Source organism: Zonotrichia leucophrys, chromosome 1A (assembly GCF_028769735.1).
Source record: "Zonotrichia leucophrys gambelii isolate GWCS_2022_RI chromosome 1A, RI_Zleu_2.0, whole genome shotgun sequence".
NCBI lineage: Eukaryota > Metazoa > Chordata > Aves > Passeriformes > Passerellidae > Zonotrichia > Zonotrichia leucophrys.
The window spans coordinates 16772745-16916923 of NC_088170.1; the positions used below are offsets into that span (position 1 = coordinate 16772745).

The 144179-nt window shown below is 40.6% G+C and overlaps 1 protein-coding gene across 8 annotated transcripts; it reads right to left on the bottom strand.

Moving 5' to 3' along the window:
- Window positions 1-3474: 3474 nt before the first annotated feature.
- Window positions 3475-97289, bottom strand: SHISAL1 (shisa like 1). 8 transcript variants are annotated; one of them, XM_064701759.1, is made up of 6 exons: window positions 97273-97289; window positions 42458-42556; window positions 35838-36051; window positions 28882-29199; window positions 24843-25620; window positions 3475-7354 (listed from the first exon to the last, which is right to left on the bottom strand). In XM_064701759.1, exons 2-5 carry the CDS (start codon window positions 42522-42524, stop codon window positions 25605-25607), a joined length of 615 nt encoding a protein of 204 aa, XP_064557829.1. In that variant the 5' UTR covers window positions 42525-42556; window positions 97273-97289; the 3' UTR covers window positions 3475-7354; window positions 24843-25604. The 8 variants fall into 8 exon arrangements, with proteins under 8 accessions (XP_064557829.1, XP_064557828.1, XP_064557826.1 ...); XM_064701758.1 differs by lacking the exon at window positions 97273-97289 and adding an exon at window positions 79125-79342; XM_064701756.1 differs by lacking the exon at window positions 97273-97289 and adding an exon at window positions 78986-79342.
- Between the last annotated feature and the right edge of the window lie 46890 nt (window positions 97290-144179).

Below are 144179 nucleotides of genomic sequence, written 5' to 3' on the forward strand. Positions count from 1 at the left end.
AAGAAAGAAGATTTCTTAATAGCAGCGGTTCTCCCATGGCCTGCTTTCCTGTTGTCTGAACACTGGAGACTGGGAGCAGAAGTTGAAAGTGTGTTCAAGTAGTCCAAGTATTCCTGCTTTATTTCTGTCCTGAATCAGTTCCACTTCTGGGCACTTTTTCCACTTGTGCTTCCCCTTTTGTCGGTGCAATGCTGAAGGACCTGAGGCAGAGGAGCAGGTCCCCAGCCAAAGGCAGCAGTCAGAGATGCCTTGGGTGAGCAGAGACCTCCCTGCACAGACTGGGAGGGACAATGGTTTAGGAGGTGAAGCTGTTGGTCCTTGCAGAGAAGTCTTTGCTTGCTGAGGGCCCTGTGTGGCCACAACTCTCTTCACAGAGAGTAGCAGGCACAACACTCTCCCAGGAATTTTCCTGGGGATGGCAGTGAGAAGCTTAGAGAAGAAGAGAAAACAATTCTTATCTCCATTCACTGCTCCTGTTGTTCTGCAGACGTGGAATGTGTTATGGAGATTGTTTAATTTACCCAGAGTGATTTGTTGATTGGACACCGGTGAAGGTTGTTTTGATTCCTTGACCAATTGGGTCAAAGCTGTGTCCTGGCTGTTTCCAGACAGTCATGGGTTTTTCTTTTATATTCTTTAGTATAGTATCTTTTTAGTATGTAATTTAGTATAGTATTAGTGTAATATAGTATAGCTTAATAAAGCAGCTGTTCAGCCCCCTGAATCATGGAGTCAGAGCACTTTATTCCCCGGCTGGGGCATTGTCTGTTTCTACTACAGGCCATGAGACATGGCTGGGTCTCAGGGAGGGTGGGAGCACCTCCAGTAGTGCAAAAGCATTGCCTGTCATGCTTAGAGTGCTCTTGTTTATGGGCAGTGTGGGAAGAAGTTGTGAAAGGAGAAATGATGAGTGCAGAGCACTAACAGAAGTCACATCCTGTGCCACTGAGCTACAGCCTAGAAACTCCATAAAAATGCAACTGGGGCTTAAGCAGTGCCTTTTATTTATGTGGCATTTCTGTGGGTATTATAAAAAACTAAAATTTGTGAGATGCACAATATTGCACGATTTCTTTCCTTAGGGTTTAGGGCTTTTAAGGTTTTTTTATTAGCTGGAGATGATTTCTTTAACAAACATCCATGCAGCTAGCAAAGAAAAGAGGGAGAGGTTGTGAAATGTCTTGAGCTCCTCTATCTGCATAATAATAGCAGATCCAGCACAAGGATGCTGTGTCTCCTTGCTAGATAAATTCCCAACTGGCTTTTTCTGGCGGCTGCTGAGTGCACAATCACTCAGGGAAATAGGAGGTGGACTGTGTGGTTAAAATGATAATAGAGTTTATACAGCAAACCCCAGCTATCACAAGCTCACTGAAGGTGGCACTTCCTACTGTGCTCCCACCCACCCCAGCAGCATTTTGCAACATAAATTCTTCCAACAAAAGCCAGGAATGCTTGATGAAGGTGGCTTTGCAGGGAACAGTTTGATACTGCATAGTAATAGTAGAAATGATACAATATTCTTAATTCTCAGGACAGCAAATACTGGACAGCAGAGGAGGTAGGCCTTATCCTGGGGAGCAAAAGCTTTGAGGTAAAATGGAACACAGCTTTTCAGATGTCTCAAAGGTTTCAACTGTTTTCAGTAGCCTTACCTGATAAAACAGCATTTTTAAGCAGTAACTATGACGCAGTCAAAACAAACAAAACCCATGTAATTCACAAAAATGCCTTAAATTAAATCTCTGTAGCTGGCTAAGGGGAGAGTATTCTCAAATGTTCCCTAGATCAAAGTTTTTTTAGTTTGTGTGTTTTCAACACCAAGGATTTAAACCTGATTTTCACTGCTAATTCTCACTACAGCAAAGCAGCAGCAGTAGCTACTCATACCTAATGTATTGGTATGTTCCCCCCGCCACCCCCCAAGTAACATTTTTTCATTTTCCAAATTAAACTAATTGTTTGGAATAGCTTGAGTGAGTGACAGAGTTTTGTTTTCTTGGAAACAAAAATCAAATCTTAGTTCTCTTTTCTCTCCTTGTCCTTCTGTATGTGTGAACAACCAGCAAATCAATGAAGTCTCTGCTTTCTAGTAAGAATTAACAGTTTAAAGGAACTGGCTGTGATGCTCCTGTTTGTTTTGACTTGGTGATAACGGCAGTCTGCAAGTCAATATCAGCATTTTAACATCTCCCATGGAAATTCCAGGGGTATTTAATTTGCTCCTTGGTATATAAAAGCTGTTCCCGGTGAGCATAATGTGCTGAATATAACCCTTACTCAATTACTAGAAGCACATAATAAAAATTGTTGAAACTTGGTGAGGGAGCTATAACACACCCAATCCATTGATTTATGTCCTTTGTCTCATCTATTTAACTGTTTTCACAATTGCAGGTGCAAGTTTGAGAAGGGGACTGGGTTGCAATTACATGTAATTTTACACATTTATGTATTTTTAAAGCTGTTTTTTGTCCTCTTTCTTTCTACAATACCTTCCATAAATTTTAGCACAGTGGAGTGCAATTGTAGTCTCTTACAGTTGTAAAACCCCTAAGAATTACTGAAGTGTTGCTTTAATGAAAATGATCCTTTTCTACTTTAGAGTTCATGTGCTTTGTTATAGAAGCTCCAGAAATGCACTCTGGCACATGAAGTAAGTGACATTACAAGGGATTTCTCATCCTTCCTTTTAAATTTGTCTATAAAATCTATTTTTGACACAGCACAGTCTCTAGTCTGAGGCTAGTGATCTGATGCTGAAAGGATAATTTCTAATGGGAAAAGGTACTGCTGTGTATAAATGCCAGGACTTCAGTCAGATACCAAGGATTTGGGATGGACCAAGGCAAGGAGGACAGGAAAACAGCTGAGGAGAACTCAAGCTTGGGGGCAGCAGGACAGAGGAAGAATTCTTTCTGTAAAAGGAAGCAATCTGTTCCAAGAGGTGATGTTGTCAAAAATACTCCCTTTTACTAATAGGAGAGCTGAAATTTCAGCTCAAAGCTCTCAGTATTTTGGGAACATTGTCAATGATGCCTCCTAAACAACAGGTGACAAGGAGACTTGAGAGAGTGTTTAGAAAATCTAAAACTTCCTGGGGAAACTGTCCAAATCCTTCAGCCTGGAAGCAAAGAACAAATTAAATCTCTTTTCCCTGAGAGTTGTTGGTCCTGCCTTTCTGTCCAAAGCAAACTAAACTGTGTTTGCCTCAGCAGGAGAGATGAGCCATGTGGGACAGAGTACTTTAGTGTGAAAGTCAAAATGTTGCTTTCTTTATAATCAGTTGCAGTTTGGCCTTCTCAGTTTGCCTCGAGTGGTGGAAAGATAACCTTTATTTCTTAGCAATCTCTCTTCAGTGTCCCACACTTCCCTCTTAAATATCTGGTATCAGCAACGGCTGGAAAAGCAGACTAAACGGAATATGTATTGATTAATGCAATGGCCTTAATGTTTTTTTTGTGGTGTGGTTTGGCTTCTTGGGGCCCCTTCCCCCCACGTCTAAGTCCATTCTTTGGGTTAAATACACTCTCTTCATTTTACCCTTGTACAGACCGTGCAGTTCTGGTATCTGGGGATTTCCTGCAGAGGGAAAGGAAGCCACAAATTTTGAAGCTATTGGAATACTCAGAAGCTCAAATCTCTACAGCTATTCCAGACAGCCTTTGAAACACTAAAGCAAGTTTTATTACAGAGATTAGTTTACGTTACACTCATTTATTAAAACCTAAGGACATCTTTATAAAAACTACTGTATATAAAGACGAGAGCAGTGCAATAGCAGTGTAAAACACATTTTTGGTTTGCTTGGCAATCACTTTAGAAAGACAACATGATTCATAATATGAAGTTAGAGAATGCTGCAAAAAAATAGGACAGGATCAGACCAGAAACTAGATTAGCAAATCACTGGACCCTGGCACGTCTTGATTTCAAACACCAAAGAGATATGGAAACAGTATTATCATCAATGTATCAATAAAGAGAAATCACTGCAACCCTACAATTTCTAGTTAGCTTAATTAGCCTAAAATAGTCTGCTGACTATCAAAATAGACTATTGTACTGTATATATACTATTTTCTTAGTAATTTGCTACTTTTGTAAAAGGAGGACTAGAAGAAATGCCTGTCTTACAGAAGAGAACTTTTGAAGCTGAGAAAAGGTGTTTCTTCCCAGCAGTGGTTTTGTTTTTGTTGGCAAAAACAAAAGGTTTTTTGAGGTTTTGTTTTTGTTGCTTTACTTTTTATACACAGTCGCAGGTAGTGGAATAGAACAGACTTTAAAAAATCATTTTGACATGCTAACTTCATTGCTTTTTCAAGTGGGCAGTCCTCATACAGAAATTACAGCTGTAGTAAAACTATAAAAAACAGGTGTCTAAAATAGCTGCTACAATATGCTGAATTATACATTAAGAGGCCAGATTATTTTCACTCTGTTTTTTTGTAAAATCCATAACCAGGCATGAAAGATGGTTAAATTTACAACACCAAGTCCTGCACAAGCTTTATAACCTAACTTTTTATGTCCTACATTATACACAGCAATCACTAAGAAGTTGGACACAGCTCTCAGTGAAACAGAAGAGAGGAAATTATTTGGGCAGGGGAAGGGGCCTCCGGAGCAGGAAACTCCCTAACAGCCACTGAGATAGACAGCTGCCATTGTCACATGCGAGGTATAATGTATGAACTTTTTAAAGTGGTAATTTCAGAACCCTTATTTTTCCAAACATATCCGAATGGGCACAGAGAAAAATACAATCATTTTAGTCCAGACTAGATAATTTCTTTTAGAGAAGGATTGTATTTGAACCAATCTCTCTGCAGAAATAACTGAAAAATTCATTGCAGTTTATCTGATCCACCATAGTTTTGATCAAGTAAATGCAGAGGGATATCAGAGCACAGCTACAGAGGTGGATGAGGTGTTCGGGTGGCTGTTTGTGTAGCCAGTGCTCTTCTCCAGTGTCCCAACAGCAAGGAAGAAGGGCTGATAGAAATGATGGTAGGGAAATATGTAGTGCACAATTTCCCTTTAATTTAAGGCCCAATTAGCATTAGTCTTATTCAGGATCTTTTATTCTGCTGAAGTAGAGAGACTATCAGGTGATTATAACAACACAATTGATGAAAAATTATTCACCAGCTACAACATGGATTTATCCATAAATTAATTGGTAGGCAAAATCAGAATTTCAGCCAGAGAGTATCTACCTTATATTTACTGGCTCTGTATAGAGAATAAAAGAAAACAAACTAACAAAAAGCACATCCATTACAAGGTATACGTGTACTAGAAGTAAAGCATAAAACTGCTCATTAATAACGCACAATTCCCAAAGGGAAAAAAACCCTTACAAAATACAGTAAGTCACACAAACCAGTATCTAATACAAATTCCTCTATGAACATAAGCTTTTTCCAAAGCTCTCTGTGGCAGTCATCACCTCACAACGAAAGTAGGTGCTGGGAGAAGTAAAAGGACCAAACAGTTACTGCAGAGTGCCACACTGGTTACTGTGGATACTTTTTTGGGTGTCTGCAGGGGTTATGGATCTTGGAGCCAATGGGGAAGTGTGGAGGAGCATGATGTTGGCATGGATGGCATCACCACCAGCCACTCGGTTTGCTTTGCTTTTCTTGGAGAGTTCCTAAGGTGTAACACAGGTGTAACACCCCAGTGCACTGTGGCAGCTCCCTCAGGTCTCTCCAAGCTGGGGGCATGTGCAGGAGCTTCTGTGATGAGTGAGAGTGGGCCAGGCTTCAAGCTTTCCTGGGACAGGATGGAGTTTCATGCCTGCAGGGTAGCACTCCCACCTGTGAATTCGTTCTTTTAGGCAATACCTGCCCCTACTCAGTGATACCTGGCATGTTTAGTTGTTGGTTTACAGAGAAAAGGGGCATGTGCATGTGGGCATGCTAGTCAGACTGGGCTTTATTTGAAGACTGGGCTTCCACTCCTGTGGTGTCCAGACTTATTTGGTCTATTTATTCCTTCATGGTTTTAGTCACATACCATCCTGAACTCCAGTAGCCAAGAACTAACTCAAATCACTGAGAAGAGTGTCCCCGTTGAGTTCAATAGAAAACTAAAATTAATTCAGTCAAAGAGGTACAAAAGGAACGCTTGATTATTCATTAACAAGTTGTTCCTCATGTTGTGGTTAAATGGTAAAATGTAAGGTTATTTTAAACTTACTGAGATTTGCAGGACAAAATATTAGACATGAAGGATTAAACTGGCATTATCATGGCTTTGTGTTATGATTTCCAGATGAACTCCTCTGTTTGCTTGTCACTACCAGGTTCTCCATGCAAATATCTTATATAACTGAATCTCACAGGATTTGCTCATGTAATTGGTACTGTATGATTTTAAAATAACCCTGCCCTGTAGAAAGTTGTCAACCTACTGCAACCCAGTGATCAAGGGCTTCACATACCTCTGTGGCAAAGTCATTGCCCTTCTGGCTTACAAATGGATTCTGAGACTTGTGTGGGGTAAACTCTGCAGTCAGGCAGTGGCTGAGGGAATTTGACTATTGCCTTAGAAAGGAGGGGGACAATGGTATTATTGCTTCTGAAATAAACAATTTGTTGGGTTTTTTCTGTTTTGCTTTCAGCTTCCATGAGTATGGGGGTGGAATGGTGTTACATCCTAATAAAGGATGCCCTCTTCAAGAACCTAAATTTAAGATGGGCTCGGATAGTCTTAGCAGAGTCATTGCCAGTGATCTAAAAATGTGCATTATGGTTGAAGTTAGCCTGCAGTCTGACTCAATGAAAGGGCTCTGCTTACCTTTGCAATGCATAGGACCATATGGTTAGCAGTGATGTGGATTACCAGCATCTACCCTATTGTGACAAAATGTTAACCAGAGAACTTTGGAAAAACTCACATTCACGATTCTGACACTTAGGCTGAGATTAGGCTCAAATGGCAATTGATGGATGGGGAGGCAAAGAAAAGTTATCTACCAAAGGTTTGTCTTGTCAAAGGTGGGTCATTTCCCACTCTGTGTGGATTTGCCAGAGCAACATAATTTTCTTCCTACTGAGCATTTTCACAAATATGATGCTTCCTTTCAGAGATAACAGTGTCAGTCTAGAATTTAAATATTGCTTACAGACTACTTTCTCCTGGAGACTCTTTCTATATCATTTGCCTGTAGAAGCTGTTTGAATGGTGTCTGTCTTCAGGTGACTTGCTCAATATTCCTCTTGTAGTCTTTCTCTCTCCTACTTATCCATAATTTTTTCAGCTCTTGTAATTTAGTTGATTTTCTTGAAAGCTGCTCCTTGAAGCCTGGTCTTACCTCTCCCATCTTGAGGCACATCAATATAATTTTCTGGAAGACATAAGGCACAAATGGTTTCCATCATGTTTCAGGAACACCCAACACAAAAGTATTTCCTGTAAAGAAAAACTTGTAGTATTTCCAGCTGCAGATTTAATCTCGGGAGGCAAGAAAGAAGAAGGAAAAGCATGAGGAAGAAAGAGGAGGTGTTAAGAGGCTTCTACCTTCCTTTGTTAGTTCTGTTCCGTCTGGTATGACCTTGTGTGTGCTATTGATGGCTGCATTCTCCTTCTCTTGTTTGATTCTGCATAGCCAGAGTGGGAGGCTAAGCTTGTTTCTCCCTGTTCATATTAAACTGGTCCTGGCTGCTTACTCTGATCCCTATTCCTTTCCTGTGATGAGAAAATGTACTTCTATTTCCACACATATACGTGGATAAATAATATATTTATGTGCTTTCCTTACAGAAGTGTTGAAAGTATTACTAAGCTTTTTGCTTGCAGCACTTTCTGGACATTACAGCTGCTTTAAATCTGCTGCTTTAATCTTGTGCAGGGTGTGCAGGCTGTGGGGTCCATCCACAGACAACTATGGCAGGGTGCAGGGGGCTGGGCTGGAAGTCCAGCTAGGGAATGTTTTGAGGCAGACTAGGATCACTAATCATAGTAACAAATTAAAGAAATACATCTGTTTGCGCAAGCAGGTAACGAGTGCAAGATGCTGGACACTGCAAGGCTGGATATGCAGCCATCAGAGCCACAGCACAACAGTGTTATTTTAATTCACACTGAGGCATTTTTCACAGTACTGTCAGCCAGGGAGGACCTCCTGACAGAAACCAGAGATTTTCTTACAACTCTTAGGGTTAAACCTTCACCCAATACTCAGTCACATGAGACCTGCCAAGGTTTGACAGCTAACTCCTTTCTAATAATCAAGTAGCCTACACAGCATTTTTCATGTTAGAAATACAAAACCAAAAAAATTGTTTTGTTGTGTCACTTGTCCTTTTTTGATATAGGTAGAAATGCATATTAACACAACATGCAAACCTGCCTCATGTAAGGTCTGCACACAGATGAAGTTTAAAATTAGTTGTTCATATCTAGGAGAGAGTCTCAGGAGACTCAGCTATAACTAATTAAAAAAACACCTGGGGAGAAAGAAACTGCACACTATGAGTGCATATCATGGCTGGCAGGCACCTCTGTCATTCCCAGCACCTCCAGTTGTTTCACCTCTTTTGTAGATTGCCACATGTGCTTCCCCTCCAGTGAAATGCTTTATTAATCTGCTATCTACACAGTTTAAATCACTAGACTGTTTGACAGGATACAGTTTCTTTTATTTATCTATCTTTGCTTTTAAATAAATGTTTAGAGATGAAGGAGATAGAGCAGGCATTTGTGTGTCCCAGGACAGACTGTAATTTTAAACATGTCAGACCTATCAGCCAGTTACTTTTTACCTTTGTGTCCCCAAGTTGCCGCTGGCCAGGTCCTTCTTCGGGTTAAGGTAAAATCAAGAGTGTCACCAAAGTGAGAGTTACTGGAGTTCTTGGACCCAGGTGCTGGACAATGCAAGGTTGGGTATGCAGCCACCAGAGCCATAGCACAACAGTGTTATCTTAATTCACACTGAGGCATTTTTCACAGTACTGTCAGCCAGAGAGGACCATAGCAAACTTCATGAATTTGTCTGCAGCACAGAAGCTGACATACCACTCCTGTGAGTAGCTCTGATTTCCTGCCAATTCTTCTCCTCTGTCTAAAGCCATGGGAGGATGAGTGGGAGGATGTGGACAGCAGAGCCAGACCCCACTCAGCTCTGGAAGCCTCTTACAGCAAGTAGGGAGTATTTACCCTGCATTTTCCAAGCTGGATGAGTCTGGGCCAAATCCACAGCTTCTCCATGAAACCGAACCCTGACAGGACAGTTGCTAAGCTAAAAGGTCCTCTTCCCCTACAATAAATGAAGTGAGGTATGTGATTGATTGATTGATTGATTGATTGATTGATTGACTGGGGCTGGACCAGTAAGGTTGAGAGGTACTTCTTCACATCATTTTGCAATAGCAGGATCCCATAAAAATACCTACATTCTCCTAAGAGAGATGAATGCTAATTTCCATGTGCAAGAGTGTTATATTCCAGTCCCCCAACACAGTGTGCTTGGCAACAGAAACCCTGTGTTTGTCACTTCTGGTCACTTCTGCAGGGTTTTATTGCACTTAGAGCTGAAGCCTGTGCTCTGGAGGTGGCTCAGGTTGCTCCTTTTCCCTGTCAGAGGTTATGGTCACTGCACAGCACCCCAGAGTGCTCAATGAAAAGCACCCAGGAAAGCCACATCAGCAGGGGGGGACCTTCAGATCAGATATTGGGAAGAAATTCTTTATCATGAGGGTGGTAGGGCCCTGGCACAGGTTGCCCAGAGAAGCTGTGGCTTCCCCATCCCTGGAAGTGTCCAAGGCCAGGATGGACAGAGCTTGGAGCAGCCTGGTCTAGTGGAAGGTGTCCCTGCCCATGCAAGGGGTGGAACTGGATAAGCTCTAATGTCTCTTCCCACCCAAATCATTCTGTGATTCTGTGATTCTCATTGCTTGACAAGGCAGCAGACAACAAAAAGATTGCCTCCTCTTTGACAGCAGTAATTGCTTGGTAGCTCAGTTCTGCTGGAATCAAATGCCATCCGTTAGTAATGAAGGAATGATTCAGAGCCTCTGGAGGCAAGTTTTTCCAGAGATTTCTGCCATTTTTCTAACAAATGAGGTAAACAGCTGCCACATTAACCATTACAAGGCCTCTGGTTAAAAAGTGCCATGGATCACCACAGTCCCCTCAGACCTCAGATGCACCCTGGACCAAGACTTACATGAGTTGTGGCTCACACTTCACATGAAAGCAAACAACCTCTGCAACTGTTCAGGTTTTACTCTGGCATAAAATGACACTACACTGATCTGAGCAGGCCTGCTGTGATCTGCATCTGCCTTCCAGTCTGCTTACTGTGACTGGGAGAAAAGCTTTTGCTGTCTCTGGCACAGACAGAGCTGGGATGCCAGGCTAACAAACAGCTTTCTGCAACAGGAAGCCCTTGGTGGCTACACCTATTGTTACAGGAAATAGGAATGTGCCCTCCTTGCCCAGAAATGGAAGGACAAGGGAGGACAAAGCATGATGCACAAGACTTTGTAAAAGCCTCACCAGATTGAAAGGGAGGACATGAGAAATTAATTGCAGGACAAGCACTAAATGTCTAAATATATCTCAAACCAGAAAGAAATAGAAATAGAATTTAATCGAATCCCTCTGCCTGCGGGTCTGCCAAAGAGCAGGGAAATAATTTTCATCGTTTGGAATCTGTAGACTCCTATGGCTATATTATACAGAGCATGTAACATTATATCCAAAGTATATAGTGAAAGGTTCCTTGCATTACCAGTACTAATTCTTGAAAGTTACAAAATTCCAGAGTGAATGCCACTTGTTCAATCTCAATTTGGCCACCTTGTTTGCATGAAAGAAAGTGGAAAGTCTCAGACTTGACTTTTTAGGTGGGGCTCCTCGTCTTTTTTTTTGGGAGAACATCAAAATAGCTGAATGATTCAGGTTTTTCCAATGCAGAGGAAACTTCAACAAAAAGAAAAATTTGCTTCAGGTTGGTTCAATACCAAAGAGATTGAATGTTCAGGATTTTTTGAACTGACAAGGAACAACTGAGCATTAAGCAATGGCCCAGGCTGCTGCCTTCTTGCCATAAAGGAGCATTGGATTTGCCTCTATTTTCATCCCAAGGCTGAATTACCTCACTTTTGATGGATCACAAATTCTCCTATGGTCTAGCTGGGAAATGCATCCCAGCACCTGCATGAGGTTCAGATGGGAGGAGGACCTTAAGTGGTGGCAAATCAATTTTGTCACAGCCACTGCTAAAAATGACCACCATCACTGACAGCCTCTGCTAATATTTCTAAATAATAGCTGGCTCAGGGAAGACTGACATCTGGCGCTTAAGAGTTTACACAAAAGTCAGGCACTGGACATGTTCAACTTGGGAAACAGCCTGAAATTTCAACTCAAGTGTTGTCCTCCTGTAGCTGACAATTCTGCAAAAATGGAGAGAAATGTCAAAATATGTTTCAAAGCAAATACCTCAGGATGGCATTAAGGTTTAAATGGAATAAATGTGCAATGCACGCGTGATTCACCAGAGTTAAACAATGTTGCTTTGCAGGTGGGAAGAAAGCATTTGAATTATTTAAATTTCCCTTGCATTATGCTCAGGGCAGTGTGTTTGCTCACGCTGCAACGAGCTAACATCAGCACAGTGTCTGTGAGTTCAGACACAAGGTGTGAATGTCACCTGTCAGGCTGTTTTCCCTTCCACCTAGGAAATGCAGCTGGGGACCAGGCATGTGCTTACTTTCACAGCTGAATCGCTTGTCTGTGTAATGGGAGCTAATTATCACCTAAGGGCATCCTGTGTAAAAAGGTGATTGCTGTCAGCTGTCTCAGACATCCCAGCATTGACTGTTTACAATGGATTACTAGAAAGACTTATTAGAAAAAAACAACTTGTGAAGCAGTTTTAAAGAAGTTTCCATCTGAATAGTTTGTTATGAATGCTGGCAAGTCTGCTTTTTAAATTGTTCACCACAATTATTATCGATGCCTTACTTGAAGGGATGGGACTACTGTCAGGCCAAAAACGATTTATTACTAAGGTAAACATCAACCTCAAAGACTGTGAGATTTTAGAGGCATAAGAAGTCGGCCATAGCTCAAGGTAGTCACAAATTTTTTCATTACAAGGCAGTATATAACATTCCAATCCAACAGAAAATTGCCACAAAGTTTATTTTGTTTTGGTAGCCTATCACCTTAACTTAATTCTGCTGCACTGCAGATACTTTTATCCAATGGGCTATTATTACACGTACACACATATATGTCTATGATAACATCTAAACTCAGCTTACTCTGTACAATTACATTGCTACAACATAAAGCCCTTCACCATCTTACCCAATACCATTTCTTACTTACTTAAGGTATATTCTTACTTACAACTAGAGAAACGGAAGTTTATAATTTTTCTGTTTAATGTCTGTGTAATTTTTTTTACATCAATCCAAGCTTCTTCCAAGGCTGTAAATCAAACCCTTCAGTATCAGTGGAAGTTTCTAGCTTTCCGTTTCCTACAACCACATTTCTTAAGAATCTCACCTTTTACAGACCAGTCTACGCTTGTGCAACTCCCATAAGGGCTCAGGGGATATAACCTGAACTGCACATGGCATCACATCACTTCTGAGAGCTGCTCCCTGGTTTTGGAGGCACTTTAGACACTTTGGAAAGCTCTCATGTTCCCATGGGAGAGGCTGGCTTGGGCAGAGAAAGCTGCTGGCAGATGTCAGGCAGGTGCCTGCTGCCCTGCAGAGGAAGGCTGGTGGATCAGGGAAGGTGCAGGGCTGCTCTCTGTGTCAGAGGGACAGACAAGGACTTGACAGATTTAAACACCACTGCTGCTTATTTTCCAGATAAATCTGATAACAATACTAAGACCTTCTAATTACCAATAGCTGTGTACCCCCCTCTGGAGTGCACTCATCCATGAGACTGGGATATCACACCACTGGAGGGGCTTTCTCTGCCTCTTTAAATTACTTCTAAATTTGATTCCATGACTTTTTGCTGCTAATATTGAGTTCAGAGATGGTTTTCAGAGGAACACTTTGCCTATACGATGTGTTTGGGCTTCACACTGGTAGACTTACTGGTTTGCTCTTGAGTCTAGGACAGTGCTGCGATCTGGAAGCCAGAGAACTGGGAAACAAATTGCAACCAGTCAGGAACTGGTTTTGGTACAGCACTATGGTCACACTACCAAAGATCTGGCTGCCCTTTTGGGAAGTGAGGCTGGGGATCTGCTTGGCTCCAAGGCCTGTCCTACAAAGGGATGCAGGAGGAGGTTTGGCACTTGCAGTGAGCCTGGGGAGCTGCAGCAGGCAAGGACTGGCCTCATCCAGCTCCTTCCCCTGAACTGCGGGCGTTCAAACAGCAGCTGGCTTAACTTCTGCCATTAGTGTGTGGCTGCCTGGCCAACAGAGCAAAGCTAGGAGGGAAAACTGATTTCCTGTAGAGAGAGTCTCTGGAATATCTATAATAGTACAAATTAAATACATATTTTGTCCCATCAGCTGGGTTGGGTGGGAGAGGAATGAAACCACACAGGATACAATTTTCTCTATTTTTTTTCTAATGGCCATATTTTACCATACTCACTTGCAAAGAGTAGTGATTTGAAACCATTTGGGTTGTTAACATAAATAAACATTACCTACTGTAAATAATGGTTTCTGAAGTAATCCTATGCTCCGGAAAGTCAAGTATTTTTCAATTAGTAGCAGTGTTTTTCATTTTGTAGTTCCTGAATTGGTTGATACTCCTGAACATTGTTCTGGGAAGTAAAAACATCCAGGAGAATTTCTGAGGTTTGTTTTTATTTTAAATGGAAATATGAAGCATTCAAAGTTTGATTTATAAGTTTTGAATGGAGGAACAGATGAAGGTTTGAGCACATAAACTGAAAGATGATCACTGAAAAGCTGTGTTTTTCCTCACTGAAGAGCTGAAGTCTGACTTTTCATGATCTGAAATGTTTTCTTCCTCTTCTTAAGGTTATTTCAGAAAAATACTGAAAACACCCCAGGCCTTCCAAAATGTCTTAAAAGAGTGGATTGCCCATTACTAGTAAAACTGAAAATTAGTTGGGCTTACTAGTTCTCCAGATATTTATGAAACTCTTGTGTCACTACCAGGCTGCCTGAAACAGATGTCGCTTGAGGTTGAAATTCATCTAGTTGATTGTTGATGAATTTTCCTGCTAATATGTGGCAGTCCTTAAACAGCTGATACGCCTGAACCAAAATTTCTTTGTATGAGTCAAAAAACCCTCAACCCTGGTTTTGCTATGTAAACAGTCTGAGCTGCTTTCAAGTTTTTTCAAGACCCCAAGGCATCATAATGCCAAGCTGAATGTGGGTATCATGTGAAGAACTCTAGACTTATTATTCCACTTGGGACTGTTCTCATTTTCACATCTTTTTCATGTAACTGGAGTGACCAAACAGCTTTAATTGCACTCCTATCATAGAATAAGATATTTAAAAACAGAGGAACTATTGCTAGAGGCAAGAGAATATTTTTGTCTGCTTCTTTAAGGTCCAAGTGTGTTGCTTTGGAAAGGAGACTTATTGTTGTGTGTAGTGTAATTTAATAGCATAGATACTCTAAGTGGGCTTAATCCCACCGAAATGCAGACATCAGAATGCTAAAATGGTTAATTTCTAGAGAGTTACCTCAGGGTCCTTTATTGTCAACAGAAAACAACTCTGAGGAGCTACTCTACTCCTCCTCAGACAGGCTCCAAACGAAACTGATAGTGCAGGAACCTCACTGCAGGAAATGAGAAGCCCCACTGGCCCCAAAAACGGAATTACAAAAATGTGCAGCAGTAGTGCAGATTTCTCTTAACATCATCTTCACTCTCACACTGCCACATGCAAATATCCAAATTTCTACATAAATATATGAAACTCTGTTTTACAATCCAGTACCACTAAGTGGAAGGGTTTCTGCAGTCTCCATGTTCTGGTTAGAAAACTTCCCTCAAGTTTATTCACGACCAGATTTAATGAACACATATAACAGACCCCTAACATCCTGAAAGATTCTGATGGAAAACCCAAAGCCTGTAGGTATTTCCTCAAACACAGCTACCTCTAAAAAAGGAAGCAGATTCTTATCCCACATCTGCATGAGCAGTCCTAGATTTTTTCTCCCTGTCTCACAAACTCAGTTCCAGGAAATGTGAATCCCTGAGGCTCATGACATGCCAGGAGGTGCTGCATATTCCTGTGGGTGGGGTAATAGATGAGCACTCGCTGGAGCAGGGCTTGATCCTCAATTTGTTCTTGGTAGTGCTGTAAAAACTCTTAAAAAAGCTGTGAACTTGGACTATTTCTGCATCAGTGGTAAGGACTGAGCTATCTCTGATTCCAGCTCTTCCCAATTTCCCAAAAGCTGATGTCACCAGCTTTCAAAATCTGTTCCTAGAGAGTGGCTATGACATCCCTCAGACACTCAAATATTCTCCATGTGTGCTGAGTTCTTATACAGCAGTGCCAAACCATTGATCTTAGATCGAGGAGAGCACAGTGGAAATACAGAAGGCTTTACAAGAGCATGCCTTTCTGTGTTAAAATTCAGGTACATGATGAGAGAAAAAAGCCTCCTTTCGTGCTGACTGACAATCTGAATTTAACGGATCCTCTAGAAAGTGAGGTTTAAAAAAAAAAACAGTAAAACTTGGCATGTGATTTATAATGTAGCTCATTAGGACACTGCCTTTCCCCACTTATATAGTCTCCTAATGCACTGAAAATACTCTCAGGGATTTTTAAATACCTACAAGCACCAAAACTTTGGTTCAACAGTATTGCTTGATTCAGAAAGAAGAGCACTAATAGAGCAATCTGGTAATTTTTAATTTTTTAAATCTATTTATTTATAAACGAAGGACAATTTAAAAGGCTGGCTGTGCAAGCTACACTCAGTATAGCTCACAGTATCTTTACCTATGGGGATGGTCAATTCTCAGTGTTGTAACAGGTTTTTGCAAGTTACAGCTGAGGGTAAATGCAGCTCAGTTATACAGGACAATGTGGTTTGTACCTCGGCATTAATTGAACAGAAACATTAGTGAGTAGAGGAAAAATGTGGCCAGATGTAAGGAAGGTATGTGCTTATTTATTTATCTATTTATCTGGCTTGCAATTCCTGTATATAATTTTTGACAGTTTTTTATATAGGTGCAGCTTTGTTTCTGTGTAAAATTAAAGAATAATCTACTGAGCTAAACAGCAGCTCAGGCCAGCCTACATCAGGTGAATATTCTGCTCTTTTTGCCCTAACATCTTGGCATCAGCAAAATTCAGTCTCTTAAAATTGGTGCCTAGCATGTCTTGATGTCCAACAGAGGCTAAAACCCAACCACTTGCATGGAAATTAAACTGCTGAAACATGCTGCAAGGAAAGAGGCGTCAGCCAAACATTAGACTGGAATGTTTGGTACCATTTGCAGAGCTTTGAGGAGCTGACTTCTTCGAAGCCCGCAGAAGTCAAGAAAACTGAAAGCCACTGAGATTTCAGGGGACTTCTGTTAGAAGCAGACCAAGAGTTTGTCCCAGATTGAAAGAATGTGGCAGTGTTGGTTTACAAAGCAGATCAAATGAGTATATTGCTTGAACTGGATCCCAGCTGGATCACTAAGAAATACTCCAGGCTCTTGTTCCCCTGCTCGGAGAGTGGGTGCTGCATAGAAAGGGCGCAGGACGGTGGAGGAGGAGGAAGGTGCGCAATTGCTGTGCTGGCCTCCAACAACCAGGAACTCCTCTGGGTGCTGGAACTGCTCCTCAGCCTCTGCTCTTCATTTGGCTCAGGAAGCTACCTTCCCTTTCTTATTTCCATTTCCCTCTCCTGAGCATGAGCAATCTTCTGGGACAAGATGCATGTGCTGCTTCCCTCTGCCTTGCCAGAGGTTCAAATTGCTCCAGCTGCACAGCCATCTATTTAGGAGGGAGGAATCTGTTTCAGCACTCAAGTTTTGAGCACCAAACCTGCGATTTAGCCCAGAGCTGCATATTTAGTGCAAGTTAAATTAGCTTTTTTAGTTACCTCTGTACAATACAGGAGATTCTGTCATTTCTGAAAATAAAATACATAAAATACAAAAAAAAAATATTTTTTGAAATAGTTATTACTTTTACCAAGAGCTTTATTTTCTGCTCTCACTTTGCAGTATGAAGAGGGCTAGTCTTCTGAGTCAGAACTCAAGAGAAAAGATGTAGTAATTACTGTGTTGAGAGCTTTCATTGTAGGATGAAAACAGTCATGTTTCCTGCAACTGTTCTTTCTGTGTATGTTTTTCTTTTCACAACTGAATTTGTGTGACCTTTCTAGCAGCAGGAAAATTTAAACTATTTATTGTAAAATAAGTTTCTGAAGATACTTCTATAAACAACACAGAACTGCTTTTTAACCTTAACAAAAGTATCAACAGCTAAAATCAATAGGAGTAATAGAGCCTTTGAAATTTAATATGGTTCCTGTTTGGCTTCCTATTGTAGATCCAGTCTATGTTTATTGCACATAATCATCCAAGCAATAAATAGCTTTTAAGTTCATTTCTTTGCAGTTGGGAGCAGAAGGGCAACACCCACAACACCATCATAGGTTACAGCACTACACACTGGAAACAATGTTAGAAAGGCAATTATATGCAGAAATGATTCCTCCCTCTTTCCTCCCTGCCTTTCCCAGGTAAAAAAGTGATGGGACAAATTGAGGTGTGCTGTGATGTGGAAAGAGAAGAGGCCAAGGACCCTGGGCAATTTTAGCAGAGTACAAAAGGCAAGAAAACAATTTTTCTTCTGTGGTTATCTGAGCTGTATGGCTGGTTTTACACAGAAACATGTTTTGACACCAGTGCTGGAACTGTGACTGTTTTATTACTTTTAAATTGTCTCACAGCTGCATCTAGATATGGGTATGCTGGGGCATCAAATGTCCTTTGGCTGTAACAGGAACTTTGGGCATGGCTCAGTGGCCGTGTATGATCCCTGCAGAGCAGCCTTTCTTCAGTCACAGAGAAAGAAAAACAGTGCTTGGCTGGTGTCACAGAACTCAGGAATTCCTCTTGGTATGGCATGGTTTGAATGATAATTTACAAAGTGTGGAAATTTTTTGTTGCACACCATTATGACTGCCAGTTGGTGGGTTATTCTTATTTTGTCCTAGGTTACTTTTCATTATTTGCCCTCCTTTTTCCTTTGTTTTTTTTTTTTTTTTGCATCTATGTGCACATTTCATATTGTGGATCTATTACATGCTCATTTTTTTATGACAGAAATTTAAGCTTCTTAGAGGTGCCCAGTGATAACTGCAGCTATCACGTGACCACCTTAACAGTGGAGAAGCAGAAAGGCTGTAAGAATTCAGGATGATTCATTCCACAACAGCTTTTACATGCACACACTGTAACAGAGCCCATTGCTGGATGCTCTCTTGTCCGCTATAATCTCACAGCGCTTCCACACAAAAAGTTGGAAGCCTGTTACATACAAAAATAATTTTCACCTCTTTAGTGCTGCTACCAGCACTGGCTCTCTGAGCCCACAGAACCTGAGAGATGAGGACTAGGCAGGTGGTGCTGGGATGAGGCTTTGCCCAGAGATTCCCATTCTCTGGAGTGATTATGCAATCACTGCACAGTTCCACTGGCATCAGCAGCTATTATGCAGCAGCTGTATAATCAGGCATTTATTGGAAGAGGTAGGGAAGGAAGAAGGCCACATGTTTGTCCCCTGCAGTCCTGAATGGCAGAGGGTGATATAATTGGAGAAAAGCATCGTGTGAGTTTTGATGTGCAGCTGTTGGTTTGTGTTTTCTGACTGCTCAGTGAGCATGATCAGCTTGCCATGCTGGGATAATGTGATGCTTGCATCATGCCAACCCCCTGCAGCTCCAGGCTGGGGCAGAGGGGCTGGAAAGATGGGAAAGGCCCTGAGGGTGCTGGGGACAGCAGCTGGACAGGAGCCAGGTGTGCCCAGGGGGGCAGGAGGCCAATGGTGCCAGCCATGGTGTGGCAGCAGGGCCAGGGCAGTGACTGTCCCCTGGGCTGGCACTGCTGGGGCCGGAACTTGAATCTTGTGTCCAGTTCTGGGCCCTCACAAGACAGACACTGAGGGGCTGGAGCAGCAGGAGGGGCTGAGGCAGCTGGGGGAAATTCAGCCTGGAGTAAAAGAGGCTCAGGGGGGACCTTGTTGCTCTTTATCTGTATCTGGAAAGAGACTGAAAACAGGTGGGGGTTGATTTCTGCTCCCAGATAACAAGCAATAGGGTTAGAGGAAGCAGCCTCAAGTGGCACCAGGGGAGGTTTAGGTTGGATATTAGGAGAAATTTCTTCACTGAAAGAGCTGCCAAGCACTGGCAGAGGGTACCCAGGGCAGTGGTGAAATCTCCATCCCTGGAGGGATTTCAGAGCTGTGTGGATGTGGCACTTGGGGACTTGGGTTGACAGTGCTAGTGGAATGATTGGACTCCATGACCTTAAAGAGTTTTTTCCAGCCTAATGATTCTAAGAAAACTGATGTTGGTGCAAATCTTCTGGGACTGCAGCCTCACCTGTTTCCCAGATAAATCAGGTTTTTGAAGATTTTTGTTCTCCTAGGGTCCTCAGTTTGGCCAGCTGTGCAGACCTAGCTTCCCACTCTTCCCACTGTTGCTTATGTTCCACAAGCTCCCTTGCCACTTTTAAAATCACAAGTAATGGGTGTTCTGCTGCATCTCAAGACATTTCCTTGATCAACTGCCAACTTTAAAAAAAAAAGCACATTTGGAGTAGATAAATCCCACTGGCAAATTTCGGCTGGATAAATGACTTCTGTAAACTCATCTTCCAGGATAATGTCAAAAAAATTAATCAAGCCAGGCTTCCAAGCAGTTTCATCCATCTTAAGATAGGTAGAATGAATAACCCCCTGGAAATGTCTCTTTCAATGTGTTAGTGAGGATAACTAGTAGATACAGGATTTTTAGATAGCTAAATTGACTAAGTTTAATCCTGCTCTTTATCACCAGTAAGGATTTGTATAATTAGATCTTCCAGGTATTGGATATTTTTCTGTCTTTGTACAGTCCTCTACTATCTGAAACCTCTGGGCCATGAAGAATTTACAGACCAAGCTCAAATTGCCTTTTAATGTTCTTTTAGCCTTGAGCTTCTTTAACTCCATAATCTGACAAACTTTCCAGAAGTCCAGTAAGTTCTGCAGCTCTCCCTGAATGCTTTCCCATCTGTCACAAGGAGTTTTCCTGCTGCAGGCCCTAGGGAAGGTGGTGTTTCCCTCTAGCAATCTCACACTACTTGTGAGACAGTTGCCTACTTCTAATTGGTATCTCCTCTCCATGAACTCCAGAATTCCAAATTTGCTTGTTTAGCCATCATCCCACAATACTCTCAAAAATGCATCCCCAATTTTGTCTTATTTTTCTTGTTCATGCAAACACTTTTGGGGCTCTTTTTAATTGGGATGCCTATTTTTGTTATGCTGTAAGAGGTTTCAAGTTAATATTTAAAAAAATAAATTGAGTCAACTGTCATTCCATCATGCAATTGTCTTTAAAATGCCTTAAAATGCAAATCAGGCTGATGTTCTTCTGGCTGCTGGTAACTTCAGCAGCATGAGAGAAGTTTGGGAGGTTTTTGGTGAGTGAAAGGCTGATCTCTGGCTGCCTTCCATTCCAGTCACAATTGCTTCAGAACGTTTTTGGTGAAGCTGTGCTGGGGATGAGCAGGTAACAGGTTCTGGCTTCAGCAGGTCCCTGTGACTCACCACTTTCCAAAGACTGTGAATGCAACTGAAAATTACTTTGCCTCCATCCTCTGTGTGAGTGACCGAAATCTGTAACACTAATCAACACAGAAAATACCTAGTGGCTGTTTAATAATTTACTGTAATTCCTGATGAAGCTCACTGCAGTTCCTTTTCCATGTGACAGCCAGCAGTGATTTCCAGCAGACAGGAGGCAGCCTGTGTGGTGTGTTGAGCTCAGGGAAATGATCAGGTCGTTAACATACACAATTCCAGTAACTAGGACAGCTCCTTTGTGCATAAACTCCTCCCTGATGTACCAGAGCACCGGTTCTCCAGGAAGGAAATTGTGGGTGGAGCCTGCTTCCTTCCAGATTTGAGTCCCACAGTCATTTTTCTGCTGTGAGCTGCTGTGCAAACACCTTTCCATCTCCACCTTTAACATTTACTGTCAATAGCTCCGTCTCCCAAGTCATTCCACCTCCAAGATTCTTGGGGCCTAAGTAAAGGCTTCCACTATACAGAAACACCAGGAAACAGATAACCCTATTGGGAAGTGAAGTGAGGTAGCTTATTTCCACACATAACCACCTTTTACACACCTTTTTTGCATTCCTGTACACTATGATGGGTGCCAAGCTCCAACCAATTACTCTTCTGCTGCTGCTCTGTGCAGGCTACACAGTGTTGTGCTGATTAAACTCATCTCCAAGTTCTTTGAAGCAATGTGTCTCACTTGTTCTCTTTTGGGATCATATTGTCACCTGAGGTGGGACTAACATTAGCAGCATTTCTAATTGCTTTCCAGTGACATGTCATATTCCCGCCATTTCATGTCTTAAGTTGGTTTTATCTCCTCAGCATTGCAAATTTCCAAGAAACTTTCTATGTGGATTTCAAACTCTCCTTAGAGGTATGTTTTTTTCCTGCAGTGAATTGTAGGTGTCTGTGCATATTTATTTATGACAGTGTTGATCACGTAACTTTCCAAAAAGCTTTCAAGTGCCTGAAAATTGTTTGCTGATTGACATCAGTGTTCTCTCATGTCTCAGTGAAGAGTATAATGACACAGATTTTAGTGCTTCTTGATCTGTTTTGCTTTTGAGACCTAAACAGCCAAGATATGTCTGATACCTTGCTAATAATGAAAATCTGTGTCTAACTTCTGGTTCTTTTAAGTTCTTTTTTTGAACTGTTCAGTGAAACATAATTATAAAAACAAGGTCATACAGACAAGTTTTAGCACTTCTCTGATGAAATGACTACTGTGGTTGTTTTCATTATAACCTCATCAGGGGACAGGGACAATAAAAGTAATGATATGGTAGATTCCTGACCTCAGCTCTCACTGAAAATAATTGTCTGACATTGTTACCATTTACAGTCCCGCCTTCAGCATTATCATATAAGTTTCTGATTATTCCATTAATGTCTGATATCCCATAATACACCATAATTTCACACAGAAATGTTAGCTTACTTGAAAGATCTTCTGCTACCCCATAGAAGGATTATTTATTATATATAGCTTTTTGCTTAATGATAACTCTGAAAATAATAAATAGGTCAACACAGGATCTTCAGTACTCCTTGAGTTTAGGGAGTTACTTGTTTTTTGACATTCAAAATATACTTTGGGAGTTCCTTTTCCAAGGTGAAAGCAGTGGCATCTTACTTTAGAGACTCTTACCTTGTTTGTTTCTTCCTTCTCATTTCTGTTAAAAGCACCAAGTGTATACACAGATAGTTGTTCTGGAGGGATTTTAAGTAGTTTCTGCAGCATAAACTACTGAAGATGGGCAATATCCTGTCTGTATTTTTTTTTCTGTGTTATTTTTGAAATGTGTTTTCTTCTAGTTCAGAACAATGAATTACACTAAATCTCCTACTTAGAAATCCTGTTGCCACTTTGCATAAAGTAAGGATTGTCTGTTTAAATCATTAACTCCAGCTTCTCAACATCTCCCCTTTTATTCCTTCTATCCCTGGAAAGATCTTTGGCTGATGCTAAAGTTTTTCTGTTGTACTTCAGAACCCAAGTGAGGATGTTATTTTATTTTTCTGTGCATGTTTAAAATGTGTAAAACATTACTCAATTACTGTTAAGCATCTAGCACCTAAGAGGATGCCAGGGGTAGGATTTCTGTAACTATCAAAATATTTATAAAGTCTTTTAAAGTTTAGTTTACTGGTTCCTATTGTGACAGAGGAGATGGAATTGGCTGATGCAGTTTGGGATGTCAAACTCCTTCCTGTGTGATGCTACAGTGTTGTGACATTATGCACTAAAACTGTGGGCTTAATTGGAGTGTTCTGATTTCACATAAATTTTATGCTGCTATCTGCTACTTCAGTAGTGTCATTCCATATCAGTATCATGGGGATGAGGTAATGATCTCATGCAAAAAATTCTATCCAAAAATAGATGAGAAATAGATGATGAAATTTAAATATGGAAGATTTTCAGCTCTGGTTTCCAATAAGTTTACCAGATGTCATTTCTCCGTATGAAGAGTTCATTCAGCAATAGTACTCAGATAACCTTTTAACCACTCACTTTTGAGTGAGTTACTAATTACTACTTTCTCACACTTTATTATCATATTTAAGCTAAACTGCTTCAACTGTACAGTCCCTTTAAAAGAAAGATTTTCTTGAAGCTGATAAATGCAACAGTCCCAGCTCAATGAAAAGGCTGAGAAATAACTGTAATAGGGAATATCAGTAAGCCCACACGTCATGAATTTGAAGTTAAGAATGTAGAGAAATCAGTATGGGGTCTATAATTTACAGAGCCAGAGGAAAAGGAGAATATGGAATGAAATACAAAAGAAGTAGTTTGAGCATATCTAGGTACACAAAGACTTAGATTGAACTGGACAAAAACCTTGCACATTGGCTTAACTTCACATGCTAACAGTCAATTTCTGAACACAAGGAAGAAAGGAAGCAGGCACTCAGGAATTTGAATTATTTAAATGGAAATGATAAAACCAAAATCTCCCAATTTTTTGCATCTTGTATCGAGGCAAGCAAATAAGACTTGGAGCACTGCATATTTTGAGGTATTTGGTTCCAAGCCCACTGTGTCTTTGTGCTGCTGGCTTCCTGCCCTGATGTGCTGGTTTGGGCTGGGGTAGAGCTAATTTCTATTTTAGCAGTTATGCAGTTCTCAGCAAGCAAGGTAAGAATATTTAGAAGAAAATACATTCAGCATTATCTGTTATTCTAACCCAATATATTCCTAAGGCATTGGAGGCCCACAGATAATGGTAGATGTAGCCTTAAACACTTACCTAATCTTTGTAACCAAACAGATTTTCTAGGTGATGTCAATTCCCAGAGAGTTCTTTCAAAAAAGCACAATATAAGTTTTAAATTTTTTTAAATCTTTTTAAAAAACCCAAATTACTCATGCTCTGACTTGCCAAATTTAGTCTAAAATAAAAGTCCAGGTAGGGGCTCTAAATAAAAAACTATGCTTGGTCCTATGATGCAAAATTCTGCATCTTTAAAACAGCATCATCCTATTGCTGTTCAGTGAAGTAATTCTGCAAGTGTGAAGCTGAGATCTTATTTACCTAAAATCGAAGGAGGCAGCTTTTTTCCCTTGTCACTGTAAATAATTATATCAAGAGCAGCCTCTGCACTAGCTCCTCTGTCACCACAATGGCTCATGATTTTGGTGGACTGTGTACACAGTGACCCACTGCAGCACCAATGTCTCATCACACAGGCAAGATTGCAGCTCCTACAATCACTGAAGGAATCACTGCAGTGATAGCCTACATCCTGTTTCAAAATCTGCTATCAAAGCAAATTCTTTCACAAGATCTTTTTAGCCACCAACAAAATATTCATGCGGTTTTGTATAGTTGCCGAGGACATGCTCAGTTACCTGCTGGCTCCCAAACTCTGCCAGTATTTTTATAGGCTTTATTCTCTCTGGTGCTTTGGTAGTCATCTGAAGAGGTGTCAGGTAGCAGGTGAATAGCAGCGGGCTAGAAACTATTCTATTTGTTGTCCGAAAGACAAAGTGCCCCAGAGGAATTCACAGCAAAAACAGATTCCAACATTTAATAAGGGAAAGTAAAAGAGACTTGCCTTTGCCTAATCCATTCCAGCTGTGTGAAGGAAATACAGGGGCTAACCCTGCTGGGCTGCTTCTTTCCTGATTCTAGCCAAGCAGCAGGTTTCTGAAACTGAGAGTCACGGAGCACACGTGTGATCACAGGCAGTGCCTCTGCCTGCTGCTGTGCAGAAAGGCAAAGAACACAGAAGCAAATGTTGGACTTCAGGACAGTATTTATTCCCTGTGATTTGCATCCTTGATGGAGGTGAGGAGGAGTTTAACATCAGCAGTACAAGGCTGAGGGATCAGGTCTTCCTCTCACATCCAGAACAAAACACAGCCACAGAGGACCTGGATGAATTCTGCCAGGCTGCCCTGGCCCACGCTTCTTCATGTGATCTTCCTCTTTAGTCTGTTTTAATTATTATTAATTAACAATATTCCCACAGTTGTGAGAACAAGTTGTTTCAGCAGTCAGGATTTCGATTCCCCAACTGGCAATATTCCATTTTATCGCCTCCTTGGCTTTTACTTTGATGAGCAGTAGGAATATTTTGCCTGCTGCTTGTTGCAGTTCCATTTCCAGGTGTAAAAGCTTGCTCAGGTAAGCAGACTGCAGGTTCTGCCTCAGGCCAGGGAGCGTGGAGGGCGCGGCTGATGCTCTGCAGGATCCCCACAAGAGAAGGCTCGGCTGTGTGAGCTGTGTGAGCTCAGTCCCTGCGGGCTGTGCCGGGCTGGGGCTGCACAAGGTGCATCCACCCTGACCTTCCGCCCACACAGGCCTTGGGCAGCCCTCAGGTGGTTTTCATACTAAAGAAGAAATCAGCATTAGTTGGGCTGCAAAATCCACACACTACAGGATGCTTCATCCATTTAGTCCGAATGGGGTTAGATGCTCTTGAGATTAATGATTTTCCTTCCTATCCTGGCACGACACTGCAAGAGCAGCCAGAAGCTTGCCTAATGGATTCCAGACCTCTTTACTTATAATAATATTATGGCTATACATGGTTCTCTTTGTCTTAAGTAAACAATTAAGTGATCCACTGTGACAAACGTTTAAACATCATAGGGATGGTTCTACCCACTCTATATTATAACTTGCTTGATTTTTCCCTCTGACATACCCAATTCATTGCCAATTCATAGCACTTAAACTAGGGCAAGGAAAGAAATGCTGAAATAAAAACCAATTACATAATTTTTTTGATCCAGGAAGATCCAAAAACTACTTTACAAGCTATAGGTTAATCCTGACATCCTTCTTGGGACAGTTCCTTTACACTGTCAGTTCTCTGTAGTACTGGGATTTGCATGTCATCATGTAGTGTCTTCTAGAATGGGCATATTTGTAGCTGTGCTCAGATGAATGTAGTACAGGAAGTTAACAACTTGAACAACATCTGTCATCACAAAAACTTGAAAACTTGTTTGCAAAATGTTTTAAACTGTATTTAAGTTTTTTATGCCTGGGGGTATATCAATACCTGTCAGGATTCAAAGATCTATTCTGATCTATTCTGCATTTTTAAAATGCTCATCTGTACACAGGAACCATTCTTACGGTAGGATATCACACACACACACACACATATATATATATATACACACACACACAGGGTGTTTGTGAAGTGCTGAAGAAAAACACTTGTTTTCCCTGCAGACAGAAAAGCTGGGATAAGTTTAGGACACATTAAAATGGCAACATAAACTGAAAAGTTGATTTTTTTAGACTGGAAACCTGGTGTGTTACCAAAGCAGGTGTCATAATCTAGAATAATGGAAATTCAGGTAGAAAATGTAAAACAGGTCTTTTAATAGACTCAGTGATTTTAAAAATGGGGATGGAAATTACAAATCCAGCAAGTGTTCACTTCTGCACAGATAGTATGGTTACATTTTGAGAAGACAATACTGAGGTCATTCATCAAATATAGACTGCAGCAGAAAATCAGACTCTGAAACTAAGCCTAATTTCTGTAGGTCAAAATTATCATATTTTCATCTATATAACCTGCAGATTATCTAAAAGAGAAATAAATAGCCAGGCAACCCACTCCCCACTGTTTTAGCAATTGCTATAGTACACAAATCTGTCATTTTCTGAGGGAGCTGTTTACTCAAAATCCTCTTTTGCATGCTAAACATCTTGCCTGTGATCACCAGTGCCTATTGCTATTTTTTCTGTATCCAACTCACACTGAATCATCTGTGCTCTCGGTTCAGAGGCTCTAAGTTCCAAAAGCTGCAGGTTACAAGAATGAAAATATAGAAACTAGTATGCTAAAATACAGGGGATAAATAGGGTTTTGATAAGGAAGCATCTACTTATTTCTTCCACTGAGCAAGGAAAGAACTAGGGGAAAGAACAATTTTGTGGAAGCTGAGGGGAGCACAAACAGCTCACTGGGGAAGGAGTGTTACTGGAGGGGCTTATCAATGCTCATCTCCTGCCAACACAGGACAAGGAGCATATGGGATGTGCTCACCTGATCTTAACATACACGGCCTGCTTAACGCTTTGGGAAAAGCAAAGAAACAGAACAGGAGTCAGTCATGAGAAGTGACCAGGAATCAAGCCTTCAAGAATATTGAATAGTTTCAATTTATAATGTTAGAGCAAACTAATAGTACATAAACTAGCAGATTAATTCATTTTTGTACATGTACACACACATATTAAGCCAGGATACCATTATTGTACTACAAAAGTGTTCTTAAATTACAAGGCAATTTTAACTGGAGACTGAAAAATTCAATGTGCAAAAAACCTGGAAGAATTAGAGCCAGGAAAAAGGAAAGAGGAAGTGAAAAGGAGAACGCTCCCAACAAAGCACAAGGAATTCTCTCTATTAAGTAGCAGCCTCAGCCTCTTCTGTTTGAGCAAGCACTGCTGGAATGGCCCTTCAGCCTGATCTGCACTGGATACATCCAGGACTGGCTCCAGTGCCAAGCAACCTCCTCTATCACTGAATTAACCGTCACTTCTTTCCCTATTGCAACAAATCTTTAGCTCTATTTGCTCTCTATTTACACTTAAAGGACAAATGATGAAATCAAAGGACCATTACTGTTACCATCCCATCTGCAACCCAGCGATACCCAAAGGTTTCAGACTGACATCAGTGCTGAGGCTTCATGTGCTCCACAGCTGCAGGAACTGCTGTCATCTTTTTCACCCTGCACATTCTTAGATCACTTAATTTTGCCAAAACTCAACACTCAGCCTTCTGGAACTCTTCTAAAACACAGTGGTGACGCGGTACTCACTCTGCATCCTTCCAAGTACTAATGCTTTCTTGGTAAAAAGAAAAGTCCCTGCCTTTCTTGACACCTTTTTCAGAGAAATGTTTTACTCAGCTCTCTCCCTTTGCTTTCATCTTCCTTGCAAAACAAGTCCAAAATAATTCAACGTCATTTTGTCCCGTAGCTGTGTTTAATTTTTTATATTTATACTGCAAGTTCTGCTTGCTCCCTTAGATATGCCTCCCTTTTGGTCTGAGGGGTTTTGTTGGAGGTTTTGTCTTGGTTTCATAGCATTTCACCTTACAATAGCCTACTTGTGTCACTCTGTCAAATGAGATCAAGCAAAGCTTTTTTGGCTGTGCATATAAAAAACTAACCTGGTTTTAATGTTGTTTCTGTGTCTCATGCCACAAATAGAGAGGATTTGTGACATCTCACGTGGAAGCTATCCCAACATCACTATAAATAAAGTCTCTTAAAACCAGAGCAACAGATACACATAGCAATTAGTCTTTGGGACCAGAACTACTTTTATAGTTGATGCAGATTTGTAGTTTGTTTGCATGACATAGTAGTAAAACTGTTCAGCACAGAAACATGGCAGCACCTGTTTCTCCAAGAAAAGGATTAAAAGATGACTTAATATATTTCAGAGTAAGACATTACTCCTAAGCAGTAATTCAATAAGACAGGTCATGATGTAAATAATTATGTGCTAGAAGTGGTGCTGTTCAGCCTGAATTCACAGGTGCTTCCAAACACAGGGGACTGTTCACACTTCAAAACAGCAAAAGAATATATCTCAGTATGGCTTTGCTTACTTACCAGGCAGATGTACTCTGAAAAGACACCAGGGGTGGGCTTAAAGCATCTCCTTTTAAAGTGTGTACTGTCTGTGATGTTCGAGGCTGGGGCTGAGTTTGAGGCTGTGTCTCTGGCTGAGGCTGCGTCTGTCTTGGGTCCTGAGCAGGGTTAATCCATCGACTCTGGCCCGGTGTCATCCACTTTCCATTGATTCCCCAGCGGGCCAGGTAAAATTTGCAAATATCATAGTTCATTGAAGAGTAATATAAAAGGTCCAGTATCAGTAAGATCACCACAAAAAAGCCATAGATCCACACTCCCAACAGTGCGCTGTAGTTGCTGTGAAAGGAAGAAAAGGGACAACAACTATCTCTCAGTAGTGGTGACTGCATTAGTTCATCAAGGTTGTTCATTTCATTAATTATTTATTGACGTCTGAAACAAAATATTGTTCCAAAGCATGTGTCTTTAAAATTAAGCTATTTTTTTCAATATGAATACTGCTATAAGCATGGTTTTTAGAAACCAAATCCACCTGTCTTAAAAAAATTTTTGTCCTCATCTGTCCATAGGCTTTCCAGAGTGGCTGCTAAAGAGACCTCTTAATATGGCTGGCAATAAATTTTAGGAAGGAAGAACATTGACAAAATTATGTTAGACAATGCACTTCACAGGAAGGAAAATGTGTACAACATTGACATGTATATGTTGGTGTATTTATAATGTGCATATATAGATAAAGGCCATGGCAATTATATGGTGCAGAGAGCTGTAAATCTGTGACAGATGACTAACAGTATTAAAAGAAAGGGGGGAAAAACAGGAGGAAAAATTGTAAGGGGTCAAAAATGTGGAGATCAAGAAGGGGAAGAAGTGCTAATGCCCTGCTGGAGATGAAGTATTATTAAAACAAAAATGACTGTCAGGTGTAAATGCAGTTTGGATTGGAAACTGTGTGAGTGGGGAGAATGAGATCAGAACTGAGATAGAAAGAAATGTATAAAAATGAGATTGTTAAGTAGAAAGCAAAAGAAAGGCTGATCTAGACCCATGAGCTAATGTGGAAGTACATGTACTGGAGACTATAAAACCGAGAGGAAGCCGAAGGGATGTTAGTAAAAAATGTCATTAGGAAGGCAGTCTCAGAAAAATTATATCCAAGTCATAGGTGGGTAACCCACATCTGCATCGGGCTGAACTCAAAGCTGAACACACACTCAACTGTGCTCTCCTTTCACAGCCAGTCAGAAAAACTTGGAGGAAATCATATTTTTTTAGGACATTGATCAAAATGGAAGAGCTTCAAGAAGAAAAAAAAGGATGAGAAGACATGCAAAGCAGAACGGTATTTGGTATTTTAAAAATATGTCCTCCAGCCTTTCTGGATGAAAATATTTCAAGCCTCTGCTTTGAACTTTCATTTCTATTTAAACTATTGTATGACTCTTCCATTTTATACTTTAAAAAAATCATATTTGAAACAAGAAATCAGAATTTTCTGTCTGTCAGCATTTCAAGAGAGTGATTCTTCCTTTCGGGGATGATTTTTCCACTACACAGCTATAATGCCCTTAGATTAAATGAAGTTTCATTTTAAATAACTAAGTAACAGGAGAAAGGTCCAAGCTGTTAATGGCTCACTTCCTGTATAACTTTAGGACCAGAAGCCTAGAATTAAAATTTAAAAAATAGAAAGAAATCAGAACATTTCCAGAAGGATTAGAAGTAGGCAAAGTTTAATGTTCTGAAAACCCTTAACTCCAGAGTCTTTACCTCTGCTAAACTTACACATGCAAGCCTAACTTCACACAACAGAGGGTACATCTTAGTAATGCACTAAAATCTGCAGTTCAGGCCCTTAAAAGTAAAACAGGACCTGGCTAATCCAGGCTTCTCAGCAGTGCTGTTCTTGACTTCCAGTAGATTTAGTCCTACTGGGGGTAAATTCTTCTATTTTCTGTTAACAATAATAAAATGCAAGCAAAAGCTGGAAAAGTCAGGAAGAAATGCACTTGGATAAATCCCATTCTTGTTCATCATTACTTCCAATAGGACCCATTTTGCATACAGGTCAGCTGTATTTGACCCACACTTAAAAAAGTATATTTGTTTTGGCAACAATGTGAGAAGCAAAAATATTCCTTCTAGTTAACTCAAAAGAAATTTTTTTTGTATTTTGGGTATATAATTTAATCCACCAAAATTTTGACTAGTGAAAATTACAGCTATTTTGAGTGTTTCAGTTTAAAGCAGTACTTTAATAATCATGCCACTATGTAAGCTATTCATCTGCTCCTCCTAAAAAACATCTGTTTCTCGCAAGTACAAAAAAAGAAAGGCTGCTGCTTTACATTAATTAACAGACAATGGGACAACAGCACTATCAAAAGAGCCTTGTGAAAAATCACAAGTAAAAATAGTAAGTAGTATGTTTAGTATGCAGAAGGATATTCCATGCATTGATACCTTCTGTTTCTCCAACTATTAAGGTGGAAGAAAATGGCAGTTTTTCTGATGGCTACTAATAAAAATTAAAACTGACCTGCAAATCAAGATGTCCTCATTAGAAAATAAACAATCTTATTTACATGGATTAACAGTAAGGCCAGAAACACAGAAGAGAACTCAGAATCCAAAAACTTCTAGGACTTGCTCTCATTTCACTGACCTGAATGATTTAATTGCCAGTTTATTCTTGCAATCTGGTTTTCCTGGTCTTTCTTTTCATTTTTACTAAAACTGAAGTGTGAACAGATTCCAAATGTGCTGAGATTGAAATTATAGATTTGTTCCATTACAGGGTGTATCAAGTTGCATCCATCTCATTCATTCACTTTTTGAGACAGATAACAAGCTGGTTATGACTAGCCTATATCTTTTTAGTAGATTTTCTTGAGTTTTATGTGCAGAACAGGAACAAAAAATAACTCATTTGGGAATTCAGGTTTGAAAAAGCCAGCAAATCTGAACAATCGCAGGCTGAATTCTACAGCTGCAGAGTTTAAATGTGGGCAGATGGTCATGGAAATAGTTACCTCCTGTTCCACTTAAAAGGGGCAGTTCCTTGGATTAGTAAAAATAAGGGCTGCCCCTAAGAAATGCAAGGTTACAGCTCTGGTGCTGAGGAAGCCAGTGCAGTTTTTGCATCTACACTTTAAACGAGATTTCCCCCCCATTTTTCTTTACAATTATCTCCAGGCCTTTGTCCAATCCTGGGTTTTGCTGAGGAATCTGTTCCTGCCGTACATGAGAGGTCTTCCTTGCCAAATTACATATTTTTGCAACAGCTGGTAGTGAGATTGATGATTTTTTTTTTTCTTTCTTGTAAAGATGACTCTCTGAGTGCTATTTAAGCAAACACCATTTCTGCAGGGGACACTCAGTACCTGGAGAAAGATGGTGCTGTTCTGTTCTCACACTGCTTTGGGTGCCAGTGTTGGAATGAGGTGTGCAAAAGCCATTCCACACTGACAAACCAAACTCAGAGATAAGCAAAACCATGGATACAATACAGCCTGCCAGACCATTGCTGCAGTAGCAGATTAAGGACCCCTATCATAGTGGTACTACTGATAATCTACCAAAATATGCACAACAAAAAAACTGACTATGAAAACTAGACAAACTAGGTTCAAGTGAATACTATTTTTAAGAATAGCTAAACAATTTCTTAGATGGTTTTAAGGGAAAATAGTTTGGATTAAAGAGCTTTTCCTGTCTGTTAGACATAATTTTTATATTTAATACTAAATGAGTTATTCACATTCAAAAATATTATAGACTGATTAATTTGCATGATTGCAATGATCAATACTCCCATATTTTCCTTTTATAAAAAAACATATAAATATCATGTTATAGTAATGGAAAAATGTAAATAAATGTGACTATAGTTGCATTGTGGGACTAGTGAAGACAAATGTGCCTTTTGAACTGTGTCATATCAAAGAAGTCTCAAGTCACTTCATTAACTTTTTCCCTCAACTGTATTATAAAACAAGAAATTTGTTTTGGTGATCACAAGAATGGCTAAGGGGAAAAATAAACCAAATAATAATATTGAAATAAACCAAGCAATATTGTTGAATCACTCTTCCCTGAAAACTATAATCCATTTTTTTAAAGTTCATTGCTTTTCCCATATCTTAAATTATTCTCCCTTGCCACAGTACAATAGGTTTCATTAGATTTTTTTTCAGTGGTGTGTGAAATTAGATCTAAACAAAGAGCTGACTTTGTCACTGTAAACTGAAGCCTGGAAGCTTTAGAATCCAAATTATTGACAGATAAAGTCAGAGTATTACTTAAGAAGCTATTTGCAATGTTTTTAATGTAGGCACATATGGTTTTCTTCTTTCTGCTCCTTCTAAAAATACCAGGGAGTTTTCTACCAAAATCACTGAGCTCAGGGTGAGGAGATCTCTCCTGTCTGTCTTACTCCATGCATGGAGTTTTACATAGGAAGCAGCATTTCTTCATTTTGCTGCTCCTGAGAGATTTATCAGAAATGATGTTTGAGGAACAAGGCAACACCAGTTCCATTCCTGCACTTATCTACACTACAGCTCCAGAGGCCTTTTACTGTATCCAGTAGGACATCACATACCTTTGCAAAAGTTCTCACACAGCTGATACTCCTAGGAAGTCCTGGACTGGAAGGTAAATAGTCTGCAGGTGGTTCTCAACCACAAATCTTACCAACAAAAACTACATGGGTACCTCTTTCTGCACCACAATTGAACATGTTGACTTTTAAAAAATAGTTCTACATGAAAACTAATATAATACTTTTGCTCTAAATATTTTTATCAAAATAAATGCTGTAGTCCACAGAATACCAAACTAATTTTTTTTCTAAACTGCTTGCATACACAACAGCCCTGTGATGTGAAGACCCCTGGATTTATTTTTCTGGGAGTGTGTGCACATGTGCAGATGTGAGCAGGCAAACAACGCTGGAGGCAGAGAAATGCTCTTTGTCCCAGGGCATCTTTTGCAATCAGCCTGGACCTGTTCCTCTGCCTTGGAAAGGCTGGTGGCCCTCTACATTCCAGTTTGCTGGTGAAAGGAAGGGCAGAAGAGCCTTCCCTGGGTAAGCTCTGGTCATGAATACACAGAGGAGCTGCTGAGACACTGGGAAAAGCCTGAAGCATTGGCTTAGTGCTTGTCAGAACTGCCTTTGATGGTAACATCCTGACCTTTGTGAGACAGGGTGGTCAGCAGTGCTGATGCAGGGTTTACAGAACAACACAGCAAGAAATAAAACAAAGTTGCTGTGTGCAGGACAAAGACCTGAAAAAGTATGGGCGCAACAGCCTCGAGAGCCCATTCTTGAGGCTCATTTTACCACTCTAAGTGTGCAGCAGATTCTAGCTCTGTCTGTGACTGCCTGCAGAGCCCTTCTGTTCAGAGAGCCTAGTGAGGACCTCTCTGATATCCAGGGCTGCTGAGGGAGCAGGGCCACGCCAGTACACAGAGGGGCAGCACACCCTGGTTTTTTAGCACGTGTAGAGCACACACATGTGTGTGTGCTGGTTTTTTAGCATGTGTAGGAGCACTGGGGCTATAAACTCCACCTGGTGGCCTGGAACTATTTATGTTGCCAGATTTGGAGAGCTCCAGGCGAAAGCTGCTGCATTGTCTGGGCTGCACAAAAGGTGGAGAACGTGGATGGTCTTTAACAGGCTAGGTACTACAGTGTCTTCCCAGCGTTCTGTGTGATCTGTTCTCATGATCCCAGATGCACTACAAAGCCAAGGCAAGAAAATTTCACCTGAAGGATGTAACTGCACATAAAGTAACACAACAGTATAGATCCACATTGATTTAAAGATATCTTATATGGGTAGAGTCTATTTTTGTCTGTCTTTGCAGGTGATTGACACATTAACAACCGGTAAATTTAGAGAATGCAACTTTATGCCTGTGCAAGACTGAAATTTCTCTGGGCAGCTCTGTGTGAGGAGTGGGTGTTAAGGAAGGCAATGCTTTGCTGACTCCTCAAGCTGAGCACAGCTGCACACAATGAATTAGACCAGCCAGCATCCGTATTCCAGCACCATCATCTCCTAACAGCCCTGCACCTGCTCTCATTGGGGTGAATACAACAGACCAATTGACTGGCACCACAGAAAACACCAAAATCCTCTTGTGAACAACAATCCATACACTGGGATTCCACCTGTCTTTAATCTGCTCCTTCCTTGTCCTGCAGAGGCTGAATACCAGAATAAAATGGCAGAGAAAACAGATTGATCAGAATTCGATCTTGGGGATTACACCAAGGGAAACCATAGCCAATCAGTGTGGCCAGAATGTCAATACTAAATAGCAAACTGATCACAAGGGAAGATTTTGCTCCTGTAAATAGATATTCAGTAACAAAGATCTATTTGCTACTTCCTATTTCTTTATAAATAAAAAACTTACTGACATTCATTCTGGGGGACAGCCCTCAGCAGAACGTGGAAGTATCCCAGGTAACAGGCAAGGAGACCACACAATGCTGGAATAAAAGCAAATACATTCTGTTCCCCAAGGCTAGTGATTTGTTACAAGAGATTAAGATTCAAAAACATCAGGGATTCCAAAAAGGGCATTTGGGTTGATATGGAAAATGTCAGCTCACTTCCTCTCTCACCTATGAACAGCTTTGGGGTTTATTTTTACCGATGCACATTTAAACATAGTTTGGATCAAATTAGGGTCAGGGCAAAGACTTTTCTAACTTTTATATGTAACTTTTTATTTGTCACATTTATATGGAACTTTTACTCTCCTTGCAATGTTTATAGCCCGAAAAAAGCAAAGCTGAAATATTCCTTCTTTTAGGAGTTCTGCAACAACAAAAAACGTTTTAGTAATGGTTTTCTGTATATGCAATTATTCTAATTGCTTCCATCATTAAGTGCACCTCAGACTCTGTTATTAGACCAGGAACAGTTTGGTGAGGAGTACTTTAGAACTCATTTACTTACTTATGCATATATCCATCTGCATTCCCTGTTAAGTTCATCTGCATAACAGTCTGAAATTCTGTCTCATTGCAGCAATATTTAAACACTGTGTTGTTATGGTGACAGCAAAAGATGTAAGATTTATTGTCAGAAAGACGGGGGCAGTGAAAACCAAAGTGGTAGCGACCTTTGTAGTCCGTGTATGGCTCGCAGACCCGAAAATGTGCGGACAACACTGGAAAACAAAAACAACATTGGCTTTGTCAGTCACTTCTGTTATCTGCATCATATCAACTCTCATTTTTCAAGGCTAAACAACTGTTGCTTGATTTCTGAAAAGCATCAGTAGTACAGAACTTTCAATGTTTTAACATTTAGTACTTAAAGGTAACAATGTTCAGACTTCTGTTGTATTTTGAGTTTTGTTGCTTCTATGTTTGATTATCATTGTTTGTTTTAAGGGAAGGGAGTAATGCCCTCCATGTTAAGAGGCACAAAAGTATTTAGGGAAATTTTTTCATACTACTGTTCTAGTTATAGTGATATCCATAACCCACAACAATGTTCATGCTTGATTCTCCTGGGACGACTTCATAAAAACAAAACGTCTGCGTAGAAACTGCAATGAAAGTTTGATGGCACTTGGTTTACTGTTCCTGTTTTCTCTTCTTCTTCTCTGAAGGTCAGTCTTTGATAAGGAATAGTCTATCAGAAGCAGTCATTACAAACAGTATAATAAATCTGAGCAACTTTGAATTTGCAAATACACAGAACTAATAAAAACCAGGTGTTCCTGGGTGTTCTTACATTTCTTCTTTAACAAGTTCTCATGTAAAGTGTTTATTACAGCTCTGAGAATATTTTTCTTTTTTGCAGTCCTGTGTCACACTGATTTCATCATCACTTTTACTGGGGTAAAAAAGCAGCTGTCCACTGATACCTTTTTCTCATCTTGGTTTTCCTGAGTTTCTGAGTTTTTCAGTTGTGCAGAGGGACAGGGTAGAAATCCCTTCCAAAATGGTCATAAGCAAACATATGTGGCTTCCTGAAAGACTTTTATATTGTATTTGCAGGGAATGCCCCAACAAAGGCAGGGATGATAAATCTGACTCTGTGGTCTCAGAAGGCTAATTTATTACTTTATGATACTATATTATATTAAAGAATACTATACTATACTAAAGAATACAGAATGGATACTTACCCAATGCTAAAAAGATAATAATGAAAACTCGTGACTCTTTCCAGAGTCTCGACACAGCTGGGCCCTGATTAGCCAATGTGTCAAAACAACTCTCACCAGAATACAATGAAACAATCACCTGTGGGTAAACAATCCCCAAACACATTCCACATGAGCACAACACCAGAGAAGCAAATGAGATAAGAATTGTTTTCCTTTTCTCAGAGGTGTCTCATCTTCCCAGGAGAAAAATCCTGGGCAAAGGAATTTTTTCAGAGAATGTGAATGCCACACTTTTAGGAGTCAATGTTTGTTTCCACATTCACAGTTTGTGTTATGGTAGGCCTCACAAGATCATTTAAGAGTACATGTACACAGACACCCCAAAGGACTTAAGCTCTAAGGAATGTGAAATGTGGAAGTTGAGTCTGAATCCTCTCATCAGTGAAATGTTTGTTCTTTGGAGAACTGAGGCTCAGCAATGATGTGGGCAGCTGCAGTTAATAACATTACAGCAATTAATAAATGATACATTCACTTTGGACTGACTGAATTAACTCCTGTAATTTGGTGCATGAGTTTTCTGCCAGTTTACCAGTACAAGAGGTTATACACAATGACTTGCATGGATTTAGCTGAATGGCACTATCCCTCTGCACAGAGCCCCTCTTGATCTGAAGCTGCATCTGCGCACCTTGCCTGTCTGATCCTCATTTTTTTCTACTTTGCCTAAAAAAATAAAATAGCCTATTCTTAATACTTTTGTTTGTCAATTTTATAATATATATTAATTTTAAGACAAATTTTAGGGATTGTGACAGTGGAGATCACTTTATTTGTGTGTAGAGAGGGGGAGCCTAGACCAAAAACCAGAGTACTAGGATGATGACAAGGTAATCTTGTACTGCAGTCTGAGTCAAGAAAGCCCACTCCAAATATTTATGTAGTATGCACACATATACCTGGCATCATTAGTTGCATGAAAGATGAAATCATTTTTGTAGATTAATTCAGCCAGGAACTGAAAGTGCTGGAAGAAGGTAATTTCTAAAGGAATACAGATATTGAGAACACTAATTACCTACCTGTTCTTGCTCTACCTCGAAAAAAATATGTGTTCCAAATGTGAGGATGCTATCATCAGTAAAGAAACTTTCTTTACACTTAGGTTTTCAATACCCTCTGAAACTCTTGTAACAAATCTGCATGTTCAAATTCTGTCACAAAATCCACACAGCATGTAATTGCATGGGAACGAGTTGGTTTGAACAAGTACTTTGCTGCACAACTCTCCTTAATTAACATAGCAGTAATAAAAGTGTGCCAGGATAGATTATGTTGTGAAAAATCTCAATGTTTGCAGCTGGAAAGGACCTCTGGAGGTCATCTCATGCAAATCCACTGCTCAGACAGGGCCACCTGATACCCAGCACCATGGCTTTTGGGTATCACCAAGGAGAGAGACTCCACATCCTCCACAAGCAACTTGTGGTATTGCTCAGTCCCCCTCACAGAGAAAAAGCATTTCTTGACATTTGGAGGGGGCTTCTGGGTCAGTTTGTGCCCATGGCCTCTGGTCTCGTCCCTACCACTCAGGGGTTAAGCCTGCTCGTCACCGCCAAGAGTTTGGTTTAACTGCACATCTGGAAGTGTCCCCTGATCCCTACATGGCTCCTCTGCACATTTTAAAAAGACAAGAATCCCCAAACTTCTCTGAGAATGAAAACTGAGGAAAGCCTGACTGTAGAAGGAAGAGAGAAATAAGACAACATCAGGTCCTAGGAGGAGGAATGTCTGCAAAGAAACAGTCCCAAGCAAATCCTTAAAATAGCAAAATGTGTCGGTGATTAAATAAAGGCATGATGTGATGACTGAATGCCATTCTGAGCTGGGCAGTCAGTGTGGAGTGGGTTACCCCTGCTGGGCAGCTGAACACCACACAGCGCCTTGCTCACTTCCCCCTCCCAGTGGGATGGGCCAGGGAATCAGGAAGCAAAGAGAAAATTCACAGTTGAGATAAACACTGTATAACAAATAAGAAAAAACCCCACAACACCATCAACAACAAAAAACAAAGCAATCACTTACTACCAGCAGACTGATGTCCAGCCAGTCTCTGAGCAATTTTTCAGCTAACTCCCACTCTAATTTCACTGCTGAGCATCCATCCCATGGAATAGAAACCACCTTGGTCAGTCTGGGTCAGCAGTGCCAGCCTGTCACCGGCCACAGCTCTGTGATACCAGCACTGCTTTGGTCACCAGCCTAAAACACAGCCTTGACCCCACCCAGCCAGACCTTGCACACACAGAAAACACTTCCTCAATTTATTATAATTTGTGTAATTTCACTTGCTGTCTATTCTTCTCTGTGGATACAATAAACAAAGAGAGACAATAAACAAAGTGGAGTTTATTTTCTTCCAAGTTTTTTTTTTTGTTTGTTTGGTATTTTTCTGAAAATAACTTCACTTAAATCCTCAGGTCTAAAGGACCTTATTTCTATCGAAATACTTCAGATAAAGGCATTGTACATGTAAAGGCCTTAAATTGTCTGTTGCAAAGGTGAGGCTGTGTCTGGAGCTGTGAGTGCAAATTCTCAGGCTATTTTTGAAAACAGTTGCCACAGATGCTTCTCTCTCTGTTCCAACTGATTTCAAGAGGATAGTCTGTCATGCTTCATCACCACAAGACTTAACTACTTTACCTTAAAAAATACACTGCCAGCAAATGTCAAACTATTACTTCTCTATCTAGTCACAGCCAGAGATCTGCCTAATGTACATTTTTAATTTAGATACTAAATTTTTAAAGCCCCAAGAGCCTTTGGATGGCTGGTGTTTATCAGCTTTCCATATGGAACCATAGAAATATTCATATGTATGCATTTTACCACATGTTAACTTGCTGTGTGGATGTTCATTTCCTACTTCAAAGAAAAAAATGCTGTAACGTGCAAATAATCTGATGATTTTTGCTTGTTAATATAAGTCTTGCTGTCAGCACTGATTTTATAAATGTGTTTTAATCCTTTAAATGAAAAGGTTTAGATTTGCAAAGCCAATCTAAGAGTTAGTGGTCAGAAAGTCATCCTTCCAGCATGACTGCATGGTGCTCCTCCCTTTATTGTGCATTCCTTGTGTGCCCAGTAAAACGAGTGAGTGCTCACCACCCCTGAAACGTCACTGTGATCTTGCTGGCACTGAAACACAATACCTCAAGTTTCAGTATTCTTAACCCAGAAACTGATTACTGAGATTGTTAATCTTAGTATACCAAAGACCTGGAAGTGAAGCAATATCTTACAGATGGAAGTCTGTAAATCTAGGGCACTCAAAGGGAATCTTGCCATTAGATTTTCATTTCAGCTCAGGTTAAAAATGAGGTTTATATTCCAGTGAGAGTAGCATCCTTTCTCCCCCACACCCCCTATCATTCACTGCATAAAGACAGTAGTTTTCGTTTATGGAAACTGATCTGTCTTGGACAAAAAATAATTACACTGGCTGGCTGAAAAATAATAATAAATTTCCTCCTGTAAAATGTGTTGTGAGTTACCAATGACCTGAACCCCTTCCTACAGATCACAGTGGCAAAATTCCACAAGGCAGGAGCAGTTTGGCTGTCACGAAAGACTTGTGATGACTTCAAATTAAGCCTGGACTCTACATGCTGATATAGGACATGAGATAATAAAACACCAATAATCCAAGGAGCAACAAAATTATAAGAAACACATTTACAAAGCCAATAGTTATCAAGGATAATAGATAGATTATGTAAGAAGTAAAAGCTGTGTGTAATTGGTTTCAAAGAAAAACATTGCACTTCACAGGCAGTACTTCTACGAGAGGGAAAAAAAAAGTCTGGGTTTGAGGGGAAAAGGGTTTGAGGGAATACACCAGTGGCTGAATACAGGTATTTGCATAGTGCATTGCACAATGCAACCACAGTGTCCCACTCAACTCCAACACAGGAATTTGTATCAGCTTGAGGAGAAGGGTGGGAGGAGTGGGATCTCAGGACAGCCCTAGCAGAAGTCCCCTATAAAGAGTGGCAAAGGTGTAAAAACTTAAAAATTGACAGAAGAGCCTGGAGCAGCTGGAACAGTTTTGTGATGTTTGATCCCTCTTGGATCACTTCATTGAAGACTTCTCAATAACCAAGTTCATTGCTACACCAGGGAGGTAGATTTTTGAAATTTCTTTAGGCTAGAGGAAGACAAAGAAGCAGCTCCAGGCCCTGTGCCTGATCCCAGTCCATCAGAGGAGGAGGACAGTTCCACACTTAGGAAGTTCCATACATGGGGATTCCAGGGGAAGGGCTCTAAAGGAAAACAATGATTTAAGATGAGCAGAGGAGTGCTCTAATTGATAATATTGTAACATTGTTAGCACAAGGACTGTGTCAGAGCTAAATAATAAACTATCATTAGCAAGAATCAACTTGAACACTGCAAACAAGCAATGAGACTGTGGTCAACAAAACACATGCCTGAACTGACTGGTGAGGATATGAGTATTAATATTTTATGAATGTTTAAGACACAGACTCAGTAGTAACAATTTTGACTGGAGCACAGGATGGTTTAGGAAACATGGTGCCTGGTAAAATTTTAACTCTGGTGGTTGGGGATGTGATGTACTACAAGAGAATAAGAAGCAGTGATTGAAAAAAAACATCTTTTTGTATTAAAAACTGCCTCAAGAGTGGAGGACAAAAGATATTGAACTAAAAGCATGTAAGGTCAAAAGTATTTGGACTGACAATGTTTGAAAATTTTATTTTAAATATTCACTCACGATTACAAAAAAACCCTAATGCCATAAATGACTTCTGATGAACAAATACAGATAATAATCAGAGCACTCCACTAATTCTCAGTCTAACATCACATTTCCACACAAACCCTTTCTGTGTGCTAATTGCAAACATCTAGAGCAGAACTACCAAGCATCAGGAGAAACATCTCTGGTCCAGTCAATTCTTAAGATTCAGGAAAATGACACAGATTCCAAGTTCAATCCTTCAGGTAGTTCACATTCTCTGGTGTGCGCATAGAAAAACACACACCTGGAACCTGACTTGCTCTGCTTCCAGTGGATGGTTACTTAGCAAAATGGATGTGTTTTATGGTGGTATAGAAATTATTCTTTTCTTTTAGGTGAGCTGAAAAAGTAGCATATCCAAAGAAATAAAGCTACTATTTCAACTTTTCTGTCTGCTTTGTTCTTACAGTGAATTTTCAATTCCATTTCAAATTCCAGTTTCCAGTTCTTAAATACAAAGAGGCTTCATTTATGTTGAATCTAGATGATCCTGAAGGTCCCTTCCAGCCCTGATTTATCAGACAATTAACAATTATTTAGTCTTGTTTGTTTTGTAAAAACCCTGTATTAAATTGCAATTATTTTTTTTGCTGTGGCACACATCGGTAAAAGATAAATTATAAAAGTTACCTGCTGACAAGAGTAATGAAAGCAAAACCATCAGCACATTCAAGGACTGTTGACCACAACTTGTCATCGTTGGCTTTCATTGGTCCATTAGAGAATTATCTGTTGGAAAAGATGCAACATTATGAATAAATGTCTGTTTCATCTCCTTTCATTGTTCAAATGTTCACTTCCCCACAAAGCTTTGGTAAAATGACATGGCTTCACATAGTAGGGAAAAAAATAGAAATTTTTTTTCTAGAATTTTTTTTTCACTTTTTTAAAGGGAAATAAATTCTCCTTTCTATGATTAAAATTCCTTTCTCATTTCACCATGGAGCTATACAATGTCTGTTTCATCTCCTTTTATTGTTCAAATGTTCACTTCCCCACAAAGCTTTGGTAAAATGACATGGCTTCACATAGTAGGGAAAAAAATAGAAATTTTTTTTCTAGAATTTTTTTCCACTTTTTTAAAGGGAAATAAATTCTCCTTTCTATGATTAAAATTCCTTTCTCATTTCACCATGGAGCTATACAGCTGTTTACATACTTTTCATTAATCCAGAGTAGAGATGAATCATATGAAGTTTTTACTGAATATTCATATGTCCCCTGTAATCTACATCCAGCAGAACTCTGTTTGTTTTACTGTCACAAGAACAGGCTGTTGTATTATATGTGTAAGGGCCAGAAAGGAATAAACAATAGAAAAATAAGCTGACTGCTTTGAAAGTCAATCTGTTTTACCCCATTAGAGGGTGCAGTCGCTCAGAAAGTGGGTCAGCAACTGAGATGGTTGGAAACACTTCAAAAAATGTCTTTTCATTAGCATCAGAGCCTTTCATGGGATTATTATTTATTGTTTTCCTAGGACAGGGATTGAGAAGTGATGCAGTGTGATGTGACTGGCAGCCCTCCTTGGTGTTTCCCAGAGAGGGTGAGCCCAACTCCTCCTCTCTTCACCTTGATTCAGCAACAGCAGCTGCAGCAGGGACTGTCCCCGGTGTCACCACTAAGAGGACTGTCATCGCCATCACTGATAAATCCAACTAACTCTGGGTCTCAGAGGCTTCCAGCATCCTGGACTCACACTGGCATCAGGGCACAACAGCAGAGGTCAATTCTGCCTTTGTGCATGAACCCTGTGTGCACTGGGGCCACAGACAGGATGGCCCAGGGGGTGCTGCAGCAACCTGGTGCAGGAAATCCAACTCCTGCACTGCTAAAAGTGTTCTCAGGTGTTTACAATGGAGCAGCCTGGGGAAAAAAGAAAGGGAATGGCAATTTCTGTAAAAATTACGCTGCTCCTGACACCTCAAGAGACACATTTTGCCAAGTGCCTATAAAATAAGCTGTATATGAATATGCTGTATTCTATAAATACTACATGGTTTACTAGTTGGTGTCTCCTCCAACCTACTGAATCAAATGAAAACCTCCAAACAATTGCACCTGCACATAACAAAAGGGGGAGGGGGTGAAAATTAACACACCACGAGCACTTGAATTCTGAGTAACAGATGTGGGCACCAGAGGGGAAACATTGTGCTACCTACGAAGTGTTGGGAGGCAAAAGATTCCTCGCTAACATAAAAGGCTGTGTGTGGCACACACAGATTCACCAAGAGCTATCTTAGCATATGGATCACAAATCTAAAAATCGGTGTAACTTCTTGTGGTGGTTTCAGTTCAAAACTGGGCAGAAACACCATTGTAGGCCTTGAAACACAAGTCCTTTAGAAACATAGTACCCCTAAAAAGAGTAAATCAAACAACAGAACTCATTTCAAAAACAACCTTACCAATACCTGGGCTAGGGAACATGACATTAAATAAGTATTCTATATCCCCTATCACACACCAACTACAAACAAAATAAAGAAGTATATTAGACTATTAATCACCTTAAAAACATTAAGTAAAAAACATTTCAAAAATTAGAAATAACATCTAACAAAAACCACCTAATTAATTAACACCTGTGACTCTACCAACCAAATAAACCCTACCCAATCTAAACTTCTACATACAATAAACAGAAACAAAAACCCAGCAGTACATATCAAAGGCTTATTAAGGAAACCAGTTTAAATCAATTCTACCTCGAATACAGACAAACCCATTCATAGGGTTGTCTTTAATCAGGGACCAAATTATACACAGTAGATAATACAGAAAAATAAAACAACACAATTTATACCTCAAAAAGATCTGATTATGAAGTAAAATCTATATATAAATATCACTATTTACTAAATATTACTACCATTATCTGTGTATAACTATATATTTTATGTATAATATATCTACACTTCTGTACAAGAAATCACACCAGTTTACACTGTTTGGTGCAAGCATGATTAACACCCAAACCACTGTACTCTAGCTTTAAAATAAGCCAATTCCTCCAGAGGAAAACAATTTGAAGCTTTAACACTGTAAAAAGAAAATAAAAGTGCAATAAACTAGGAATGTTAAGTAAGAGTATTTCTCATGAATACTGAAAAATGCCTCCCTCCTTTTCCAGAGGGAATATCATATTAATTAGAAAACTAAGCAGACTTAAAGTTGGAACTGTTTTTTAAAAAAAGAATAATAATGAATACAAGCCAGAGGTTGAGAATGTAGGCATTTAATCATGAAAAACAGCTACAAAGAACAAGCTATTGCCAGTATTGATAGGAATAAAAGGAATTTGATATTTTCCTGAGTAAACCAAAGCTGCAGGAATGCTGGTAGTGATGCATTAATAAGGGAAATCTTGGCCTTCTTAACAGCTAATTAAAAAGAGATCAATAAGCACTCCTGTTGTGTATCTGGGATGACAAAGATGTTTGGTATAGCTGAGCCTATTAAATATTTCCATATCAAGAATAATTCAGGATGACATTAATGAGTTGATACTAAGGTTTGCAATTTGATATTTGCATTTCTATGTAATTTGTACCTAGTCATTTCAGCAGAGCTGGCTGGGGGACACATATATAATTTTTTCAGTTTGTTGGAAAACAATGGCAAGTTTCAGAGGACCTGTAGAAATGTGAGAAGATTTTTAGAAGTATATGAGATAATTCAGGTAATCAAAAGCTTGTGAGTGTGATGTCGATCCAGACAAAATTAATGGCATGGTTAACATGCATTCCAATTAACAATTAATTAGGGAGATAAATATAAGTAACACGATCACTATGCGATTTTGGCAAAGTTAATTTTATTTCTCTCAGGGCTCTTGACTAAAGTAGCTTAAAGATAGTTATAATGTAGGAGACACCTGTAAAATATCATGCAACTTGAGCAGGCACTAAGAATGATGAAAACAAGCTTCTTATCAGTTGCGGAAGAATAACTCAGTCTGGAAATCAGGCGCATGTCTTGGAAAGTACAATCCTGTTAGTAACTGAGTACAGCCTCACTGCTAATCTCTTAAACAGCACTGCAGGTACAAATCTAAAAGCTTTTCAGGGAGGGAAAATTTATTCAATTATATCCAACAGAATGGGCAACAATGAAATTGGCATTTTAATCCAACTCATGCAATGGTTGTATTTTATAGAGTATCAGCTGGGAGGATCAGAGAGGGGGACTAGATAGAGTTGCATATCAAGAGCCAGCAGAGTGACAGAATCTGTGTCAGTGAATACATACATCTAGGTAAATTTTTGTGGTGGTAGTGAAATGCTCCAATTTTATAACTTAATAAGCAATAATTTTATCGCTTCAGTGATCATTACACAGAACAAGACCATTTTTGGAGGACAGAAATACAGGTAACTGTTAATTCCTTGACTATTTTGAATTTCTTACATGCTGCTGTCTGGCCAAAGCCATCGTATTTGAGCAGTACCACAATGACATCTCTGAGGTATTAGAGATCCACTCAGCCACTGGAAGAGATGTGCAGGACAACAGGATGTGCTGTAAGGAAGAGCTTAAGACATACACAGTATTTCCTGATGTCAGGCCACAGAATAGGGACGGCACAAACATGGTAATTAGCAGTGGTCTAGATAAATAAATTATTATTTATTATTGTTATTAATTAAAGACTGATGGCATTTTAAAGCAAGAGCATTATATCTGAAGGATGGAGGAAAGGAAGATTTAGTTGTAGTCTCTTTTTTTATTTGTTTTTTTTTTGAGTAGAATTTGAGGGTTTGGAGGCTATGTGATTGTTTTCCTTTTAGTTCAGCAAACCAGCAAATAGAAGGGTGGTCTAATGCATCAGTTTTCATTTTTAATGCACCATTCCAAGCTTATTTGTGGTCACTGTGGAGGTAAGGATGATGCCCATCCTTTTCCTCCTCCTTAAGATTCATACCCTCACACCACCTCCTCCCTTCTGCTGGCAATCACAATTTCAGCTACCTCAGAAAGCAGACTAAAGAAGTGTCTGAAGAATCACATTTTAGAGGCCTTTTTTCACTGTTTGTCCACATCTTATCCTTGTTCCCCTCTCTCACTATTTTTAACTATCATTATTATGCAAGCAGCTGCATGGCAGTTAGTTGCAGGCTGGGGTTAAACCATGACACAGATCTAATTTGGAACAGAAGAAATGGTCCTCACTCATGATTTTTGCTGTCTTCTCATGAATAAGGATTCTGTCCAGAATCTTGTTTTCCCTTGCAAAAAATGCAGCCATGCACGATCCAAAGACAGCACCACTCAAAGGAAAGGTGCAGTAATGTTATGATCAAGGGGCCCATAGAAATGCATGAGCTCATTATGCCAGATTTTACTTTCCTGTGACATTTTAGCTCTCACTCTGTTCCTACCTACACTGCTTTGGTTATCCTCATAGTTTTATCTAGCTGTCTTTTCTTGAAGGGAATCAGTGAATCACTGCAAAGAAAAGCTGCCAAGAGAAACAACCGTTTCATGAGGGAAGATTCTGATGAAGGAATTATTTTCCCCTTACTTTGAAGGAAAGTTATGTTTAAAACAGATGTCTGAAAAACAATGCACATTTTGCATTTTTTTGGTTATTAGGAAGAACAAAAGGAGCTAGTGCAAGAGAATTTATTAAACACATCAGCACTGCCTCACAATCTTTCTCTCTGCCTAGAACAGAAAATAGGGCAATTCAGGAGATCATTTAATTCCTTTTTCCTGCCATAGGATTAAGACCATCTAAACCATTCTTAGCAGAAGTTCACAGGATTCCCACCACCAGTGGTTTTCTAACCTTCTCAGTCAATTCCCTAGAGAGTTTCTCTACCCTAGAAAGATTTCCCTATACCAAATTTGCAGCCCCTTTGCTTTGCTTTAAGCCTTATGTCTTGTGGAGCTGGAAAATTGTTTACCTACAGACACACTGGTTTCACCTCTTTGCATCAATCTTTTAGTTAATACATACAAGAAATGCTATCACATCTTCACTCAGCCTTTTCTAAGGCTAACAGCTTACACCTCTTGCAATCTTTCTTTTAAAAACATCCTTGTTATACCTTCTATGCCCCCTCTTTGATCTGCTTCTATCCTTTATAGCAAGGTTGTGCAAGTAACTTCAGCATCATTTTGTATTCAGCGGTTTTGTATTTTCTTAGTGCCCTGAAAGTCCTAAAAAACATGCCAAGAGCTGCCAGTTCTTCCAGGAGAAATAAAAACACAGCATTACCAAAGTGCAGAGAGCCACGGAGCTTCTGCTAATTCTCAGTTACTGCAAGGGCACACAGGTAAATCCCTCTGGAATGAAGAGAGGCACATCTGCACTCAGACAAAACCACATGGGTAAAAATGCATCAGGACTACATGAGAGACAATGCTGGTGCACTGTGGCAGCAGTAAGGGGAGGAGTAACACGACCAGAGCATGACAGTGGTTGAGAAAGCTGTTTAAAATTAGAAGGAAAAGAAAAGGCCGTGATCCAAACCTAACTCCTAGTCTGGCTCTGCTCACTTCTCACATTAAAGAGGGCTTAAAAATGCATCCAGTATGTGCTGATGAATGCCATTGCAATGAAATTACAGGCTTATTACAAAGGATGCAATATAAGTGGCATGAAAGATTTCTGATTATTAAGAAAACATGTGGTTTCACACTGCAGCAACCTCAACAAAATGTTTATGACAAACAGATACTAGATTTCAATTGACAGTTGTCTTACTTGAAACAACCTATGAAAAGGAGCTGCTGGTAGAAAACCTTCTGGATTGTGATGCAGCACTAACATTTCTTAGTGCCTCTTCCCTAAAAACATCTCACTGCACATATGCTGGAAGTTGAGCATGTGCGAGTCTCTACCCAGCTGCAGACAAAGCCTTTGCAGTCAGAGCTTTAGTACTGCTAAAGGTGAGCAAATGTATATTACACCACCTAGGCCACAAAATTCTTCCTCTTTATTTCATGAATTTTATAATTTAAAACATAGACTGCTGTGTTTTATTCCACCCTCCCACGTTTATTATTTAATAGAGCTGTTCTCCAAACAGTTATGAAGAGACAACATTCATGAATCCTAAAAAATAAAGCTCTGAAGTATAACCTGAAGGCCAACTTGTGAACTTCAAACTGTTATTAGCAGGATGGGTCAAGAAACCTGCACGTGCCACAGGTGTCATCTGTCACAGCCGTTCATTCCTCTCCTTTTACCTTTCTTTTCCCCCTTTTCACTAACACATTTAGTTGGTCATTGGGAACTGTCCCACAGCCACATCAAAAACATCCAAGATGGAATAGGATTTTAGCAGTTCCCACAGTAGAGTCTGATACAGAAGTTAAAAGGTCCCTTTATTACAAGAGTATTAATTTTAGAGAGTCAGTGGTGCATTCAGACCTTATAATCACAAAATTTAACTGATGAGGAAGGTCCACAAAAGAGCACAAACTCTCTATTCACAGACAAATTATAAACTGTCTCCATAGCAGATGTAAAGATACTAAAGACAATACCATAATGTAGGTGTATGCAAATAAGTGATTCATTACATACTTGCATGTGGTAAAATAAATATTTAATTTCCTAGATTTATTTCTGATAAAGGTCAGAACATCTTAGACTGTTGTCTGTTCTACAACTGGCCTTACACTGTATACATTAGACCTCATTTTGGGGAAAAATACCCAAATTACTTTTTGGAGACAGTTGGCTTTGTAAAAATAACAGCTGCAGTTGTGATGATTTACTGACAACTAACTTCAGCTACAAGTTAGTGGCAAATTTCTCACTTATCATTAAGCAGGATTCATTCTGCAGCTAAGAGCTGCAACCTTCCCTAATGCTCTGAAGCCACTGAGAAAATATTTATATTTTCTCATTTGCATGTATTTTATCAGCCTGAGCATAGGCAGCTGATAAAGGTTTGCTCTAGTCATCCAGAACCCTTATTTTTAGTGAAATAACTCATTTCAGATGTACACCTGGACTACTGAGTCAATTGATCTACAATCTTGGGAGCTCAACTGAGTGCTTTGCTAATGAATTAATAAATCTGCCAGGGTGAGACAACCAAACTATGCATGAAACAAAGCAATCTGAGAAAACTGAATTTTCACCCTAAAATTATGAATGGTTGTCATGGTTTGACCAGGAAGAAGTGGGAATTCTGGGAAGCTGTGGTCAAACCAATGAAGGTTTTGGGTTTCATACTGACACCTGGTGTAGCCAGTGGGGTTTGGACACACCTCCGAGAATACACAGGGGTTAAAAGCAGGGCACTGCCCTGGCACTTCCTCTTTGGACATCGTCGGGCGAGGAGTTCAGATCTCTCTCCCGCCCGGCCCGCTGCTGCTGGGCGGGGGAGGGGCCAGCCACGTGGTAGGCCTGGGGCCTGGACAGAGGGGGCTTCGGGGGGGCTTCGAGGATGGAAGGGTGGAAGGTCCCAGAGAGTCAGCCCTCGGGCAGCCAGCCCCCCCTCTCCCCCCCCCTTCCCCCCCAGGAGAGCAGCCAGCGAGAAGGGGGAGGAAGACTGCCCGGCCGCAGCGGCAGCGTGTGGGCAGCATGCGTGGGAGCCGTTCCGGGACCGACAGACAGAGACTAAAAACTTTTAACCCTTTCTTGCATGATTGGGGCCTTACAAAAATGCTAATCCTCCTCGAAGCTGAATAAGAAGGGAGATGAGAGATGAGATGACTTGGCTCGGAGATTGTGGAGATGATTGGATGGGGAGAGATGATTTGGAGTGGCCTTTTGGCTGGACTTTTTCTTGTAGCCATGGACTCAGTTGTTCCTGTGACACAGACTGCATTTAGGGGGAGGCAGTGCCTCAAAACCAGGAGGGTTCATTTGTGAGGACCCCCCGGCCCCAGGGGGTTGGAAATATATGGGGGGGACAGTTGTCCCAAAAGCAGAGACTGTGCCTTTTTGGAGTGAGACAAGGCATCCTTGAAAGACCACCCTAAAAGCAGCTCTGGCCATGTCTCGGTGGTGAGAGCACTGGGCATGGAAGGAACATGTCACAAGCGGCAAATGGACTTTCCGGGCGGTGCCGAAGTGACAAGGAAGCATCCGAGGTTTTCAGTGTGTTTCCAGAAGCCTATGGAACAAGAAGGACTCCTTTTCCTCTTCATGAACTGCAGTTTGAGTATACTAAAGTGTCGTGCCGGGCTGGGCAGTTGGTATTTTTGAGAGAATGTATTGGATTGGGAAAGTCAGGGAGTGGGGAGGAGGAAAAGTGGTTTTGTAAGGTTTTCAATTTTTTTTTCTTTTCTTTATAGTCTCTCCCTATTTTCCTGTAGTTTAAGTAATAAAGTGGTCTTTATGTTTAAGTTAGAGCCTGTTTTGCTTATTCCTGGTCACATCTCACAGCAGACACCAGGGTGAGGCATTTTCATGGGGGCACTGGCTCTGTGCCAGGCTCAAACCATGACAATGGTCTTGATCTCCCATGAGGCAGGAATGATAAGGAAGTATACACAGTTGTGTAATAATATTCTAAGAGAGTTTAAGAAAGGGATAGGATACATTTTTAATGATTACAAATCTCTAATCTCTACTGTTAATCAAATTTCAGTTTTTAAAGAAATGGAAGGCTCTTCTCTAGGGAAACTTCTGCTTGGGCTTTTTGAGTTACTTTCAGTACAGAACCAAAGCAAATGTGCTTTAATTTAAAATATTACCATGTTTTAAATTAATATTACAATTTCTACTAGTTTATGTGAAACAGTTTGTCCAAGTAATTCTAAGGATGTTACTAAGAAATAAAATGAGTTTTTATAGTAAGATTAGAGGTTTTATAACAGCCAGGTTTTATAAAACTCCCAGATCTAATCCCTCATTCTGCTTTAGAGTATAGCTCTAAAACTTGTGAATGTGTATACCTGTAAAAAGGGCAGTAAACCTGGCTTGTGTATTTTTAATATCCATTTGAGAAAAAAGTAATATATCAGCAGTTTATCTAGTGAAAAATGTGAACACATTTTTGGTTTCCCCAATATGCTCTCAGCTGTATATACACAGAAAGCAAAACTACCTACAGTCTCTCTAGGAACATATTTTGACAAATTTTCCTTTCAAAATGGCCTCTTCTGAAAACTAAACCTTCCAGTGCAAAGTCTGGGACATCTAAATTTTATTTAATTCTCACATTCTTCAACATCAATTATCAACATCTGTATTTAATCAGATGGGTTTCTAACATTCTGTCACTCTGCGTCTGTAGACATTTTCAAATATTATTTTTTTCAAAAGTGAAAAAATAGGAGCAGCAAGTTAAACAAAAAATGAAGTCAACTCAGAAAAGCATTAATTTGTTCATAGCCAATACAAAGGAAATCAAAATTCTCATAAAGACTTTTTCCTCTTTCCATCAGCTTTAGAAAGAATGTTTCCTTTTACAAATACAAATTATTACTCCATTCCTTTACAATCTAATTAAACATTTCAAAATGCAAAAGACCCCAACTTTTCCCCCCTAATGAGGATCATTTAATCATACCAACACAAGGTGTAGCTTCTCTGACCTAGCTGGATCTGCACTACAAGTATTTTGACAGCATTATTCCAACTTTCCTAAGGATAACACCTCTATGTGCAAAAGGCAGGTCTTTTTTTTTTTTTTTAAGCCTGATACTAGTCCTTTAAGAAGAAAATAACTCTGAATTCCTGCAAACATTTTGGTCAAAGCTTCCTTACTCTGTTGTTAAAGAAAAGGATGAAAAACATCCACTGGAGTAAACTGAGAAATCAGAGAATCAAGATGAAAGGGATCCACAAGCATCAGCAAGTTCAAAAGAATTTGCCTCTCCTCTTAAAACATCTGCAAATGTTTCACATACTGAAATGTTTCTCAGTAACATCACAAATGAAGGTTGTTCCTAAAGCAGACTCCAGCTAAGGAAAAAGGAAACTGTGTGGGAGCCTTAACCAAGGACTGTAGGAAAGAAAAAAAATGCACAATAGAAGGTGGGAGTAACTTCCTTTTCACCTGTTCTTTTGCCTCATTCTGACAGAACAACCAGCCTTACACTGCAGGAGAAAATGCCATTTTTCACTGCTGCACACATAAATACCTTAAAAAACTGGTTTAAAGGGTAGTACATGGCTGTACTACTGCAACCGTCCTAGCTCAAAGCTATTCTAATTAAAACCCCCGAATTTTCAACCCCAAGAGCACTGGATTGTTAACAAAAGCTTAATTTTGAAAGGCACAGAAACCAAGGAAAATGCTAGTGAAACCTTTCTCCTCTCCTCTTAAGCAGAAATACCTGCAGGACAAAAGAAAGGACAATTTTTAGTAGTCAGAACAGCAGGTGTGGAGGTTGCCAAGCAGAAGCAGATAAAGCATGCAGAGCAACAGAAAAGTGGCTTTCAACAATTTATCCTTTTCTTCTTTTTTTGAGCGTGCAATTTTTGGAACTGAAAAACCAGGTAAAACAAAGTTCTGCTGCTGGTGGTGACATCACATGGCCCCAAGCTTTGTTTCACACCCTCTGTTTTACAAGATGTTAAAACTGCTTATTTTATGCCTAGCTTGTGGTGTCTGCAAATTTTATGCTGTGCACAGAGGTGGGTGCAAGAGGAACTGCATCCAAAAGCTTGTACAGAATTCCACAGAAATTCAGATTCTTGGCCTCCCATGGATCAAGCATCAAACACGCCTCTCCTCACTGAGCCCAGTGCAACTGAGCAAAATGGAAAGTACCAGAAGCATCAGCTGCAGGACGAAGCCACAGTTGTTTAATATTTATCTCAGTGGGCAGGTTTCCATCCCTCACACAGAACATAATCCAGGGTGTTCCAGCTACTACAATCAACACCACATTTTGGCTCCAAACAGCCCCATCCCTAAAAGTGGCCTCCATCTGAAACATTTCCCATTAAGAGGTGCACAGAGACCAGTTTGCCAGAACTTTCTGAAATGGTTCTTCTGAAAGTGAAAAGTGACATGCATTTCCCACTTTCCTTAGAGACCAAGAGAACCACTCAAATCCAAATATTTGGTAAGTAAGGATAAAAGTACAGCTTTCAACCCAGCAAAGCTATTTGCCAGTAAGCAATACTGCAGTCATGCAGTCTGTTCCTTCTCACAGATATTTTGGAGTCCAAACAAATGAAAAAAAAAAAAAAAAGACAAGTGGAGGGGCAGCACTATTTCTAGTTTACAGAAAGGATGCTGATGCTCAGAGCACTCACAGTCATAAAGGAGGAATACAACAGACTTGAGGACTGTACATCAAGTTTGTAGACCTAATGCTTTAAACAGGGAACACTGATTAAAAAAGCCATGTGGAAAACAATCAGGGTAGGAAAACAGAACTTCAGCTATAAGAATACAAAGTCACTTGATATTTAAAAGATTTTCATTAAGTTTACGTACAGAAGAGAGCATGGCTTAGGAATTCTCCTGCACCCAATTTAGTAATGGTCAACGCTCAAGTCATGTGCAGTGATGGCTTCTGGACTGGTAAAACTGAGATGTGGTGGTCTCAGGTTGAATACAACTTTCTGATAGGAACCAGATGCTAGCCACTGCATCTTTGAGATGCACTTACGACGTCTCTGACCCAAAGAGCTGAAAATTTAATTAAGCCTCTGTATAATTAAATACACACCTCAACTTAATGAAAGATTGTGATGAAAGGATACAGGAATACCAAGATCGCTTTAAACCATCCTTGCTGATAACAAGTGTAGGTATCTTTGAAGGATCACACCTAATTTCCACATTCAGATAGTGAAAAAGAGCTCAAAATTAGGCAAAGATGCAAAATAAGAACATAGAATTCTAACTAACAAGAAGTATTTTAAAAATCAGAAGCTTTGTTTCTGGAAATTTTAGCTGAACAACTGCTTTTCCTCTGCAATAATACTACATTACATACATTGCCTCATAAAAGTTGACATGAAAAAGTCCTTTCTCATAAAGGGAACAGTTTCTCACATTCTCCTAATGACCCATTCTTTAGGGTACTTTAGCAACATGAAATTAGTTACATTTGGTAAGCAGCAATTTTATAACCATATAACACAGATAGTTTTAGCTATTTCCCTTAAATAGGGGACACAGAAAGCTGATCATAAAACATATTAAAAAAACCCTAAAACAACAACAACAACAAAAGCTGGAATTACAGGCTCCAAGGCAGGGAGTACCAATATGCTTGCAAATTTTATGAGCAGAATGTAATTTTAATGCTGGTATCTCAAGGCATTTTCAAGGTCTGTTCCCAAACTGTTATGCCTATAGTAGCAATACTTCTTGTCTAATAAAAATCTCATCCTTTTGGCAGCTGCCACAGATGCTTATTCTGCAATCATTTTCTTTTCACCAACCATAAGGCCTTTGATGCCCACTTTCTAATACACTTATCAGTATGGATGTAGTCACATAGCCCAGACAATCCATTTTGTGCCTTGGCACAGTAAACTACATCCAAAATATATTGAATGGTGGAATCCTTAGACCTTCAATATAACTGAACTGAATCTAATGGAGTCTGTGAAGAGCAGAGAGGCTTTTCATACTTAAAATTAACCCATTTCAGTTACAGGTAACAAACCAGAATTCCTCACATAAAGAGGCCTGATATGGAGAAAAGATTGAGAACTGCCTTCCTTATTTTACTTGGAATGACAACTCACAGAGACATCTCTGAACAACTCCGGGGGAAAGACAGCTATTATTTTAAGAAGCAAATTATAGAAATATTTAATTTCTAGCTCATATAAATGAGACAGAAACTGAATGACAGCATAATGGGAAACAGAGTTGTCCAAGTAAGGGAATGGTAGCCAGATAACCTGATTCTATTCCTTCTCATCTTCTACTTCTTTCAGCTGCTTAAATCATTATTTATTCCCTCCAGCAAAACTGCTGAATAGAAATTATCAGATCTAAAAATCTCTCTTTTTAAATTTTTTTCTGAAATATTATTTTACTAAAAATCAAAGTCAGCAGTACATTCCTCAGCTTCCTTGGTAATCAACGGTCTTCTACGCTACTAAACATATTGCTGTGGTTTGTCGCATTTCAGCAAAGGTCACAGGTCACTCTCTTTTCTCCTCGTCCTATTTTTTTTCCTCTTCAAACAAATCCGTATATTAGGTAAACTATTTATCCAAGAATCCTCATGTTTTGATATCTGGGCTTCATCAGTTAAAAGGGTAGGCACAGACTACAGCATGGTTTTGTAAAATTTCTATCATGTAATCACCGTCTAGGATTACTGTCCTGTTTCAGGAACCATAACACTGGCAAAAGAGGCTTTTCCAAGGGCTCCTGAGGAGTCACTGCCTCAGCTGCTGGAGCTACTGTAGATCCTAAGTGTAACCTCAAGTCAAACAAACTTCTGGATACATACTAAGTTTGTCTTACATATAAATTTCTTCTATATTCCCCTAACGAGGCTAAAAATGTTATGAAAGAAAAATTGATTCCTGAAAAATCTTCATGCAATTATCATAGCAATAAATTATTTCATTGCTTATATAAATGTCTGCTTTTCTCCAGAGCTTTCAAAAGCATGGACATCTTTTACTTCAATGACTTCTATTGATCAGCTGTAAATAAACACGAAATGCTACCAGATTAACATTCTCTTATTCTTGCTTTACAAAAGGGCTGATTTGCCCTCACTGTATCACTACTTTTGCAGCCCACTTCCCAAAAAAGTTTCATTTCTCAGTATCCTCCTTCTTTGGGACAAGTTCTGTGTCACTTGTCCTGTGAGAAATATGGGAGAAACTCAATAGTCTTTGATAAGGAAAGCAAGCTTGGATCATAATCCTTATTTCAAAGAAACACTTAGAAAATGAAACATTTAAACATCAATTAATTTGAAGAAGGAAGGAAATATTTTACATTAGACTGATATTTACACATAGTTAAAAAACAGTATTTTCTTTGAGAAGGAACATCACACTAGGTCAGAAACCTTATCAACTGGAAACACATCCAGTGAGTAAGGAATTCAATTAAAAGGAGGCCTTGTTCTTAACCTGATATATTTCTAGCTAGGAAATCTCACATGATGCTTCTCTGACATACCCTCTTTTTCCTGAAAATGCCAAACCACAGGGCAAACCTGCAATTTCATCATTCTTGTAAGCTCTAAGCATAGCAGCTTCTGAAGGCCATTTTGAACAATGAATTTCCAAATCAAGTAATGCAATTAATCATCTTCCTTGTATGACAAGGTAATTAACAATAATTGGGAAGGCCGTTCTAAATTACAGAAATATCTCTCAGTCTAAGAAGAAAACTCACCTTGCAGCACAGCACTGATTAAAAAAGAATTCAAGGAAAATCACACTTAGGGAAGCACTTCTCAGTTAATCAGGCCTTTAGCTTGAAACTGCAACATCGTGGGCACCAACTTCCACGTCACCCCTTCCAGCAAGGCTTGGCATCTGCACTGTGCCTGCCTTCCAAACTCCTTCCTTGTCAAAAAGAGGCTCTTCAAATGAAGAGGGATGTAACATGTGCTCAGAGAGGAGGGCAAGATTCATGTGGAGAAATGGTAACTTTCCTAAGGGAAGTCAAGAGGTGGCAACCAGAGCTGAAACATCACAGCATGCTAAGAATCCCTGCTGCATATTAAAGAGTGAGCGCATTGGTTTCTCTAGCATGAAAACACCTGGAATCTTCAAACAGACTGTCCTGGTTTGAAAAGGAATTGAGTTTTTTGGGGATGCTGTGGTCAAACCAATAGGTGCTCAGATTTGAATACTGGCACCTGGTGTTGCTACTGAGGACATGGATGCGCCTCTGAGAACACACGGGGTTAAAAGCAGAGCACTCCCAGGGGAAGCTCTCTTGGGTTCCCTTGGTGAAAGAGGTCAGAGCTGCCCTGGCGGCTGCGGCCTGGGCAGGGAGGGGAAGCCATGGGCCGGGTGAGGTAGGCCGGGCCTCGGGCAGAGAGGGGAGGGGAAGGCCCCGGCAGGATGGAAGGGTGGAGGAGCACCCAGAGGCATCGGGCAGCCACACCAGAGAGAGAGAGAGACAGAGACAGAGACAGAGAGGGAGAGAGCGCCAGTTGTGCCACCTTGAAATTCGATAGCACGGCCGGCCAATGAGGAGAAGGGGGGGTGCGGTGGGAAGGTGCCCAGCAGGCAGCTTGGGAGCTCTGGACAGGCAGAGCCTGAGATTTTTAACCCTTTTCTTGCATGATGGAAACCTTACAAATGCTGATCTTCCTGGAGTTGAATGAGAAGAGAGATTGAGATGAGATAAGAGGAAATGGGCCACGAGAGAAGTTGAGAAGAATCTTAGGTGGGAGGAGATGATGGAGTGGCCTTTGGCTGGACTTTTCCTGTATAGCCATGGACAGAACATTTTTCCTGTGACACAGAGACTGCACTTAGGGGGAAGCAATGGCTTAGAGCCAAGAGAGTGCAGTGATGTGATGTGAAGGAGTGCGTGAATAGAGGCGATGGGTGAGGAGGGTGCTGGTGTCCTCTGTCTTTAGGGAAGGAGAAGAAGATCTCTGTTCTCGAGACCCCTCGGCCCCAGGGGGTGAATTTGGGGGGGACAGGTGTCCCAAAAGTGAGAGACTGTGCTTTTTTTTGGAACTGGACAAAGCATCCTTAAAAGGGGAACCCTAGAAGCAGCTCTGGTCCATGCCCAGTGGTGAGAGCACTGGGCATGGAAAGAAGATGTCACGATGGCAAATGATCTCGGGGCGGTGCCACGTGTGACATGGAAACACAAGAGGCCTCAACTGTGTTTCCAGGGGAAGCCTATGGCACAAGAGGGACTCCTCTCTCCTTGATGAACTGAGAATTGAATATCTAAAGGCTTGTGATGGACTGAGAGTTGACGATCTGAGGGGCGGATGTATTGGAAATTTGGTGGGGGGAGAAGGAATAGTTTTGGAAGGTTTTCATTATAAGTTCTGTGTGTGTTTCTTTTTATATATAGATGTAGGTTAATAAAGTTTTTCTTCTTTATTCCTTTGTACCAGTGTCAAACTGTGACACAGATGAAGCAAGCCATGAAGAAATACAGAAGGCATTGTTTCTTAAAGCAAGCAGAAAGGAAAATTGGCTAGTAATGAAGAAAAATAATACAATTAAAGGTGACTTGGTTGATGCTGCTGGGCAAGGCTGGCATAGCATCCAACATTCCCCCAGCCATGTGGGCAAGGTCCCACTAGGGGACACAGCCAGGCCAGTGACCCGAACTGACCAAAGGGATACTGCAGACCATGTAACATTGATTCGGACAAAACCTAATAAAAGGAGAAGGAAGGGGGAACATTGATTATTCACTATGTTTGCCTTCCAGAGCCACACTGGAACCCTGCTTCCCATGTATGTTGCATGCTGATGGGAAGTAGAGAAAAAAATGTTTGGACGTTTTCCTTTGCTTGTAGAAATCCAATCTTGGCTTTTGCTTTAATAAACTGCTTTATCTCATCCTCCTTGTTTTCCATCACATTTTCTCTACTCTGTCCAGCTGAGGAGAGATAGAGCAGCTTGGTGAGCATCCACCATACAGATACTGGGGTTTGCCTGGCAAGGTTCTGGTGGTGGAGGGAGAGCTACAGGGGTGGCTTCTGTGAGAAGCTCCCAGAAGAATCCCCCATGTCCAGCAGAGCCAGTGCCAGCCCAGGCTCCAGGACAGACCTGCCACTGGTAAAGGTCAAGCCTAGCAGAGAAGGTGGTGACACCTAGGGAATAATGGATTTAAGAACAAAAAAAAAAGTTCATGCACAGCTGTAATCGGGTATACAGAGAAGAGTGGGGTGAGATGTGATGAACTGCCCTTAATCCCCTTTCCCACCTCCCTGTGCTGCTGGAAGGGGAGGAGTGAGAGAATTGGGATTAATCCTGGGAAAGGGGGAGTGGTGGGGGGGCAGACATTTTCAATATTGGTTTTACTTGTCATTATCTGTTCTTTGTTAATAAATTCAATCCACTTCCCCAAGTGGAATCTCGTTTTCCCATGACAGTGATGGGGGAGGGATCCCTCCCTGCCCATACCTGACCTCCAGAGCCTTTCCCCTCTGTCCAGCTAAGAGAGGCTTTGATGGGTGCCTGGCATCCAGACAGGTAAAAGCGACCACACAACTGATAGCAATATATTGACTTTTTAAGGTCTCTGACTAGCTGCTAAATGCCTGAAATACAAGACAAAGAGATGCCCTTAAGAAGAGAACTGTGGGGATATCAGCCCAATGAACTAGAAACAAGCAGCTTCAATTGAACCATCTCAATTGCAACTGTGTAAGGCAGTCAGTTCAGAATATCCATATAAAGGACAAACAAAGCATCTGCAACCAAAACAGTAATTTTAAAAACTCAGGGCAGTCCTATTGGTCTAACCACCCACAGACATCTTCAAACTTTCTGTGGGAAAGAGGGATCAGTATGTTTTTGAAATCAAATATTGCTATTAAAAAGGGAGATGTCCCACAGGAGAGGTTTCAGAGTGCACCTGTGCTTGAAAGTGGTGCCTGCTCAGCTAACCTGAGTAAAGTGGTTATTTTGTTGCTTGTCTTCGAGATGGAACAAGAGCCAACTGAGTTCAGCATTCCTCCAACCAGGAGCACATCAGTGGCCCTCTGATGCTACTCAAACCGAGCACCACCAGGAACACTTTAATGGAAGCTTCCATTTTGGTCTTACAACCAGCATCTAGATTATCCAGCTTTTCTCCAGTCAGGAAAGCAACAGCGTTGTACTTCAATTTGCTTTTGTATTTGGAGCATGAAAAGCGTTCTGGAGAGGTTTGTTGTGCCCAAAGGGGAAGAAATAATCACAAACATGAAGTATTTATATTGCACTATATATATATTAATGTCACCTATTTTCACCACTAAAAGCCAGACTAAAGCTTTTTTTGCTTTTAATAAGATTTTTTATTGAAAATAAAAACTCTTTGTACATTCTGTATAGTTCATATCGTTCTACCATGCAAACATATGGCTCAGATTGCTCATTCGCATGAAGATAAATATGTTTATTCTCCCACTGACTCAGTGCTATGAGAAACTTAATTTACTCAAAAGTTACCCCTAACATAACTAAAAAAAAGAGTATTTAAATCCTTCAGAGCCTTCTTACTGGGAAAAGGTAATCCAATATTAAAGAGAGCAGCTTTTCATCAGGAAAATCAGCAGTTTTACGACAAAAAATAGCTACTGAGGTAAACATTAGTTTTATTCATTGTTACAAACATGATTCAATTTGAACATGTGCATACAGGTAATTTTCATATATTTAAACCTAGTCCGCAGACAGCACCCAATAGCCTGTAGTGGTACTTTATTTTTCAGCCATGCACTGGCTAAAAATTCTATCCAGCTGCTCAGCACTCCAAAAGCAACCAACAATTTGGGTCTAAAGTGTGCCAATCAGTGTAATACATTTTTTAAAATAACCACCAGAGTGCTGACATGCCACTGCAGGCACATCCTTCTCCCCTGGACAAGCACAGCTCTGGCACAGGACTGCAATCCCTGAGCATCAATGCAATCCCCTCTGTTCTTTGCAGAGTAGGAGCCAGAAAAAAAAAAATCAAAGATCCTCCTTCTCTTAATGGACTTGGACCTCTTTGATGTCTCACTCTTCTAAGGTGAAGATTTTTAAATATAAAAATTACTCGGTCAATAATTTCAAACAGTATGACTTGTGCTTAAACACAAGTTTCACCTCAGGAGAACAAGTGATGCCAAAGTGATTTCCTTCATTACTAGAAGATTTCTGTAGTGTTTTCAGATAATGTATTTTCAGCATTCATCTTAAGCAACAAGAAATGTTCTTGGATATTCTTTTTTCTTGGAAGTATTTCTAAAGGGTTTTAAAAACTGTCAGGTAAATTCAGAGTGCCTTAATAAAAAGACTCCTTGTGTACAGCAGCTTGACTTTCACCCTTCGGATTTTGCAAAGTTATCACTGTCCTTTTGGTCAAACCAGAAGGATTCTGTATTGGACAAAGGCAGAATACTTCATTGGAGCAACACTTGGCAACAGAAACTGATTCCAAAGACTTTGAAATATTGCTGGGTTTAACGGAATTACAGAAAACTTGCCTTTTGAAAGTTTCTTTCTGCATTGTACTTCCCACTAAAATAGAAATGGGATTTTAGACTTTTCTGCTTTACCTGTCCTCAGTTGTTTGGGAAAAACTGATTGAAAAGGATTTGATACATGTGATAAATGTGACACAATACATAGGATTTGATATCACATGACACATATAGCATCATATCATATGACATGTGAACCATGACATGACAATATGATTACAAAAATCATATTATACAATCATTCATGGCAAATACAATAGGTGACACCTATACAATATATGTGATAAGTATGAAACATTATTTTTAATGGCATATATATTATATATATGAGATATGATATAGCAGGTTTGGGTTTGGTTTTTTTGAGAAATTCTCATAAGAACAGATTAAGCTCACTTGTTTTCTGGATTTTTTGTGTATTTGAAGAAGGGGCAGGTTTAGAAAAAATAGATGAGTCACAACCTTGTGCAGTCCTGAACCACCAGGAAAGCAATGATTTTCATTACTACGATACCCACTTCATGTTCAGTGAAAACTTTAAATATCTTATATATTCTCCACTTAATAGGTGGATTTTCTGCAATCTGCATGGATTAAGCTACATTGTCTCAAGACATTAAGTGTAACAAATCTCATCTTCAAACCTACTACAATATGTTTTAAAAGCTAATCCAAAGGCCCTTTTACTGCCTTTCAGTAAAAATCCCTTATTAACTATGCTGAATCACGGCACACTATATAAATGGAAGCAAGACTCTAATAAAAGATGAGATATTAATAAAAATGAGGAGTGGGAAGATGGATCAACAACTGAGAAAGCCGCTTAGCAACGATAAGGGTGCAGAATTAAAAAGGATGATGCACACAGGAAGCAAATTTATGCAAAACACAGGCTGGAGTACAATTGAACAAGTATCTGCCTTTGAGTAATAAAAAAGCTTTTCTTTCACATGTTTAGGAAAACATATTTAGTTAAAAAACATTAGCACTTACTACTGGTAACTGGACTACCAGGTATGGGGCAGGTATTTTTGTCACAGTTAAAAAGTGTCTTCTGCCTTAAATGCACTTTGAAATTAAAACCAGTCCTAAAGAATGAAAATTCAAAGCCTGTTACAATTATATGAAGACTCAATGTAGCTAAGGAAGAACGTAACTGAAAACAGGAAGAAGGGTGGTATTTTTATGATGATTTCCATAGTAATCATCATATAATACTTCATAACTGAGAAAAGTTTTAAATCACTTTACAAATGCCTTGGAAAGAATTCCTTGAGCACTTGGAACAGTGCCAGCTTTGCTGCCCAGAGTCTCAGATCCAAACAACTGATGTCTGCTTTGTTTTAGCCCACATCTGCTCAACTGGTACCACACAACGGGCACACATCCTTGTGTGATTTTTACCAAAATATCCCCTCCGCCCAATCTCTCATCTCCAAAGAATCCAAAGGTGAAACAACCATGACCAATCAACTGCAACAAGTTACAGATTTTAAGAAACTTAAAATAAAGAAACAAACTATTAATATATGTAATGAATTACTAGTTAAACAATGCTGCACATACCTGTGAAGGGCCTTATTTGAAATGTCAGCCTTGCTATTGCTGGGCAGCAGTGAATACACAAGGCTCAAGTAGTATTCTGGCAGTAGAACTCTGCTGTCTCATTTTCTTTCCTTCTCCAAGATCAACTTCATCAAAAGGGTGGGCTGAGTATTGATCCAATAATTGACACTAATAAGAGAGGTATGGTGGAAACAAGACTTCTGGATAAGCTCACATTATCTAAACCGGGAGCTGCCTGCTGGCCCTTGCTGACGGATTGGTCACATGTGGTCCCTCTTGTTTCCCATCTCTAAGCACAGCCCTGTGAAGGGCCCAGCTCTGCAGGACAGACTGCTGTGCCCCATGCTTCTCTTCCAAAATCAAGCACAGAATGGTATTCTAGGAAGAGAAACAAAGCTAACCAAACCACACCAAAATTACACCGGGACGAGGAATCTGCTGTCCACTAAAGGTCTCTTGCAGAAAAGGAGTGAGTTAAGGGTCCCTAAGCAAAACTCCCCAGGCAGATATTCAGACATTCCTGGGACACCTCTCACCTATCTTTAGAAACTTCTTACAGCACACAGATGTGTATCTATACTGAGTTCAGTGGAGAGGGCTTTCCACATGCAAATCAATATGAACATCTTCATTTGGAAGACAAAGAAGGTGCTGCTTACTCCACGGTGAAGAGAACTCCATTGTGCATGAATACACCAAGTCCTAACAGTCACATCTTAGCTACCAGCACTGGGCACCAGCAAATGGTGAGACAGCTTTAGGAAACCTCATTTCTGGCAGCAGTTGATTGTCTTTTAGTCAAATGTGACAGAGAGGGCCAACTATGGGTTGGCCTCATCATTAGAAAGAAATAAGGAATACTGCACTGACGAGACCAGGGAAACACAGGAAGACTACTGCAAGATGCAGCCTTGAACTTTCTTGAGGAAATGAGGATGTGCCAAGTGAAGAAAACCCAACTATACACAGTGGACAGCAACTATGCAAGCTGCAAAGAACCCAGACTGTTACAAGCAAAAAATATCTGATGCTGAAAGTTGCCTGTGGACTTCTGGCAAACTGAGAGCACAACTTCCTGCCATGTGAAGGACAGATGCAGGGACTACAAGAAGATTACTTCACTTATTAAGAGCACGTAAGAACCACAGCTTGCATAACACATCACTGAGAACCATGTCAGTAGGAGAATTAATTCAAAAGTATTCTGCTTCAGAGTTAAGTACAAGGTTTTAGGAGAAGATAAGCAAGACTATCAGCCTGAAATTAAACAGGCTGCTTATTACATTTGTTTTTGGCATACCGAAGTCAGCATAGTTAGCCAAATAATGACCTCCAAACTTAAGGATAAAGCACTTCACAGAAAGAAGTTAAACTGAGGTGCAAGAGCTCTTTGCTTTTGCCACAGCAGAATACAGAATAAAATGCTTCAGTAAATGAACTGAGAGAGGTGCAGGACATAATGGAGGAGGAATTACCCATCACTGAGATTAACTGGTTGCTCATTAGCCAGGCCATTCCTGCATATATCAAATTGCTACCCCAGGGTCCAAGGGCAATATTAACACGGTAAGAGAACAGATCTCAAAAATTCAAGCACTCAGCAGTCTGTGCCTTAAGACACAGAGCAGAGGTGTTTCTCTCATACACCTGTTGGAATAACCTGGACAAGCAGAGCATGAATGCCCTACAGCACAAAAGAAGATAGAACTTAGATACTGACTGAAAGAACCGATCAATACATAAAAAGAGAATGAGAGGGAAAAACCTGGAGAGATAAATTACTCCATGTATTCCCTGTATCTTAAGATAGCACAAGGTTATGTATAAAGCTGTTGGAAACTCAGAATACCTTTATGGTACCCATTAAAGAAATGTATTCTGTAGATTACTTTCCCAGCAAAGAAGGCAAATAAAGGAAAAGCACAGATATTTTGGTGATATAAAAGGTTAATACTAGTAAAGCTTAAGTCTTAACCTAAAAGAAATAGCATGACTACACATGAGTCTGAACGACTCTAGAAGGAACTAGAATTCACAGAGTAAAGCAAAGAAAGGTAAATTCCCTAAGAATGAAAACAACATTAATACCACATTTACAAATGTTCAGGTCACCACAAATATGCTACATCAAAGGGCTTTTGCAAAAGCAACTCAATTTCCTGCAATATCCGATCTGAGTTGCTGTTTGTTGTTTATAATGTTCAGTGATTGCTGTCTCCTTGAGACAAACTCACATGAGGACTATTATCTAGATAGCAGTCTTCATAAGTACTTTGGCTAAGCGTACTCTGTGACTCCACAACAAACCAAATTCTTTTGCCACAACACTAACTGCAACTTGCCTTCCCAAAGATGTGCTGATTACCTTGGCTAGAGGACAGGTAAAAACACTAGGAGGGAAAATCCCTCAACATCTGGTGGCTCATTGAAAACAAGGCTAGTTTCCACATGGATAAAACTTATACTTTATAGGGGAAGGAAGATTTGACAACCTCAGGGGATTTTCTTCTTGTTGGGTGAGGAGACACATCTTAAGAATCCTTTATATGAGGAACTGCATCCCTAAGAACACATAGTTTTAAAGCAATCTGAATAAACACTGGGAATCTGATCATATTGCAGGTCTCTTCTCTCGCCACCAAAGAGTCCAACTCCTATTGCTAAGCAAAACACTGCACAGGGAGCAAAACCAAGAGCCATTTCTGTCACAGAAACTATAAATCTGTACAAGAAGCACAGCACAATGCCATAGTGGAAAAGAGCTTTAGTGCTGTCACCTGAGAAAAGCCAAATATCTACAGAGCTCTGATGATCAGAGTGCATGCAGGTATCAATGTCTCTGCTCTCAGTGGATCATCTACCACTGCTGTCATCCAGCCATCAAGATGCTGTGTCTAAGTTAAGGGACTTCCAGTGAAGACCAGCCTCTCTATCTCTTTTTTTTTGTGATTCCAGGTCTCTTTTCCTCTCCCACTGCTGCCCTTGATGCTGAAAACAAGTAAAGCAGGGCTTCCACATTCCCATTGTTACTCTGTCAAGCTTTGCCCATTCAGTCCTTCAAAGACTGTGCCAGAAGGCAAAGAACTGCACAGGCTTAACAGAATTTCTTGACCAAATTTATTTCAGAGAATTTAGGAGTTCCAATTCCTCAAAACTACAACAAATCCCAAGACACAATTTCCCTTACACAGAGCTGACTCCCTCCTCAAAGCATCCACAGCTTGGCGAACACTTCCTTGCCTTCAACCAGAAATCATTCTATCAGGATCCATCACTCACTGAGGAACGGGGGGGATAAAATGGTAAATGAAATTCATGCTGGTAAATGCAAAGTAATGCAGGGAGGAAATCCCTTTCTCTCAGCACTGGGCAGACTACTGCATCTTAGAGAGACAGGAAAGCTATAATGAAATTATGCACATCAGTTCTATGCAGATAGTGATTTAGTACTCAGTAGCAGATAGAATTTCAGAAGCTGATGAGAAAAAAAAAAGGGGGAGAAAGAAAATCTCATTACAACATGGTATGATTTTCTACATCTCCGTCTAGAGCTGGAAAAGGATCAGGAATGACAAGGATAGTAAGAGCTGTAAAATGTTTTCTGTATGCAAAGCATTTGAACAGACTAGGAAGAAGAATTTGATAAAAGTCTACAAAAATTTACAAGAAGCGTTGACAAACTGAATAGACAGCAATCCTGCATCACTTCTCATAATACAAGAATTATCAGACATCACTTTGAAAAACAACAAAAGGAGGTGGTTTTCTCACACAGCATGCAGTTTAATTGTTCTCTTTATGACAAAAGCTTGCCTATCTTTCAAGAACAATTTGGCAAATTCTATGGAGAAAAACTCCCACCAACAGCTATTAAACATCAAACTGACTCTGCTGCTAGAGAGAATGTACCTGTGAGGCAGCCAGCCAGAAGCTGAGAGGGTATATCTGGAGAAATACAATTTCCCTATACTTAGATAATAAAATACCTAGCCCAGGCAATAGTAACAAGCTAGAAAGATGCTTAACCTGATCCAAACATTCACTCCTACACCCTTCTCCTGTGTCATGCGCCCAATCCAAGAGTCACACCAGTCATTAAATTGTTTCTAGGAAAGCAGCTATTCCCTTCTGCTGTCACAATGAAACAGAAAAGAGATCTCACTTTTCTTTTTAAGGAACCTAATATTGTATAGATATTTATGCCTTACTGCATCCTGCTGATCACTTGTATTTTGATAGCTTTATTTTCTGTTGTAGTGTGCTTCATATGGTGCAGAACCATGAAGGGTTTGTGTTCTGGTGACCTTCAGCTTTGACCAAAAGCTGCCACATCACACCACTAAAAAAACCAAAACAGACCATGCAGAAGAATTTATTTTTAAAATTTTAAGTGTCAGTTTACTACTTCTGTCTTAAAGCAATACATTCTCCAGACATTATTTCATCGTTCTGATGGGCCAGAACTGCTCCTAACTAGTCATATCATTACATTTGCAGAGATCATTCACTTATGTCACAGTACAAACTTCAGGTTTAGGTGCTGGTTTATGTATGTTAAGGCCTTTCTGTTTAGCCTTGTTGGAAATTCTGGTTCCCATTCACAGGGGAAGGAAGGCCAGAGAAACTGCAATCCCAATTAATTCCCATTGCATGCCTTGTCATTTGAAAAAAATTAAAAAATTCAGGCTCTGAATTTTTGAATTCTTGCTATGAATTTGAAAAAAATTAAAAAATTCAGGCTCTGAATTTTTGAATTCTTGCTATGAATACTTGTTTTTGGCGCATCATTACATTTGTCAGCAGTAGCAAGCAGTTGAACACAGAGCTCGCTTCACTGGGTCTGCTTTGCTACTCATAGCTAGAAAACTCAATTTTGGTTACATCCTTCTTCCTGATCCCCCAGATGAATAAAACCTTCATTCTGATGGATTGCACTCAGCTTGGATACAGAAACAACATGCGAGATAATTCGACCTTACAACCCAAGAGGTATTTGTCACAAAACACTCTTTGCACTTACTGAAAGAGGATTTTAAAAATTGTGATTCTATCATAAACAGAGCGATTATGGGCCTAAGAACTGAAGATACCAAGTTCCTTGGGACCATGTCTTAGCTTTGTTTTCAAGAAAAGGACATAGGTGATCTCCCTTCAACAAAGCTTTGGGGACTTTTTAGTGGTTTCCTAAACTCTTCAAACTCTAAGTCTCTGGCTGTTTAATCATGGAAAATGCTCTTGTGGAAGAGGATAGGATTTCTGAGGGCTTGCAATGACGATGGCTCTGAAAACAAACTGATCATATCTGTGCTCAGCATCTCAATTCACAGGAAAAAACACGTTCTTGTGGAGGGCCCCTCTGTGCCAGATACCAATTATCCATAAGGGTCATGCAACTAACAGGCATTTTTTGTTGTTTTGGCAGCTGAATTGGAAGAAAATGAGAAAAGAAATTAATGTTTAAATGGGCTAAACATTTGTTTGGTTTTGATGCTTGAAACTAAAACACCAGAACAGTTACTTCATACCAGGCAGAAAGGAAAAGGAAAGGAGAAAGCAAAGGAAAGTGGAAAATGATTTTCCAAGTTCTGATCAGCACTGCCTGAAACAAAACCATTGCTACTGGCCACTTCCCATGGAAGATACAAGGAGGAAGAAGACTGCAACAAATACTTTTGAGATAGAAGCCTGGCTCATTTTGGAAGTTTGCTGGCAGCTGCTGGGCAGCCAGCCCATGGCAGCAGTAAACTGCAAAATACAGTAATACAGTCAATCCCACCCTTGGTAACTAAAGCAAATGACAAGATTTCCACTTGCCTGCCTAAGCCCATCTGAAAAAGGATACAGGCTGACAACACAGAACAGGGAAGGTAGAGCAAATTTAGAAACTAATGAGAAATCTTAGCTTTGATGGTGAGTGATCACATTACAGTTTTATTTACATTATTTATTTTATACAGGGTTTTTAATTGTTGAAATATGCAGGAGGTAGTAAAAACATTGCTTGCCTTCTGTGCCTAGTTATCGAAAAAGACAGTAATATAAACACATCCTCCTTAAGAAAAGTGTTGAGTTCCTTGAGAATATTGCTTCTCTTTTATCTTTCCTTGAAAAGCAACTGGAACCAAGATCTGGGGCATTCTATGACATAGGCACAGTACAGGGTGCTCCTGAAAACCATGCTGGGAGCTCTGGCTTGAGGCTTTAATGTTGCTCTATAATAACCACTGATTTAAGACTACTGGATTAAATTTTAGTGATCAAAAAAGAAAAATAATGCTTTAAATGTTTCAAACTGTGAAGTCTTCTGAACATGCTTATTCTGTATTTAATTTCCATCACTGCAGTAAGTTTGGAGCAATGTTATTTATATTCAACACAAAGGAATAAATTGCATTATTAATAGTTCTCAGTCACTTGAACTCATGCTCATGCTATTGAAAATTTGCCACTGCAGTCCAAACTCAGAAGGTTTAGGGAGAGGCTAGGTGGAGTTAGGAAATAGTAATCAAGGTTAAAAACTGAACCAAAATTTACTATAAGCATTAACCTGCTTGCAGTTCTCACCACAGAGAGCAGACCAATAGAGAAGCACAAAATGAACACATGTAATGCAAATTAATTTTAAGAAGAGCTATGTGTGGATGTACATCCATATTAACTTCTCTCTTGTCCAATAGATTTTAGAAAAGAAAAAAAAAAAGCAGCAAACTTCAGATTCTGGCCTTAGGGCTTAAACGAGTAATGATGGATAGAACTTTCCCTGCTATTAACATGTCACTATGAGAAAGAAGAGACTGTCTAACAAAGACTGAATTAATGGACTGCATGACACAGAAGTGTGGAAATGTAATCACAGAAACAGGGAGTGGGTGAGGCTGGCAGGGACCTCTGGAGATCATCCAGCCCAAGCCCCCTGCCCAAGGATCATCTGGCGCAAGCTCCACAGGATTGTGTCCAGGTGGGTTTGGAGTCTCTACAGACAGGGAGACTGCACAGCCTCTCTGTGAAGCTAGTTCCAGTGCTCTGTCACTCTCATACACACACACAAGCTCTTGACTCCTTCCTCACCCACTCCTTGGCAGAGCTCAGCACATTCCAGTCACTCTCTCCCATAAACAGCAGCTCCATCACCTTGCCTTGCTGCCCTGGCTTTCCTAGAAGGAATGTAGCCATCCCTGACTCTATTCCCATTATTTCTCTGTGGCTGCAATGAGATTGTGGCTCAGTGATAAAGAGCAGAAAGGCAAAAGTAGTACCACAGCTGCCAATTTCCTTCCTCATTAATTTCTCATTGTTATATTTAGCTTACTGCCCACGAGTGCATCCCAATTCCAGCAGAGTGGACTCAGCAAGGGTCCACTTTCACAACAGCAGCCCTCAGGCACATGGGGCTTGACCCTACTCCCATTCAAATAAACAGGAATTTGGCCACGGACTTGCAAAAGTAGGATACCTGTCTTGAAAACAGTTATTTCCTACTGAAGAAAACCCTGTTCAACAACTCTTCACATGTGCCCTTCTACTCTAAAATAAAGGTGACTTGTTGCAAGACAAGCTCATAATTTATAAACATAGTTCTGTGTATGAGGGTCCTAAATAGCAATTACCACCAGCAATATACAATATGAGCTGGTTTCTTATGTAAAATTTGTTTCTGAGATAAACAAACCCTCTGGAATTTCAAGGAGCTGCCTTTGACCCACCCTAGCTGGAAGATGAACAGTGAAAAGAAGGAAGGGAAATGGGAAGAAGAGTGACAGGTCCTGATCTCTGCAGCAGAGGTGAGCACAGTGATTTGCGCATCCTGATGATCTTCCAGCAGAAGAACTACTTGTCAAAAAACACGGGGTAGAAGCAGAACAGCACCAAGGCCATGGGACCCTTTCCATTCACCACCTGCCTGAAGGGGCTGTGGGACAGGATGTGGCTCCGTGCCACTGCTCTGGCCAATGTCCCTGCACTACAGCAATCCCTCTGCCAGCCCCTTAAAGGATTCCCCACAAGAATTCACAGATTTGCCCAAACAGGGATGAGAGGGGCTGCAGAACAAAGTAATAATTAACAAATCTCCAATGTGTGTCTATAGAATCCCCCTACAGAGCTGGCTCCAGTGATTGTTCACTTCCTGGCTGGAGCCCAGGTTTCTAAATCCCTGCCAATAGTATTTCTAAAAATGAATTTCCAGCAATATCTCAATCAACAAAATGTTGCCACATCACAACACTTCACAGAGAATCACAATTAATTTCTCTTAAACACCACACAATTAAAAAGGGTAATGAGCATTAAACTGAACTTGTCTCTGAGAATTGGTTTCAGTACTCAGAGCAGCCACTCACTGATTTCTCTCATGACTTCTGCATTCCAGCCCAAGAAGCCAAATACTGAACCAGTGTTTTATTCAGGTGAGGGCTCCCTTTACCACTAAGGGGAATTTAACTGACAGTATGAATGTTCAAAGAATTAACATCTTGTTTTCACAACAAAATAGAAATTAAACCCATCTTGTGAAGATGTTCAGTTTCCATTCATTTCCATTCACACACACTTGACAATTCCCTGGTTTGGGGTAAAATGTTCTTTAGGACTATGAAATTTTGGGCTGCAGCTTTCAAGTAAACCATTCAAACAGGTTTGTGTTCAAGCTCTGCATTTTGGGATATTTGTACCTTTAGAAATAGAAATGTTTTGTAACTTGAGGATAGGAAACTTGGTCTATTATCTTGGCAACTTTCTGTCTAGTGATATGTAATGGTCATACTGAAACAAGACATGAAAAAAGAACTCTAATTTAACTCTGGAGTTTAATGCATATTGAACGCTTACATTTGCCATTCAAGAAAAAGTGTCTGAAGTGGAAGCAATTTCCTTGGAAAAGTTAATCTCTCCAGACTTCTGTCTATATTTTCAAATGTTAAAAAAGTACTACCTGAAAAGTGACATAAGGGAAAAGTACGTATGCTACATGCTTTACAAGACAAAGCTTTTAAAATTTTAATAAGTATACTAACTATTGGGCAGTAAGTAAAGAAGAATTTAACAAATGTTGATGCTGTTAAGACATCGTGGGGAAAAATGCATTTCGCCAAATGTTCACCACAAAAACAAACCAGCCCAAGATGGGAGATAACCAGAGAAAATTATACTCTGACTACCATAAGCTGAAAATTGTGTGAAAAAGCAGCCTGGAGGCTCTCAAGTATGGGAATGCAACACAAATGGCAAAAGTACTAATCTATATCTTCCCACCACTTCCTTGCAGCCGGCAGCTCTATTTGGCAGAACAGTGCCTTTCTAGTGGCAAAATTGATGGAAGACATGGATTCGGGAAAGAAAGGAACCACAGATATTTAAGAGTTACATTTGGAAATTCTTGCCTCCAACAGCCTTTAGGTGATTAATCTGAACCCCTCTTAAAGAAAAAGCCTGTAACTGCAAAGGATTCATTGTTGTGAAACAGCAACACGGGAATGTCAGTAAAACGAGAGCTGGAACATCTCCACCTTAAAAAAAACCCCACCCAAATAAAGAAGAAGAAAAAAAGTTTTAGTTAGGAACCAGTCTGGCTAGAGCAGCAGAATTGCATTCCAAAGTTTTCCTTAGTAACTTCCAAGAGTCTCCCACACCAGCATGGAGGAGAGAGGGCATTTTGCTTCTTCAGGTAAATTGAAATCCCACTGCCTTTTCTGCTTGATATAGCAAATCCTTTGTGCGGCAGCTACTACATCACACCTCACTGCTCACTCCTGATATCACCTAAGAGGCTCAAATGGCATCCATTAGAATAAATAAGATTTTATCAGTAACCTGCTGAAGCCTCAGTTGTTTCTCTGGGCAGGATGAGAGTGGATAATCCTGAACAGTGCTGCCAGGAATGCCCTGGGATTTGCTGCTTGCAGTGCTTGGTCTGCAGACCTGTTCCTGCTAAGAGCTCTGAAGTGAAGCTCAGAACAATGCTTCATGTTCTGTGTTATGTGAGCCTGGTTCTTTATTAGGAAGTTTCTTTCTAGCTACTGAAGTATGTTTAGGAATACATCTTGTTCCTATGGAAATCTGTGAGAATTCTGCCCTTGCCTCCAAATAGAGCAGGAACAGACTCCCTGTCTGCAACATCAGACATCTTGGCATAAAGTGAGAAAATTGGGAGGGCCTGCTAAGCTTCACTGGTGTGGAAAGGTCAGCCTACAAATCAAGGGACTCCCACAGGAGAAGCAGGAGGGCTGCAGCACATGCCGACAGGAGGGCTCTCCCTGCCTTATTCCCAGGGAAAATCCGAATTTCAGTCCCTGGCTCCTTCCCCCTGCCAGCTCGTCCTGGCAGCTGAAAAGGCAGAGCAGCAGCAGCATCTCATGGCTGAGGTGCAGCTGAACCCATCACTGAGCAATACAGGTATGGGAGAGACTTGAATTTCGACGTAATTGGAGGTGAAATCTCTATTTTCAAGCAGAAAATACACCAAGGTCCAAAACTTCCAAAATGACTTGGAAGTTTGAGCATGTGAATAATCAGGCATCTCAGAGATGGGGGAGAGGCATCCCTCTAGAATGCGTTTTTTAAAACACAGATTTATTTGGGTTGTTTCAAACTTGGGCCTTAAAAGCCTAAGTAATTTTGAATATATTATATATGGTTCATTAAAAATATGGTGAGTAAGCGAAAGGCCGGAAAGGAGCTTTTTTACATCTTCACATTTAAAAAGGTTCATTTTTTAAAAGAATAAAATGACAGAAACAGGAGAGTTTTACATTACCACTGGTATGTAAAAATACAGTCTTTGTTTTATCTTAGGTTTGGCCATTAAATTCTGATGAAAAGCAGAATTTAGTCTACCATATATAAGAGATATCACTTTAAAAGTCAGGTTTTCATTGGCAAACCTTTCATACTCAACAGTCCTGCCTCAATTTAAAAGACTAGTTTATCTGAAGTATTGATTACTAGGGTGATTTTGGAATGAAGACCAAACTAAAAACTCTATAGCTAAATCAAGTACACCACCATTTGAAGTATAAACACTTTACAGAAGTGTACAAAGAATACATCTGAGCTCCTAACTGGAATTACAGAAACATTTCTCATACCTTCCTAACACCATTACTTGCTCCTGTCAAATGAGGTTGTGCATTTTATAAGCTCAAAAAGTATACCTAGAAACTCACCTGCCCAATCCTCTCCTAAAAGCAGAAAAAAACCAAAAACCAAACACATATACACAAAAAAAAAAAAAAATTCACTTTGGATATTTAGTGCTGGTTTCTGCCCTTCACAAGCCCCTTGCTGCCAACATGCCTGTTTTAAATTCATAATGGCGTTATTTTTCCATCCAGAAAACCAGCACATCCAACCTGACAGCAAACAGGAAAAGCAGTGATTTGTTGTCAGGTCTTTGGAGTACAGATCTGTGAACTTTTTCTCTGAAATCTGTTTTCTTCAAATATATTCAGCAAAATGAATGTTAAGGAACCAGCACTGGAAGTAATTCCTCACAACATCTTCAGACTGATCTCACTGGTGTGCAGATGCCAGTGACCAAGGCCTGAGACAGGAAAAATGTTGACTACCATTAGTTATTGCGCTGCACTAACATTTTGCTGCTTCCCCAGAGATCTCTCTGGGCACAATATATGCACATGGCACAAATCTACAGTCCAAATAAGCAGCCCTGGATGATGGTGATTAATGGGGTAGGGAAAAGTTATAATAGAGGGGTAAAGTGACTTGGCCAGAGTAGATCAGTTACCAAGAAAGGAGCTCAACTGCCTCCTCTAAATAACAGTACAGTGCTTATTCATCCCAGGTGTGGGACTTCCAACACCAGAGAAACAAAGACTATTAAGTCTATTTCCACATGACAGCAGAGTTTGAACAATAGGCTGGTTGAGCAATTTGCAGTATCTTGAATATGAACACCATAAGAAGCATTTTTGTTTATAAAAAAACAGTGTACATTATATCCAAGTTACTTTGATATAATGTTGAGTAAAACACAATTCAAACCAATATCATTATCCATATTTATAGACTTAGCCTTCATATCTATTTACTTTTCACTCCCTGAAACAAAACCCCTTTATCAGTGACAGCTTTACATACTCAGATGCCTTCTCACAACCTTAAGTGATTATTGTTTTGAAAATATCTATAAAAGTAATAAGGGCTTGTTACAAATTATCTTTCTTGCTGCCTGTTATCAGTCTTAAAAACTAAAATTAAGATTTTTTTTTTTTCTCTCTCCTCCTGGCACTTAGAGTCTGAAAAATGAACTGGAATATCTGTTGCTCTTACTACTACCAATAATCAAAAGGCTGAGCTTCAGAGATGTAAAACACACAGCAAAACCTAAATCACTTTCCCTCTACTTGTATTGACTGTGCAGCACTAAGTAGTAAAAATGTAATTATTCAGCATGGAAATTTAAGTCAATGACATCCAAAGGAGACAAAATGACAACTAAGATTTTTGTTCTTTCTTTCTATTCATGAGATTGTCATTAAGTTACTATACTGGTAACTAGGGGCTGGTGATGGCCCTCCCCTCATAAGAAATATTTTCAGAGAGGTATCTCACTACTGAGTTGCTAAAAAACAGAATACAAAAGCCAAGGGGTATTTCAGTAAAAATATCTTTAGGGTAGTTCAGAAAAAGTTTGAAACTTTTTTCAAAAAGTGATTTGCCTACTCTAATGCATTTGGAATGAGGCAGATGTTTTAGCACTTTGCTGGATTGAGCTAAGGATAGACTGTTTCTCACAACATGATAGAGACAGTTATTTTATAACAGTTTATTCACTGAGAAGGAGTGTTTCAAGACAGGAGAAAGAATGCATGCTTCATACAGAAGTTCCCCTACTATTATAACTTCCTACTCCTGTAATCTGAAACAGTCACAACTGAATGTCTCTCGGGCAGTATTTCAGAACTGAGTATTCTAAAATATTCCTTACACACTCCCAATGCTTCTCAACATAACACTATATTAAACTGTCTCTTTCAAAACTATGAAAATTTGCAGGAGAGTTTCAGATGTTTAACCTAGCATATAGTTAAGTTAAAAGTGTGTGTTTGCTCATTCTCTCTAAAAAAAATTTTAAGTCCCTTCTCAGGCTGCAATGCTAAGGCAAGTGATTAAAACTGTCATTCAGTTTCACAGCATTTTCTTTCCTTACTCCTGCATCTTCTCACTGGAGGTACACTCTTTGTAACAGTGGATACTCCTACAAATTTCAAAATGTTAGAGACCCTCATTTTTACCTGATTCTGAAGATGTTTACCCAGGAAAGCATTTTAAAACATGGCATTAGAACCACTGTTTTCTGCTGGATGGTAACAGTTCACATCTTTTGAAGAGCAGGGGGACTGTGATATGTTAAATAAAGACTAGAGTTAAAAAGGAGGATTTTTGCCTCTACCATTAAGGAAAAAGAACATATAACATATGTTCACTCCTTGTAACTGAAGACAATACACTCATATACTCAGTTTTAACACTACTCCATCTTAGATAAAGTGCTTTACTTGATTAGCTCGGAGCAGAAGTGCAAGTGAACGACATTTCCTTTTGCTGAGCAGAGTGGGGTAGGAAGAAGTTAAAGAGACCTGTCAAGGTCACACCACAGCACGATGACAAAGTTACAGAAGAAGTCACCACTGATTCCCAACTCAGCTGTAGCAGAGACTGCAACATGAAGCTCCTCAAAGGGTTCTGTTCTGCCAAATGACGCACAAGCAGAAAGATAAGTAACAGCAACAGTTTTTAGCACTAATATGTCTCAGGAGTACTTTGAACATGAGACAAGTCAGACCACGGCTCAGTTTGAGCTTTACAGCTGAACAAGGTAACGCAGCAGAACAAATACTAAGAAACCCTGTATAACTCTCACACTTGCTCAATCACATCCGTGTATCGTTAATTAAGTGTGTGGAAATCGTGGAGCGTTGGAGAAAAAGCAAAGAGGGGCCACAGGATCACTCAGGGTTTATTTGCTTGTTTCTGTCCCCGGTGACAAAACACGGTACTAGTACGAAAAAGAAAAGAGAGAAAATCGGGCAAATAGATAACCCCGAAGGCTCCGAGGGGTCCCGTTGTCATGGAAACAAGTCGCCGCTAATGAGCTTTCCACGGCATGAGTGATTAATACCCGAGCCCTGTAAATAAATATTGACGCCGAGCGCAGCCAGACACGCAGGCGGCCGCTGGCTCGGGGCGAGCAGCCGCGCAGCGCGCACACGCCGCGGCTCCCCGCGCACAAAGGGGACCGCACAAAGTTTCCCGAGCGCTGCTGCCACCGCGCTGCGCGGGGGAGCGACGGCACAACGCGGGCCGGGCCGGGCCGAGCCGAGCCGGGCGCTCTGCCCCGCTCCTGCAGCCGGGCACGGTGCTCGCCCACCTCCGGCAGCGCACGGAGCAGCGCAGCCCGCGACCGCCGCCCGCCCGGCCCTGCACAGACAGACACACAGACACGCCAGCCCTCACCTTGCGCTAAGTCGCTGCCCGCGCACAGCCACTTTTCCCGATAGTTGCACGGCGAATCCACAAAGGAGAGCGCGGCTCCGGCGTGTGGCCGGGGACGGCAGCGCCGGCACCTCCGACCTCGGGGAGCAGAGCACGGTGCTTCAGCCGGCGAGCGGGGGGACGAGGCACCGATGCACAGAAGCTGCTGCCACCTCCTTCCCCGGCTCCCCCATCCCCTCCTGTCCCCGCCCGCTTCTCCACCTTCTCTCTTCCTCCCCCCACCCCCGCTCGAACCAGCTGCTCTCACTCCACCTGGGGCGGCTCTCCAGGTGCCTCCCCGCTCCCACACGCGTCCCCTGCCGCAGCTGGAGCTCCGGGGCGGCTGCTCCGCCTCTCGCCGCGTTGACTCCGCTGTCCCGCAGGGAAACTTCCCCAGCCCCCGGCGCTCCTGTCCTGCACGGAGCGGGCTGCTCGCCGCGGGCGGGGACATCGCAGCGCGGAGCCCTGTCCCGGCTCGGGGGCAGGCAGAGCTGCCCGGAGGTGACCACTCACCTCAGCAAAGCCCGGCGGTACCCTCCCGGCATGGGGGCGGACGCGGCGCTGGCAGCATCGCCGATGGAGGTGGAACCTGGCGGGGGCGCGGGGCGCTCCCCCTGCCCTGCCCTGCTCCTCCTGCGGGGCTCCCCGGGGAGGGACGGGATGCGCCGCCCGGGCCCTGCCGGCACTGCCGGGGCGCCTCTGCGGTGCCGCCGCCCTCCCTGCTGAGCTGGGGCGAGGGTGGATGAGGGAGGGGGCGCTGGCAGGGCGGCTGCGGCCGGAGCGGAGCCGTGCGGTGCCGCTCTGCGGTGCACAAGGATCGGCCTGCCCCGGGCAGACTGGGCTCTGTCACCAGCGAGCGGGCGGCTGGGCCCGGAGGCGACAGTGCAGCGGCTTCCCCAGGGCTCCCAGCCGGCCGCTGGTCCCTGCCCGGCTCAGACCAGGGCCCGCTCCCCTCTTCTTCTTATTCCCCTTCCCGTACGCCGCCCTCCCCTCCCAGTCGTTACGAGGGCACCGGGGATTAAGTGTACGTTCAGTTTTAAGAGCATTATATTAATAAATAGCGATTCGGTGAATTTAAATTACTCTGCGAGCGTCCATCCGGCAGCCTGTTAAGAAGCAATCCCCTCCAGGCACGGTTTAATCGGAGGGATCAGAGCGCGGGCGCCGCGTCCTCCGGTGCCTCCAGCGGAGCTTGCCCAGGGAGCTGCGGCCGAACGCGCACCTGCTGCGGGGTTCCTTAGGAAAATTCCTTACGGGAGAGCCCTGCCCGGCCCGGGAAGGCGGTGCTGCCGGCGGGAGGGACGGAGGGAGCGCCGGGAGAACCCCGGTCTCCGCCTGGGAACGGCCCTTGAGTTTGTCCCCCGTCTCACTAGAGACTAAACCAGCCCGGTCTAGGCAGGGGTTGGCGGTGCAGCCGGAGTTTGGACGCTGCAGAAAGTGCACATCCTTAGAGCAGTGGAAATCTGGCTTTTATACTGCGTGACGCCAGCGGACGCGCGGAGAGGCAGCGCCGTGCGAGCCCTCACGGCTCCTCAGAGCGATTCCCGAGCTCACCTGCGCACCCCGCGGCCCCTCGCTGCTGCAACAGCGGCCCCGCGGCTCCAAGACAAAGGCTAAGGCAGCTCCGAGAGGAGAAGAGGGACATAGACACTGATTTGAGGGCTCAGCCCTCATTAGATGGCTAAAGCCTCCCTTTCTCCCCCTCCTTCCTTTTGCATCACACCCCCAGAGCCCAACAGGTGGTTGTGACCTCAGAGAAGTTCTAAGCTAATCTCAGTGATGTCTAGAAATGACCTCTCGCATGAATTCACATTATAAGAAAAAAAGATTTTTCATTTACATTTTAATGCATAAATCATGCAAAGTAGGGAGCTCCAGACACTGTTGCAAGAGTGATGACTCATGCCCACCACATGTACATTATTTATTGTCTGAGGACGGGACCGTGTTTAAATTAGGCTGCTTGATAACCTAATCTGAATGTTCTGAACTGCTTCCCTATAATTATGTTCTGGAGAAAGTAAAGCATCATTTCTTAACCCTGGTCTCTCTCCCTGACACATTTTAATTCAGAGACTTGTATAGAACTACATGTTTTGAATTTTCTAGCAGGTGGAGTGCTCTTTCTGCACAGGCACTGCACGTGGAAAGGAACAATCACAAATGTACTTCTCAGATCAGGAAGGAATGTAAACTATGGCTTTCTGCACATTAGCAGATAAAAACTGTTAAGTTCAACAATTTCAAACAGAAATGAAGATACCCTGCCAGCTTGTGCCTGTTTCTCATACTGGGATGTCTCATTACACGGCTGTGTTAAACTAGGCTTCACCATCCCATTGGGACTAATTCTCTTCCAGACACCAAAACCAACCTCCTTATGGCTAGGTGGGCTGCTGTTATTTTTTCATAAAATAATTACAGAGCAAATAAATGGTGGACTACCAGATCATCTGTTTGTTTCCTTCTTACAGTCCTGTACAGTTGCTGATTCCTCCATTTTACTAAACCTTGAGAGTACAAGGGCAAAAAGCTGTTCTGTTCCCTGTTCTTCATTTGTTTTTCCTCTTTCTTTTCAAGCAGATGGTATCAAGGAAACTCTTCCCACACATACACAAAGATTCAAAGCCATTCCTGTGAGGAACTCAGGCTTCAACTACTCCCTTTGTTCTGTTCTTCTCTTTCTGTGAGAGTGACACACTCTCACCCTCACCCATTTCATAGTTGTGAGTGACCAAGGGAAAAGCTACGGCCAGAGTCTCCTCTAAATACAAAATGAACAATTCTGTGGTACTCATGCCTATTTTGTGAGGAGCAGACGTTTTCCAGTGGATAAACGTGTGAGGAGAAAGATCAGGATTGAGGGTGTTTATTTTTGCTCGATATTTTGGAGGAAAGAGAGAAATGCTGGACTTTTAATGGTTTGAGCTTTCAACTGGCTGTTGGTCAGGTCCCAAACCCACAGAGCTAAAACGCTGCAAACAGTAATAGGGAAATGCAAATTAGGACAAGAAATTAAAATTAAATCCTGATCAATGATTCTGTCATCCCATGCTAGTGCCAGATGCAGCATCCAAATGCTTGTGTCCCAACAGTCTCATCATCATCTGCCTGATGTTGTGTGGCTCTTCTTTGCAGTAAATATAAAATAAAACCGATCTTATATTTTAGCGAGTTGGTAGACACTTTCTAAAATATCTACAAGTCTTCCCGCTCTAACACTCCTGTCTCATCAAATAAAAAACTGTTTAAAATCACGACTTCTGATATGGTGTCAACTTCAAGTACCTGTCTCAGTGTGGAGGGTGACACCAAACAGAAGATGGGTGATTTAACTATCACTCTTGCCCAAACCTGTGCTGGAATTGGTGTTAAGATTCAATGCCACTAAGTGTGGCACTGTTCCCAGTCAAGCCTGTACTGCTTCAAGGTTTCAAAGTTAAAGCTGTATATAAAAATACAAAAGATGGTTAGAATCCAAGTAGTGATCATTTGCTTAATGTGGTATAAAGAAGCCTAAAATGGTAACCTCATTTGGGCTTTATTTGGGACAATACCACAGTAAATAGTAAAATAATGAAAAATAGGATAAAGCTGTTATTCAAAGAATCTTTTTCTCTCTCTTCTGAAGTTACAGAAAGGCACTACTTTAAAGTTCACAACATCTGAGCAGCTCATTTTCTATTTTAGCCCTTACAGGCCAGCTCTGCTGGCTCACATAAGCTAACTTTGCTCCCAGGGAGCATCCCACTGACTGCAGCAAGGACAAGTTCACATCCCAGGCTTTACAGTACAGATTCTGCGCTGAAACAAGTGTGTCAAGGGCCAAATGCTGCAGTGACCTGCAGGCATGAGTTATACATGAAGATAAGCATGTGTCTAAGCCCCTTCATCATCACTGAAGATGAAAAGCCAAAAGCCCTTTTGTTTCATCCTGGGAATTCCATGCAGTTTCATCCTCTCTATGAGGATGAAAAACTTCACGTTTAACATAAAGTTTTTCCTTGGCAACATCAAGAAATCTTGATAACACATTATATGCACAGAAGTGCAGCATGTCAGTATCGGATTCATTTTTGAAAAGGATAATTCATCTTCTGGCATTCTTAATAGTTTTTATTGGACTATTATGACATGAAATGCACAGCTTCCATGCAGTGTTTGGAAAATACTATGAGTAAGACAGTGTTTCAAATATTGTTTCAGTCATCTTTCATAACTCATCTTTAAAGATCACCTAGGGGGAACCTGCATGGGTTTTCTTTTGTGAGGGACTTGCATGCAGACAAGGTGCATTAGATCCTTCCAGGTGAGAAGTGTTGGCATCTGGAGTGAATTAACAACCAAAGTGTGAATGCAAAAAGGGCAGTCCAAACTCAGGTGGTTTGGACATAGCCCTGGCTACCACATGGTTATTGATGATTGCCAAAGATGGTTTTTCAAATCTAAATGTCAAAGTAATTACTCAGGGTCAGGGCTTACTTTGCTGTCCAGGCTGTATGTGTGTATAAATATATGTATTTATCATTTTCAGGAAAAAAATTTTATTTAAAAAGTGGATCAGAACCAGGAACCGTAGCATAAATATACATTTCATTTACATAAATATATGTATTAATCATTTTCAGGAAAAAAATAGTATTTAAAAAGTGGATCAGAACCAAGAACCGTGGCATAAATGTTCTTGAAGCTGTGAATTTGGAAAGACCTACCTATAACATAAATACTTGGATATTGTTTCAAATTAGCTGAGGTTTCCAAAAAGAAAAAAAAGAAGGAAGATAACAGACACACAACAATAATTAATTATAATAGTGTAAGGGCATTTGTCTGTGTGATTTGTGTACACATATAGGCACATATACATAAATATACATTTTCAAGCCCACATTCAGGGAAGTAGAGTGGGTCACAACATTACACAGTGCAAATGCCACTCCATGCCATCTGATGGTAAGGGGTAGGTCCACCCCAGAACACACACAAATGTGTGGGATTGGCATTAATCCTGTTATCCCAGAGGGAAGGACGTTCATTCCTCCTCCCACAGAGCAACCCACCATGAATTCTTTCCTCCGCTTGATTCCTAAGCAAGCCAGGGGCAGCAGCTCTCTCCCCCTCATATGCACTCCAGGCAGCGGCTGCTCAGAAGAGCAAGAGAGGAAGGGAGCTGCTTTTGTGTCAGCAAATCAAAAATACTGCTTGCTTCTGTGTGTAGACACTGGGTTCTGCTACAGCAGCTGACATTTAAAACACATTCACACTTGTCACTGAAATAATACACAGTGTGTGGATTGTCCCTCCCTAGCACAGCAAGGCCATCACTCTCCCATCTCTCCTTTAGATGCTTTTTGCTCTTTCCCTGTGTCTGATTGCTGAGGAGAAAATGTGTGACTGCTCCCAAAAGGCTGGTAACCTGCCTGTGCTGTTAGGCTGTGCTACCATGCACTTGTAAAGGGAGAGGGGAGAGCTGGAGTGGCCTTCCAGTCTGACATTGAAAGCAAAGGTGCCCCCACAGTTCTCTGCAAAAGGACAAACCATCCCTCCGAGTCATTCTGCACCCAGCAGAGGGGTTATCAGTTCCAAAAGAGTCTAAGCTGGATGGGACTGGGTAATTTTGTGTTGGAAAGGAAAGGAAAGGGAAGTTCAGGGAAGGGAAGTTCAGGGAAGGGAAGTTCAGGGAAGGGAAGGGAAGTTCAGGGAAGTTCCGGGAAGTTCCGGGAAGGGAAGTTCCGGGAAGGGAAGGGAGGAAGGGAGGAAGGAAGGAAGAGGAAGGGAGGAAGGAAGGGAGGAAGGGAGGAAGGGAGGAAGGGAGGAAGGGAGGAAGGGGAGGAAGGAAGGAAGGAAGGAAGGAAGGAAGGAAGGAAGGAAGGAAGGAAGGAAGGAAGGAAGGAAGGAAGGAAGGAAGGAAGGAAGGAAGGAAGGAAGGAAGGAAGGAAGGAAGGAAGGAAGGAAGGAAGGAAGGAAGGAAGGAAGGAAGGAAGGAAGGAAGGAAGGAAGGAAGGAAGGAAGGGAGGGAGGGAGGGAGATTTTGCTTTTCAAAATGCAAGTAGATCTTTGTGGCCACGGTGTCCAGCCAAAGCCTCCAGTTATGAAAGTAAGAGATGCAGCTTAATGCAGTGTTTGGACTTGGATGTGGAATCCTTAATAAGAGAAAAAAGTGGTGGAAGAACAATTACAATGTAAGTAGATTCATGCAAACCAAATGGGAAGTGTGAAGAGAAAAAAGAGCAAATTCTGGGACATGTTTTATGTTCTATACAATTTACAGTTTAAATTGTTGTAAAAATACATATAAGTTAATATTTTTTCCACAAGTTCTATTTTGTCACTGTCCACTTTCTGTCAGGGATTATTACACAGGGTTGGATTGTTGAACAGTGGCTACATTTCATTCCAAATATGGCTGCACACTTCAGAGGAGGGATTGCTGTATTGTGTCAATTTTTGAAGGAGTCTGAAATCCTTGACATGGAAAAAACTATGCAGATGTGCAATGACTGTATTTTACTGGAAGATATTAACCAAAGCAGGGAGGAGAGCCAGCAGGGTGGGCTTTCATGTACTTACAGTGCAAGATTCTTGGGAATCTTTTTTTTTCCCCTTCATGGATCTCTGACAAGTGGAGCATGTTTTGGTTTAGCTATCCCCAGTATAAACACAAAAATATCTGGTCTCCCAGATGTGCTGCAGAACATATTGTTTGTCAAGTATTTTAAGGTTCTACCAATGAGCAGGAATTTGTCTTGTTGTGTTTTGCTTGCTAGAAACCAGCAGGAACTTTTCCACTCTGTCACCACTGGCTCACATTGGGGGGTTTTTGCAGGGTGGTACATGAGAGACACATGGGGCTGACTCATGTTCTTGTTTGTCAGCATAAATGACCTTTCCAGCACAGATTGGTTGGAAGTTTGCTAGGAATACAGGTTAGCTTTGGGTTCTCTGGTCTCTTTGAGTCCTCTTACAGGATATTTAAGGATCTGGTGCAATGAGGGAGGAAAGCTGCTCTTCAATGAGTCGGAAAAGCTTTTATTTTGATGGGTGCATGAAATGAGATTTCTCACTAATCTTCTGTGTAATTCATTGGCGTAATCTCTTTGTAGGCACATCGTAATAATCCTTGTTATTAGAGAGAGGACCTCAAACATGGAAAGTTTCAAAACATGCTACTGTATGGAAAAGGCCAAGATGCTGGATCTCCCTACTCTTTGTACTATAATTAAGATTTACATTGTTTATGCCTTAGCAGTTCACTGGAAATAGTCCTTGAAGTAAGTGTGCACAGAAAAAAAAGGAAAAAGGAATAAAAGTGAGAGAAAGTATTTGAATTGAGAAACATGTCGTGTAACATATCAGCAAAGGGATTTTTCTCCTGTGTGGGAATGAACAGCAGAAGTTCAGAGAAAGGGGTTTTAATGCCAGTGGAATCCAGAGATTGAAGCATAGTTTGAAGAGTTGTTTATGATTTCCTTTATATTCAACTCCATGGGTTCTGTTAGTGCAGAACAGACACACAAGAGAAAATAATCTATAAAGCCACAATGTAAATAGGTTTCTCTTGCACAATATTCTGTGGCCACAGGTTTTAGATTGCCATCCTTGGGCTAGGATTTGCAGAGTAAATGTGCCTTTATTGTTGTATGGGCATGGCTTATAATCAAAATCCTCTCTATATTAATAAGTGATTATATCCAGAGCAGTATTTCATCCTCCTGCTTAGGATTTCTCCCTGATGGACTGGAAAATGAAATTTTTAACTCCACTGGAAGATTTTTCTCCTGCCTGAAATGGGAGCTGGGACAGCCACTTCCCCCATGATGGCATGTTCCTCCCTCACTGTACCGCTGTATCCTCCCTTCTGCACTTCACTTGTGTATTTTCTTCTTTGCAAAACCAACACACCAACCATAGGCAGATTGGAGGACACAAATTTACGTGTCCTGCTAAACCATTTCTGTCCATACCTATTAAGTTATTTAAGCATCAGAGTAACACTGCTCCATGTCCTTGAGGGTCTGGGTCAGAGATGTATTAGAAAATGTTATCTTTACTTTGAAGTCCAGCTTCAATACAAATCTGCTTGCTTTCTGCACCTCCTTCTCTTCCTGTTTATTTATACCAGAAACCTTTTTGTTAGTGAAACAGAAATAGGTTACTTGGTATCTCACTCCCTCAACCACGAATTTTTGGGCCACTCTTTATCCTGGGAAAAATAATATCTTTTTAGGGGTGGCGCACCTATGTTAAGACACCACAAATCACTGACAGAAAATGAAGGGATTGTACTTCTAAAATGAAGGTGTTTTTCTGTTCAACACAAACCTAAAAGGGTGTTGTGGTTCTGCTAAATAATGGTTGCAAACCTATGGTGTTCTGTGAGCTGGTGAAATTCCTTTTCGAGATTAAATACATTTAATAATATCACTGTCTGCAAGTAGTAGCCACCAGCCATTTGATGTCATAATATTAAACTTGCAATCCATAATCTTCATAAAAGTGGAAGACTGTTCTGCATGCTGCTTCTTGGGAAAATTTTGCTTTCTCTTGGATAAAGTATTTATTTTTCCTTTTCAACAAATAACACACATGGAATTTTAAGGGATGAAACAGAAACCAGTGGTTCATGGAATCACAGGATCATTTAAGTTGGAAAAGACCTCAAAGATCATTTGGTCCAACTTTGAGCCATCACCCCTTTGTGTCATTTGAAAAGGGGATATTTCCTGGATCCTTGGTGTTTAATTTGTTTGCCCAGGAAATATACCCAGGAAAGCTGAGACCCTTTGTGCCTGACCAGTCCTGTCCCATTTTGGGGACCTTTTCCCTGAACAGTCCTGCTGGATTAGAGGGTGCTTGAACGGACTTATTCAGGGACCAGAAATTAAAGTGCGAGGAATTGCTGAGTGTCCAGGTAGAACATAATATTAATATTATTGACTACTACTACTACTATTGCTACTACCACCACTTATTGTTATTATTAACATCATCATTATTATTATTTGTGTCTTTATTTTACACAGTTCCAATAATTTTTCTGACTCCTGTATTTTTCTAGTACTCCTGTGTTTAAAAGGATATTGTTTAATCAGAAGCTGTCACTGCTCTCATTATAATAGGAATATTTGCTCTACAAAGCTATGTAAATAAAGCACACTCACCTTCTAATCTAGTGTTTCCACATCCCCTTTATTTGCCATATTCTTAAGAATCTTGTAAGAGCTGTTTAAACTGTCTCTGGTCTCCTCTGAAGAAGAAACACAGCTGGATTTCTGCTGCAGTGGAAGCCAGCCTGGCCACTTTCTCATGGGCTCTTTGTTTGGAGACAAGAACTGTATCTACCTGTTCGTTTTTGTTTCACAATGGTAGGTTAGAAAAATAAACACACATAATTTTTTTGCTTTTTCCTTCATGGCCAAGAATTTACGGGATGTGCATAGACATTCTAACTTTCCCAAAGTTTGAATGGAGAGGGCAGAGCTGCTAATACAGTCTGAAATACAGACCGGCTTAGGAATGCCTGCTGTGGTTGGAATCAACCAGTGACGGGCCTGAATTTGTTCAAGTGGCAAGCAAGAAAAGTTTTAATAGCAGATTCTAAGAAACCTGCACATGACCAGACTCCACACATCCAATTGTTGCCATCTTTTCAGCACATGCAGTCAGGGCAAATCTTGCAGTCTTCACACAGAGAAAATTCCCACCAGAATTAACAGGAATTTGTGTGAACAAGGATTGAATAAGTGCGGACTCACAGCCCAGCCCGACAAGTCTTTTCTCATGACAGCATCCAATTAAAATTAATGAAGTAACTTGTTCAAGGATCACCCAGGGAAATGATGGGAGAGGCAAGGGTAGAACACAGATTATATGAGTCACTGCCAAGTTCCCTGATGTTAAAAAGTCAAAAATACTTAGAGGACAGAAATGCTGAAGAATAGTGAGAAATGAGAACCATTAATTGAAGTGGCTTCTAGGCAATCTGTCCGGGGTGATCAATTTACATATTTATCCCTACCAAGATATAAACCCTGCAATATTTCTTGCCTCTCTCCCATCTAATTGGGTATTATGGTGAAAATGTGAGAGTATCTTATTTTTTGTAAAGGAAAATAATTATGTTTTAACATCCCCAGTGGACTTCGTCTCTATTTTCCTCAATTACCCAAATTGCAGCTCCCTCTTGACTTTTCAGAGCAGCCCAGACATTTCAAATACAGCTGGCTGGGCCTGATTTTGCCCCTTACCTAGGTCAAAACAGAAAATTGTATTCTGCCTGTGACCACCCCTCCTCCTTTCTCTAGCTTACCCTGTTCACTGGAGGAAGCTGAAGGGAGGTAACATCCCTTTGCAGGCTGGCTGAGAAAGCAGCTCTTAAATAAATTTATCATCACCTGTGATGTTAGATTGGCATTAGGGGAAGGGGAAGGGTGTAAGGATTTTGCCTGCTACTTATAAAATAAACAAGTTTGCTTGCTCGTGTTGCAAGTGCCACATGGGAGCCAGTAGAATCAGGAAGAGTTTCAGAAATCTAATTTGCTTTTCATTGTGTATGCTGTTTGATTACCTTGTACCGTTCTTTCTGTTTGCAATAAAAACAGTGACTTCCCAGTCATTTTCATTTTAGGTCTCTCTCTGGCATTCACACACCAATATAACATTTGAATTGCAAATACTGAAAGAATTTATTAAAGATAGTCACTTCCTCTGGATTTTATGTGTATATGTGTCTATACCTTCCTAATGTTTTCAGTTGCTGTGAGAGCTTATTCTGTTTTTCAGGTGCCTTTTAACTATCTCTGTGTCCATGAGTGAGGAAGAAAAGAGGGAGCAGTACATTTAAAGTACTTCCCTGGAAAACAATTCACTCACAGTTTTTGAAAGAAACATCTGAATATTGTGCAAGAACTCCAGAGTGTTCTCAAAGAAAGTTCCCCTTGACTGGGCACTCAAAGCAACCTTGTCTGACACCCACGCGATTTAAATTATTAAATGAATTCAAGAGGAAGATCCTGAAATGAAATTGCATCCTCTCCTATTTTTCCAGCTGCCTGCTCTTCTCCCAGCACACCTAACTCAAAATGCCTGCTGTGGTCCATTACACTCCAAAAAGAACAAGAAAGAGTGTCTGAATGAAAAGTATAAACCATATCAACACAAGCTGACAAACCCCATCCAAGTCCCCAAACCCTAGAATGCAATATCCTTTCTCCAGCATCCAGCTGCTCATGGGAATGGTCAAAAACGAACAGCAACAAGAAAAAAAATACCCTCCCCAATAAGCAGAGAACAAATTCACACATGCCACTGAAAAAGGTGAAAAACGGGTAAGTCCCACATGGGAAAAAGAGTTTTCCCAAGCTTCTTCCAGGGAGAGTGTGAAGCATTTTCCCATTGGTGCAAGCACTGTTAACCTTTCTGGAAAAGGAGCAAAGGCCACATTGGGATTTCAGTCTCTTGAGGTGAAGTTGCAGAACACTGGATGGCCGTACAGGCACTGAAGATGGAAAAGGTACCCTTAATAATTTTGGAACTTCATATTACAGAAATAAGACCTGACAGTCTTCGCTTTCTGCTCAGCTTTATGACCAGCATTTCAAAACAACCTGATACCAGCATAAATAACTGGAATAATGTCCCTGAATTACTTTCCACTTCTGCGTCTTCCCTCTACTCCTTTGACAAAAAAGGAGGTTCCAGCTACTTTTTTCCCTTAAGTTAGTAGATATAATATTGGTACCTTGTGCTTGGTGATCTCTAAACTTAAAATGGAAGGCATCAAGAAACGAGATTTTGTCTTAGTATGTCTAGATCTGTGTGTCTGAGTGACATAACATGACCAAAGCTGCAGCCTAAAGTGAGCAGATTATGCTGTTGTCATAAAGTCAATGCATGCAGCACATGTCACATCGCCACTTTGATTGCATCTGGATGTATTTAGGGGATGTGGCACGACAGTGCATAGATCATGAAGCCAAACCAAATATCAGGTTCCTCCATTTCCTGACAAGTGGTATTTGAGCAGTAGGATTCTCCCACTCCCTCACTGCATTTGTAATCTGAAATCAGTATTTTGATTTCAGACTAAATTATGATAGATTTTTTAATTTTGAGGTTTCTGTATTGAATTTAGTCATTAGTAGGATTTTTTATGTTCTTTGTCTCCCCTAAATGATGTTCCTGTTTTCCTTTCATGATAAGTTTTCTTAACTACATTTTCAATACTACCAGAAAGAAGGAGGTTTCTATCCCTTATTACAGAATATATTTTTAAGGTTAATTTCTTTCCTTTTTATAGAAGATACACATACAAAGCTGTTTTGGAGCAGCACCAGTTGAAATACTATTTGAGTTTGGAAAGATCCAATTACTAATGTGGAAACAGCAGGAAGACCTAGAGGCTACAAAATCATTATTTTTTACAAGTCATACTCATAGTTCAGTGAGTCTTTGTTTATCTCTGGGAGAGACTTACAACATGTGCCTCATCTAGAGGCAAATCTTATTACTGATCTCATTCCTTTTGCTCTTAGCAGTAGCTTAAATTGGTATTGCAATGAACACTCAGATGGGAATTCAACAAAAGACATGGCTAGTGCTGGACCTTTCATTCTCTGAAGAATGTCCATGCTGTTCATGCTAAATTGAAGTTTGTAGTTCTCTTGGACTACTCATGACAAAAAACTGCTACGGTGTCCAATTCCTTCCTTCATCAGGAAAAAAATAGTTGCTTTTCCAAAATGTCAAACCTAGTACAGACTAGATGAAAAGTATTGGCAGGCAAACATAAACCTCAGTGGCAGTCAAAAGAGAGGGAACAGGGAGATGTGGGGTTTTTTGAGATCACAGGGTGGGCAGGCAGTATTTCAAATACCTCCATTTTCATTGTCCCACATTGCACTGCTCAGCGAGGAGAGAGAGGGACAATGGTAGGCCAGGTTGGTGATGCTCTAGTGTGCATGGAGTGACCTCCCTTCCACCTACAGAGGCATTAAAATAACCTCATTCCCTTTCATTTATGTAAGATGGAGGTGCACAGTCGCTCAGACTCTGTCAGCAAGAGGATAGTTTATGCCAAGAGAGCATCTTTGGCATGTCATTGTCACAGCACAGGGGGACATTACCTTGAGGCACACAAAATGAGGCCTTTGTGCCTGCCCGGGAAATCAGACACCAGGAAGGTCTCCTGAGAGAATCATCCCTCTGGCTTTCCTCCCTTCTCTACAACCTTCCTTCAGTTTCTGCTGATCAGCATTTAGTCCGGTCTCCTCCCTTAAGATCAGTACATTGATCCCATATGTTTCAGTGTGGGACCTGTTTGGCAGTAGAAATGGTTCACTTCTGGGCAAAAGTGAACCAAGTTTGCTAATTTTGCTTCTATGACCTGAAACACCAGGCACTGTCAAAAATAATTAATGACTCAGAAAGTGAAGTACTAAATAAAATAGGAATGTGAAAATATCCTAGTATTACCACATTCTCTTTTATAAGAAACATGACACCATGATAAATGATAGTCCGATCCATCTTTGACACAAAAGAAAAAAAGAAAGTTGAAAGCCTTCACTGAGTCAGAAAAATAGACAGTAATACAGCTCCTTATACTCCTTGAGACAACCTGTTTTTTATTTGAGAAAATTGACTCTGTTCTTGACATTTGCTCTTATATTCATGGCACTAAAGCTCTGAAAATCTGGAGAGACAGTTTCTCAGTAGTTTGGCTTATGAAAAAAACCCATGGATATCCAGCCAGCTGTACAGTCCAACCAAGAAGAAAATGCCAAATTTATTGCTAATTGCCTGCTCTAAGCCAGATGAGCTCAATATCTGCTACCTCACATTTTCACTGGGATAAACTCAACTTTTTTTTTTTCAGTAGCACAGGTTGCAAGTGGAATAAATCAGAATTATTAAATGTTTTAGTTGACCAGAAGAGAAGTACTATCTTTAATTTTTTAATCACCTCTATTAAAAAAATATGTTGGCAACTTCACACTGATTTTGAAGGCAAGAGTTGAAAAATCTTGTTTGAATTGAGCATTTTTATATTTATAATATCATTTCCATTTTTAAACTGTCAGCCATATCAATGAATAATTCTTACTGTCCAACAAATACGACTGTCCAACAAATGCATATTTTTGGTAAATAAGTAATTAGTAAAATTTATGAGTCTGATTCACTCCACTCTAGATATTGTTTGTCACAATTTTCTAAGATCATTCTTTGTTTAGAAATATGGCTGACTTTTATCTGTTTGTAAAGCCCTGGTGCATATCTAACCTTGAATTACATAAATAATTGATGAATAGTCATTAATATTTCCAGAATTACTGCTGCAGTACATTCCCACTGATGTGAAGCTCCCATTGGAATAAATTTTGGGCACATAAAGCTAATCTCCCTGTTTAGGATCCCTCATAATAGGAGTGCTTTAAAAAGATGAGAGTAAAAGAAGGAAACACCAAAATCTGCTTTGTCAGGAACTTAGTGCTGAAAAAAAGGCAGGGTGAATTATTTTCTCACATTTTGCAAGAAATATGTAAAGATCAGAAACTGAACCAGCACCTCCCAAAGGCCTCTGCAGTACCTTTCTAACAGGACAATCCTTCCTGGCAAGGAAAGGCAAACCACTCTTGTTATTCCATCCTTTCCTGGCTCCCAGGGTGGGGAAGCTGCTGAGCCAAGGATCACCCCTGTCCCCATGGGTGCTGGTTTTGGAGGCTGCTGCAGGACAGGGAAGAACAGCCCAAATGAAACAGCATGTTGAGGAAAGAGTTCATGATTTAGGTGCTGCTGGTACCTCTCTGGAGTGCTTAAATTGCAGTTGAAATCAGGAGTGTATAGCAATGACACATCATTATTTTTATAAATAATGACAGGCTCAGAGGCACATAAGGATCTGTGTTATAATATTCTGATGAAAGGGTCTGTATTCACATTCTCATAAAAAAAGAAATATCTTCGGAAGGCATTTATCATAATAAGTTCTTTTTTTTTTTTTCCTATTTGGAACGTTATGTTCTTTCGGAGATTTCAAGTATTGATGCACAATAAAAATTCCAGAAAGAAAGTCACAAAGGGAGAAAAAAATATTTTCAAAAAGAGGAATTACATGGAAATAGGAGAGAAAGATAATTAATTTTTCTTCTAGCTGTCATGCAATGGATATCATTGTTTTTAAGAATACTTATTTGATAAAAGTAATCCAGCTCTTTATGAGGAAAGAAAAAGTGAGAGATCATGAAGAAAAAAGAAAGGGAATGAGATTTAGCTAAACTCTTACCCTTCATTTTAATCAATAAAAAATAATCTGGTGAGATAATGGTCTTTGAATTGCAGATCCAAGAACTGTGCCCTCCTCCCTCTAAAATGTATCTGAAATGTCTGCAAAGACTGTGTATAAATAAGTTTTAACTACAACGTGTTTCTCTCTTTCTTAAGCAAGCTTTTACTCTCTATGCTAACTTTTGCTCTCTATTTATGGTCTTTGGTTGATGATAATGAGCTGAGCCATATCACATATAAAGTGACACAGAGAAAGTGTGTGAAAAGCTGTTTCAAGGAGACAGATACTGCTCTTTTAGGCAGCATCTCATGCTTTATGCAGCAACTTGCTCATGCACCTCACTAACAAAACCAGACCTGCAGTATGAGACCCATTTCAGTCACCAAGAGACTTTTCCCAGTAAGAAGCAGGAGTCTGGTCTGGTTAATTATTATTTGATACTACTGATCAATTTTGCTTCCAGTATTTTCAATTGTGCAAAGTTTTGTACTCATTGAGTATTACAATGGCAGTGGAACCTTAGGAAATGGGAAACCTCCTTCCCTTCCCTTCCCTTCCCTTCCCTTCCCTTCCCTTCCCTTCCCTTCCCTTCCCTTCCCTTCCCTTCCCTTCCCTTCCCTTCCCTTCCCTTCCCTTCCCTTCCCTTCCCTTCCCTTCCCTTCCCTTCCCCTCCTCTTCCCTTCCCTTCCCTTCCCTTCCCTTCCCTTCCCTTCCCTTCCCTTCCCTTCCCTTCCCTTCCCTTCCCTTCCCTAAAGACTGGTTTCTTTTCCATGGAATTTTTCTCAGCTGTTTACAACAGAGCACAAAGGTTTCTATAGAAGAGAACAAAGTTGGGTGAGAGAGGAGCTTCAGCCAGGGTCTGAAAGAGTTTTTTCAAGATCCTTCCAGCTTCTAGTAAAATCCCTGATTTTGGTAATTCTAAAACATAAATGTGTGACCACCAGTTTTTGTAGGAAGACCTGTGGTGGTTGATGTTTTGTGACCATCTCAAGAGAAAGGGACAATAGCTGCTGAAGAAACAGGGATGAGCCTCAGTGTGGACATTTGAGAATGCTCAGACAGGAATGTTCTCATCTGTGAAATGATGATACCTGACCCTTCCAGACAAAGGAAGCATGAAAGCCTCACTCAGAGAAATCCCTTTTGGATAAACCCCCTCTGAAAACATGAAGTATATATGAATCATCCCTTCATCAGATGAAAGCTGAACTGTAAAATCTTGAGAGACGACATTTAATTCTCACACTGTTTGTGTGGATACTGCCAAAACTGAAGACTCAAAATTGCTCTTGCTCATCTAATGAAATTCTTGAGGAGAAAACTAAAAATCGTAGCAATGTTTTGTAGAGTTTTGCTGCCTGTGGTAGAATAATTTTTTAAGTTCTTTCATGCTTCCAGAAGGAAAGCTGAGGAAACCATAGCAGTACTCTGTATTACAAATAAGAATTGTTAAGTGCTCATTTTTAGGAATCTCATTCCATTAGATTTCTTACAGAAAACATCATTTATGCATCTGCTTTTTTTTTTCCCTAGGAAAATGTAAAATTAAGTCATCATAACAACATTTCATTGTGTGCAAAATTAGCTCAATTACTTAATCAAACAAGAATTCCAATACAAACAGATATAACAATAGTTTGGCAAATAAAATCCTGATGGCTCCTTCTTCCCCTACTTAGAAAATGAAGATTGGCCACATGTTGTGGCAGATCCTGCATTGTTGGCTGTAGAGTGCAAAATTGTGGATTTTAAGGGGAATTAAATATCTCCATTCTGCCAATAATCTTGTTTTAACCCTGACAATGTTCCTTGTCTATGAAAAGTATCTGGAAATGGAGGATCCCAAGCACCTATGCATTATTTTTATTTATCATATAGTTTGATTTTATACTCATGTGACAGCAGCTGTGCCATAGTTTATGGATTAGAAATTGGAAAGACCTGATAGCTTTCAGGACAAATGAGAATATTAAATCTCTGAAAGGACAGAAGATATGAGGGTAGTAAATTCGGTTCCTATCTAACTTGAGGCCCTGGCAATTTATACACCTAGCTAATGTTCTTAAATTAGAAACAAGGTCAGGTTAGGTTTACCACATAGTGAATTCATGTTTCCTGAGGGAGGTGCAGACCACCTCAGAAATGAATCACCCACTGGAGTTTCACTGACTGCAAGGACACCCTCCAAGTGACCTCGATCCAGGTATAGATTCTTCAGCCAGATACTTGAAGTTAGTTTGAAGGGATCCAGGACTCTCTAGGTAGAGAGATAAGTTTAGATTAGAGAAGAAAAGAGGCAAGATAAAATGGGAAGTCATGCTGTGTTTAAAGAACCCAAGCACACTTGGTGTTTGAAGTTTTGATAAGAAGAAAAACCAAACACCTCAAAGAAGAGCTTCGGTCCCTCATTCTTTGTGTCCCATTTTGGCCTCTGACCTTCTATTCTAGAAAAGAACCCAAGCCAAAAGTAAACCCCCCACCCTCCAGCTCTGCTTAGGGTGGTTGCTTGCTCAGGAATGTAAGAATATCTCTCCTGGGTCAGACCAAAGGTCTTCAACAACAGCCAGAATTACCTCCCTGTGGGGGAGCACAAGTTTGGAAAATTCTGCAATATTCTCCTCATATCTGACAGTCTGTGGCTCATGAGCATGCTTTGTAGTTAACAACCTGCAACTGTATTTCTCTTACATTCATCTTCCAAATGCCCTCTTTAAACTCTGTCCACTCTTGTCACCCACGCTGTCCTGGGCTGAGAAACTGCACTGCTGAGCTGCACATTTAGCCTTCCCTTTGCTTCTTCTTATTTTGTGGTGTTTTCTGTCCCTGATCCTTCTGCCATCATCACCAGGAAGACTTTATGGTCCTTTCCTCCTTCAAAACCTCTGAAGGGTGCTGAGGTAACTCTCTGGGGCAAACTCCAGAGTGACTGAAAGGCTTTGGGAATGGTGCTGCCTTTTACTTTCTTTCCAGGCTCAAGAGGACACAAGCCTGACTTGGAGGAGCTGCTGAAACACAAAAGGCTCATAAACACCAGTACCAGGGAAGAATGACATGGAAGGGAGAACACTGACGATAGATTAAGGGCAAGATCTTTGTAGGCAGCTGAAAATTTGAATTTGTTTTTGATTTGTTAAATACAACATATGGGAGAACTTCAAAAGAGATCGTTCTGCAACTGCCAGAATTCCTGAGAGGGCAGACAAAGGCAGCCTCTCAAACTACACCTCTCCCCACCGCCTGAGGAAGTTTTTACCCCATTTGGTAAAAATGGAAATAATTTTGGTGAGTTACTGTCTTCTAAACCAACAGTCAACTGTAAACCTCCAGAACTGATTGGAACATTTTTCAAATTCCCCTTAAAAAAAAAGAGAACACAGTTAGTTTGTGTTAAAAAAAGAAATTATGTTAGGGAACACAGTGTGTTAAGACAATTATTTTTAAAAATTTAGGCCCAAGACAAGCAAGAAAACAGCTCAGATTTTCTAGGAGATATGCTAAGCAGGAAAGACTATGTTTCTCGATGAACTTTTGAGCCCAGCTGCAATTCCAACTCAGTTACAATGTGCATCCTTTGCAGAAACCAGGAAAAAAAAGCTTTAATATTTCTACTGGTTTGTTTGTTTGCTTGTTTCCCACCTAGCTTCTTTTTGTTGTTTCAGTTGCCTACTCCACTTGTATATAAAAGCTTAACCAGTGGTTGTGACTAACACACCTAAAAACCTTCTCCCCTCCAAGCACACACTTTATTATCTCCTGGAATATGTATAGCAAGCTGGGATGTGAAAGGGCCCAGCAGGAGAGAAAAGGCAAATTCCTCAGGGTTCTTCTTGAGGGAATGAGATTGTGGCCAGAAGGATGCATTGAAATTGTGTTATTGGGTTTCAGGTTCCTCTAGCCCTGACAGGGAGTTAATGACATGTTGGCAGGCACACCTAACCGGGCAGATCAATAGAGATAATTTGTTTGCAGATAGTGCACTCTTATCTCCACACTAAAGTGCACCAAATAGATGGTTTTCCTGCAGGGAAGCACTCACTTTGCTTTAGAAGAGGAGTGCCTGCAGAAAACCCTGCTGTCTCACCTTGTCTGCTTCCTCAGAGTCCACAGGGGCTGCTGTATCCATGTTCTGGGCTCATCAAAGCAAACTGCTCTTGCAGAATGGCACCAGGTGATGCATGAATAACCTGAGTGATGCACTGATGGGGGAGCTGAAAGGAAATAAAGATAAAAAAGGGCTGCTGAGCTATGGGGTACTGTGATTTCTACCCATCTACAATTTTTCTTTTTCTTTATTTTATTAGCTTTTATTGCAGTCTCACATGTTCCCATCTCGCTCCTGTCCATCCCCTCTTTTTCACAGGCCCAGTCCCTTCCCTTGTTTTCCCACTTCCTTTCACCTAGAATCTGAGATTCTCTGTCCCCTATTTTGTAGTCAAAAACCCTCAGACATTGAGTATAACAACACGGCACAGGACAGGAGTCTTAGTATGAAAGTTCACTATTCATGGCAATAGGCTTGTTTAAATACAGTTATTTCTCTGTGCCTTTCTGATGGGAAAGGAAATAATCTCTGCATGTGAAGTGTCTTAAGTGAGGATACAAAACTCCCACGGTTTCAAATGCCTGTCTCTGTTAAAAGCACTTATGTGCTGCATTTGATAAACTTATTAAAGAAATAATAGATAGGAATAATTTGACAGCAGCTAAAACCCACCAAGCTTCCTTTTCCCAGGTCACTCCTAAGTACTTGCTCTCCTAGGAGAAATACCAAATGATCAGGGAAGGTACTGAGAGTTGGAAAACCTCCTGACGAGGATATCATAATTGCTTACCATATCCCAGCCCTTTCTCTATCTCAAATAATGAGTAAAAAAACCCAAAAAAACAAAAAAACCAAACCACCAAAACCCAAAACAAACAAACAAAAAAACCACCCCCCACCCCATTTATGATGTATAGGCCTTTCTAGTGTTTTCCCTTTTTAATTGACTTTTTAAATATCTATACCCTATACATGGCTATTGTGATTGCTTTAGTGCTTTGATTCCTTTCTGGCCACATCTGACCCCAAAGCCAGCTAAAACTACAACTGTGCTGGAATTATGTTGCAAGATGTACAGGTGAGTAATACCTGAAGTCCATATATCCTATCCATGTAGATTATCTGTCCTTTTCCCAGTTTTTGGGTTCTGTGCTTGTACAGATTTCTTTCTGCTTTGCTGTGCCTTGTTAATTTTCTCTGTCTCTTGTGTTGCCATGACTGTTTCCTATGATTGAGCATCTGTAACCCTCTGAATGGAAACACACGCAGGGAACAGACACGGGGGATTTTACATTTCTGCTAGAGACATACTTCAAAAATTTTACTGAGGAAAAATAACTTGCCAATGAAAACTAAACAAGCATTATTCCTCTCCATCCTTTCAACATATAACACAGAAACTACTAGATATATCCCAGTAAAAAGTTAAGTTATCACAGAAAAATTTTTGGAGTCCTTCAGAAATAAAAGCAAATTACTTTTCTATCTGGCATTGCAGGCTCTATTTCCAGATATGCAGCAAGCTCTGGCTAATAGCAATATGATTTCAAAAAGTACATTCATGTCAGGCTCAATTCCTCCTTTATGGACAGGCATTATATTTCTGGGAATTAGCTGGAAAAGCAGGCATTTCTTATCTGATTATGGCTGAAAGACCTGATTAAACAGCCCTTTTGGGTAGAACAGTAGCCCTCTATAATAAGACATGGTAAATTATGAACATCGTCCAAAGATTTCTGAGGAAATAGAAGAATTTTTTTCAATTCTCAGAACACAAGGACCTGCTGGATAGGAGCACACTGCCATGGGGGGGCTGCTTACTGAGAAATTGCCAGGAGCTGTGGTAGCACAGCACAGGCACTTTCATCATCAGATGAGAAGGCAGTTAAGAATTTGAAAGCAGGGGAAGCCTGGAGGACATTTCCTGTCATAGGAATCCACATAGCATTCCTTAAACTTCTTTTCATAATAGGTGCTTGGATTTATTTTTGAAGAGTGAGGCTGAGGAAAGCCCTGGGTGGAGGAGGGATGCTGTGCTGTGACTTCAGACTGGGATCTCTTCTCAGCAGTGCTGGCAGGCAGCTGGTTAGAAACTGATATAGACACCATGAGTCTGAAAATGCTTTTGAGCTTCAGTTTGCTTCCAAGTCCAATTAGATTTGTTCAAAACATCCACAACCATTGGAACTTATTTGCACCACTGCATGCAATCCAGTGATCAATGTGGCTTGCACAGGGAAAAGGGGGTTTATCCTCCACCATCTACAAACTTCAGTGTTTTAGCCTGTGCTTAATTCCAGCATTCAGGTCCTGTACTCTCTCACCAACTTCTCTCATCATGAGCTAAAGAGTCTCTGACACTTCCATTATCTTCAGAGGCATTAAGCCATCATCACATTTTTCTTTTTGATTTGCTGCTGAAGCACAAACTTTGAGAATTCTCCTAGACAGCAGGCATTTCAGTCACCCAATGGGGAATGAATTAATGTTTATATTATACCCCAGGACATGTATATCCAGCTCTAAAAATCAGAAATTCAGTCTTACTGTCACTTCAGTCCCAAAACAAGTCAATATTTGAGTCTGAAATTAATGGGGGAAACCGTGAATTGTTGGAAATCTTCCAGCAGCCATGCAATGGAGAATCTCTGTCAAAGGAATTTCCACAGGGAAATGAATGTAATTAAGGACCAAGGTAATAAACTGCCAAGAAATTTTAACAAGTTACAAAAGCCTTATTTAAACCCTGAGTTCTCCCAGTGAGGTGAACAGGGAGTGTCATCTGCCTTTGAGCTGCTGCAGAAGGAATTTTAAATACGAAAATTAATATTCAGCATAATTACCTCTGTATTTTCTGTTGCCTCTCCATATATACCATCCCACCATATTAAAAATAAATTATTAGCATTTGTAGAGGTCTCCTGTGCAGTTCTGGTTCGCACCCTGTCTATTGTTCAAAGAAATCCAAATTATTACAGGAAAAGTGGAATGTGTTCTCCTTTCCCCAGGGCTAAACACTGCTCTGAATTTCTGCCTTTACTCTTGTAGCAATAATTAAAATGAAGAAATTAGATCAGATACCCCTGGACAGTCACAGGGCCCAGAAGGCCCTACAACACTTTGCTAATGAAGAAAGAGCCTGAGGCTCTTTGTGGAAGGAGGTCACCCCATGAAAGGGTCCTGGTAGCAGAGCATTCAGTAATAAGAGGTGTTTTTGTGGCTCCTTGATGGCTTTGCACAAAAATATAAATACCAATTTTATCAGACACACTCTGGAGTTTGAGCTGGCAGAGTCCTTTTTCTCCAGTGCCTGAGAGTGCCATAATAAGGGAAATAGGGCAGTGGTTAAGTGTTGCCTGGGACTGTCCAGCAGTCAGGCAGCTGAAGGAACAGAGATTCACAAGAATTAAAATGGTCTTGAGGAGAAAAATATCTGTGAACAAATCCCATTTGGTTTGTTTATTTGCTGAACTGTATTACATCAGGTCATGGTGACTCTGGATTTTAAGAGCTGCAGGGATCATGCCTGCGTGCAGAGGATGATTTTACAAGAAACAGAAATAAACCTGAGCCCAGAATAGCAAAATGGGGTGTTTGTCTGGAGAAGGAACAGGACAGAAGGAGCAGCTTTCCACCCTAGAGAGTAATGAGACAAATTCAAACCCACTTGGAGTGTGCAGCTCCCTACAATTGTTTAAGAACCGCTGAAGCTGAGGAAGGAATTTGAGCCCTTCATTTCCCCCTCTGCCCTCAGTCACTCCTTTTCCTATTATGCACATCTCATCTTACTTTATAACTGGAACACTCACTGTAATTGTGTTATGTCTATGCTGCATTGTCTGGCCTCATATTGTCTGCAGCTTTGACAAGCTTTAAAATTGCCTAATTGCAAAGTTCTAGCTGAGATCCTGGGAATCATGCAGCATTTGGGAACGTGGAGGGGGAAAATATTGGTACTTCTTGTCTCTCTGAAACAATTTAAAAGGCTTCCCCAAATGTGCTAGAATAGAAGTTCTTCAAAGAGAATGGGATAAACCTTGTTTATCAGTAAAAAAACCCCCCAGTGTATGATTTTACACTGCCATCACACAGGCATTCTTTGCTTCTGCTGAAAGTGATGGGAACAGCAGCATAAAAAAGCAAGGGCTGGGGTTGGAGCAGACAGGGGAGCTCAGCTCAGATTCAGAAGGAAAAACTGTACCAGGAGGGAGCTGGATTTGCAGGAACAAGAGGAGGAATACTCTGAAAAGCAAAAGAGAAAGACAAGGAAAAGATGTATGTGCCTGGAAGCAGTGGGATAAGTGCCAGGTGGAGACAAAAGACAATAGTAGGAACTGAGAAGCTGCTAGCTTGAAAATAGGGTCACAGGAGACAGGAGTTTTTGGGAAGACAATGCTCTGGAAAATGTGGGACTGGATGAAGGCTGGGAGTGTGGCAGCCAGGACCATGCAGAGAATGACACACAAAGCCCCTGTGTAAAAATAGATGTGTTTGGGGAACAGAAATAGAATAGATGCTTTGCATGAAAGATGAAGTCAGGCCAAAATGCAGTTATGGAATTCATAAAATATTTTGCCAACCCAACGGGTTATAAATCTGAGGCTGAAAAAAAAAGTCTTTTTACATACTCAAAAGTTTATTGTCAAATTAACCATGGAAACAGTTTCTGGAGCAGGAGTTCCTAAGTCTGCTGCTCAGTAAAGCCTCTCAACTATCTGAATTTCTTGTGGGTCACCATCTGAATGAAAACCATACTTTATCTGAAAATTAAATTATTTCCTAGACTATTTAGCATTACCTCATGGACCAATAGCTTGAAAATAAAACCATTTTTAGAGACATTTCTAGAGGGCACAAGACTGAAAGAAAAGGTGGCAGCAGGAGCTCGGCAGGAACTTCCTTATCTTGGGGGCTCTGACAGATGTCCCTTTGGTCTGTAACTTCCATCTTCTTTGTGTCCATTTTCACTGGACCTTCTTCTTCCCAAGCTTTGTCAGTCTCTGCCTGGGCTAGGATCATTGAAGCATGTCCAGCCCTAAACCTTAACAAGGCAGCTCTACCCACAAATGATTTATTTTTTTAACACCTGGGCATCACATGTAGCTTGCTGGCACTCTGTGTTTCACCAATTAAATCTCCACTCTTGTTGATTAGGCTTGAAAGTCTCAAAAAGCAAAGAACATCTTTTCTTAAGATAATTTTACATGTTCAGCACTGATAGAGGAAAGTTAAAATCTGGGACAAGACACATAGGGAAGGAAAATTAAAAGAGGACAGTATTTTGATTTGAGAGACTGAGCTGATAGGAAAAAAAATATGTACAAAAGACAGGGAATAACGGATGAGGAAGGCTGAGTCTAGGTGAGAAAGAGGCAGAAAAACACCAAAACTAAGAGAGGGCTGTCTCCAGGGGATATAGTGGTCTGAATCTCCATGCTGATGCCAACAAACAAGACATTGTGAACTTCCATGTTTGGTAATGAAACATGTCAAATCTGGTTATTTTTTCTCCTGGTCACATTCCTTCAGTTTATGGATAGTTTATTGAAGATAACTGTACCAGTACAGGTTGAAAGTACTTGCAGAAAATCCAATGCTAATTATTACCTGGCTGGGGGCCTGCAGCGACAGTTCCTTTCAGTGCCTACAGAAAACCAGAAAACTCAGAACAACAAAGAAGAGTCCACTACAGGCAAATAATTCCTTCCATACCATAGAAAATATTTGTTAGGCTCTGGCCTAACAAATACTGGGAAATCTGGTATTGGTCTGCAGTGTAGGTAGGAAATAATGAGCATGTACAAAATCAATGCTGTTAGATGTATGCATTATTCCAGGTCAAATGGGTGTGAAAGGCTACACCACTACTATTTTCTCATGATCCTACTGAGTTTCTCAGTGCTGTGCAGAACATGTGGTGGGGATGAGCACAACACCAACAGAAGCGTTACTGTAGCTGGAACTGTCTTTGCCTTTTGGCCAGGGGAAGTCTGTAGGGAGCAGCAATAGCTTTTATCAGAATAACAGCCATTTTTGGGGGAAATAAAAATCTAGACAAAGCCATAGAGACCCATTTGGTTTTTATGTATATGTTTGCCATGGCTGTAGATTTGTGATTTTCAGATAAGACATTAGGAATTGCAGTTGTTCAAGTCTGAACTTTTTCTTTCTTGCTGCCCTTTAAAGGTACTCACTAAAATTAGTGACCTAGAGAAGAAATGCCATCAGTTCTGGAAATAGCGGTTCACTAAGCAATAAATACATATACAAGGATGATTTTTCTTTACACAGTTTCCTGAAGTACAAAAGGTGGGAGCTTTAATTAGAATGAATGTTTTTCAATAAGGAACAAACTGAAGATCACTGACATTAGAAGCCATAAATTCATGGCAGCACCAATTTCCTAGATACAAAGGAAATCCTACCAGAACATCCTGGCTAAACAGTACATGGACAATTTTTCTGACTGAATTTAAAGTTTTCCTTGCTTGTATCTGTAAATCAAACTGAAAGCCCAGGCTATTTCATTAAGAACGTAACTGCTGATGTGAGGAGCCCATGCAACTACTGACAGCACAAAAACATTGGGTGAAATCCTGTTTGGATTAAGGTAATCAGCTTACTTTACAACATAAAAATCCCAGCCATTTGGGAAGATAAATGCATGGGTTAAATCTCACTGAGGGAGAAACATGGCTTCATGCAAAAAAAAACCTTCTTAGTCAAAATAACAAGACCAAGAATTCAGGTTGATGTTCAGCACTTCAGTTCTGCTTGCTATTCAATACCTTTGCCAGAGGTGTTCTAGCTCCATATAAATTAACATAATATAGGTTTTGCCTGCAAAAGAAAATTGCAATGGTTTCAGTTGGATTTTTTTCTTTTAGATCAGTTTCATTAAACATCAAGCAAATCCATGTATGGACACAGTTAAATTGATTTACAACTGGCTAATGTTGATCTAGCTTAATTCAACGGATGGAGTTTTATATGGCAGCTGTACATTAAGTGCATCTGCACAAGACTGAACTTGTTCATTTAAACTGACTCAAAATAAGACTTCAGTTAAGCCCCTTTTGCAACACTTTAAATAGCAGGTTAGCTTTTACTAAGTAAATACTCCCTGAAGAAGCTGACAGCCACTTTTCAGAAAACAGGAGATTCAAATAAATGTGAGTTCAATTTTAAGGAACAGACATGAGGCTTTCTATTTGTACAAAACCACCAAGGTTTGACTCAGGTGCTGACCTGAATTATTTTTTTTACTCATGATTTTACTATAAAACTGACCCTACTTTTAAAGGTGTTTGATAAATTTAATCTTCCATGAATCCTCTCTCCTTTTTTTTTTAAATTGACTTAATTTTTACATATACTTTCAACAATCTCCTATTGCCACAATGGCTGTTTGCTCATCATTAGAAAAAGTATATTAAGTATTCCAGTGGTATTGATCATCTGAACCTGTAAAGGACTCATAAAACCCATAAGTGCTGATCACCAGGGTGTTTTCTTACAGTGCTCAGAAGAGAAAAGAAAAACAAGAGATTTTGCTAAGACACTGAATAACTTCCCTTATAGGAATGTTCAAGTCATGCTTCAAGGTCCAGTGGTTCCAGAGGGACCAGGATTTCACCTGAACCTTCTCTGTGCTTAGTTTAATGTTCAGTGTGCCATCAGTGACAAATTTGATTTGTTTGGTGAAAGCAGAACCATGGTGACAATGATTTCTCTGTTTATTAGCTTTAATAATAGAAAGTTGTCGTCACCTCCCTGCCACAAACAGTGAAGAAAAGGCCACCAATCTGCAGTCATTTTATGGGTGAAAATGGTCTTTTGATGGTGTTCTTCACAATTCCATTTGGGACTTCAGACGTGAGGGGTAGGGGGCTTTATCTGGGAATCCAGAATGTTCATTTTCTTAGGAAATATTGGACTCCTTGTGGAGGTAATTTTAAGGTGTCATATAATCTAATTTTTCTTGTTTAAAAAAAAAAAACAACTCCAAAACGTTTTAATGTAAAGTATGTTAGGAGGCAAAACATTTTTATAGCCTCAGAGATAAGTAATCTTTCATAGTCATGATTAAGTGATATGTGAAAAGGGGCTGACCTTCAAGGCAAAGCAATTTCCACTTACAAAAGGGAAATTTTTACAAGGTGCTCTAGTGAGACCCCTTCCAGCATGTTTGTGGAGAAGGCTCCTCATGTCATTACCAGTCCCCCAAGGAAAACCACTTGTGCACTCAAGGGGCTGATGCAGAACAGCTTTTAGCTGCCAGCCATGGCACAGTGCTATTGCTGCCCCTTCGTGGATCTTGGATGACCTCAGGGGTGCTTAGACTCTACATCCAAAAAGAAAAATAACAACTGTCTGCTCAAGAGAAAAAAGTCTGTGAACAGTGAAGTGGTGCATGGAGTCTGCCTAATACAGATAAGAAACTAAATGCTAGATGAGAAGGTTACAGTGAATAAAAACACTGACAAAAATAGAGGGAAAGCAAAACTCACAAGAGCACGGTATGTCAGATTATTTTCAATCTTCTATGTAGTATAATTATGTAAGACTATTAACCCCCAAAATAATAAAATGTAAATCCTGATTCAACTGAAGTCAAGGGTAAGACTCCCACTAACCTAAACAAAACTGGAATTTCTCTCACAATGTACTTGTCACTGTGCAATGTGCTGGTCACTATTATACTCTGCTGTAATTATCAATAAAATTTGATTGAGCCTGGGATTATTTTACTGCTATCCCTCCTACTTTCACTGGTTTCCAGAGGTGTGGTCCCCCTTCCCAGAGCAGCACACATATTTAATCTCTTTCAGACTAAGGCAGCACAGATATGCTTGAAAATCAGAAGACATGAAAAATTCTGGTTAAACATTATAGAATATTTTCCAGAATTTAGCTGAGAATAGTTTCAGGATGTGGCTGACTATAAACACAATAAAACCAAACAAAATAACAGGGTAACTTTAGAGTAGCCATTTCTATCTGCAGCCTACAAACTGCTACAGCTCTATAAAACATTTCTAAAAGCCTAGAAAAGGCAAAGAAATAAAGCATTCATATTGCCAGTCAATGAAATTCACTCTGCCAACACCTGCAGTGACCATAAGAGTTTTTGAGACTCCAAAAATTCAAAGAAATTGAAAAGTCAAATCTGTTAAAAGTGATATTGCTAAACTTGATAACAAGGTGTCATAAGTGAACGTAGAAATAAGAATGATCAATATTTATGCAAAATACGACTTAGAACCAAAGAAAGAGTGACAAACCATTTTGACAAGGGTCTAGGATTTGGATGAAAACCTATTAATTCAAGATACCTTCCTCAGGCTGAAATCCACGTACTTTTGATAGTTGGAAATGTGCACAAGAATGGATTCTTTGGAGTTACTAAGACTGGCTGCTAAGGCTGCTTCCTTAAGGAAAAGAAGCTTTTTTAATCATAGCTTTTGAGTGCTTGCTTACCTTATCTTTTCCCCAGTAGCTTCTGAGGGGTCCAGGTGCAGCCAAACTTGACCAACAATTAGGTTCCTACAAGTTTTTTTTAAGCACAGTGGGGAAAAAAGAAAAAGAGAGTAGGAATCTCTTGGTGAGGGAGAGAAGCTGCAGTGTGACTTTTACTTAGCTTGATGACAGCGAATTGACACAGAAAGCAAATCCACTAAGTGCCATTGTCTTCAGTCAGACCTCAAAACCACTGCAGGACACTAAGCCATAAAAATGTTGTTTTTATTACCTCTGGCAGCCCTAGAATTATTTGTTCTGAGAATAGATAAAACAATGGATTCCATTACTGATTAGGAGTTTTGCTGCTGTCTCAAGGGCATTCAGGACTTGAACATTTCACACAGAGGGCAAACACCCAGGGCACACGCTCCATTAAGAGCAGATGATGCGGCCCAGAATTCTTGATCATAATCAGGCTGGGATGACAAGAGTACACAGACCTGTGTTTTTAATGATTCTAAGGCTTGTTGATTTATCCAAAGGTTGCAAGTTCCCCAATAGCTTTGGCTTTGATTGGGATGCCAGGCTGAAAACATCTGTGATAATATTGGAAAATCTCAGGCTCAGTTCTGTGAAGCATAACTGCAGTGACCGAATAGGTGTTCACCCTGCTTCAGCCTCATAGGATGTCAAGATATATGTTCACTTACTACAATAATACCTTAAAATCATAAAGGCAATCGGCTCATCTCAAGTAGGAGTGATCAGTTTAATCATCTGAAATGATTGGCTGTTAACAGAATAAAGTGGTCTTACTATAGAAATTTTAGACTGGGAATAATTTTTAAGCAGCTGGAGTTAAATTACAAAAATGAAATTACTAATTATTTTTGTTAGGTGAGCTGGATTGGACTGTGGGATCTGAGGAGGTGAGCTAAGTTTTCTGAGCGTTTCCCTGCTGACTGCAGAATCATCTGCTGAGCCAGAGGCATCCTGTGGCAGCAGGAGTGCCTGGTGGCAGAGCTGATGCTGATGCCCAGTATTGTTGCTTAGCAACTTCACAGGGATAGCTCTGACAATTAACTCTCTTGTGTGCTGGGTGTGTGCTGGGAACAGGGAAAAACACAGCTATCAGCTCTCTAGAAGAGACCCCAGGAAAGCTGCGTGTGCCCATCTGCAGCAGGACTCCAGCCAAAGAAGCCCTTGTGCCGTAGCCGTTTCTTAGGCAGCAGCTTTTTTGGATGCCCTCATTCTTTACACACAAAATAGAGCATAATTTCCAAGAGAATTAATGAATACCAAAATCTACACACCTGTTAGAGAACAAGAATACCTGCATGGGCATTGCTTCAAAAAATGACTGTTTCCATTTGTGTTCACACTTGAATTTGAAATTACTTTCAAGTGTGGAAAACCCTCATTTAACCTGAGCCATTGGCCCAACCACAGAACCATTTCATATTGCCCACCACATATTAATTTTGCTCTTCATCTGAAACCACACTAAGCTGAGTCAAGGTGTCTCAAGACACTGATAAAGAATGAAGAAAACAATGAGTTATCTTCAGGATGGTACAAGGTTGCTCTAGAGCTGAGCCACAGTCATGGTCCTCTTCCTGGCTTCCCCCTCTCCCTTTTCAGGGAAAACCACCTGTGTGTCCCAGTCTGTTAAAAAAGACCCCAAAACAGTCACTGATCTTCTATAAGCAAGAAAAACAGCATTTCCACTGTGCTTTGCAATATGGTCTCTTAAGGATGCTGAAAGACAACATTTTTCAGGAAAATTGTAGCAAAGGGAAACTTGCAAGCAAATTTACATAGTTTTAGGAAGAAAAATCTCTGAAGGACAACCTTTCTTCCTGCAATAATTAAAAGAAGCTACAGTTCCCTTCCAATCAGGATGCAGCAGTTTTAATACACTTTACACATGAACTATTATAATACCGTTTACACGTTAACCTGAAAAAAACCCAACCAGCTTGTTTTGTAGCAGTCAAAAATAGTTTTTCTGCAATTCAAAATTCAGTCATTTACAATGTTACAGAGCTCTTCTCTTCCGACTTTCCAATCAGCTCTTGCACAGGGATGATGCCTTATTATTGCAACTGCTTCTTTTGTCTGTTGAGTCATGTCATTAGAAAAATGATTTCTTGGTGGGAAAATTGCCCTAATGACAATGAATATAATTTTGAAAATTATTTCATTGTATGAAGGATTTGACACAGTTTATACACTGACTGATTTTTAACATGGCAGTGATTTATGATCTACCAAAGAAAACACCCAGCAAATGAAAATGCTCTGTGAAGCCTGTGCATTTACATAATGAGTTTACATTTAATGAATATGCATAAGCAGAGCCTGTTTCACAGGCTGAGCTGTGCCCACATATGTCAGCTGTCATGGCACTCCAGACACGCCATTTCCATGCCATCTATCCAGGGGTTCCACGGCTCCCTGGCCACAGACACTGCTGGAAAACAGCACAAAGCAGTGCTGCCCAGCACCCCAGGAACACACCAGGACGTCCTTTTACTTTGGGGTTGAGCAAGTACAGCAGCACCACTGCTGTCTTTATCATCATGTATAGGCAGAGAGAGAGAGGGAGAGAGGAGGAAACATGCAGCCCTAAACTACCGTTGATCTGATTATTGGTATGAGGAAAGAACAATCTGACAGAGCACCTATGAGAGGTGAGGTATAAGCTGGAAATATCCTGCCTGTCTGGAGATTTCCAGTACCAGAACCAGGGTGAGAGAATTCCCACAGCCTTCATTTCCTGACTTCTGTACTGGTAATTTCCTTGGTAAACAAAACTGGGATTTTCTTCATCATCTTTGACAGCAAGATTTTGTCCACTATCAGAAATACACTGGCCAAAAATGTGCAATCTCTCTTGTGGAATTTTCAGCTATTGAGGAAGTATTGAGTGCCAAGAAGAAGATCCCTCTGTGAATGCACTCAGAATATTCACTTTCAGTTTCCAGGCTGTGGCATCAAAGACCCAAACTCCCACGAGTGTTGGGCTGCAGATATTAGACCCAAGCTATGTTGAACAAGGTTGATTCTGAAGTTAGTTTTTCAAGCTGTTATTAATGTTCTTGTTTTCTAAAGTACTACTTGAAACAGATATGAAAACCTATGTCAATGCCACATATATATCCTCCCACTCACACACTGTCTATGTTGTCTGGCTGAAAATTGAGTTAATTCCCAAGCTGAAGGCTGAAGGAAGTTCATAAAACTTTCAACAAAACTAGGCTGGATTTTATGAGCATCAAGCCACATTACAGCTTGGGAATGAGATCAGGGCAAGCCCAGTTTCACTGGAAATGCTGTACATTCTTCTGTGTCTTGCTTCAAATTTATTAATTTCTTAAACTTCTACATTAAATATAAGTTGAGAACTTTTTTGAATTCAGTAGAAGAGCAACACACCCATGAGATAATCCCAAGTTCCTCATAGCCCAATGGACACTCAGGATCCAACTGAGATTTTATCTCAGGCTGTTGATGCAATAAAAATACTCAAGATATCTTTAAGAGTGTTCTTCAACTCTGCTGGCCAGAGTAGGAGGTGTGGTAATTGAGTTGTTACTAAGATGGAAAACTGGAGACCTCTTCTCAAGCATTGATGGAATAAGGAGCTGAAAACCTGTTTTCTTTAAATGTATTTGGTGGAAGGGAGAAAAAGTGTGTTTTTCAGGGATAATACAACACAACATGGAATTGCAGGAAAGAAACCCAGGCACATGCCATTTAAAATCTCTTGTGAAATGAGTGTTTCAGTCACTCTGAGATCGTAGAGCAGACCAGGCAGGAGGGGGATGCACCACCACAAAACCTAACAAAGGATCACGCTAAGGGAAAGAGTAAACTCTTTTTCTAGGTTTCTCAAACAGTAAAAATACTCAGGACTGCAGTTAGAAGATGTGCAAAATATTTACTCTCCCAGCAAATAATGCCCTTTGGGTGTGAAATGCAGTGCATTAGTAAGAGAAGGAAGAGCTCCTACTGTCTCTGCTTGTGCATAATGTCACTCCTCCATGAAAGAGAGAGTTGGTTTGCACAGACATCAGTTTGGCAGGGTTCTCACACAGAAAACCCTGCTGTAGTGCCTGCGGGAGAGAATCTTTTTTATTGCTTTCAATAGCTACCAGGCCCAATTCCTGCAAAATAAACCCAGGAATCAATAGAGTCAGAGTGAAGCAGCTTTCACCTCTGACTGCATCTTGCTGTGTGTCAGGGGCTCTCAGACTGTGGTGTACAATCCATTTCCAAGTGCTGTGCCTGTTTGATCCTGCAGCTGTGGTAGATGCAATTGAACCCCAGTTCATTTAACAGCACAAAGTGAAAAGCATGAAGTGCTCAGGCAGCTTGGTGAGGCTGCACATTCCTGCAAGAGGTGTCCTGGAAACAGCAAGGTGTGCCGTGAATCAGGGCTGGAGTGGCTCTCAGCTCCATGTTATGCCCAAACACTGACCTCAGGGTGAAAAGGTTTCCTCTGCTCATCTTGTACAGCTGCTGCCACTGCTGGCAGTGGTACCTGTCACTTCCAGGGATGACAAAATCCAGTAAAAGAAAGTTTGGTCAGGATTACTTTTGACCATAGATACAAAATGGAGGCAGCTGGGAAGAGTGGAAAATTAATGGCAAGTCTTAATGAATTCCCACTAAGCAGCCTTCATCTCATACATCACACATTAATGCAGTGTTAAAAATTTTATTTCTTTAAGTCAGTAATAGAAAAATTAAATTAGGCATTATTAATAAAGTAGCTTGCAGAGAGGTTTCCAAAAAAGGTGAACAGTTTCCAGAGGAGATATGAAGAAGTTGAGATGGCAATGCTAAATAAGGAGGAAAGTATTTAGGACCATTTCAAAAGTCTTCTTCTGGATACTCAGGATTTATTGCTGGGATGGCAGCTGTCAAAGCTGGTGAGAGAATAAAACTGGGGATAAAGTTGGCTTTGCTGTGCAGAAATGGTCAGTGATCACCCCCAGTGTGTGTTGGACAGAGACATGGCTTATCTGGTAGCTTTTAAGAGAAAGAGCATTCTCTGGGATTCATCAATGTAAAGATAATTCAACCTCATAAAAACCACACAAAGCACAAGTTGCTATTACAGTCATGGAGACTGAAATAGTTCCACCAGCACAAAACTGCTAAAACAGCTCTAAACCTCTGGTCACATTATCCAAACCAAATCCAAAGAAATTTATGTTACTGCACATCACCTGGGCACCATGATAATTCACAGCCCTTTTGTACCTGTGCTGAGAGCCTTATTTCTTTAAGCTGATTTTCCTTCTTGGATGGATTAAAAAGTTCACAAACGCAGATGCAAATAGGAGCTTGCAAAGCTGTGGTAAGTGCAATTCATAAAGCAATATCCCACTTTTCTTACCTGTCAGGGCTGGGGTGAGGTGCCAATGGTGCCAAAGAAAGAAGATTGCTTTTGCAGCTCTTCTGGGGTAGGGCCTTGCAGTGAGGTATACACCAAGTCAAACAAAGTCAAACCTCCTGCTTTACTGCAGTAATAAACAATTGCTGAATTAAAACAGAAAAGAGCATTTAGCCAGGACCTTGAGAAAGATTATTTTAATATGGAACAGAGTACGGTTAAAGCAATTAAATAACTTGTAAAACACCCCAAAATTCAGCAGGATTTCAGCATCTGCAGCTTGGCAAATCTATCAATACTACTTTTTTTGCCATGCCTAAATACTCCTTCCCCCTCCTTAGAACTGTGTCCGCTTTGCCTACCACAGAAAAGTTTATTCTGGATTGCTGGTGCCCAAGTCCCTTCACACCCTGCCACACACACTGAACTCTGCTCCAGCTCAGAGGTAGCTTTTCCTAGGCAGGAATGGAGGAGAAGAATAGAAGTGTGTGGCAGAGGTTTGGGAGAAAAGGGAAGCTTCTCTGTAAATCATGACATTATAAAAATTATTATTATCATGACAGTATAAAAATTATTTCAAAGTGCCAAACCCAGAATCCAACTCACCGAGTGTCAAAATTCTGAAAAAAGGCATTATGCAGTCTGAATGCAACAAAAATACACCTTGATTTTGTGCTAGAAAGGCCTTAACTTGCATATTAGTCTTAGAAGCTTCTGATACTGAACTGGATTTCCTTTAGTCTATGGGACACACATGATCTCATATGAGCTACATAATGGAAAATATTTGTGAATATTTTTCAGTATATATTGTGTGAAACTTCAAAATTTTCCCCCTAATTATTGCGTATTTGGGTGAGATAACAAGACATAACATCAGGATCTGCATATAGGGCATTCATTCCAAGTCTTTACATATTCCCAAATATAGGAGCCAGAAATTATGCTCTCCTTCCTTCCTTCCTTCCTTCCTTCCTTCCTTCCTTCCTTCCTTCCTTCCTTCCTTCCTTCCTTCCTTCCTTCCTTCCTTCCTTCTTTCCCTTCCTCCTTCCTTCCTTCCTTCCTTCCTCCTTCCTTCCTTCCTTCCTTCCTTCCTTCCTTCCCTTCCTTCCTTCCTTCCTTCCTTCCTTCCTTCCTTCCTTCCTTCCTTCCTTCCTTCCTTCCTTCCTTCCTTCCTTCCTTCCTTCCTTCCTTCCTTCCTTCCTTCCTTCCTTCCTTCCTTCCTTCCTTCCTCTCCTTCCTCTCCTTCCTCTCCTTCCTCTATTTGTAGCAGAGGCATCTTGCTGAGGGTTAATTAAAAATCCAACCTAGGTAAATCAGATATTTCCAAAGAGGTGACAAGAGAGGGGATCTCCCCACACGTGGATTTGGTACCCATGTTCAATTCATACAGACACAGCTTCTACAGGTGATCTGAGATTACCAGCATCCTTCTAATTAAATTTCAAAAGCTTTGAAAGGCTACTGCTGCTTAAAAGATTCCCTTCCAAACCCTGCATGTTTGCTCTACTTAACTGTCTCCTCTATCATACATTTTTAGCGAATTACACTACTAATGATGGGATTAATATTAAGCCATTTCACTATAAATGGGTTGGATGTTCTGCTACTATCTTGAATTAATGCATTTGGCAAGCACATCTCTGCCCTTGTCCTTCTTTTCAAAAGGAATTTAGAATGACAGAAATAAAATATCTTCAAGGTAAACCTGTCAGGTAGGCCTGGATGCCTTTTATAAGAAGGGAAACTAAGCACAATTTCCAGAAAATACATGAATTGGACAAAGCTACAGGGGTTTTCTGTTTTCTTGCTTTCCCCCCACTTTCCAGTAACTTCAGCAGTTGCTTTAATTCTCAGAGCTCAGTAAAAGGGCAAAGTCTCACACATTTTGGGCTTATCAAATCCAGTGAGTTTGATTTTTGAAGGTATTGGCTGTTGGCCACTGCTCCAGCTGAGACCCCAGTGACCTGGTGACACTTCTGGATGTGTTCCCACTGCTCAGCCTGCCACTACACATGCAGCAGAATTCCATCTGAACCAAATTAGTGTGAACCAAATTCCTGTTTTGCTTTCTGTAAAGCGGTTAGGGAATTGGGCAGCAATGAAATGAGGGAAAGAAAAGACTTAAGGAATCATCTACCCCTTTGCGACAGAGCCAGTGAAAGGCAGTCTCCAGCATTCTGCTCGGCCTGGAGGCATCTGGAATGGGATCCTGCATTACATGAAGGAGCAGATGGAGATGCTGAAGGCATAAAACCTGATTTTTCCAAGGAAGAAACTCACCCTCTGAAGGGAGATCAGGGACAGGATGTTTGCCATGACTCACCTTTTGATAATGATTCAAAAGCAGCGTTTGGGGAGTTGTTATGGACTGTGTTATTGGCCACATAAATCAACAGGGTTCCTAGAAGAGCTGAGGGCCTGACCTATTGCAGCAGGCATTACACTGCCTGAACAGAGGCACAGGAGTTAAGGGACATTACTTCTAGCTCCTGCTTAGCTTTGAAGTGAACTGTGGCAGGAAAGAAGGAAAAAAAAAAGTGAGAAAAGGAAAAAAGATTGATTTTACTTTTGGCAAATATTTGGCCACCAGGATATACTCAACTGTCATTTGTCTTGCCTTGAGAATTGGCCTTTGCAGAATGAAACAAACAAGCACTGCTACACTGTGTGGCATTTTGCAGTGACACATAAGCCTCACTGAGGATAAAAGACATTTATAGAGCAATTCATATGACTTTAAAATTATCCACCTTTGCTTTCTCATTGTTTAATCTACTAGTTTGCATTTGTTGTTTGAAATGTACACAAGAGGTTGTGTTGCTGATAGCTATGTGGAAAGCCTGCTGTGTGTTAAGACTCATTATTTGTGTGCATTCTAGCATCCCCTCTGGAGGACAGGTTTTCACATGGACAATTTAAAGCAGACAGTCTTCCTCCCCTATTCCTTAGGAGGTGCAGAGAATGGCTGCACCCACACAGATTCCCCAAAAGATGCAAACAATTCCCCGGAAGAACCTTGTACACAACAGTGCAATCTTCCACTGCATGGGGTAGGCTGGAAATAGAAAATATAAACTGCTCTGATTATGCTCACCTTGCTCCTGTTCTCTTGAGGGCTCACTGCCAGTTGCCAAAGGTTGGCATAATGCTGCAGCATCAAATAAAGCTGCTATGTGGACAGACAAAATTCAGGGACATGTAGGCAGCCCACTCACACTGAACCCCTTGACAGCTCATCCTTCACATTTCCTGCCACCCACTCACACACAACACTCCCTGCCTTGCCAGCACAAACATGGTGAGACAGGGAATTGGGCTTTAGTTGCCAGAAGTCTTATCCTGTGGTACTTTCTGGGAGATAACAGCTTCACAGCCAACACCTGTGAAGCACAGCGAGGATTTGGTCAGCACAAAGAGATAAAAATTCCTGTATTCTGTTGGAATAATTCAATTATCGGTGATTTTTCAGCTAAAGTTCATTATTCTTTAGGAAGAGTGAATATAGAAAATTAATGTCTGTATTCTCATCTTCACCCTCCCATGTCTTGCCTTGCTCCAGTAGCACAAAACAAATAAATGGATAATTTGATTTCCTAGCTGACAACATGCAAAAGAAAACTCCAGGAATAGAGAGTTATTTATGCCTGAATGTAGGGCTTGCATTCATATTTATGCAGTTGGATAAGCATTCTGACTATCAGGGTTATTATCACATCAAGATTTTTAAAGGCAACTGATCCAAATAGCTTCTACAGGGATGTCAATCCCAGCTCTCCTCTCTTCTCCTGGGGTCCAGGAAGCCTTCAGCAAGAAGATGAAGTACACCTCTGTGTAAGCTAAATCCTGAGAAATTTAGTTTGACACCAAAGCAGTATGTTTTACTGACAGCCACAGATTCACAAAGAAAAATTACTATTTTCACACGAGTTGTAGGCTTATCTCCAGCTTCTGAAGTGCATTAAAACTCTGTGCAAACATGGGAACATGCTGACAATCAGAGCCTCATGACCATACCCCCCTATTCTATTGTTATATCCCTCACACTTGTTCTTTGAGGTTCCAAAGAGGAGACCTTGAGTCCTGGAGTGAGAACAAGCTCAGGTTTACAGTCAGGAGTTTGTGAAAGCTGCACATTGTCCCTGCTGCTAGGTAGGTTTCTTGTGAGAGTCTGCGGTGACCTCCACCCTCTGTGGGGAGTGAAAACATGACCCACCAATGCCACACTGAAGATGGAAACAAGGGTTTTTGGTTTCCACTGGCCCCTTTCAGGAAAGACACAACAGTTGTTTTAGTTAAATAAGGACAGATTTTTTAATATAGATATTTTTTGGTATATATATATGCACACCAAAGTGTATTTTCATATACTTTTGGTAAATATCTAAATAGCTCTAACACTTAAAGAGCAATTTAGGTTTTTCCTTAGGGCATGAGGGCCTTCTATCTCAGGGCACAGATGTGATTGCTGCAAGGACAGGGAGGAAGGGAATGTCCTTCAGGGAATGTCTTGGTCTTCCTTGGAAGCATCAGACAGCGCCAGTGCCAGAGATGAGACACCTGACTAAGTGGGCCAGGGGCTTGATGAGAAGCAACAAAGCTGGGATCAGAAATGTACCTGAAGATTTCTCCTAGGCAATCAGTGAAAGGATGAGAGGACAGGGCCTCAAGCTGTACCAGGGGAGGTTCAGGTTGGACATCAGGAAGAATTTCCTCATGTAAAGGGTGGTCAGTCATTGGAAGGGAGGTGTTAGAGTCACCATCCCTGCAGATGTCCAAGGAATGACTGGAGGTGGCACTCAGTGCTCAGGGCTGGGTGACAAGGTGAGGATTGGTCACAGGCTGGACTCGATGACCTGCAAGGTCCTTTCCAGCCTCAGTGATTCTGTGCTTATGTGAGAACTTTTTTTTCAGTCAATGTTAGATGGATTCCACCCTATGGAAACACCAGTGCCAACAAGGGGCTCAAAAACTAAACAAGACTTTGGACACAAAATTTAGAGGTGGAATGCACAGGCTTTAAAGTTGGACATAACTGAGCAAAAATGCGAGTGAACAGACTTCTGTGTGCTGGGCTGGATATGTTAATTGTGTAGACAATGAAATAAAAGGCAGCTGGTACCTGAGCAATGCCATTAGGAAGGAGGGACATGTTGACCTGGGTAAGGCTGTCCAGGGAGGGGCAGGGAGGCAGAGACCACTAGTAGCAACTCATGGCCCTCCTGTGCCAGGCTTCAAGCAGCACTGCTTCCTTTCCTGTGGATGCTGGAGATCGAAGGATTAAAGTGTGTGATATTTTCACAGCGTGAGCTTCAAGACAGCAGGCTCTGGAATCTCCAAGTGTCCAAACAGTTTTCCATGGGCTCTCATCCATTCCCTGCTAAGTAAGAACAGCAGGAGGAAGAAACTGCCTCCATACGTGAAACCAGAATAGCAGAGCGCCTGCTGGGGCAGGAACTGTACTTGTGAGGGACATAAATGAGGTGACAACAGGAGGACCTTGCAGCAGGTCCTCCTGTAGCACAAGCTCTGCTAACACAGCTAACACAGATCTCCACCAATGACCTTCGCCAACCAAAACCTGGCTACTACAGAAGGATGCAATGTGGGTTGTGCACAAGGGGTACAGAATGCTGGAAAACTGGCACTTATCTCAGGGAGAGCCAATAAAAAAAATGAACGCAACAATTTCAGAGTATCCAGAAGGCCTAGGAGACTTGCAGATGTCCATCTATAAACAGCGTCCAAACCTGTGCAGACCAGCCAGTCACAGCTTTTCCCAGCCAAGGTCCAGTAATGTATTTTACCCAAATGTGTAAGGTTGGTTACCAGGAGGAGACATAGCAGGGTCAGGTGTGCCAAGCACTGTGTCCGTCAGCACCTCCCTGGAGTTCTTCTTCATAGCTGCTGGAATTAGAAAACGAGGGCCAGACAGGATGAGATGCCTCACCCAGCTCTGAATCAGGAGAAGTCATTAACAAAATACTTTTTCAGGGCTGATTCAGCTCCCATCACATGGACCTAGATTAATCTTTGCCTGATCCTTTATCCTGTCAAAAATGTGCCCTAAGATATGCTCACCCTGAGCAGGAGGCTGGCCTCCTGAATTTCAGTCCTCCTGAATTTCTCCATGACACTGTCTAACAACCTGTTTTGAAACCTGGTAATGACATTGCAAAGTTACTTCCTCCAGTAAAAAGAGTGGCTGATTTCTGCTGTGTTTTTCCCTCTGAAGAAAACATGTTTTCTCCTAGGTTCAGGGCAATGAAAAGCTTTTATATCTAGAAGTCAGATTTTTTTAATATACTGTAAACACATTGCCTCCACAGGGAATTAATGCCATTTTGGTGAGATTACTGAAGGAAATAATACTTATCCAGTGGAAGTCAGCATGGTTTTGACCATTAGTTTCAAAATGACTAAATGAAAAAAAATTAAGTGATGGATCATATCAACAAGATACAAGATACATATCAAAAAAAAATGCTACAAGATTTTAATTGCCAGAAGTAATTTTTGGTTCCAGTCAACTTTCTTCCTGTCTTCTTTCTTTGCAAAACTTTTTCTGAGTGTGAACTGGTATATTTATAATGAAAAGTATCATTAGTCCTTTTCTAGGACACTCTTTAATTAAACTAAATGTAGCCATACAGTTCTCTGATAGATAAACTAATAGAGCACTGCAGCAACTGTTAACAAGATCTGTTAACTCCTTGGGAGAATCAGCATGTCCTTTAAACCCTTCAAGGACAGTAATATATGTGGTCCCAATTGAAAGTGAGGCAAGAGTGATATAAAAGTATATGTTGCAACACCTGCCCAAGCACTTGAAGGTCAATAAATTTCAGGTGTGGCTTTTGAAAGCATAATGCCGATGAACAAATTTGTTTTGTTACTGTTTGAATAGTGCTGAAATTATTTTTGTTTCCATCGGTAGATTCCTGAGTTAAATGTCTGATTCCTGAGTTGAGTTAAATGTCTGATTTAGATCACAGGAGATGCTAATTGTTTGCCTTTGGGAAAGGGTCAACATGACTGACCAGATATTTTTTCTCTTGGGAATACACCCAGATATGGTGGTGGAGCAGAGGGAGTGGGTTGAATGCACAGCTCTCAGGCTGTTATTAAACCCTTGTCTGCTCAGCCAATGTTTCCTGTTGAACATTATAATTACACTGTATGGAATGATGCAGTATGTACACAAAATAGCCTGCACACAGCCTATTCATGCAGTCACAAGCACAGCATGAAAATGACAAAAGAAAAAAAAAAGAAGGCAAAAAATAGGGAGAGAAAAAAGGAAAAAAAACTGAAGGGGAAAAGGAAGGGGAGAGGAATGTTCCAGCACAATGAGGATTACAGAGGTATGTGACTGCTGTCAGTGTGTTTCTGAGCAGGCAAGAGTGAAGGCGGGTGTGGTTCAGGAGGATCAGTCCTGTCACTTGGCTGGACAGGGAACCATATTCCCTCCCTTGTACCACAGTCTGCTCCTGCCACATTAAGCCACTGCAATTCCAGCAGTATTTTAAGCCCCCAGCCTCATTTGTCACAGTGTAGTTTCATCCAGACCAGTCCTGAACTGAAATTCTGTCATTGGGATGAATTTGGGTAGGAAGCTTCTAACCCAGTGGACAGAACAGGCAAAAAGATTCAACACTGAGAGAACATCAAATTCTCCATCTTTTGAAAAGATGCCAGCTGACTATGCAGCATTTCTTCCTCCAACACTGAAGAGATTCACTTGGTGGCTGCCACTGCCATACATGGATGAACTCTTTTAATTCAGAATGGTCAGAATCTGACATTCCAGATAACATGGGAGAAGATGGGAATGCTGCAGAGTCAAGAAGAGAAGTGCATGGGGAAGCTTACACAACCTTAGTGCTTAGGACATTTGCCAGCAGATATGATGGCTCTGTGTGGATGGGTGTAGGAACAGAGAGTGGACTGTGTGGTGCTTAGCTTCAAAAAGACTCAATAAACTCATGACTGTACCAACTCTTTTTTTTTTGTTTTGTTTTGTTTTGTTTAACATTCGGATTGTTTTGCTTATCTGGGCTACCAAACAGGTGCATATAAATGTACATATGAACAGAAAGGACAGTAGTAAGATTGTCTACAGGAGAAAAAGAGGAAAAGGTGGAGTACCTGGATATAAATGGGATGAGCCTGTACAATAATTTATATAGATGTGCTCTGCTATGCTGATAGATAAATGGGAGGCTTCAGCCTACTGACAGTTACTGCTGTTATAGAAGATACCACCTGTAAGGTGACATTCCTCTCATTTGGAAATTTGGAAATTCAGCTGCGATCCCTCCCTTCATGGGCAAAGTGGGGGTGTTGTGTGTGCAACAAGTAATTTATTTGTAGCACTTCACTGTTTGCTGGCATAAATTTATGCTGGGATGGGACTGCAAGTTGAGCAAGCTGAAATACCTCTCAGGAGTGCATGGATCAAGTGTATCACCCTTGATTTAGAGTCCACACGGCCAGCACTTGCATTGCCCATGTGTCCCAGGAGTCATATCCAGCCATACCTGCACAGAGTAGGCACAAAGCACCCCAGTCCCACAGACGTGTCTGGATAGGAGGTAAGAGAGCTCTCCAGAAATCACATCTCTAAAATTCTTTAAACAATGAGGTGGCTTTTATTTTTTTCCCTGAAAAGGGTGATGTGTAAGGACAAAGTACAGGTGTGTCAGACATTTAAGGAAGAGGATGTGAGGAAGAGGAGCTGGAACAAAATGAGGATGAGGGATGGAAGAACAGGATGGCTGTGGACTGCTGTGTCTGGCCAGTTCAAAACTAGCAAGTCTGAAGCCCTCTGGCAATTCTCTTTGGAGGACTTTCCCTTCTCTGGGTCTATATGGCCAGGAAAACCACCCCACATCTTCCCCTCAAAGGAACCTTCATAGGGGGGCCATAATGGATCAAGAGGACACCTCTGCCACCACCACTGTGACCAAAGAAGGGGACTCTGCAGGCCTCAGAGGCATAATCTTTGGTTTGGGAGTACCAAACTGTGTGTGATAAGTCAAATCCTTTAGGTGCTAATTGTCTAATGCTAATTGTTCTTCCCAGACTTTGGACACAACACGACTCCTGCAGATACCTTATTGGAGAACATTTCACACCATACATATGACAGATTTAAATTGCCTTCTCATAAAAATAAAACAGCTTATGTAGAGTAGGGTTCAAATGTCTCGACTGAATGCCTCCTCATCAATTTGAATTTTGAGAAATCATGCTTAGATACATTCCATTCCTGGCTTTAAACAGCCTTTACAACACTTTAGATAGAAATTACAGTGAAACAGTCCTCAATTTTTGTGTCACTATATATATATAATAACAATGCCAACTTATGAATGCACTAAATGGCTGCAATGAGATATATGTACTATTTACAAAGCATTTTTTTAGCTGTCTGATAGTTCAAGATCCTAAAACACTTGAGAATCTCTGGGAAATAAAATTTAATTCAGTTTCTTGGCACGTGCAATTAGTCGGTTGCCTTAGCTACTCTTCAGATGAATCTGTTATATACAAATTAAGCTAAAGCCAACACATTGGTGTTGAGTTGCTGGTTAAAAAGGAGATGGAGAGGCCTGCACATGTATAGTTTAAGCAGGATAAAAAATTCCAATAATTGTTATTTGCATTCCAGGATATCAGCTTTTTTTCTTTTTTAATGATGGATTTTAAATGCAAGATATATTGAACACATCTGTTTGGGCAGATTCAGGGCTGACAATTCACCCCATCCAAAACAGTTTGAAGCTTATTGTGTAGAGCCTGTTTCAAATATGATATTAAAAGAATGGGAAATTGGGCTTTTAAAATTCAATCTACTATTAAAATCATCCAGAAACAGAAAGTTCAACCCAATGAAGTCCTTGGATTGCCCTCAGACCAGCTGCCACCCCAGGAGAGTTCCTGCCATTTTGAAGTTCCAGGCAGCCCAGGGCATCACAAAAGCCCCAGGGGATTGGGATGACACACGCCTTTTTCCCTTTTTAGACATAGCTGTAGCTTTACATATTTTAATTTATAACTGTATAGCTTCTAAATTTTTGTCCCTTTAGCATAGCAGGTGCACTTTCTCACATGTTATGCTATCTTCTGGAATTCTGTTTAGTCTTGTTTTTTATCCAGTAAGAACACTTTATTTTCCATCATAAATCATAGACATAGTAAAATGTAGGGCTAAAAGGGGGGGGGATGGCTCCAATGGAACATTACCTAAATTACTCCAGAAATGACCTAACCAACTGCTCTTCCAACTGGACAATATTTGCCAGATATGCTAATTAAGTAACAATGTAAAAACTGGACAAATCTGAGACAGTCCTCAGAAGTGTAGGTGACTCTCCCCAGTTTAATGCAGGTCCTGTGTTCCCAACTTCAGCATGTGCATGGCGTGGCTGCTCTGCTGGAGGACAAGTGTGAGCTGCATTTCCCTCCTGACTCACACCCCTGAAATCTGCAGGTACTGGCCCACACTGCTGGCAGTGCCCGTGCTCTCAGCTGGCTTCAGTTATGCAGAAAGACTTGTCTGTAACTGAGAGTGGGGCTCAAATTTCTGCTGATAATGTGATAAAAGATGTACAGTTTATATGTGGGCCTTTGTACCACTTCAGTTATCAAAATTTAGAAACGATATATAATATATGTATTAATAAATATGTGTGCAAGAGTAGATAAAACTGCAGGAAAATCTTAGGGCTTCAACTGACACTACTTATTTAAGTACACTTAGCAGTTTTATCAATATAAATACATTCATTTTAAAACACTGAGTAAATTTATTGAATTATATGGTAGGAAAATAAAGATATTTTAAATGACACAAAAATTACAAATAATTGTGGTTCTAAAACAAGACAGGGTTCAAATGAGTCTGAATAGCAGAATTCTTACATCAGATCATGACTTTTCCCAAAGTCACCTCTCAGAATATAATTGTACTTTAAGTACTATTCAACCCACTTATGTTTCACAGTTGTAAAATGCCTCTTATTTTTTGTGAGTTTTTTGTTGTTGTTTGATTGGTTGGTTGGTTTTTTATTGCACAACATTTTGTCCCTTCCAGCTTACGTTTTTCCTTGACAGGCTGAACTTTACTCAAAAAACCCAGATGCTTTTGTTTTTCTGCAGGAATCTTAGCAGTAACGTGTGCTTGTTGTTTAAGCTCTGCCCCTGACCATTACTGGTTAAAGAAATGAGGAAAATGTTGATGAGACCAAAGCTCCTTTTCAAAACTACTGTTTGCAGTCAAGAGGTAATTAACTCCCTCTATGGATTCAGAGCTCCTGGGTAGTGGGTGGGAAATTAAGTTATTAGCAAGGCTGTTAATGCAAATTTCCAATTTACCAACATTGCTTGCTAAGAAGGACTGCATACTATTAGGGATCTGAAAAATATTTTGCCTATAAATTTGAAATATCTTCATTTAGTTTTGGTTTTAATGGCTCCTTACTTCTTAGCCTTGCTATGAATATGCAAATAGGAAAGCAAGCTTATATAAGCAGTGACCATGATTTATACTACCAGGAACACTTTCCAGGAGAAACAATGGGATTTTTTATAATTTAGAATTGTAGAAAAAAAATAAGGTAAGTGGAGGTACGGAAAGGAAGCCACCAGGAAGAGGATATATTCAGTGTTTTGAATATGTAGGGTTGAATATTCTGAAGTGATGATGAACAGAATAAACGATTTTTAAGAAACCACCCTGGAAGTTTCTCTGTCAGCTTAGGATTCTCCAGCTGAATCTCTTTGCTGACTGATAGATAGAGGTCTGTTGAGAAAAAACTATAATTTAGGGTTAGGGTTTTGGTTAGGGTTAAGGTTAGGGTTGCGGTTAGGATTTGGGTTGGGGTTAGGGTTAGGGTTGCAGTTTGGGTTTGGGTTAGGGTTGGGTTTAAGGTTTCGGTTAGGGTTAGGGTTAGGTTTAGGGTTTATGGTTAGGGTGTTAGGTTAGGGTTATGGTTAGTGTTAGGGTTAGGGTTTGGCTTTAGGTTTATGTTTAGGGCTCCGGCTGGGTTAGGGTTCAGGTTAGGTTTTAGCTTTAGCATTATGGTTAGGGTTATGGTCAGGTTTATGGTTCTGTTTAGGGTTAGGGTTAGGTTTATTGTTAGGCTTTGCGTTAAGTTTACGGTTAGGGTTAGTGTTAGCATTAGCCTTTTAAGCGTTTAAGGTTAGGGTTATTGTTAGGGTTAGGGTTCGGTTTAGGGTTTGGGTTAGGTCTATGTTTATTGTTTGCATTAGGGGTAGAGTTATTGTTCCGGTTCGCCTTAGAGTAAGGTTTGGTTCAAGTTATGTTAAATGTTCCTATTTTTGAGTGGCCCAGGACCTGTTTACTGACCCTGAGCCTCTAGAACACTTTTTTTTTTGAATTCCTGAATTCTTTGGGATGTTATGGTCTTGTAGACATATACAGGGCATAATTAAATTTAGTTGCAGAAATTAGTGCCACTCATTGTGGTGGGGCTCTTTTTTTCCTATTAGTCTTGATGGCTTTACACAGCAATGGTAAATTGGTGTAACAAATCTCTGATACCAGCGACTGAAAGAAGTATTTCTTCTACTTTTCTAAACCATTTTTAATATGAAATCAAAAACTGTATAAAACCAAGACATTTTAAGAATTATACAGTTATACTGTGTCTGAGCACTAGACTGATACAGCCCTTAGCACACTGAGGAATAAAATACTTCCTGGATTTAGGGTAACTCTGAATGAGCTCATTTGAGAAATCTAGAGGTAAAATCACTGTTCCTTTTTGGTATCAAGACCATCATTCTGTGCTGGGAACCTGTGGGAGGCTCACTGCATGTTAGAGTGCCTCCATTTAATGAAACTCTGCAGGGTGTTGGTCATATTGAGATGTAATCTCAGGCCCAAGGTCCTGACTCAGAGCACATTAATGTCAGTGGAAAGGCTCCCATCAGCTCTAAGGGGTTTAGGCTGGGCCATTAATGATTTGAAAATCATGAAAAACTCTTCCTGAACTTATTGCAGAATTTCCAAGTCATGAGACAGACAGATTTTTGCTCTTTAAACCACAAAGTTGGCTTTTCATTGAAAATAAATCCTTCATTCTGCTAAAAATGTCTCAACACTATCCAATTTTGTTTATTCTGAATATCTACTGATATAAGAAAAATATGGAGGAGCACTATATCTACAAGGAATAGAAAGCAGTTATAAATTTTTATGTGTCAAAACAGAATGCAAGACATCTACATCACTTAAAATAGCTTTTTCACTGAAGTAACACATTAAAAAAAAGTGGCCAAGTAAATAACCCAAATAAAAAGATGGACTGATCCTCTCACATGCATGTTTCTTCTCACTCTTATCATGTTCTTTTGACCCTTTCCCTTATCTGATGCATCCCAGACTTTATCCTCTATTCTTCCTTCCCAAAGCATTGCGTTTCCTTGCCGTAATATGTGAAAAACAATTTTATCCCTGTGGCCTGAGTCTGTTGAGAGGGAAGGGAGATCCCCTGGAGAACAGACGAGCCCTTGGCAAGGGAAGCCACCAAGAGAGGAGCAGGTGACAGGGGCACCTCGGCGGGGAGATGTTTTCCCAGGGATCCTTGGGGGTGGCAGTGCAGGATTTGCTGTGGCTAAGGAGCCCCAGGAGCATCTGGACTGCAGAACCCAGGAGGAGGAAGCTTGATCACAATATGGGGTTTGTTTAATCTCCTGCAGTTTGAATTTTCTCCCTTTTTAAAGTTTTTTTGTTAATGGTCTCAGAGCTTTAGCTGGTTTGAGTTATCATAACTTCCCCTAACAATTTTTTCTGAAGTCATATACAACAAATGAATAATTTATTACATACTTTTGCCAAGAATGACCCACAAAAGATTTACATTTGTACATTTCTCTCTCCTTTCCCCTAGCCTTTTTTAAGTGTAGAAAATAGAGGTGGGGAAGAAAGAAAATTTTAAAAAGCAAAGCATAGAAAGCCAGACAGGGAAAAATAATTTTTGTCACTTGTGTCGGAAAATTAAAAATGGTTACAAGGTTCCATTGAATGACACTGAATGCTTCAGTTAAAATGCAGTTGCCATTTGTCAAAAGCTCTGGCCTGGGAGCGTTTTTTTGATGTATGAACTGCAAAGATATTAATTTAAATAATATGCAAATTTCTAAGCAATGACAACAGAAGAGTGAGAAAAAAATTAGAATTTGAAATCCATCATTTTGCTGAGTGTCATTTACTCAGAAGGTAGCTCACCTTTGATTCTGGCCAGTGACCATTAGTGCCTTGCTTTTACAGGTTCTTTGGTGATAAGAGACCAGAGCTGCTGCCCCGAGGAAGCAAACATGATCCCCAGGGTGGGGTGACACTGCAGGTATTGATTGCTTCCAGTTACTGCCAGGCTGGACTGATCAGAAACAGGGTGTGGAAAATTGCTTGCTGTGCTTAGCTGGCCAGAGGGGGAATGGGTAGAAATCACTGCTCCTCTGGAAAGAAAACAGTGATTTATTTGGTGAAGTATTGGCTTATTTTGCTGACACCAAGCACCTCAGGGACTGCAGGCAGGGGGAGAAAGCATTAATCATCAGGACAATGAGGTGCAGGTGTTTGCAACTCTTGTGTACACAAAGCCAGAAGTTTTGGCCAGGTACTGATTGGAGAAAACAGTCAGCTGTAGCTCTTGGCCTCCTGTCTTTTACTTTAACTGAGCTTCATGACAAAAGAAAAAAAAAATTAAAATTAAAAAAAAGAAATTCAAGTTTGGCCAGTGTTTCATAAAGTTCTGTGCCATGAGGTCATTTCAGCTCACTGATATCGTTAATATAAATCAGATGCTGAGATACCAATCCATCAGGAAAAAGCCCCTAAGTGGTTCTGCCTTGCTGATGGCCATTTCACATTTTTTTGATCTCTCCAATTTGCTTCAGCTCCTCAGAGCATAAGCAGAAGGTTTATTTGTCTTTCCTCTGGGGCCCCTTAACTGTGTATGATGGATCAACAGCACCAAATGTGATCATAGAATCATTAAGGTAGGAAATGAGAAATCAGCTCCGAGATCATCAAGTGCAGCCTTTGAACAAACACCACCAGTTCACTACATAATATAGAGAGAAGAGGCTCTCTGAAGGGTGTCAGTCCCAGATAATGCAAAGGTTTAAATGTAAACATGAACCATTGCCATTGGGGGATCTATCCCCAGCCCCTCAAGGAAATCACTGTGAAGTACTGATCAAGAATTGACAAAAAGGTGAGAAGTTTAGGGAGTGAAGCATATGGTTAATGTAAACATGCTTGTTATTTAACCCTGCTCATGATAAACAACATTCAGTAGATAACAAGGGTTATCTGCTGCATGTAAGCAAAGCCTACTGTTCCTAGAGTGTTATCTCTGAACATTCTGCAGCGGGGGGAACATATAAATGATTCCATTTTACAGATGGGAATGGGCACCTGGTGAGATGTATTTGTGCATCAAGCTGTTCAGCAGACAGCCTCAGCACAAGGAATTAGAGTTCGTGCTTCTTCAGGCAAATTCAGCTTTCTATCCACAAGGTGTTTTATTCTCCATTAAAGTATTTCTCTGTAATATAGACATTACAGAAAAACATCTGTATTAGGCCAGAATACGGAACTAAAGGAAAACACTGTTGGGGTGATATTACTTCTGTCACTTAATATGCTGGCACTGCAATAAGCTTGTGAGGCACCACCATTTCTTGGTGCATATAAATGCTAATAGCTTTCATTAAACACAAGCTCCAAGAGGCAGAGCCACAGCCCACTGAAATGTGTAGAAAAGGAAACCCTCGATTTTTAAGAGCTTCTGAGAGGGGCTGGTCAGGCACAATCTCCTTTCTTCTCTGACTGATGCACAGGGAGAGCTGAGCTGAGGGGAGTCACTGACCTCATGAAGTCATATCAGACAAAGCACGATAAGGAACCAGAGCAGCAATGCAAAAAGATTGCTTTTACAACTGTGAACCTCATTGCACCTGTGGAACTCAGAATTTGCCCATAAACAAAAATTATTCGAAAGGAAAGAAACAGCAAAGAGCAAGTGTGGCTTATGAGAAACCACTCCTGAAGTTCCTATGTCTGATCTGATGAACTTTGTTTTAGGGCTTTGAAAATGCCCAGCTGCCACTGCTGCTTTGGTAAAGCTGTGTAACCTGCGTCCTGCTCCATCAGGTTATTTTGCTGCAAGGCAGATAATTCAATACGAGGGCATTCTGCAAAAGGCTCCTTACCTCAGCATGGAGCAAAACTCCGTCCTCAGCAGTTCACTATTCATAGCTCCTGCCCTCCTCAGGAAGAGTCAAGGGCAGAGGAAAAGCAGCTGCTGGATCAGGTTACCCTGGCACAGTCCATCAGGGCTGGAGGGCGGAGCAGCATTCATCATTTGGGTTTGACAGACCCGTTACTGTTTCACAGGAAATAGAGATTCCCCCCCCCCACTCCCTTTCTGAGAGTTAACAAGTGGTTATGCATCTAAAGTACCCCAAGTCTTGTCACTGCTGAATGTCTTCAAAACAACTCAAGCAGACATCCTGGCTGCAGCAATGTGGTGACACTGTAAAAGGCTGTAGTTACTTATGAACAAAAGAAAAAAGGGAGGCGGTTGCTGCACGGCAGACAGGTGACAATTTAATAATTTTAAACACTAGCTTGATGTGCTAGGAGAAGGCTAGAAGGCATTTACCATGCCATTCCTACCATGCTAAATACTAATTAAAGACTTTTATCTCGTATGGTTTTCCCATGCTGCAGCACTTCAGTTTTCAGTTTTTCAATAACAATTTAACACCCTCACACCAAGCTATGGAAAATTATCTTGCACTGCAGCATCTGGTCCCAAACTCGCTCTGTGTTTGTGGTATTAAAGCCATGCTTTTGTAACCTGCTTTGTTAGGCAGCTAAAGGACTCTGGGTTCTCTCCTTTCCTCATCAGTTTTCAAACCAGAGGTGTTTGGTTGACATATGTGTTTGCATTATTTTAATGAAACCCCCAGGGCGACAGTCCTTGCTTGGCTCCTTACAGGGAACAGCATCCTTTGCTACATGGAGGAGAATGAAAGCATGTGCTCATTCTGAGAGACAGAAACTTCAGGAAAAGAAGAGCAGTGATGTCCTTTTGCCTGTGGTTCCAATTTATTGTGTATGATATTCTGCTCTTCCCTCACACTGACGTGCGAACATTTTGCTGAGGGTACTTTTCAATTAGAGGTCTAAAAACAGGGCTGTATGCTCCTCCTTAAATCACTTTTAAGCTTGGAGTATCATTTCCCCAAAGTACCTAATAACGTTAGGTGTCCATCAGTTTGTGCCTTGAAAGAACATATTTTTTCCAAGGCTAGAAAGTCAGACTACATTGGCTTGGCAGAGTTCCTAATCAGCTGTTTTTTCTCAGAGCAAGCAAACAAACCAGAGGAGGCTGCACATGTGGCTCCCGACAAGGAAAACCCACAGGAGTGCTGTCAGAACATCTATTTATCCTCAGATAAGGAGTCTCACACCGACAAAATGCTGAGCTGTGCCTTTCAGGTGTGATTAAAGAGGTCTTTTCTGTCCCCAGGGTGCACTCCAGGCTACTTTTGCTTTCAGAGTCTCTCTTTTATTATTTATTATTTCTTCTAATCATTAAGGTCTTCTAATCAGAGGGATCTCTTTCTGAAAGAAAGCCTACCTTGATATATTGTGCAGTTAATTTCTGTAAATCTTACTATTTATGACCTCCTAAAAGAAAACTGTTATGTGTTAGGGAGATGTTTAATGGGGAATGAATTAAATATTCCCATCCTAACCAAGAAGTGCCCTGGACAAGGGCAATGGCAAGAGTCAAAGCTTTTGTGTCAGATTGCATCTGGATTTTGTGAGTGAAAGATGGGATGGCTTTTACACAAATGTGGTGTTATGGTCAACATTCCATAGATTTTCATTTTTTATCCTTTCTTAAACAAGGATGGCAAAAAAAAAAGAGATAACTAACATTCACAGTATGCTTTCTATTAAATCTATATAAAGTAGCTCACAGAGACTCTGTTCCTTCAAGAGAATTTCACATGTAGATGTTCTTGTAATAAATGATGTCCCATTATGAAGTTATTTTCTGTTTCACTAGTCATTAGTAAAACAGCTCTAAACAGGTGTAACAAATTAGAGCTGTTTGTGCAAGCATGAATGCTCCAATGAGAGAATTTTAATTTTGCAAAAGAGAGATAAAAATCCTTAAATATTTAAACCCAAAATCCCTTGGTGAGCAGCTGGTGAACTGAAAGCAAAACTTCTGAGACCTCTGTCACTTAAAAAAAGATCTATTTTGGCCTTCCTTTCATCAGTTCAGGAAGTTGATAATTTGTTTGTTTCTCAAAGACTTACATTTTGGTTCAAGATGTGATTCCAGAATTTTTCATCATCTTTAGTTTTAAGAGACCTCTTATGATTGGCTGATTTTCTTTACTCAGGATTTTATATAATATTATTCATGTTGTTAAAAAAAAAATACTGAAAGGCTGCTGCAAAAAAAAAATTCTTCCCAAGATTTAGGGATGTTTAAAATATTCTCTACTTTCAAGTTCACTTTCAGGTGCATGTAACTGCGCAATTATACTAATTTCATTTACATTATAGCATTGTTCCTATGTTATGAAAGCCTATTATTATATTTAATGATCTCATTTTAAAACTACTACGTTTATCTTTGCAGTTCTGTGTTACTACCATGAATATCCTGCACCTGCAGCCGGTGATTAGTTCTTTATATTCCTCATCATATTAAGAAGGCAATATAGAAATTTGCATCACAAGAAACCTTCTGCCTCTAACATACATGTGGTTTTATGTTTATGTTTATACATGTTTTTTATTTAATGCATTTATATGCTTTGTGACAAAATTCCCTTGTTTTTTGGGAATCCCACTAAGCTACACAAAGTACTCTGAGTCTTTTGAGTCTGGTTTCAAAGTCCACGTTGGCACTAAGGTTTCATAAAGCATCCAGAGCACTCAGGGTGTGTGAGGACCTTGATGATCAGATGACATGGCACCTATGGGAGAGCTGCAGTTCTCCCTGTCGTCTACTCAGGTGGTTTTTCCAACAGGAATTTTGGGAATTCTGGAGGCACCCATGGGTAGCATAGGTCATGCAGGTGCAGTTTGTGTTCACCTGGTCATGGATTGTGGTGGAGCTCTGAACATCTCAGGCACGTAATTCCACAGCAAAGACAGTCAAAGCCAAAGGACATCAAGTGAAATATATTCCTTATTTCGTTTTTGTTCCTACTGGCTATGTATTTTCTTTGGCAAGGGCCTGTCTTATTGCTTATTAAACAGCCTGTGTTCCCTTCTTTTTATTGAAATCTTCCTCCCTTCTCAATTGCCCTAAGCACTAAGTTTTTAAAGGACTCAGCCTGGCATCATCATGATATTATTTTTAACCTGTTTTTTCTGTGTGGCTTAGGATTTTGCAAGACAATGTGCTTGAGGGAGATCATCTGAGCTGGACACTTGCATTTTTCTCTCCTGCAATAACACCTTAGGGATGATTTTGCTCCATCTGACTTGGCTTCTCGAATTCATGATTTTTAAGACAGCCACTCTGCTCATATGGGTAGAAACCACATTACTGGTGGCCAGCTCATCTTGTGGCTGGGGGAAAGGCTCCTCTTGATTCAGAGATCAGCAAGCCCTCCAGCTGGCCTGCAGGGCAACTTTTCCTCCTGTAAAGCAGGAGCTGTGTGCTGGTGACAGCAGTTACTCAAAATCTGAAGTACCCTGTTTATTTGATACTGAAGCATCCTGTTTATTTGATACTGAAGCATAAAGATAACAAGACATGTTATCTTTATCAACCCAGCCATGCAGCAAATGCCATGAAGGGATTTGTAGCAAGTCAGAGCACTTTACTGAAATGCCACCAGGATTTTTTCCTTTGAATTGAAATTGGTACAGACACTTGAAACATTAAAGTTGCCAATAGCAATAAAATTTTGACAGGACTTGTATCTGAATTATCAGTAAGTCAAATGATCATTTGCTTAGTGAGGCAAGTCTGATGAGGGTAGCAAGTACAAAACTAATTAAGGCACTAATTAGGAAGAGGGTTGAGAATGTCCTTAGCATTGGATATTGTTGCATGTTAACATGATCACAGCATCATGACACAATTTTTTATCCCTTAAACAGTGGTAGGAGGCCCTGACTGGCAGCAGAGTCCCTGAGCTCAGACCTGCCTGGAAAGGGCCTCATGGAAGAGCCCCCACTTAAGGGTTTGGAATTCAGCAGCTGAAGGGACTCTCCCAGTATTGTATTCAATTTCCTGGGAAGCAAGGCGTGCAGGAAGGAGGTGCCAAATTTCAGCTGAGAGTTGGTTCCAGGGCAGTCAAATGCCAAAATGAGTGTTGTTGTTCAAGGCTTGGGCCAAAGTGAGTGACTGCAGATCTCTGCAGCAAAGGCCAGGACTGAGTGACAACTACACCAATCTAGTGCACTAATGTGGCAATCATTTAGCCATTACTGTATGTTTGCTGCCAAGAGTGAAGTTATTTTCCCCCTGTATTTTTCCCTTCTCAGGTGTTTGCATCACATTATAGCCCCTTCACATTGTTTTTCCATTTACAGTAAACAAATGTAAATCTGACACATTCATCTCATAAATCTGAGTCGAACATTTCTCCTGTCAAGCATTAATGCAAGTTCCCTTTCAGACACAATTCTTCAGGCTTTAAGCAGAAAGAGAAATGGTGGATGTTTCTCCTTTTAGTACACTATCATTATTCTGACACCTTAATTTAGTTTCCTATCATATGTCTCTCTCTGTAGTGCCAGCTCCTACATGCACAACTCATTTTTCTCCAGTAGACATCACTGTGGGGATCATCATTTCCTTCCTCTTCCACCCAGGAGCACTTTCTTCACCCTGCTCTTGTCAGCCCTAAGCTCTGTTCCCACAGTCTATTCACCAGCTCCAGGTGGGAAAAGCACGTGGTCCCAGCACACAAAATCTTTTTGATTGTGTCCCTCAACTGCCCTGCTCACAATGAATAGATAAGTAAATGAGCAGCCAGGAATATTGTTTTACATCCTTAAAGCCCTGCAGACAGGATTCTGGGCTCAGAGAGGCTCCCAGGCACAGGGAGGTCCCACACAGAGGCCCAGTGTCTGCCAGGGACCCCACTGCCCATCCCACCTTGCTGGAAGATGCTGTCCCTCCTCCAGCTGAGGTCACTTGGGCTGCTCCTCAGCCAGCCCCTGAGCTGAGGCTGGTTTCAGCTTCTGTTACGATAAACTGAATACGCTGTGGTGAGTTTGGAGCTTGGTGGCTCTTCTTCCCTCAGCTCTGTCAAAGCTTCCCTCACATGAAGTCAATGTGTAATAAAAAAGAGAACCTTATCTGCATTTATTTCTATTTATTTATATTTAACATGCAGCACAGTCTTACAATCATCACTCCTTAACCAACCACATAGATATGGATTTTGACAGATTAAAAGTATGCAGATCTGTAAATATGTAATCTGCTGGTACTCCTGACTGACCTCATAGCTACAAATCAAACTTTAAAACACCAAGATGGTATGAGGGGAAGGTATTGCCAAATGTTATTTCTAACAAGACAGACCATGTTTATTTTGTACATTGGCTGTTTCATTGCTGTTTGGGCCACCAGAAGAGTTACCCCAGAACTCTTTAGCAAACAGGAAATGCAGACACTGCTTGCTGTGCCCCTCTGAAACAGAACTTCCTGACCCAGCAGCACTCAGCTCCCTATCACCTTCTCACCTCCATTAGCAGTTGCTCCTCATTTATAGCTGCTCTCAGCAGACCCTTGATCACTTGACTAGATTATTTAACTGGTTTTTGTATGCCATCATGGAATTCTTCCAGTTTGTGATACGGCCCCAGTTCCCAAAAGGCACATTTCCAGGGGAGGGCTGTTAATGCCAGGCTCCCCTCATTATTTGGGTCAAAGGTGCTCAGTCCTTATAATTATGTTTCTACAAAGTATAAATGTTCCCAGCTCTTACTTAAGTGAGCATTCCTTTTTTGTGTCTGTGGTCTTTAATTCCTTCTCTTCATGCACAGCAGCTTTAGGGATGTGCAGCAAATGAAAAGGTGGAGATACAGCATATCAAAAGGTAGAGATATTTTAAAAATAAATAGAGGGCTCCATTAGGAGGATCAAGGTGCTAAATTCAAGATATACACTGCGATTTTGCCTTTGTGACTAAAGATCCTTCCAGTCAATTTTGCAAGGGTTTGGGGCAGGATGTTTTGCAGCTGTTTAAAAACATATCAGATACATGTTCAGCTCTTCTTTAGGGCAGAAAAGGGGAACTCCTGGCACATCCTGCACGCATTTCATACCACTTGCAGCTGCTGCACAGCAGACGGAAGGTGGGTACAGAAAGATGAGCCATAATTATGTCCTACACTGCTGGACAGTGGCAGCACTAAGCAACCTACTGAAGATATTTCAGTCTCAAAAGGCTCTTAGACTGAAACTATTACCTCCACTAGGATGAGTAGTCACTGAAATAACACCCTGGAGAAGCGTGCAGAGATGATACTGCACAAGAGGCTGTAAAAGGTTCCCTTTAACACTGAGACTAAACTTGCATAAAAAGGATGGCTTCTCAGAAAAAGCTGCTTAATAGTAACTCTTGCTTCTGCCACATATCCATTTACAAGGTTTTTAAAGAAAGCTTGTAGTTTGTCACTCCTAGGCATGCTATTTATGTCAGCAGTGGGCAGATACAGCCAGTCCTCTGAGCAGCTTGTTAAAAGCTTTTAAAAATACATGAAGAGCCAGGCAGAATAAAGGTCAAGTAAATAACAGGAGTGTATAAAATACACTGCATTAAACATTTAAACTAGTGGTTTTCCTAGTTTCTTTATTTCATGCTGTTCCTTCATAATACTTTAGGAACAAATTTGCCTGGTGTTCTTCTAGACGGCACATTGCAGATGAGCCAAGAGTGCCTAGATGGGCACAGTGGAAACCTTGGTGATCTGTCAGCTCACACTCCTCTCTTACCCAGCATTTGTCATCTCCTGGTAACACAGAACTGCATCACAGCACTGCCACACATAAGGGCTGACACTTTCAGTGACACCAAAAATAAAAAGAAAGAAAGGAAAACAAATGTTTTGCAACCAGAAATGGAATTTCCAGAGGCCAAGGGTGAAAGACAGTTTGATTTCTCTTAATTTCTGGCTTTATTGTATTATTTACGCTTTACAATTCCCATTAAAACATTGAATGGCAAATAAGGACATCTTGAGCAAATAGGCCTTTGAATACAATTACTGGGGTTATTATTGTTTCCTCTTGTCACCATGTAACATCACTGAGTCATGGTGACCATCTTGCCAATTATTCCATGAAAATCCTAATACTTACAAGGTAAAAAACATTTCCATTCAAATTCTCTGGGGAAAAAAGCCAATTGTAATCTGAAAATTTTGTCTGTCTTAATATCACCTCATGATCTGGATATCACAAATTTTGTTTATTTCTTGTATGTATCAAATTCACGCTTATGGTGCCCTTCATTGACAGAAATCCAGCACTACACCAGGAAAACAAGTTTAAAACAGGAGGAAGTTATCAATTGTGGCTCCATGGTTTAACCTCTTTCATGGCAGTGTGCATGTGGGGGTCAGGGATTATGTTTAAATGGATGCTTCAACATGCTGGTTGGAAGAGCAGGAAAATTGTGTAAAAATGACATAATCAAATTTCTGAAAGGTCCATCATAAAATATACCTTGTCTCTAACCCATCATCATCATTTTCGGGTAGGTTATTTTGCTTTTGCAGATCTACATCTCCACATAGGAACTCTGACATCCAAGTTTAATTACCTCAGCCAAAGGCCTATGCCACTAGATAATCAGGTACAGCTGTATTTAATCTAATTTGATGTTTGGGTGTTGAAGTTATAAATATTATGGTCACAAAAAGGGAAAATATCCAAAATCCACCATACAGGCCTCAGATGTTCAATACCCCTGAGTTTCGCAAAATTATCTTTCTTGCAAATAGCAAAACCAGAAAATATAATTTGAGTCCTGACTGACCCCTTCAAAAATGACCAAAATTACCCAGTTTTGGGCCAAGCTCTTGAAATGTAGTTAATTATATTTCTGGCAGACCTTAAAAATGTATTTGAATAATATTATGTGTATTTATACCATGATTACAGAACTTCAGCAAATAATTACAGTACTGAAGAACAAAGTGGTCAGGTTAAACCCTTTCATAAGAGAGTATGGAAGCAGGGCCCCGAATCCTGTTTCATTATTTGTTTGGACATTCAAGTGACTGAGTCTCACTGAAAATTAGGTGGGACCCAGATTCCTTACTGTGTTCAAATATGCAGCAGTTGCTTCTGGGAAGAATGAAGGAGGAAAATTATTGCTAATATTTTTTAAGAAGTTAGAAACAAAAATAAACCCCCAAAAAAAACAAACCAAGAAAGCCATCAACCTCCCCCCCTCCCAAAGAAACCCCCAACCAAACAAAAAGAAATTACTCCAAGCTCTCTTTACCAGAGAAACTGCAGTAAAACCAAGAATAGCAAATTGCTTGAAATAGTTATGGGTTATATCTCATGATCCTGTCACAGGTAACACGCTGGGTTCATCCTTGCTGCTTCCAGATGTGCAGACATCAGTTGCTCACTGCAACAGAATTTCATATAGGGGCCAAATTTTTGTCTTTGTGAAGACAAACTGCCTTTAATTTTCTTTTCCCAATCTGAAAGGTCACAGGGATCACAATTACAGACACATTAACTTAGCTCAAATAAGTCTCGCTGAATTTCTGTCAAGTCTGTAATTAGAATTGAAACTTTTGCTACATGATTAACCTTGGTTTTCCTTTTCTACTCCTTTTTTTCTGTTCTGTTTCTTCATGGTGACAGAGCCTGTGGGTGTGCAAGATAAAAGCAAGATGCAGCCTCATGACGCACACACAGCTTGGACAGGGACATGTTCAGGTTACCACTAAATTTCCTTGCTGCCTGCCCACCACTCTTGGTGGAAGCTGCATCAAGATAAAGTCACCAGAAAGGAACCAGTTTCTTCTGTAGATAGCTTGGTATCCTCATATCTGGTACTGGCTTCTGACAAAATATTGAAATCTGTCCAGAAACTGCCTTGGTAAAGGTGCAGGTTCCTGTACTGGAAGAGTGGTAACCTTTGCAGTGAGACTGGAGATACAGCAGGATTACATCTTAAACCCCAACACTAAGATTTGCCAGGGCTCATCAGTCATTTTCCTTTCTTTTCCTCTTTTTTTTTTTGTTTTTTTTTTCCTGCACTGAATTGGAGGTTGGGAAAAAGGGGATTGATAGTTTTATGCCAATAAATCCCATCCTTGTCTAACACAGCTGGATTAAGTGCTCTTTGAGCTTTATGATCCAGAATTACTGTCTCTTAGCTATAGAATATATGTCTTGATAAGTATTCCACAAATTTCATAAACCTCTATCTAGCTGGGCCTCCAAGCAGATTGGGAATTATAACCTCATCTGAAAAAAGGGATTATGACTACATCCTCCCCTGCCATCACAGAGGAGTTGCTCCCAGAGGACCCCCAAGACAGGGCTCACAGATGCTTAATTTCATGAAAACAGTAAGTCACAGTGACACAAGTGCCAAAGGGAAGAATTACACCCAGTTTTTTAGCTGCCTGCAGAAAATATTTGAAAATAGTTCCCTCCCAATTCTCAAAAGGGGATTCACAGAGCAATATCAGGTTGCAGTCTTCCTTCACTGTCACAGGGCTCTCACTGCCCCAGCTACCCCTGAAGACAATGACCAGCTCAGGTACCAGCTTGTGGATGCTCATTCCAAGGTGATGCATGCCTGAATTATTTTTCAAAGAGTAGAAATAAAGCTTTATCTGTGACTGCATTGTCTAAGATGGTGTCCCATAAATTTCTGGAGAGCCATGAAAACACTCTGCAGGGACAAAATAATTGCTGATGATTCAGTCAGGAAAACGGCAGTAAAGGTTAATTTCCTAGAAAAGAATATTTCTCTAATTGAGATGCAGCATGAGGAAACTAAGGTCAAAATCCTACCATTTCAGAATTGAATTAGACAACGTTCTAAAAAGGCCAATATAAACCAAAACCTATCAAAATTTTTAGAAGTAAAAGAATTCAAAGACAAGTATCCCTTTTCTACAGCAGGTATAACAAAAGACACTGGTGTATGGGGGTGGTAAAGGACTTCTTTAGTAAGAACCTTGGGACCTTCATGAATAAACATAAAGCCTTTTAAATGGAGCTCTGTGCAAAATCCATTCCGAAGGTTAAGACCCATTTAACAATTAAGTAGCAAGGAAAAAAAAATCCAATTCTTCTTTTCTGAATCGGAACAGACTGTCACATTCAGCAGCAAGCAATAATTTAGCCTGCAACCGGCTTCCCGTTTGTCCTTTTTTTCTCTTCCTCTCTTCTTCTCTTTTCCTATAATTCCTTTCTCCTTTTTTCATTAACCCCTTTAATTTCTCTTTTCCCTTCACCCTGCCCCTTTATCCAAAGTCCATTGCCTATATAGTAGGTCAGGAACAAACATCCCAAGTGTCTAATTTACTAATAAAACCCTCTGACTGTTTGCAAACCCTCTGAATTTTGTCCTTCCTTTTGACCAGTGAGCATTTTCAAATCTTAAGTGCTGAACCTTAAACCAATACCTGTGACAAGGTCAGAGTGACCTGCAAAAATCTATGTATAGCTATTACATTTCTGAGAAACCACTAGAAAAGTGTCAAGAACTGACAAGCCACCAGCTTCTGACATTCCCCAAATGAGACAATTAACAAAGGAAAGACTAGGAAGGCCTGACAGCAAAAAGCAGCTTTGGAAATGCTGGAGAGAGAAGATGAACAGGAGTATTCTAGAGCTAAGAGGAGAACCAAGAGCTTTGCAGTGAGGTGGCCCAACAAGGTATTTTGGGCTGAGAGGGTCTGAGCACTTGAGAAGTCATTCTGGCTCTGCAGAAAACCTGGGATTGTTCTTGGCTCCTTGAACACATCTCAGAGAAAGTTTGAGGAGATAGAGAACGCTGCCCAGGTTTTGTATTTTGTGCACCTCAGAGAAGGCAGCAGTAGCCCTGAGGGAGAAATGCTTCATGTTCCAGGTCATCTGCCTCTCTTTACCTTTTTGTCTCTGAGCTGTCATGTTCCAAGGGCTGTGCAACATCCCTGTGATCTCTTTCCTCCATGGAAATACTTAATTTAGAGTCCACTGTCCACAGAACATGATGACTGCAGCCAAAATAGATCTTATGGGGTTACAGCCTCTTCAAAGATAATTCCCCAAGCAGAGGTATTGACCAGAACTGTAACTATGTGCATCCCCTATTCAGATTAATCCATAATTGTTAAAATATAAGAAATACCACACTGATATTGACACCTTTAACCTACTCATGACTCAAAATCAACAATCTGCTGGCGAGGATAAATTCCAGTGGCACTGGAAGCCCAAACTGATGCTCTTCTCTGTCTTTCCCTACACATACACTTGAATTTTGAACACTTTTTCCTGCCCAGCACACAAAATGCTGCAGAATAAATGGATAAATATTGAAGAATGGTTAGATATACTAGAGGACGCCAGACAAAGCAAGGGTGAAATGCGATGACTGGCAAAGTAAAAAAATATTAGAATAAAGAATTGTAAACTTCAGTAGTATGGACAAAGTGAGAGATTTTGGTTAATTAAGACCTAAAAAACTCCTGCATTGATAGACCCTATTAGATTTCCAAAACTTTGATCATAATCAAATATCTGGAAGAAAAGACATGGCCTTCTTATGGGAATCCTAGCAAAAAAAAAAAAAAAAAATCTTTTTTTTGATGTTGTCTCTTATACGAACATGTTTGAACACTGCTACTTATTATTGCCATTTAAAATATTTTTATTACAGGTATTGACTTTAAATGCCTATATACACTCCTAACTTCATTGACCAAAGTGGAATATTGTATCCATGTCTTCAGTTGCTAGGCATAACCTCTATTAAATATAGTGAAGGCTTTCAGTATGAAGTGATATTTGCTGCTTAATAAAAGTGAAATTGGCCAGTGATAATTTATGTTCTTTGTAAGCAAGGAATGCCATAGAAAGATATGCTTTGATGTGGCTCAAATGAGATAAAAGGGACAGACTTCAAGTCAATTATATCAGCAGCTTCATTAAGGCACTAGAGAAATTGTGGACATCATTAATTAAGTTTATTTATACCTCCCTTCTTCCTTCCCTCTCTTATTCCCCCTCCTGCCACCTTCATCCCCCAAACACTCCTACATCACGCCAACATTCTGTGTAGAACTAAAAAAATAACTCTTCATCCCTGGCCAAAAAAGGAAAAGTAATTTTCCTGCTCATCTTCACTATCACAGTTCTGCTGTTATCACTTTGCAGTAAGGTGCTGGGCTTCCATCAGCTCAGCCAGTGGAGATTTCCAATCTTCCCAGTAAAAAGCAAAAAATGGGAGCAGCAAGTAGAGGCAAGTATAATTTGTGCAAGTGATTGTCATCCTATTTTTTTTTGGTCTTCCCATGTTCAGATACAAGGTTCTGAGGGGACCCAGAAGGTGAATCTCTGATTGTAAAGATGGGACCTGCATTCAGGAACACCCTCCCTCCATGAAAGACTTCTGGAAAAAGCTTGGAGATCACAAATCTTGTAATAATGCTGAAATAGTAGCATCATTTTCTGAGGCTGGCCAAGAGTGATACTAAGCTCAGGGAGACACCTTACTTCAGATTTGGTTTTAGTGTTTTTTTAAGCCCACAGTGCTCACCACTCTACCACAAGCACTGTCCTTCACCACCATAGCACTACCATGCGCTTTGTCTAGTCAACACCTGGTATTCCATTGCAACGACCAAATGGCTCAAAATCACACTTCTAATTTAAAAACGTTGCTGATTAGCTCTTCTTCTTCTTCTTTTGGATCATGCACCTGTTCCATTTGCATTTTCCTTCACAGCTGACCCACTTGAGCTAAGCAGCACCACATTAAACTAATTAACATGAGCCTTGAACCCCAGCTCGGGGAAAAGGGTGCACCTAACCCTCAGGAGAAGCAAATTTGCTTTTATTCAGGAACAATTTCCAGGGAAGTGCCTGGAGTTATGTGTCCAGTACTGCCTGAGGGCTGGTCTCCAAAAAAGCAAGGAAGTTTTCACAGCAGTCCTTGCGCTGCTTAAGCACCTGGCACATCACGCTGCTCCTCCACAGACTGACCTCTGACTGTCCGCACTTGTCATTGACAGCAACCAAAGTGCCCAGGACCAATCCAAACTTTAGGGATGAAATATGGAGGTTAAAAATGATCCTGCTGCTGCCTGCCATTGAAGTGCCTGAGTTTTCCTTTTATCAATACTTGGTGGTATAGAAACCTCGTACAACCACAGCATCTTTCTCTTCCTTTGTGCCACGGAGATTATGTAATTTCTGGAGGTTGAGGCTGTACTGTTTGGATATTGAATGGATATTTTGAAGAGTTTTAACAATCAGCCCTTCCTGGTCAGTGCTGGCAAGGAGTCACCAACTACAGTGAGCAAAGATGAGCTAGCAGTACACTGAAATAAAGCTCAAAATTTGTTTGTTTTTTTTTCCATGTAGAATGAGTGGGTATATGAAAAAACCTACCATGTTTTCCAAAGCAAATTACTATCTCAGGCTAATATGAGACATTCATATTATTTGAATGAAATGTTCAATATTGATGGTAGGTGATTGTTTGTCTTTGCATAGTGTCCTTAACACAAACAAATCTGCTAAGAAATCTTGTAAGAAAAGTTTTTCAACAGAAAATATTCAGTCAAAGCCAAGGCTTTTAGGAAGGAGCAGACATAAACAAAAACATCTTTATACCAAAATTTCAATAACACATTGTTTTAACATTTTTCTAATTAATTATTTTTATTTTATTCCCAAATTTCAGCATCTCTGACTTGTATATGGATTAAAAATGGGCAAAATGTGCAAATGGCTGTTAAATAACTTAGATTTGAATGTTAACCTTCAGATACCGGTAACAAAATCAGAGCATAAGCAGACAATTTTTGGGATTGGTGAGAAACAAGGATTAGATGTGGGAATCAGGCAGAAATCTGCCCTCATGTTATCTGTGCTCAACCAGACATTGTGACTGCAGAATCCCAACGGAGGAGACTGTTCATTTTTACACATTAAACACAGCTCTTTTTTTTTTTTTTTTTGTGAAAATGTGCTACCTGGTAAAAAGGATACCAACTTTTTGCTCAAAAGGCTGCATTTTTTACAGTTTTTTATCAATTTAAGGAATGTCTTTTTTCTTTTAGGTCTTTCTATATGTTCATTTGTCATTGTTTTCCTGTGAAACATCTCACAAAGTCCATTTTTTGAGAAAAGGCCTTGTATCTTTTCATCCCTGCTAGCTTAAGAAACAAGAAAAAAGGCAGGGAGAAAGGGGGAAAAAAGGCAATGTCTTCCCACATATTCCACCAGGAACCTCATCTGGAAACTCCCAGGAGATCCACGTTTGACCTCACCAGGAATAGGACAGAAATAGCAATAACGGTGTCTTTGACGCGCTGGAACTTTTGTAGCACCAATATAAAAGGTCCGCAGCACAATTTCCTATTTTTGCATTGTATTTTCCTCCCCAGGAATTCTGTGCCTCTGAAATCTGGGTTGGAGGGTGGCACTCTAGAGTGCAGAACATGCTGAATAATAGGAGGAGGAGGAGGAGGAGGTGCCTGCCAACCCTTCCTCTCCTCCTCTCCTGTTGTGACACACAGCACACCGCACCGGGAACCCAGCTCTGAATGCTAAAAGGCTCCACAGTATAATTAGGGCTTTTTAAGTCCAGTTTGCACAATTAACTCCTTAGCAGCCTCAGGGGATGACTCAGGTATAAAACAGAGATTCTCTGTGCCATTTTAGGGTGCCCCAGAATTCTGCAAAAGGCTGCCAGACCCTGGAAGGAACTGTAGAAATCACAAGCCTTTCTGAAGCTGCAGTAGGAGGCCAGGCCCAGTGCACCAAAAATGGAAATATCAGTGACTGGGCACTAAAATACCTCTTCTCTATTTGAAAAGGCAGACTAATAAACCCATTGAAATAAGTTAATTTTCCTAGGTAGTCAGGCTGTTTTCTGCTACCTGTTGCTGGCCATGCATTGGCAACTAAGTTTTCATCCAGATTCCCCACCAGCACTTTTGGGAATTGCTGTATACGTGGGGTAGGGGGACAAAGGATGAAGCTGCAGCTTTTTGGATGTCACACAACGGTGATGATAATATAATAACTACAGATATTAATTATAGCATCATTCTTATACAGTAGCTAATGCCACAGTACAAGTAAATATCAATATTTTCCATAACCATCAGATAATGCCCTTGAAAATCAAAAATACACATCTGCCCCTCTGGCTTTGTGGAGAGACGTGCAAGCACAGGCACAGCACTAATCCCAGTATCCTCATCCCTGCAATACCTGACATTCCTTACTCCACACATTCTCTAGAATAATGAGGCCCATCATCTTTTGATGAGACTGTGGGAGTTGATATTCCCAAAATACAAGATTACTCTATCACATAATCACTATCAGTTAATACTGCTCTGGGAAGGTTATTTCTGTGAAAGCTGCTGGGAATTCAATAGCAACATAGGGAAGTCAATACAAGGCAGCATGGCGTCATTTCCGCAGGGAATAAAAAAGACAAAAAAAGATGCTTCTATGAGACTTTATAAACCCTGCAGAGCTGAACTAGGAGCAGGAGCCAAAACAAAAATTGTCTTATCGCACCACATGTGCCACAAAACCACCTGCTGGCAAAGGGAATCCATTTGGGCATGGATTGGCACCTGTGGACAAATTAGGCCTCCAAGCAGTATTAGAAAATACACTTGAGTATCTTCTCGCAGCGCAGAAAAGAGAGCAACACTGTTTCTTTCTGAGAAAAGAGGTGGCTAGCAGCAGACATGGAGAAAATGCAAAGAATCAAAAAGTACTCCTCCTTTCTTGAATAATCATAGTTATTTTTCTAGCACCAGGGAAATATA

What these genes read in the sequence shown, in the direction of transcription:
- SHISAL1 (XM_064701759.1), bottom strand. Translation starts at nt 42,524, where the DNA reads ATGACAAGTTGTGGTCAACAGTCCTTGAATGTGCTGATGGTTTTGCTT. An exon ending in TTCATTACTCTTGTCAGCAG is followed by an intron (nt 36,052 to 42,457) that starts GTAACTTTTATA and finishes TTTGTTTTCCAG; the next exon opens with TGTTGTCCGCACATTTTCGG. An exon ending in GCAGATGGATATATGCATAA is followed by an intron (nt 29,200 to 35,837) that starts GTAAGTAAATGA and finishes TTCCTTTCACAG; the next exon opens with CAACTACAGCGCACTGTTGG.